We start from the raw sequence: 143023 nt of genomic DNA on the forward strand, positions 1-143023 counted from the left end.
CAGTGGCAAGAGCTCTATCCCCTGTAGAGCTGGCTTTGGCTCAGGTACTTCCTTTCCATCCCCCCCCCCCCTTTCTTTATATCTCTGTTGTATCTATACAGTGGATTGAACTATTTGGGGTAACTCAGCTTCACAGTGGTTGAGGCTGAGTTCACTCAAAGAAAGACACCAGAAGGCTAACCGATGGTCTTACAGCCTCTCTCCACCACACCCCAAACATTTTGCACATAAGATTACAGCTAACCCCAAATGGCCTCCAGTCAAGAGCAAGAAATTCCACAGCTGAGAAGATGCATGCTTAATACTGACTTCCCCACCCCCTTGCCATTGTAGAGGTAGCTGCAAGAGACTTGTGATGCTGGATGTGGCCACTAAAACTGGGCTAGCTGAACCACAATGGGTTGTGCTGTACGAGAGAACAAAAATAATGGATGTTCCTTTCAAGTTGGAGATGACTCCCCACAGCGTACACATTGATATGAAGGATAGTTTTTTTGTTGTTGTTTTAACAAGTGAAGGAAAACATTTCATGTTACCAACCCCCCCCCCCCCAACAAAAAAACCCCAACTTTGGACAGTTTGGGAGCTCTGAGGTAGTCTCCTCTCTAGCTGCGTCATGGGGAAGGAGAGATTCGATGATGCACAATCGTGTCCAGGTGTTAAGATAGAAACATTTAATACACTTTGTTTCTAGCTTTTGGTGTTGAGGACGCTTTTTTTTAACTTCACTTTGTTATGATTCAGTCAAGACACTTAACCATTGATTCATGGTTTGATTCTTTTTTTTAAAAAAAAAAATTCTCCACTTGAACACCCTTCAGAAGAGAAACCGGAAAAGCTGCCTGAAAGTAGGCCAAAGCAGTGTTGTTTCCATAGAAACCAGTTCACAGCAATCCGTGAGAATCGCAAGCACTGGGGGTGCTTTACAGTAGGCTGAATTGGGCTAGAGGCGGTTATCCCCATTCACCCTGGTCCTTCGCAGTACCCTGCAGGGAAGAAAAACAGGATGAACAGTACATGTCTACAGCCAACTTAAAAGGAGAAAAGTTGCCAGTTGAAGCAGCAGTGAGTAACCTGTTCAACAGCAATGTGCTTTATCCTAGGACAGGGGTCACTGATGTGGGGTTGGGGGAGCCATGGTGCCTGTTTTTAGAAAGCAGGCAGAGCCAAGTGGGGATTTTGCCCAGCAAAGTTTCTGATTGACCACTGGAGATTTGATCAGTTGTGCAGATTTTTAAAAAAATTACTTTGGCAGCAGCTGCCACCTTAGCACAAGGATTTTCATCGTGGGACTGAAGGTAACCTGCAGCAGCCATTTTGTGGCAGCCATTTTTGTGGTTATGCCCATTATGCTGTCAAAATTCCAAAGGTGCTTGTGGGCTAAAAAAGATTGGGAACCACCCCCCTGATCTCAGAGATCAGGATGACATCCTTGAGGCTTTGCCTGTTTTGTCCTCTCAACAACAATGTGAATGACGCTAGCCTGAATTAGCTTAGGCTTGTTTAAAAGCACAGTGAATTTCACAGTTGAACAAGGAATGGAACAAAAAGTATTTCTGGTTCAGATCAAATCCATTGTACTACACCAACTTGCTAACTTTGGGGGTGGGGGGGGGGCGGGAATGATGGGCACCCAAGTGTTATACCCAGAAATTCTACTGGACTCACCTTCGATCTCGGTTGTCAAAGTGGTCCGCTAACTGTTCCTGTGACATCCGGAAGTCCTCAAACGGCTGTTGATAGCGGGCTTCAAAAGAGCCTTCTCGGCCTCGGCTTGCCCCAAGATGATTTGCAGAGTCAGCTGACCTCTCTCGGAAGGCTGAAGCCCCAAAAGGGCTAATTTCTCCATTCTCCTGCTGAAATGGAAAGACATAAAAAGTTTTTTTTAATGCCAAGCAGGCTATAGGCTTTGGGGTTTCAATACACAAGATAAGAACTTTGGGGTGAGAAGGGTCTGTCTTATCCTCAATGTCAGAGAAAAAGTAAGTCCTCCACATTGCAAGCCCTCCACATTACAGCTATGGAGAGTTACACCCCAGCTTACTGGTGAGAAGTCTACAGACATACTGGAGTTCTCCATCTCTGCAGCCAGGATATGAACTTGATTAAGTGGCAAAGGAGCTGGGTGGGGCTCAAAAGAAAAATATGGACTCGGAGCTTAGGTCAGCTAAGAAACGGACAAATGAAAGAACTTGCTCTTCCCTTAGCCTAAGAGTCAGGTAAAGTATCTCTACCAACCCCCCCAATGCTAATATTTCTGAGATGGCCAAGGAGATACAATACCAAGGGTTTTATGACCCAGCAGCTGCTAAGCTATACTGCTTGAGACACTAGAGTACATTTTTTAAACAATTTGTACTTTTTTTTGTTCAAGCATAAACTTGTCTGCAATTAGACCTCATAAATTCTCAAAGTCTTTTTTAACAAAGACAATCAGCTATAAAACAAAAACAAACCCAAACACCAATTACCTTAAAACTGCCAAGAAAGCCGGCATGTCAGGCAGACAAGGATGTGGGTACCAGACTATGCTGTGCTCTCAAAGGTTAAATCCTGCACCCTGAACTGGGCTCATAACTACAAAGGCAGCCAGTGCGACCGGTGCAACATAGATTATAATATGCCTACACCATCCAATCCCTGCCAAAGATTCAAGTGACTGCACTTTGCACTGCTTGAAGTTGTCTTCAAGGATTGTCTTCCACATGATGTGATCCTGATACTCAAGCTTAGAGAAGGTACAAAATGACTTCATCCCAGGTTGCAGTTATGACAAGATGTTTTTCAACAACTGCAATCCTAAGAGGTACAGGCCACATAGGACCACGTGTTCCTTCAAGTCTGGCAGGCTTTCATAGTAATGGTTCCAAGCTTCACAGACTGAGTAAATACATTACAGCAGGGTTTGCATAACAAAGATTTTGCTCTCTTTCAATCCCCATGTCTATAAGAACATAAGAGAAGCCATGTTGAATCAGGCCAATGGCCCATCCAGTCCAACACTCTGTGTCACACAGTGGCAAAATTTTTTATTTATACACACACACTGTGGCTAATAGCCACTGATGGACCTCTGCTCCATATTTTTATCTATAATATCCACTTGCAAGCATGACATGCCACCTCCTGCCAACCCTATCTGCCACAGACTGTCCATCTGTGACCTTTTGGCACACTTAAGAGTAATAACAGAACACTTGTAAACATATAAATGTCCTCAAAAAAGGTGGACTTTTTGGTTCTTATAATGAGGGGACCTGGGTTCTTTGATAGATTGGAGGGGCATAAAATACAAAAGCTCGAGAATCACTATATTAGAACACCAGATTCACCTTGCCAGGGAAAATATCGATTTTCACCAACAAGGAGGCCAGTTCCAGATCTTCGCTGTAGTTGTTCTTCAAAGGCACAGCTCGGTATCCTAAAAGAAAATCAACATTATCTTTACTGAAAAGAGTCAGTAGAGGAGGCCAGCTGATCACAAACTAGGGATGGGCCAAATTGGGGAAATGGAGGTTTCTCCTGGTTCACAAGGTTCCATGAACCAGGACGAACCTCCCCCAGTTTGTGAACTGGTTCAGTTCATGAGGTTTGTGGATCTTCCCTTCCTCTTTCCAGCTAACAGTGGCTCCCTGAGGTCATCAGAATAGAAGGTGGGAAGATCTTGCAAAATATATTTAAGAGGAACATGGTGATCTCTTTAAATGCCTTCTGCAAGTCCCACTGTTGGCACCAGTGTGTCTGCTGACACAAATCACACAAACCCACGTGGGAGGTCCATGGGGCTCATGAGTATGGGATGGCATGAACTGAAGTTTACGAACCGTAAACTTGTGACAAACTTCAGTTTGTAATTCAGTTCATGCTTCTGTCACAAACACGTGCCTTCATTGCTATACTAATTTCACAATAGTATTTTAAAATCTATATTTTATGATAGCATAGTATTTATATAAAATTGTTTAGTTATTTGATTTTCAGTTCTATTGAGCTAAAGAACTGAACTGAGAATTTTGTTGCTGTCTGTTTTGCATGGACTCTCCTCAAAAGGTACACAACAGCATGATGAGTGCAGAATATAGGTGTGCAGGACACAGGTCAGGGCCACTGGGCACTGATTAGAGCAAATACTAGGGACAAGATGGAAGGGGAAAGGAATTCTGTCTCAGTGATACAGCATCTATTTGGCATGCAGAAAGTCCCAGGTTCAATCCCTATCACCTCCAGTTGAAAGGACCAAGTAGTTGGTGAAGTGAAAGACTTCTGCCTGAGACCCCAAAGAGTCACTGCCAATTAAGAGTACACAGTACTGATCTTGACAAAACAAAGGTCTAATTCAGTATAACGCAGCTTCAAATGAAAGGGGAGGTTGTTGACTTCCGCATATGCACCATGGCTTTCTCAGCTTTTAATAACCACTGCAGATCTTTTTAGGCTTTGGACTAGCAATGCACTGTTTCCTCATCTGCATGATGAAGTTACAAGGATTCCATGGGAAAGTCTATTTAATGCCGCTATACAACCCATTGCACAATAACAATCACAGAGATGTGTAGACTCCTTGTACCTTCCATTCCCATTAGTGCTGGCAAATGCATTTCCGCAGAGAGCAAGAGATCTCTCCTCTTCCCCCCCAGCCAAACCACCCAACATACCTGTCTTCAGGCCTTTAACCAGGAATGTGGCTTGAGCCAAGAAGTTCTGGTCACTGAACATGTCTTCTTCATAGACCACAAAGCGCAGGAAGGCAAACTCAGGGTTATGGACATGGAACTGAAAGGTTTTCAGGGGCCAAGCAGGGTTCAAGCCATTGTCAACTACAGTAAACAAAGACAATGGAAGTTCTGTTAGGTTTGTTTGTTCTAATCACAGGATGCTTCAAACAGTAATTGGCTTCAGTCACAGAAAGCCTGTTCTTCTTCAACATGAACCTAAACCTCTTTGGTTTCAGTTCTGCAGACTTGTTTCAACTACAGCGATTTTCTCTGAGACAAGCAGCCTTCCCCAAGAGCACCATGCCCTTGCACAAGACTTAAAACCCCTCACCACTATTGGAAGGGATCTGTGGGATCCAACCCCAAACCTTTTTGCAATTGGTGTACTCAGTTCCTAGCCAGAACCTCACAGAACCTACACCATCCTCTGCAGTATGCACTGACCAAAGGTATCTCTACGTATATGCAAGCATACCGCTTCCACACACTCCAGAGAGTTCAACTGCATGCACAGCACCGATTTGACAGCATCTCTTCCCCGTCACAGGAGAGTACCTGGGTGCACACTGCAAATGGGGACATGAAATGTTCAATTTCAACCAACCCCTCAAGGCTGCGCCACTGTGTGGAACAGGGTGCTGGGCTGAATGGACCACTGGTCTGATCTGGCGGAGCTCTTCTTATGGTATGAAGTCAGACAGTTCAGGTTCAATTCCAACACCCGCCTCCACCGCAGCAACACTAGCTTTCTGGCTTAACTAGTAAAAACAGGCAGAGTCTGGCAGGTTTACTCTGCTGCTGTCACCATCTTTTACCTGCAGTTGTTCCTAACGCGTCTGTAACAAGAGAGACAGGACTCTTTCCCATCTTATTGGGACACAGCAAAATGCCGAGAAGACATTTCTTCATTTGGATAGGCAAGAACTGTTCTAGCAACTTCTTGGCAGTGTGCAAACTGGATCCTTGTTGCCAAAAACACACTAGCTTGTTATCCGAGTTCTTCAGAACAGGTGCTGGCTAACTCCTATAGGATTGTGCAAGTGCTAGATTGTCATTAAGTTTTCTCGGATCTGCCTCTCAAACTCAAAATGGCTGCAATCAATGGTTGAACAGAACTAACCTAAAAAAAAAAAAAAAGAGCCCGCAGCTAAGACTGAGAGGTAAGTTCTTAATGACAATTAACAATATCTTAAAAATTAGTCATTTTAAAATTTAAGAATTAACCACTTCCATTCAGCTTTGTGTTGTATCTTGTTGTAATTACCATGGTTTCTTCCAGGATGAGAGATCTTGAAGAAAATAAAGATGTTGCCGAAAGCATTAACACTGAATTGTAACAGGAGGCTGATAACCCTGATGGAAATAGGAAGGAATACTCCTGAAGAAGTTTTTTGATGCAATGAGCCTATATCCGGGTGCTCATTGAATGGACCTTTCTTGTAATATTGTAACGTACAAAAAGATTACGTGATTCTTAAAAAGGTTTTACTAAACATTGTTAGCCAGTACGTCAGTGTTTGTTTCTTCTATTGCCTTCTGAATAGTCATGATGCAAGGCAGGGCTCATCCACTGAAACAAGCCTGCATCCACTGAAAGCTGCTCCCAGGCTCGTAAGAACATAAGAGAAGCCATGTTAGATCAGGCCAATGGCCCATCCAGTCCAACATTCTGTGTCACACAGCGGCCAAATATATATATATATATATATATATATATATATATATATATATATATATACACACACACACACACACACACACACACACGCTGTGGCTAATAGCCACTGATGGACCTCTGCTCCATATTTTTATCTAACCCCCTCTTGAAGGTGGCCATGCTTGTGGCCGCCACCACCTCCTGTGGCAGTGAATTCCTCAACTAAATACGTTTCATCAGCTACACCTCTATTTCTGCTCCAGCGATCAAAGGGATCCATTGCATGGTGAGCAATCCATTCTGCAGCCTTATCTCTGCAAATTGCTGAAGTTTCCATTCTTAGTACCAGAACAGAAAGCCTAGTATTTGTTTATGGATGGTTCAGTGAGCAGGAAACAACTCTTAGCCACATCAAAGGGTCCAAATGCCATTTGAGGCTACCTGGTTAAAGTCGTGCTGAATTTCTACAAACCGTGTCCTCATGCACTGATCTAAAAATATGAAGGGGAAGCAAGGAGCACAAAGCCAGAGGAAGAGGGCAACAGGAAGAGGGCCCCCTCCCCCCCAATGTCAGATCACCCAGTACTAATAAACCTAGCAACAAGGAGGAAGCTGATCTATAAAGATGATATAGAGATAAATGTTTCAGTGGTACAGGTACTCACCCACCATCTCTGTCTTCTGCTTTGCATTGTCATACTCTGCTCCAGATACCTCAACTTCTACAAAGGGACAAACAATTCCCCTTCCGTTCTTGGGAAGATGTCGTGCCCCAAGGACCTACACAGAGACACACACACACAAATAATCACACAATTGCTTTCCATAAGCTTCCCAGAGTACACAGAACAGCACCCCAGTCATAGAACAGAATTCATAGAATCATAGAGTTGGAAGGGACCTCCAGGGTCATCTGGTCCAACCCCCTGCACAGTGCAGGAACTTCACGAATATCTCTCCCCTCACACACATCCCCAGACTAACGACATTTATTTCAACATACATTTATTTCAATTTTTGTAGGTGACACCCCCCCCCAAAAGCTCAAGTTGAAATAAAAAATGTCTTTCAAATATTAGTTTCCCAGTTTTTATTTTGCTACAACAGGTCAACATTGTTAATCCTTTGCAATAATTTACTCTAGTTCAGGGGTCTCTGACAGGTAGCTTGTCAGCTACTGGTAGCTCACTGGCTGCTGCAGAGTAGCTTGTGCAACCCCTAGAAGACCCAGGAACAGAATGCAAGACAATCTGCTCCAGGCTTTCATTTTAAGCCTTTACTTCATTTCTGGTGCTTTTCCTAGTCCGTGTCCAGTTTCCAAGACAAAACAGAACATGATAACATGCCAGGGTGGTGATAGTGGGGATAGCGATTGTAAACTGCTCTGAGACTCCTTTGGATAGTGAAGAGCAGGGTATAAAAATCAACTCTTCTTCATCTTTTCATCCCAGAAGAAACCATCAACAAACAAATAATACACAAAAGGTTGGTGGTCCCTGGTTCAGATCCGCCAAGTCTGCTGCAAACATATAATCTATTTTTGCAGGTACATTTTATTTATTTACTTAATTTATGCCCTACACCCCTGCTGCCCATCAGGAAGCCTAAAGGTTTTGGATTGTCCTCCTCTCCTCCATTTTATGCTCTCAACAACCCTGTGAGGTAGGTTAGGCTGAGAGTATGTGGTTGGCTCAAGATCACCCAGGAGCTTCCATGGCAGAGTGGGGATTTTGAACCTGGATGTCTCAAACATTCAGTGAGATCAAGGCCCATGCACCTATGCAAGTAGAATGGATGGTTGGTGGAATTTCAGAACCATTCTCTATCTTTAGAAACACCTTGCAAACAAACAAAGTAGGGAAGCAGGCATAAAGGGGACAGACACTTTTCTCCCTCCAGTGTTTGCTTCCTATGGGGTTTTGCTATGTGAAGGAGCACTTGTAACTAGGACTGTCTACTTGCTGCAATGCAGTCCAGTTTATTACTCCAGCTGGCTCTGCCACCTCATTCTCCCTGCATGGAGAACCTCAGGTCTCAGTCATGACTGCCTTCACCTGCATCAAATGCAATGTAGCCCAGACAGCATCAGCAGTGAAAGGATCCAGAAGCTCCCTGGCCTGCTTCTCAAGGGCTGTTGCCAACATCCTGGATGTTTCATTCCCTACTCTCAGAAGTAGTCAGCCATAGTTAGTGGCACATACTGACATGGAAGTAACAGAGCATTTTACTCTGCATCCCCTTTTCTGCACTTCACCTGAGGCCAGATTTGCAGGTGGCATACAGATGTGCCTTCTTCCAGAGACAGGACATTCTCCTGGCATCTGGAGAACTTTACTGCTCCCTGTCCTTGCTCTGCTTCACATAGCCAGTTTTGACTTCAGTCTGGATTTTCTAACACATGTACTTCAGATTGCAATTTTCATTTCTGGAAGCATTTTCAGGCCTCCTGCATGTTTATTCACCATATTCACTGCTTCTGCTTCCCTCCAAGAAGAAGGAGAAGCAGAAGAAGAGAAATAAAGCAAATGCATTTTTTTTTAGATTTTTAAAAAAGTCTAGGCTGGGAAAGAAGTGGCTTCATGAATGCCATATGGGACAGCCAATCAGCATTCTGCAGAGCTGGTTTTTCTGGGAAATGGGAACAACTGGTTCTTTGATTTATTTTTGAAGTCTGCATGTCTGTCTAAAACGTTCTACTAAGGATCTAGCGCAGCCTCACCACTCAAAGTATGCATGTAGTGCAGCCTAAACCAAGGAATCCACACCTAATTACTGCACAAAATTTGAGAAATGGGAAAAGCAATTTAAACAGAGGGTGCCACCTGTAGGTGGCAGAAGATTACGTAATGTCAACTATCTTCTCCAAAGAATTGTTTTCCCACAACTATTCCAGAGAGACTCTCTGTTCTCATTCGTTTCGAGGTATATATCAAGTACTTAACAGGCCATTCTGTGAAATCATACCCCACTCCCCACTGGAGCATTTGTAATTATAACAAGTAAAGCTTGACCTTACATATTTCAAAAGACAAGAATATTCATAATACATAAACATAAAAAGCTCCATGACACAGCAGCAGACAATAGGGGAAATACTTCTTGATACAGAGAGTGATTAAAATGTGGAATTTGTTGCCAGAGGATGTAGTGAAGGCCTCAGGAATAAACAGCTTTAAAAAGGGATTAGACGGATTCATGGAGGATAAGTGTGTCAGTGGCTACAAGCCATGGTGACTGAAGGAAACCTCTACATTCAGAGGCAGTCAGCCTCTGAATCCCAGGACCAGGAGGCAACATCAGGCCCTTGACCTCCATGCCATACTGTTGGCTGTCCAGAGGAACTGACTGGCCACTCTGTGAGAAAGAATGCTGGACTAGATGGACTATTGGGTCAGATCCAGCAGGGTTGCTCTTACGGCCTTATAGATGAAGAAGAGGAGTAGGTTTTTATATCCTGCTTTTCTCTACCTTAAGGAGTCTCAAAAGCAGCTTACAATTGCCTCTCCCTTCCTCTCCCCACAACAAGCACCTTGTGAGGTATGTGCAGTTTTAAGAGTTCAGAGAGAACTGTGACTGGCCTAAGGTCACCCAGAAGGCTTCACATGGAAGTGTGAGGAATCAAACCTGGTTCTCCAGGTTAAAGTCTGCTGCTTTTATCCATTTACAGCACACTACTCATCTAGCACAATGTTCTTCAACCTCTTTTAGAACTCTCAAGTGAGCCATAGAGCCATACCTTCTCAATCAATATTACAGAGATTTTTTTGGAAGGACCTGCTGCTAGCGTCCATGTGTACAGAGTCATATGCCCTCCACAAGCCATGGACTGAGGGCCACTGGTATAAGCTGTAGCTTTAGCAGCCCACTAAACTTCCCAAATTGAGACTTCCTACTTGGTTATGGCAAAGCCAAAGCCGTATTATAAATACAGACGTCAAACATGTCAAAGGTGTCTCATGTCAAACACAGTTGGTTACAAACTGGTTTTCTTTTCATGATGTACCGTGGCAGTCTTCAGATGCTCAAAAGACACATCCGTCACTTTAAGGATCTACTACATCGCTTGTTGGAACCAGCACAAACCTCAATGGAGATGGAAAGGGGCTCCACCCCACGCAGGGTGTTCTTATCAAATGGATCAAAGATGTCATCCCGCATGTTGGCTGGTTGCAACATGAAACCACACCGACCTCCGCACATGAATAGGGCCTGATTCATCTGCATTGGCTTGTCTGCAAAACACAGAGAAACAGTCTCAGGACCATTTTAATAGCACCAATTTGTTTTGCTTAACGCCATGATTAAATTTAGTGTCTACATCAATGCCAAATGGCCAGTTAACAAAACTCTAAAAAGGAGTTCTGTATGCAATAAAAATGTCTTTTCCCCCAGCATCTTTTAGCCATGCCTCTAATGATCTCATGGCAGCACAGCAAGATGTCAGTGAGTGCTGAGAGAAACAAAGAAGATTTGGGAAAGGAAAGGTCTCCTGTGAAAACACCAGTCATTTCTGATTCTGGGGTGATGCTCACAACGTTTTCACAGCAGACTTTTTACGGGGTGGTTTGCCATTGCCTTTCCCAGTCATCTACACTTTCCCCCCAGCAAGCTGGGTACTCATTTTACCGACCTCAGAAGGATGGAAGGCTGAGTCAACCTCGAGCCGGCCACCTGAAAACCCAGCTTCTGCTGGGGATCGAACTCAGGTCGTGAGCAGAGCTTAGGACTGCAGTACTGCAGCTTTAACACTCTGTGCCACGGGGCTCTTCTAAGAAGATATGAGCACATGGTAAAACCAGAACCTGTTTGTGAATACTCAGCCTGCAAAATCTCAAGGCACATTCAGGACTTTAAGAATCTACATGTGTACCCTGCTTGCAAAGTCTACTATGACAAGCACATTCTCCCTGCACAATCTTGGTAAAGTAGGCCATGTCTCTGAGAACACACAAGTGAACACTGGAGCCCAAAGTTTATTTTGGACCAAGCTCTTACTTGATTCAGAAAGAGAAAGTTTGCCCAGAAGCTGGTGTCCCCCAGTGGAGCTCAGAGAATGTGTTGCACGACCCAGAAGGAACCAACCTTCAAATTTCACCTTTGCCATGAACTTGCTAGGTAGTTTTAGCAAGCTACTCTTCACCTCAGCTGCAGTATGAGGATAACTGTTGTAAGGTTTGCAAGCTTTGCAAGGCTGGATCCTGCAGACCCCACTCTGCTAGTAGCAACACCTTTCTCTGGCATAAGGATCCTTTCCCTGATGCAGGAGACTCTTCAGAGCCTCTTGTGCCAGAGGAATGGCTCCTTGCAACAGAGGAAAGCACCACCACTAGTGGAAGAGATCCAATCCAATCAGTGTGGAAAGTGCTATATAAATGCTAAACAACTGTATAAATCATAAAAATACTGCATATCATCAGTATAATATTGCATATCATCAACCCTAAGCAAATGCAGAATAAGAGTGCCTGGAATGTTGTAGAATGCACACAGTCACTCAGTAGAAGAAAAAACTTTCCTGTTGGGCAAACATGCTGTGGACATCACAGAGAATTGCTGTGAAGTGGAACACATCTATGAGAGGAAGGCAGCTCTGACCTGCCGTTTGGAAGTTGAGTGCCACCAACTGACTGCCACAGATCCACATAGGCAGGGGATCGTAGTTGGAGGAATCAAGGCGTTGCCCCTTGGGATAGATGCGAGAAAGCTGTAGCCGGTTGTACTGGAGGAACTTTTTGCCTTTGATTTTGTTGACGTACTTTTCCGCCTTTGTTTCAGGGAAGGAGGACATATCTCTGTAGCAGGCCCTGTCTGTACCAATCTCTGTAGGGGAAATGGGGCAGACGTTGGTCAGGAAGCTGATACCACAAGTAGTGACAAAAGAAGACTGGTATTGAAACAAACTCTTAAAATGAAAGCCATGCAATACATAAGAAATGAGTTTCAATCTATTTAAAATCAAGACAGTGATGGAAAGTGCTGTGACGTCGCAGTTGTCTTATGATGACCCCACAGGGTTTTCAAGGCAAGATATGTTCAGAAGAAGATTGCTATTGCTTGCATCTATGTCGCAACCCTGGACTTTCTTGGTTATCTTCCTTCCAAATACTAACCAGGGCCAACCCTGCTTAGTTTTTTAGACTTGATGAGATCAGGGCAAAATACAAACCAATGGAAGATTTATTTATTTATTTGTTGGCAAGTGGGTACCACATGGGAGTGGAGTCCAAGCAGTGAATTCACCTGGAAATGGTGAATTTGCCGCTTGGACTCCACTCCCACATGGCACTTTAATTGTTTAAAGGGAATATTCCCTTTAAATGGGTTTTGGAAGATTCTCCCCCACTTCCATTCTGCTGGCCTTGAGGAGCTGCCCACAGAAGAAAGGAGGGAGAGAAGATCCACAGACCTTATGAACCCAAACAGGTTTGCAAAGTTTTGTTAATGGGACACATACTGGGATGAACCTCCATCTTTCTAGTTCATAACCATCCGATGTCATGAATATTATTTTTTTTTGGGGGGGGGGGGGGGGACAGCTGTTATTTTTTAAAAGCAAGCTGTTGACTGGTTAATGCCCAGGATACCAAATTTGCAACAGACGTAAATCAGATTTTGAACTAACAGCTAACAAACTTGAAAGCGGCAATTTGTTTCACTTTGCAACCCTTTTGTTATTTTGCTCCATGGTTACTGAGCAACTTTAAAACACCTATGATAAAGCCTTCATTCAACTGCTGCTGATATCAAAAAGAGGAAGGCAGACCACTAGAATGCCCCAGATTTCTGAATCAACTAACTTCTCATGTCTAGTTTTACTATTTCAAGTACTTTTCAAGTACACAACCCTTTTCAAGCTTCAAAGCAAATTCTATGCTCCCTTGTTCTGCCTTTCAGTTGTTTCTGAAATTCATGAAAAGCTGCACATAAATGACCAAGCTAGGAAAACAATTGGTCAAGATCCACCAGAACTATTTCCATGACAGCAAAGTTCAATTGCTACATCATTTTAACAAGAGGCAGGTCTACCAGTCAGTTGTTATTTGTAGTTTGAAGGCTGAACTCATCCCAGATATTTGGGCTGACACCCGTAGCCATGATTTGCTGTATATAACCAAAGGAAGCTGCACTTACTGTCTTCATCAAAGGGGACAGGGCGACAGTAGATGACAAGCTCAGAAAGCTCCAGTGCTATCTTCTTCCTCCTCTCCATCATCTTGCCTTCTGAGAGCTGCCAAAGAAAAAAACAACAACTGCAGGGCTTATGACATGGCACAGGAATGAACTTGGCTGTAACAAGAAGCATGTGCCATCAACACTGATTGCAAGTGAGGAATAGCAGGGCAACTGGATTTCATGGAGGTTTGCTGGACATCAATCGGAACTCTTTTTGCCACAGAAAAAGGTATCAAAAGATACCATCTTTTCCTTCCTCATTTTCTTAGAAATTTATAGAAGAAGAAGATGATGATGATATTGGATTTATATCCCGCCCTCCACTCCGAAGAGCCTCAGAGCGGCTCACAATCTCCTTTACCTTCCTCCCCCACAACAGACACCCTGTGAGGTGGGTGGGGCTGGAGAGGGCTCTCACAGCAGCTGCCCTTTCAAGGACAACTTCTGCCAGAGCTATGGCTGACCCAAGGCCATGCTAGCAGGTGCAAGTGGAGGAGTGGAGACTCAAACCCGGTTCTCCCAGTTAAGAGTCCGCACACTTAACCACTACACCAAACTAGCTCTCCTTAGCCTTACTACTAAGAAGCTCTGTGGAAAAGGGATTTTTACACCCTTCCTATTGGCACCCAATATAACCTTCTTAGAAGTACCTTTGGCTTTTGCATCTACGAATTACAACATTCGATGAGACAGCATCTCTCACTTACCCTGGCATCAGCAGTCTGTGCTGCCTCACGGATTTTCTTCACCCAGTCCGACAGGTCTTCATGTGTGTCAGCAGCCACATCCAGGGACCTTCGCGAGATAGAAGCCATGCTGATGGAGAAGACAAACATGCGGTTGTTCTTCCCCTCAGGGCGGATAGCTGTGGGAGGAGAAAGTGGGAGTAAAGTCAGTGTTAGGCTATGGGGTCACAGGCCAATGCCCTTCTCTAAGTCCTCAGGGCTGCTCATTGATTTAAAAGATTTTTATGCCCCTATTTTTAATTTTTTACTATGCAGGCAATGTGCGCTCCAGACAAAAGACAAAAAAAGGAAGAAACAAAATTCAAGATTGGTTTAATTTAATCCTGACTTCTTCTTATAGACAGCAGGAGTGGAGTTCCCTAGAGCAAAGAAGGTAATTGCAGTGGCCCTGAACCTCTCCAAATCCAGCACACAACAGTTATCGTATTTTGTTTACTGTATCCACTTTGTAGTTCTCTGTGTCTAGATTTCACCTTCTCTCTATATCCTGCCCCCTCATGCCAGATGGTTATTCTACTTCTGAGATCACCAACTTTCCTCAGTGTGAACACTGCACACCATCCAGACATTCTCAGGCAGTAACAGAGCAGCTGGTAGATGCAGGTCTCATGGAGGGACATGTATTTTGCTCAACAGAAGAGGGGAAACTCAGAAGAACTCTCACAGCCATCAAATCATATGAGGCTGTGTCACTTTACATCGGAGAAGCTTTTTCTAGGACATGTGTTCCGTTTTGGGCATCACCGTTTAAGAAGGATATAGACAAGGTGGAACATGTCCAGCGGAGGGCAACAAAGATGGTGAGGGGTCTGGAGACCAAGACCTATGAAGAAAGGTTGAAGGAGCTGGGTTTGTTTAGAATGGAGGCGATATGATCACCATCTTCAAGAACTTGAAGGGCTGTCATTTAGAGGATAGTGCAGAATTGTTGTCCGTTGCCCCAGAAGGTCGGACCAAAACCAATGGGTTGAAATTAAATCGAAGGAGTTTCTGGCTAAACTTTAGGAAGAACTTCCTGACAATTAGAGTTGTTCCTCAGTGGAATGGGCTTCATTGGGAGGTGGTGGGCTTTCCTTTCTTGGAAGTTTTTAAATATAGGCTAGATGGCCATCTGAAAGCAATGCTGATTCTGTGAATTAGGCAGATCATGAGAGGGACGGCAGGAAGGGTTGCAGCAGTGCTTAGTTCTTGTGGCCCTTTTGACACAAGTTCATTGTCCCATCCCTAACACCCATACATAAAGTAAAAAGTTCATTTACCAATTTGACAGGATGGTACATCTAGGACACCTCCAAGCAGGTCTCCCAGGGGACTGTTCTCATCTAGCTGTTGCTGGAAGAAAAATCACAGCAGTGTACTACCTTTACTTATAGCCCACCTTATACAAAGTAATTAAGAGCAAGCAAAACACATTTTTAATAAAGTAATTTTAATATGAGTATTTATATCTTGTCTTCCCGTACCTGTCCACCCAAAAGGAGGTTCAAGATTGTTTTGTGTGTTTTTTTTAAACTTTGCATAAAAAAAAAATTAAATACACCTAAAATTATCCCTGACCTGGATAGCCAGACAATCCCAGTCTCATTAGAACTTGGAAGCTAAGCAGGGTTGACTCTGGCAAGTACTTGGATGGGAGACCTCCTTGGAATACCAGCAGTCTGGAGGCAGGGGCAGGCTATTCAGCCACCTCTCTGAATATCCTCCAGGCCCCCAGTAGGGGGCAGTCAACAGTGATCACCATGATCACTTCCACACACACACACACACAAACATACCCCCCCCTCCCCAAAAAAGACATCTAAACTTGTTGTTCAGTTGTGATGTGACTGTCCTCTCTCACATCATTCCTACTTGTTGACAATCCCACCATACTCTCGGCAAGGGCCGCACAGATTTAAATAAAAAGCAATAAAATACATTCGAGCTGCTTTGCCAGTTCTTGAAGAGAAAGCAATTCTGCAGGTGGTGCTCCCGTCAGAAAGACTTCCCTGTGCCCCTCACTTTATTAAGTCCATAGGCTCAGCAGGAGACTGTGGCTGCCCTGTTTCTCCTCTTTCCACTTAAGTCAGCTCCCAAATGCAATCCCAAAACTGGAAGGTTTTTTTTTTAGGAAATGAAAACAAAACAAAATGTGGAAACTTTCCTAGCAATTTCTTTCTCATCTCCAAAATGAATGCTCACCTCTGTCTCTGGCTCCAGACCTGTTGGACTTGCTATTTCTTCTACATAGTTAGATGGAAACCACAGCTGCTTCTTACCCCCATAATCTCCTCTCCACCTGAGAAAAACAAAGCAGGCAAACAGTGATTTTATATTGAGAAGACTTAACTTTGGAGATTGAACAACATTGAAGGAGACTTGCAGAACTTACTTAGCTGTATGTGTGCTCAGTGCTGTCAAGCTGCTTCTGATTTATGGTGATCCAATGAATTAATGGCCTTCAAAACATATTATCATTAAAAGCCTTGCTCAGGTCTTACAAACCAAGGGCCATGGCTTCCTTTCTTGAGTCAATGCATTTAATTTTGGGTCTTCCTCTTTTCCTGCTGCCTTTTACTTTTCCTAGCATTATTGTCTCTGACAGCAAGTCTTCTCATAATGTGACCAAAATATGATAGCCTCAGTTTAATCATTTTGAGGCCTAGGGAGAATTCAGGCTTAATTTGATCAAGAACCTACTTATTTGTTGTCTTTTTGGTGGTTCACAGTATCTGTAAAACTCTCCTCCAACACCACATTTCAAATGAACCATTTTCTTCTTGTTAGCTTTCTTCATTGTCCAGCTTTCACATCCATACACAGTAAACTAGCTCTATGCCAGTGATGGATTTACCAGTGGCAGCAGTATAGTTAACCTCAAGAATCAACCACTCCACATGGTTAGTTCTGTCCTGCCCCCAAGGAATGGAAGACAGATTACCAAAGTCCTGCTTTATCACTCACATGAAACACTACCACATTACTCGGACCCTAGCTTAAATGGCTAAAACATTTCTGCAATTGGATCAAAAGTTGTCCTCAAGCAGCTGCAAAAAGGCACGGGAGTGGTATGATTTGGAGATACAAAGCAGCAGATAAGAGAAGATTGCAAAGTGAAAGCTGCAGATGGAAGGAACATTCAGCCCACTGCTTCTCCCCTTCAAAGCACCCAATTATTTCAAGATGTGCTCCTCTGGAGATATATTTAAGCCACTAAGTAACTAAGCAGTTGATAGATCAAGATGGTAGAGGAAACTCACCAGCCTCCTTCTTGTTTCTCCACATTCTGGATGACAACGTTTTTTGTGAAAGTGAGTTCATCTTCCCGCTGTGCCTTGTAGTCAAACAAGGCTTTGACAGCACACTAAGCACAAGAGATGAGAGAGGCTATTTGATCACTGCAAAAGCTGTGATGGGTATACGTATAATGAGAATGAGGCTACTAAGGCCAAGGATTTCAGTGGAACGCTACATAATTTATGGTTAGATCCTTATATCTATCTTGGTGCATCCACCACAGATAGGAACAAAGAATGAAATTTACAACAAAAAACCCTATAAAAAACAATCTGATGCCTGGGAGAGAAAATCTTTCTATTTTCAGACTCCCATGACTAAAGTTCCCATGTCTCCAAGTGTATGTACATACCTGAAATTTAAATATGCAAACAACCACACTGCACAAGCCAGTCCTTCAGGTACACACAAAAGACAGAGTACACACTGGTACTCGCAAACGGGATTAGCAAACAGGAGCCCTGTGGGCCACTTGATTGATAAAACCCTTCCTTCTACAAAGAATGAGTCACTGAGCAAAAGAACCTAGCAAAATTATTCTGAAACAGGCCATCCTCCACCAATCCCAACAGCAGTCTAAGAACCACTGTGTTGTACTGAGATCTGGGAGACCCTGGTCAGGTTCAAATCCTCACTTTGCCATGGAAGCTTGCTGGGTGACCTTGGGCCAGTCACATGCTCTCAGCCTAACCTCCCTGGCAGGGTTGTTGTGAGGATACACTGGAGGAGAAGAGAACAATGTAGGTCCCTAATGAGGACTAACCATGGGGTATAAATCAGGTAAATAAATAAATCTCCCCATTTTGCAACTCAACAAGTAGGCCTCCTCTGTCTAATTCCATAATGTCACAAGAACACCACAGTCAAATTAAGATGGGTATATACCAGGGTACTCCCTTTCATGCCATATCAAATCATGCTGCACCAGTGCCAGATGGATCTGCATGCCCAAACTGCCTTACGTGGGTTTCTTTTGCATACCTTGAAGGTGGGCATGGGGTTGGCTTCCACATAGAACCCTGGATTCCGTCCTTCATAGAGAGCACCATAGTCTGGCTCCTGGTGGACAAAGCAAAGAAGAGATATAGAAGAAGTACATTTATCCATGTCCTACTGCAGAGAAAGCGAGAAATACAAGCAAAGAGATTCCAAGGCAGGTGAAAGAGACAGCTCAGTCTTGCTTAATGCCCCTTCTTGACACAGTATATATTGGGCTTCGGATTCAGTGGGAGCTCACAGGAGTGCAGCTCCTGAACTTTTCTGACAGTTCCACCTCCTTCTTCCCACCTTGCCCATTGAATAGCAGGTGCAGCTGCATAACAATCCCTGGATGAGCTCCACCACCTTTTCCCCTATAAATCAACCCCTGGTATATATCCTTTGAGGATTTTGTCTATGTGGAACTAGCAATCTCTGGCACAGGCTCTTTGGCAGGCCCTTTTCACAATCAGAAAACATGTCAGGGTCCTTCCTCCAGCTGCATCATCATCATCATCATATAAAGTGCCATCAAGTCATAACCAACTTGGAGAAAGTCCTCTCAAGGAGTTCTCAAGACAAGAAATGAGCAGAGATGGTTTGCCTTTACCTTCCCCAGAATAGTAGCCCTGATCTTCCTTGGCAGTCTCCCATCCAAGTACTGACTTGGGTTGACTTTGCTTAGCTTCCAAACTCTGATAACCCCAGGCTAGTCTGGACTATTTAGGCTGCTGGCTGCACAATACCAGAGATAATCTGGACTTGCATAGAGCCCATTTGCCAGAAAACCAAGAGCATTTCCAATTTGAGCTGAAGGCAAAGACTCTACCCAGTCCATTCCCAACATCACACTCACTGCCGTCCCAATCTTCTCCAGGGTCTCCTCGTTTATTGGATATCTCAACTTCATCTTGCGGTACAGCGGGTTCTTCTCATAGTAACTGATTAAATCCACCAGGCTGTCAAATTCTGAGTTACCCAAGACAACCGTTTGGCCCTCCTGCTGCACTCGGCAGTGCTTGATCTTCCCTTCCGCCCTGGGGGACAAATATCAACAGAAGAACTGATGAGAAGGCAGATGGAAATGTCCTCCCAGACAACGTATCATAATCAAACTTCTGAATCTGCAGCACTTAGTAGAAAAACTCACCGGAAGGAGATGGCATAAGAGTTCGGCTCACTTCTCTTGCGCACCAGGAAAGCTCCATCCCGTGGTACTCTCATCAGCATACGCTCTGCTAACGGCCGGGTGAGATTAGCATGGTACCATCTGGGAAAGATGAAAATACCATGATGCAAGGGAATGCCATTGCTGATGAGCATTTGGACCCATTTCACTTGTTTTGTAGCATGACATGGGAAGAAAGCTTATTGTCATGTTGTTTCTTCCCTAGATTTAGAGCCATTTGCAATTTCACCCCAGAAGCAGCAGACTCAGTGAATAATGTCACATTATGATCTAAGGTTTCTCCTTCACTGATGTCCAGTGGGGGAATAATGTTCTGATGGTTAGAAGACTGTTATCAGGTCACAATATCACATACCACACTGTTTCCCTTCATGCATGAGATATGCCCTATCTCATGTGCCTCCCCTCTTCTCATCCTAACTCCTCCCCCCACCCCCTATCTCCCATAATTAAGAAATGTACCTTTGCTAACTGGAGTTCTAATAATAACCAGAAGTTAAAGTGACTTTGTAAAACTCTTGCTTAAGAAGGATCCTGATAAGCTTGAATCGTGGTCATGGTTAATGGAGACATACAAGAAGGCTAGAGGTTCTACAGCACAGAAGCACAGTGCTAATTTAACCTTCAACCATGGTTGAGAGCTGGAAGAATTAACTTAAAAGGAAAAGAACACTTAGCCTTTCAGCTTTTTCCCAGTCCCTCCATCATTAGGGATCAGGAAATGTGACATCAGAACAAGGTTTGGGGGAAGGAAAGCCTGAAGTACAGTCCAGCATCTCTCTCTCTCTCATATGTATCATGTGAGCACAACATCACCTAGCAGAACCAACAAGGTAGACTACTTCAGGCAACAGTGCTTTTATGTGCTTTGTTATTAGCTGATTCTTAATAGTCATCCATTATAAAGAGTTCATGTTTTTATCATGCTTTATTTTTGTGAGCCACCTCAAGCAGGTGGCATATAAATGTTTTAAGTAAACAAAACAAAACAGGTTCTTGTCCAAATAGTTTAGGAGCCTGCTAGGGACCATTTAATTTCTCTTCGTCTGCAAACTGGGGGACCACAATAGGTCAGATAGTAGCTGAGAGTCTGTATGCAGGACACCAAGTTTACAAAACTGCACAGTAACAGTTCTAAACTCAGAAAGACTTCTCTGCTCCATATACACTGCATGCTATTCTGCTGGCAGTTTACCTGATGAAAAAGCTATCAATTGAAACAAATTCTGGATGCCAATCAGCAGGCGCAGAGAAGTTATGTGGATCAGCGTGGTTAAAACATTCTATAAGAATTTGCAACGGATCAGGCATCTGGGCAGTTTTTTTCCTTGACTTAACTATGGAGAACCTATCCAGGTTAGCCAGCACACCGTAATGCAGCAGAATTAACCATCAGAAGGAAACTAAACAAAGGGCGAACTCCAAAGTTGCCCACTTAAGAATGCTAAATTCATTCTTCAATACTGTGAACTGCTCTCAGCCCTCAAAGCTTCACAGTAGATCATTCTGCTGGAATGCCGATGCAAGCCACAGGACAGTGATGAATAGCTGCCGGTTCCCCTTCTCCATCATAACAACATAAGAGAAGCCATGATGGATCAGGCCAATGGCCCATCCAGTCCAACTCTCAGTGGCCAAAAAAACCCCAGACACCATCAAGAGGTCCATCAGTGGGCCCAGGATACTAGAAGCCCTCCCACCATGCCCCCCGCCCAAGCACCAAGAATACAGAGCATCACTGCCCCAGATAGAGAGTTACAACAATACGCTGTGGCTAATAGCCACTGATGGACATCTGCTTACTCCTTGCTCTCATGTGCGTTGGTCTGTGGCACGGGCTCTGTCAACCTCATCTCAAATTCATTGCACCTGAGCGGGACCTGCTGGTAGTGGGTGATGAGGTCATAGAGGCTGTTGAACACCAGATTGTCAGTGAGGAAGAACTTGGGGCTGCCAGCATCCTGCCGGGAATGGATCCGGCAATGTTGCACCTTCCCATTACGCCTGCATTGGGGCAGAAGAGAGAATGAATTACTTATCTTGCTCTATTTGCAACAGCTGTAACATGGCTGATAATATAGCAGAAGAGAGCCATACACTGTAGGCAGGTTACTTATTTATTAAAATGCGGTTAGGGTAGATCAGTGGTCTTAACCTTTAATCCACTACTGTCCCCCAAGTATGCAACATCATTACTGAATGCATCCCCTAAGAAGCCACAGCACTCCAGACAACTTTATTTATTGCACCTTAAGGTCCAAGAAGATATCCAGGTTATACGTTTGCTGTGTCACAGCTTTGATTCTAGAAAGTGTAAATTTCCTGGACATCTGGTGTGTGACTGGACATTAATCATGCTCTTCTCCTGCAGACCAACACACCTGCTCGCCTGAAACTATATTCAAAGGAGAAACAGATTCTCAAAAAAAAGTATCAATGTTTATTTGAAAAACAAAGTAGGAGTCCAGTAGCACCTCTAAGACCAACAAAGTTATATTCAGAATGTAAGCTTTCGTATTGTATGCACACTTCATCAGACAATCGAACGGCATAATAAAATAAAATAAAACTTTGTTGGCCTTTGTTATTGGACTCCTACTTTGTTTTACTGCTTCAGACCAACACGGCTGCCCACCTGGATCTATCTAACTGTTTGAGTACAACTAGCATCTTCCGGAGGAAAAAAAAAATGTGCGCATAGAGACAAGAATGTGCCACTTTTTAAGAATCTGGGATTTTATCTTCAGGACAAGCAATCTAAAACTGTCAAAAAACATTACAAGTGGGGGAAACCGTCTTATTTCTAAGATTCTGAATACTCCCCAAATTTCTGAACCACCTTCCCTTTGTGGGCACATGGGTCCCATTAAAAATCACTGGATTGGATTATATGGGGAAATGCACCAGAGTACTTGGGAGCTCTTAGAATGGCTGTGGATTCAAATATCACTAACTGAGCATGAAAAGGAAGCAGAAACAGCACTCAGCTGACAGTGAGTGAACCAAACCCTGATTGAGGATATACTACAAAGCGTATCAAACTTCAGTGATGGCCCCCATGAAAGCGGAGATGAGGGATTCAACCCAATGGAGTTTTTCTGGAAATGGCTACTGCCATGTGAATCACCAAACAGTCATTCTAGATTTCAGAGAAAGGTATCAACGCTGGATTTAAATACCAGAAGTAGTGTTGTTGTAAAGAACAAAATGGAACAGGAATACAGTGGTGCCTTCATCCCTGGCATAAAATTTCTGTAAGGCATAGCTTGAACAGATGTTTATGCTGGAAAATTCTTTGTTGGATTCCAAAGTGTCACAGGATCACTGTTACATTTTCCTGCTACACAATAATGATGCTACCCATGCGGAGTTACATTCCCTCCTGGACTATTTCTGCTACAGGCTTCGACAGCAACACCAGAGTAAACATCATCAAATAGACACTGTCTATTGGATTTCCATTAGTCACCTTTGCCCAATTCCTATACACATTTTAAAAATGTATGAGTAAAAATTAAGTATTTCTGCCAATTTCCCATGCAGATATATGCTATCCATTATGTAGAAACAGAAGCTGCATAGAAACCCTCTGCCTATGAACCCATACTTACATCATATACCTAAGACAGCCAGTGTAGTATAGTGGGCAGTGTCACACTAAGACCTAGAAGACCTGGGTTCAAATCCCTACTCTGCCATGAAACTCATTGTACGTCTTTCAGCTACTCACACACGCTCAGCCTAAACTACCTCACAGAGCCACCATGAAGGTAAAACTGGAGACAGAAAACTGTGCATGTCTGGGCTCCTTGGAAGGAGAAAAAAATATGTTTTCTCTTCTACATTTCAGAATTACAGAGCTAGTTGATCAACATTATACTCAGAGAATCTTACCAGAAAGAAAGGGTGTAATCGCCAACAAAGGTCTCGCTCTCACGCACCAAGAAAGAGCCATCCGGAGCTCCTGTTTCTATGCAGTACTCCGTCAGCAGCCTTTCTGCGATGTGGCGCCCGTCACGCCCTGCTCCCAACTTGCCGTGAAACCACTTTTCGGTGGAGTGGAGTTCAGTGCTGTTGCTTGCCTAGCATGGAAACAAATATTCATGTACCTACTTAATTTCCTGGGGATCTGCACAAAGGCAGCACCACATTTGCATTGTTCTGGAATCCAAATTCCTCTTTTCACCAAGACTAATCCAAAATAACATTAGACCTGTGCTGGAAAAGACCAGTGGATCCATCCAAGGCCAATTTCAGGTTTCAGTGAGTCCTGGGCAATGAGTTCCCAGGGGCCCCTTTCCCACGTCTACTTATCATTGTGCCCCCCCCCCCCACAACCCCTCAGCCAACCTGCCTGCATCCCTTCATCACCTAACCATCTATTCTTCTCCCACCCACTTGCTCACTGTCCAGTTCTCCCAGTGCTCACTCAACCTTCTCTGACTATGTTCGGCAGTGCATGCATCTAGGCATGTGGGTGGCAGGAGGGCTCGCAACAAATAGATGGGCAGCAGGAGAGTTGAGTGAGTGGAGGCAGTAGGCCCCACCAGAGGACCTGAGTCTTGGCACTACCCTATCTCAGAGTATGCTGACACCAGCCCTGAGTTCATCTAGTCCAATATACTGTTCCAAACAGTCACCAACTAGCTGTCCTGGAGAACCAATAAACCAGGCACAGAAACCTTCCCTGTGAAGCACAGTGTGTTTCAGAAGCTTGCTGCCTCTGTACTCATTGCATTTAAAACCAGAATTGAGCCAAGCAGGATTGTGGCATTTTCAGGACACGCCCCCCCCCACACCTCTGCAGCATGTCATTACATCATTGAATAAATAGGAAGGTAAGCTAGAGAAAGAGCTAAGGACCTGAGGCTTGTATCTCCTGCTGCCAACAATAGAAGACATTTGACACTGCCAAAAGGACTGCTAATGTCAATATGCAAGCTGCTTTCAAAATCAATATGAAAAAGGTCAGCTTCATGCACTTGTAATCCATATTGCAAAAACATTATCTGGCTGCTCTGTCTCTGGATGCTGAGCCTCATGTTGTTTTCCTCCTCTCCTCAAAAGCAGTAACCAGGGCAACCAACTTGCAGCTGCTCCATAGCTCCTCTTTGCTTCCACTGCCCTGCCTGCGAGCAGCAAGACTGAGCATGCACCATCCTAATCCCACTTCCTTCTGACCTGATCCTAGCCTGGCACTGGACAGCCAGACTACTGTTTTTTTCCCTGAATGGGAAAACTGCAACCTCTTCTTAGAAAAGGAGATAATGCTTGGACAAATCTGGATACACTTCCACAGGTAACTTCAAAACCCGGTAAACATAAGAAAGAACATAATAGAAGCCATGTTGGATCAGGCCAATGGCCCATCCAGTTCAACACTCTGTGTCACACAGTGGCCAAAATATCCAGGTGCCATTAGGAGATCCATCAGTGGGGCCAGGACACTAGAAGTCCTCCCACTGTTGCCCCTCCCAAGCACCAAGAATACAGAGCATCACTGACCCAGACAGAGAGTTCCAACAATACACTGTGGCTAATAGCCATTGATGGACCTCTGCTCCATATTTTTATCCAATCCCCTCTTGAAGCTGGCTATGCTTGTAGCTACCACCACCTCCTGTGGCAGTGAATTCCACATGTTAATCACCCTTTGGGTGAAGAAGTACTTCCTTTTATCTGTTCTAACCTGACAGCTCAGCAATTTCATTGAATGTCCACAAGTTCTTGCATTGTAAGAAAGGGAGAAAAATACTTCTTTCTCTACCTTCTCTATCCCGTGCATAATCTTGTAAACCTCGATCATGTCACCCTCAGTCGATGTTTTTCCAAGCTAAGGGGCCCCAAGAATTTTAACCTTGTCTTCTGGTGTAGTAAGGAAGAATAATCCTTTCCGTGACCAGGGCTGTTAGAACCAGTGTTTGAAGTCTGACATGTACCTCCTTTTGCTCTTCCTCATCCTCATTTCCCAGATCGCTGGTTGTCTCCCCAGAATAATAGATTTTGCTGCTGGTAAGGACAAAGTAATGGGGGTTCCAATCCTGCAAGGAAATACAGAGTTATAATGTTTATCCCAAAGTCAATACTCTCAGTATCAAAACACTCAAGGCTGGAGAATCATGAAAGGGGCTGGGGCTCAGTGGCAGAGAATGCGGTTTGCATGCAGAAGGTGCTGCGTTCAGTTCTCAGCATCTCCAGTTACAGAAATTCAGGGAACAGGGCTGGGAAAAAGACCCCTGGGATCCTGGAGAAACACTCCTAGCTAGAGTAGACAAGACTGAGAGAGTTCATCAGAGTCTCTGACTTGATATAAGCTCATCTCTTGAATACTTATTATCATTAGTAACATGGAGACCAAGTCTTGGTCTCCAGCAGCCACTGAATGTAGCAAAAATACACAAGCAGAAAGGAGGAGTCAGAAGATTGGTGCATATGACATGGGTCACAGGACACTAACTGTAAAATGGGTTTACAACATTCCTGACCAGGAAGTGAACTGGTATGCTTAGGACAGCTCAGTTTGTTGGATCTAGATAACCTGTGGTAAAGAAAAAGAGTAAAAGGAATCTCACATGATTGATAGGGTCTTCCAGATAGAGGATCCCATTCTTAATTGAGTTGCTGATATCGTTCTCTGAATACATGGCGGATGTTGGCACTTCTTCGTAAGCACTCCCCTCAGCCAGTTTCTTGTGCTGCGATGCAAGATATTGTGATCTATTATTTTAAATTAAAGCCTTGAGCAGGGCTCCCAACCTTTTCAAGCCTGCGGGCACCTTTGGAATTCTGACACAGCATGGTGGTCACAGCCACAAAATGGCTGCCACAGGAGGCAGAGACAAGATGATTGCTGTGGCTTATCTTCACTCACATGGTGAAGTCCTTGTGCTGTGGAGGAAGCTGATGCCAAAACAATGCTTTTTAGAAATCTGCACAGCCAATTAAATCTCCAATAGCTAATCAGAAGGTTTTTTTGGCAAAAGTCCTACCTGCTCCTATTCACTTACTGAAAAAACTTGACGGGCACCAGAAAAGGTGTCAGTGGGTACCACGGCACCACAGGCCCCAGGGTGGGGACCCCTAGCCTAGAAGACCAAGATTGGAGTTAATGTCCTGCTAGCTTTTCCAGCCTCTGGGTCATCCTACAACCTATTCCATGGCAACACCAAAGAAGACAAACAAAAAGATCTGCGGGAATATTGCAGTTAAAAAAAAATCCCTTTCCATCAATAAAATGTATTCAGTTCACTCTTGCTCATTTAAATTTGCGAGGGCTATTCAAGGGTAGCGTTTATCAAAGAGCCCTCCTTGTTCTTTGGATCACCTACCGTAATTTCCACTTTCAGTTCAAGACAGCCCACAAGCCAGGGCATTGAAAGGAACTTGCCTTTATTAGGATCTTCCTCTTGAGCTGGTTGGGAGAGGGCAGCCCATCGGCAGAGATATCTACTGGCTTGGTCAGCAGCATGTCCCCAAAGACCTTCTTGAAGTTTTGAGCCATATTCCTCTGCTGAGCAATGCTGCAGTGATCTTCGATGGACAGGATGACAGGATAGCTGAGAAGGAAACAAAATCTCTACGTGGCTGACATTTGGGTGGCATAGGTTGGAGATTCTTGCTCGCCACACTTCATCATGCTCTCTCTGGATAGCTGGGACTGATTAAACAAAACATGGATCCTGCCTCACACCCAAGGGCTTCAACCACGGATTCCCAGAGCTCTCAGCTCCACATTTCCAGCTGGTTATAATAATAATAATACTTTTTATTTGTATCCCGCCCTCCCCGCACAAGCAGGCTCAGGGTGGCTCACAACACATAAATATAATACAATACAATAAAATCATACATAGCAATAAAATCATCTTAAATCAATATACAGTTACATTAAAATTAACATTAAGGTGCTAATTGGATCTTCTTAAGTTCAGTGGAGAAAGAAAACATACACAGCGACATTATCTTAGCTCGGTATGGGCGAAGGCTATTTTGAAGAGGTATGTTTTACAGGCCCTGCGAAATTGGTCTAAACATCGCAGGGCCCGTACCTCCTCCGGGAGTTGATTCCACAGTAGTGGGGCCGCAAGGGAGAAGGCCCGGTCTCGGGTGGTCTTTAATCTGGCCTCCCTTGGCCCAGGGATATTCAGCTGGTGCTTGCCAGCTGACCTCAGTGCTCTCTGGGGCTCATATGGGGAGAGACGGTCCCTCAGGTAGGCAGGCCCTCGACCATATAGGGCTTTAAAGGTCATGACCAGCACCTTGTAACGAACTCGGTGGACCACTGGCAGCCAGTGCAGTTCGCGCAGCCCTGGCCGCATGTGCTCCCATCTTGGGAGCCCCAATAGCAGCCTAGCCGCCGCATTCTGCACCAGCTGCAACTGCCGAGTTCGGCACAGGGGCAGCCCCATGTAGAGGGCATTGCAGTAATCCAGTCTCGAGGTGACCGTAGCATGAATCACCATTGCCAGGTCCCGGTGCTCCAGGAAGGGGGCCAGCTGCTTTGCCCGCCGAAGATGAAAAAAGGCGGACTTGGCCGTGGCCGCTATCTGTGCCTCCATTGATAATGAAGGCTCCAGAAGACTAGTTCTCCAAGACATATATCTGTCTCAGCTCAGAAACCTTCATCAAGGTCCAGGAAAAATACTCAACAACCACAACACAGCAAGCATATAATCCAGAGGTAAGACAAGACAAAACCTGCCCTCTGCATGTTGCTCCTGAGGGACGCTTTTACCTCACGGTACTGTCTGCACCTCAAGCCCTCTGGCACTTCTTAGATGTTCTGCTGGTTCATGTACATATATTAATTGAATTGTAAAACAGCTTATGATTAAAACAGTCAAAAAGTTTGCCCAAAGCAAGAAGAAATGGATATACTGAACTGACCTGTAACTGTTTGGGTTACAGAAGTCTGTGGGGACAAATGGCTAGAGATTCATTTTAAGCATATACAGTCTACAGGCTAGAAGATATCAGACTATTAAGAGATTCAGTATTCTGGAAAGGGTTGATTTCTTTAAAAAAATGTATATACATAATATAGTGATTTTATGAGGAAGATAGGTAGGGGTATGTATACAGATATTTAATCAGATGCTTCAGCTGACTGCCCCTCATATGTGAGAGAAGGGCGGGGTATAAATATGCAATTCTTCTTCTTCTTCTTAAATGGTTAGTGAAATAACACAATTAGAGATGTAAACAGAGATGAGGGAATAGTTCTAATACATTTTCTTGTAGAGAGCTCAACAGAACTGAGTCTGAATTGGAAAGAGGCAAGCTGTAAGAGTGAAGGCCAGAGAGCAGCAGCGACAAGAACTAGAGAGGTCACGGAGCTATGAAGAGTGCTGAAGAACAAACAGCCAACTCCTCCTAGCTGCTGCTTTTTGAAGTTTCAACAGACACTGCAAATCCCTTTCAAATTCATGTCTGAACTCATAAAAGCCAGAAATGTTTGGAAATAAAAGCTAGAATTTTCAGGATATCGTGCAAGTCCATTGCTGAGAATTTTGAAGACTGATTCCAGCCTATATGGCCATGATTCAGTAACAGTCGACACATTCCTTCCCATGCATACAATCTAGTAAGTGGAATTAACTTTTTGAAATCCTCAACTTCAATGTATTTTAAGTATAAATTCCTAGTCCTTATAACTGTGAAGATTTATTTGAAAGTGAGTAGGCACTGCCCACTGAGAATTCTAAAGCCAGAGGAATAGCTAGGAAAGACTTGAGGACAAGACTTAAGAACATAAGAAGAGCATGCTGGACTAGACCAGTGGTCCATCTGTTCCAATGTACTGTTTCACAATGAGGCCAACCAGATGACCTGAAGGGCAGAAGCCAAAGCTTTCCCATGCTACTGCCTTCCAGCACTGGTACTCAGAGGTTTGTTGCCTCTGTAGATGGAGGCTCCCCTCAGTCACCATGGCTAGAAGCCGTTGAGGGAACTCTCCTCCATGAATCTGCCCAACCCTCTTATAAAAAGCTATCTATGTTTGTGGCCATCACTATCTGGCAGTGAACTGAACATTTTAATTACTCGCTGAGTAAAGAAGTATTTCTTTTATCTCTCTTAAACCTATTGCTCAACAATTTCACTGGCTGTCCCTCAGTTCTAGTGTTACGGGAGACTTTCTCTATGCCAAACACAATTTTATAAGCCTCTACTGTGTCTCCCTTTATCCATCTTTTTTTCTAAACTAAAAAAGTTTTTCTAAACTAAAAAAGTTTTTCTAAACTAAAAAAGTCTTGAAAACCTCATCCTTTCCATCACTAGCAGCAATAAAATAAATTTTGCAGCATCATTAAATTGCAGAATGATGCTAAATAAAATTACACACAGCAGACATGCTTTTTTGCACATTTGCAGAATCCAGCTTTTCTTCATGCAGGAGTGGGACTACCAAGACACAGAATTTCCGCAGATACAATTCTTACTGTGTCATGAGCTAAAAGCACCTTGAATTACGAATTATTTGTATCTTGCTAAAACAGTGAAGTAAATGTTCAGGGTAAAACGCTGCAACTGCAGTGCCATCCAACAGAACAGAGATAGTGGCACTGTGAAAATGGTTTGCAGATCTAAATGCTACAAACAGCCCAGTTGCACCCAGTCAGGTGCCATGCACCCTATGAAGGGTTTCTGGATTGCAGTCATCTAAGGGAGAGGATAAGACAAATGCCTACTTACTCAGAGGTCACAAAAGCATGCTCCTTGATGGTGGCCAACACATCAGAAAATTTGATCTTTGTAGTTAGCGTATGCCCATGATAGATCACTGGCATCCCATCTGGCCCATCCCAGCAATCAACTGAAAAGGATTTAAAAGAAAAACACAAAAAACTTGAACAAAATCTCAGCGATGCAACCAAAGAACATTAGTCAGCATGGCAGAATACAGTTCTGCAGGGAATCCCCAGAAAACAAGGCATCACGAGTTAAACCTAACAGGCAGCTTGACAGCTAACTACCTAGATAATACATGTTTTATTGGAAGAGACAGGCTAAGTGGCAGAGCATACAGCTTGCATGCAGAAGGTCCCAGATTTCATCCTTTCAATGGAGGTGCTGGAGTATCAGGCAACTGCTGTTGGGAAAGGCCTTCCAGCACTTGAGGTTTTGGGGAAACTGCTGCCAGGAAGAGTAAGTACAGAATTCAATCAACCGATGGTCTGACTCATTATGAAGGCAGCTGCCTATGTTCCAAGATCTCTTCCATTTCCCTCCTTGATGCCAGCAGATGTGCAATTACTGCAGCAAAACATGCATTTCAAATCACACCGGTGATGCTGTTAGAATCAGAACATTGCGGGGTAATCTTTCACTCAGATATGAAAAGCCAAAGGAAAAATTACTGAGCCAGTGGCCTGGCTTCCTCAAAAAGCTTCAGACACAGAGAACTCAGAACTGTTCCTACCTAGCAAGATATGAAATTACTTCTAGGCCTAGAATTGCAGCAGTACTTCTTTGGCCTTAGAAAAAGGCAGTGGGCAGGACATGGGTGATGAAGGACAAGCACTCACGTTCAATACAGCGGCATCCCATGCGCAGGCAGCGAGCATAAGCTTCCAATGAGGATTCACTGGAAAACTGATCTCCTGTCAAGTACCTATTCATGTGGGGGAAACAAAAACCTTACATGATCCGTGGAGAGTTTGTCATAAGCATCCCACAAATGTCCCAAGGTGCACAGGACTTGAATGTAATTTCTAACGACATTTTATGCACACTTGCATTTTACAAGCCGGGGGACCTGTAATGACTTATGTAGAGCATCTTATTTTCCTTTCTCTCTCTCTCTCTCCCTCTCTCATTATTTCCCCTTTTCCTGGCAGTTCCCATAACTTTTTCCATTTTCTTGCTTCCTTCTCTGCTTCCCACCCACCAGGCAAACTTTATCAGTTCCCGTCTTTGGTTTTCACTCTCACAGCAGCCTTTCTCTGTGGCGAATCTGCACTGTACCAAGTGAGCCCACCTGCATCATGAGTAATCTGCAAGGACTAGCAGAAGGTTCCTCATTTTACCCTCTACCCCCTTCCCCACACTATTTCTTCTTTCCTTCCTCCTGGCAGCCCCCACATTTCACTCCTTCCTACACTCCTCCTTCCCACCAAGCAACCAACCAGCTTTTATCTGAGGAAGGGGAATGGCTCTATTGTAAAACATCTGCTTGGCAAACAGAAAGTTCCAAGTTCAGTCAAGGACACTTCAGCAAGGATCAGGTAGTAAGTGATGTGAAAGACCTCAGCCTGAGACCCTGGAGAGCAGCTTAAGTTTGAGTAGACAGCACCACTTTTGATGGACCAACAATCTGAAACAGTGTACAGCAGCTTCATGTGTACATGCTTCCCCCACCTTCAGATGTATTGATTTACTTCATTTATATTCTGCCTCTCTCCCCAATGAGGACCCAAAGCAGCTAACATTGTTCCCCTCTCCTCCATTTTATCCTCACAACAATCCAGTGAGGAAAGTTAGGCTGGATATGTGTGTGACCCAAAGTCACCCAAGTAAGCTGCTATGGCAGAGTAAGGATTTTTAACCTGGGTCTCCTGCATCATAGGCTAAAATGCTAATCACCACACCAGCTTTTGTGAGGGAGCTGCTGTTGGACACAGTAGCAAGCAGCTGGGGCTGGGCGAGTCATGCAAGTTTCGTGGTTGCAAGTTGCCCACAGTTAATGCTGATCCTGGCCCCAATGAGCCATCTCTGAAAAGCTAAATCAGATCTGGAAAGGACCCTGACTCCTTCTCCTGTTTTTCACTGACAGAAACCAAAGCTTGAAGGTTGGCAATATCATGGTTGCTAGAAACAGCCACAGAGGGTGTCTGTTTCTTAAGGCTAAAGGTGCTCCTTTTAGCATTTTCAGAGCAGTTTAACGCCCTCCCTCATATTTGTCAAGATTCAGGTTTTTCTCCAAACCACAGGCTTTGCCTAGGTTTGTAGAAAGAGCTATCTTTTCTGTTCATGGCCCCAGGCTTTGGCTTTATGTGTCCACAGATGGGCCATGTAAAGGATTAGATACATTGACAATGCTCATTGCAACAAGGCCTACGGAACTGACATGCTGCTAGGTGTGTTCTAAGATCAGGCCATGCTCTTGGAAGAAAGAAGCCGAAGCTACATGCAATTGACAGTTCTGTGATTTTTACTCCACTTTTTTAAAGCAAAAAAGCAGGAAAGTTAAAATTGGGAGAAAAGAACCATGGCAGGGAGTAAACGGAAGATTTGTCTCACTTACCATGAATTTTCCTTCTTGGTGGTCCAGGGGTGGGACAGTCAACTTCTGGGAGAAGCTCCCTCCTACAGGCAAGCAGGGTTGCCAGTCTTTGTGTGATTCCTGTTGGGGACAGGCTTCTCTCTCAAATCCCAGTCTGGACCCAAAGCAGTTTAACTCCATCTCCCAAAAATTTAACCACAAAACAAGAAGGAACTTCCAACTTCCAGTTGAGAAGAGGAAAACAACATAACAGTGAGGAAGCATGGACAGAAGATTGAAACAGCTCCCAGAGCATCTCACCAGGAAGAGGAAGGACAGAAATAGGGTGCTGAAGCTCTAAGTCTAGACAACATAACCCCTGTGTTCCAAGAGTCGGATCCAGAATTCTATCCTTAGGTGAGAAGAGACTGCCCCATCCCTGAAACACCAAGAAGGAAGATTCATGGTAAGTAAGACAAATCTTCCATTCTCTAGCAATCTGAGGTGGGTAGTCTCAACTTCTGGGATATAGAAAAACAGTGTGCCCCAAGGAGAGAACAGAGTCAGCTCCAAGACCCAGAGGGCACAATGTAGGACCCTTCTTCCAAAAGTAGCCACCATGGAGGCTAATTTATCTATCCTATAGTGCCTGATGAAAGAGTGGACAGACCTCCAGGTGACAGCCTTACACATATGGCTTCTAAAGAAGGAAAGGATCTATAGGTTGCAGAGGTTGCTACCCCTCTGAGAGAGTGTGCTGTAACTCCCGGAGGAGCCTTGCAGAATTGTAAGCGAGAATATGCAGCCTCTAACCCACCTGCTAATGGTAGAGTAGAGACTCTGTGCCCTAGGGAAGTCTTCCTCAACAAACACAGAATCGGTTTTACTGAAGGGCTTAGTCCTATCAAGGTAGAAGCTCAAGGCTTAACATCCAAACAATGGCACTCTTTCTCCTGAGGGTGCTTGAGACTAGGGCAGAAGGAGGGAAGAATCAGGTCCTCTAATCTATGAAAGGTGGAATTTACCTTTGGGATAAATGCCATGTCTGAAAAGACTACTACTCTGTCATTATGGAAGACACAGAACTCTTTGTTCATGGAGAGAACCCTCAGTTCTGACACTCTCCCAGCTGAGGTGATGCCATTCAGAAACATGGTTCTAAAAGTGAGCTCTTTGAGAAGCAAGTGGCTATTGGCTCAAATGGAGTCCAGGAGAGAGCCTTGAGCATTACATTCAGCATCCATGTAGGAAAACAATGAACCTAAAGTAGATTGATCAAAGACATGTGCCTTAAAAACCTCCAGATGTGTGTGTGTGTGGGGGGGCTGCAATAGGGACCTCCCTTTCTTAGTTCCTGATGCCAGAAATAGCTGCCACCTGCCTTTTCAGTGTACTCGTACTAAGACCATTGTCCAAACCTTCTTGCAAGAAGGAAAGAATTTCTTCTACTTTAGCTGTAAGGGGATCTATCCAATGGCTTGAACACCATGACTGGAAGACCTGCCATGAGTTATTATAAACCCAGTTAGAGGAACTCTTCCTGGAGGTTATCATAGTGTTAATAACCCTATCCGAGTACTCTACTTCTTTGAATTGCAACTGCTCATCCTCCAGACTGTAAGGTTTAGCAACCCAGACTGGTGGTAAATGAGAGGTCCCTGCGGAAGAAGGTCCTTCCTGATCAGGAGATGCCAGGGCTCCATGATACATAGCCTCAGTAGGTCCTGGAACCAGGACTCTGTGGCCAAAATGTAGCCAGTAACACTACTTCTGCCTTGAGGTTGATGATGCTCTGGATCACCCTTTGGATTAACTGCATGGGGGAAAAGGTGTACAGAAGCTGATTTGGCCAGTCACAGTTTAAGGTATCTACCCTTATGGATTTGATAGACCTTGTCCTTGAAATGAAACTGGAATGTGATCGTTTTGCTCTGTCACAAATAGGTCCACTTCCAAACCTGTGGCGAATCTGCTGGAAGTTTGCCTTGTTTGGCATCCATTTTGCTTTAGAGCTCTCTGACTGAGCAAGTCCACCAATGTGTTGTCTTGCCACATAAATGGTGTTTATTGACCTCAGATGGGTCTCTGCCCATTGCATAATCAGCTTTGCCTCTTTGTGGAGTGACCTGTATTTGGTACTCCTCCCCCACCCCACAGTGCTTGACACAGGATTTGGCTGTCATACTGTCTACGTGAACTAGGATGTGCTGCCCTGATAGGAGATCCTGGAAGGACAACAGCTTTAGTCTTTTCTCCCTGAGCTCCAGGAAGCTGATGCTTTGTGATCTTCCCAAGACCAGGTGCCTTGAGCCATCCTCCCTTGTGCGTGAGCCACCCAGTCAGTGAGGCTGGCGTCCAATGTCATCCTCCTCTTCTTTGGTTCCCCTCCAGAAACCTGGAAGATTCTGTCTACTATTGAATTCCTGAATTAGGGAACCAGGCAGCTGAACCAGCTTGAACTGTCTGTTGGCTATAACATCCTGAAGGGGTGAGAGGAAACTTTGATGTGAGCAAGCATGATACCAGGACCACAAGATAATATCCTGACATGAAACCATAATCCCTAGAAGCCTCGTCAGAAACATCACCACCACTTGGGACGGATGTGTGATTTCCTATATTAAAGTTAGGATCATCTCCTGTCTCTTCTATGATAAGAAAACTCTGTCCTGAGCTGTATCTATTACAACCTCTAGGTGTAGGACTGAGAAGGATACAAGTTGCTTTTCTCCCAGTTGATGATGAACCTGTGGTCCTGGAAGCATGAGACTGTTCAATGTACATCCTCCATCCCCTGAAGGAGAGACAGGGACCTGTCATCCAAATACGGGAAGGTGGACATTTCCTGGGTTCTCAGGTGCACTATCAGTGAGACCAGGACTTTGGTGAGCACTCTTGATGCCATTTTGAGGACAAAGGTACCGGAACTAGAGTCCACTGAATGAAAAGCACAGGAACCTTGGATGCAATTCCCGAATTAGTTGGGTCGGGGCTTCCACCTCTTTGTTGCTTCTAGAATGCCCAACATTTTTGGGAGGATCTTGTAGAAGACTTCTTGTGGGAAAAGACAAGTCTGCATACGGTGATCATAGGCTCTTCCTCATCCAATAGTTCATCCTCTTCCTTGGATGAGGAAGGATTGGAGCATTCATATTCCTCGTAATCATGGCCCAACAGATAACTTGGCTCTCTGCTATGCCTGATGGAATGATCTAATCATCCTCTTTTAGGTTGATAGGGAGAGATTCTATCTGACCCCCAGCTACAGGATGTTTTACTAGAGAGAGAGGGACTTTCATGTCTACTTAATGAAGTCCTCAAGTTAGGAATAGTCTGACCAGTGGCTTCTCTAATTTCTCTTTGCATTTCCTTCTTAGTCCATGCTAGGAGATTAGCCTGAGCATTATTACCTGAGAGGTCCAAGCAGGGGCTCCTACCAGTTCAGACTCCAGCTGGAAGCCATATTCTGAGACCTAGGCGGGTGAGGAGGGGAGCTCAGGTCCAGTCCCAGAAAGGCCTGCCCATGCTGCTTCCCATGCTGCCATTTCCCATCCTTTCTTAAAACTAGGGAAAAGAATGAACAAAAACCCACCCGGGGGCTTCTATTTAGGGTCCCTTCTTACTGGGATTTAGGAGTTCAGCAGAAGGATGGTGGTACAGATAAGTCTCAGGCTTGCTGTGTTCAGCTGACCCAGAAAGCTTCCAGACTGCGTGAAAAGTCTGGTGGGCTCCAATGAGGTAGCCACTGATGCTCCTACTGGGAAAGCAACTGGGGAAGCTCCTGGCCTGAAGGCTGGAGACCCCACAGCTCGGGAGATCCTGGGGAGCTGGTGGGAAAGAATTCCTGCTACTGCAAGTGACTTCCCCTTTCCTTCTGCTGCCAAAAGAAACTTGGTCTGTGGGTGGTGGAGGGGTCAATCTTCATGTGAAGGAAAGGAAGAAAGAACAAACCAAAAGAAAATGCAGAAAAAACTAGAATAGTTAGAATAGGAATACTGGTGCTTAAATGGAGCGTAGCCACTGTCTATCTGCCTTAAGGCAGGGCAGAAGACTGTGATCTGAGAGAGAAGCCCCTCCCCTCCAGGAAATGCACAAAGACTGATGACCCTCTCTGCCTACAGAGGGGAGCTTCTCCCAGAAATTGAGACTGCCTCACCCTGGACTACTAGAGAACAGGCTTCTTAACCCCTTCCTTTCCTGCAGTTTGTCAGCTCAAAAACACCTCCTTCATATGTGCAAGGGAAGATAGGTCAGATGCCATGATCCATCAGCAGAAGCACTAACTGCCATGGATACTTTCTGTATTCCCCAGGTCACAGAATCCATGAGGACTGATAGTGATGCGAGGGACAGACGCTGCAGCCTGGAGGGCAAAAAGGACAGAATCACCCCTCCTTGGATAAGCATATGGAGCAGAGGTCCATCAGTGGTTATTAGCCACAGCTTATTGTTGGAACTCTGTCTGGGATAGCGATGCTCTGTATTCTTGTGCTGGGGGGGGGAGGGGGGGACAGTGGAAGGGCTTCTAGCCCCTCTGGTGGGCCTCTTGATGGCAGTTGGATTTTTTGGCCACTGTGTGACACAGAGTGTTGGACTGGATGGGCCATTGGCCTGATCCAACATGGCTTCTCTTATGTTCTTATGTTCCTCTCTTCTGTCAGAATAGGCAAGTTTGCTACCTCTTCAGCGCAGTCCCCAACTGCATACCTACTGATCCACATGGGCTCTGTGATTCTGGCAAGGACTGCTGGGGGAGGGAGGACCAAGGAAAGAGCTACAATTCTTGTACCTATGGATCTTGCAAGGGACAATCAGCAGGAAGGTGAAAGCATTAAGCAGCCCCTCCTTACTGTACCAGTTCTCTCCTCCTGATTTCTTACTCTTTCATTTTTTTAAAGGAAAACAATGTTAGGAGTCCAAGAACAGTCTATCCCATACAGCTTGGACGCCGATGGGTTGGCATCCCCTTTGCCCAGCAATCTCAGAAAAGCAGCAGCAGAGAAAAAGATCAAGATGCCACTTGAGGACTGAAATGTGAACGCTATGGCTTTCAGGTTCTTCAAAATGTCTGCTGGTATTTTGTTACAAAGTCTGTAAAAAAAAAAAAGCCACTGGGAAATTTCAGAGTTAGCCATATCACATTTGGCACCTCTTTTGACAAGTAACCATGCAGGGGTGCCAACTGCTCAGGGATCTTCAACATGCAAGTGTCTGAGATCATAGAGGATTCTGTGAGATCCCTGAGCCTCTGGCTCATTCATTGAACCAACCTGCATAAGGGTCTAAGCGGGGGGCGGGGGGCAGGCAGCAGAGTCAACACATCATGCAAACAGGAGCTCAGGAAAAGAACAAAGTGGGCAAGATGGAAAGGGCCGAGAAGCAGCTTCCTCTCTCCTCTTACGTATTATGCGAGGAGGAAATCCAGTAGTGGGAAAGGGGACTGTTCATGTCTTCTGGACGAACAACATCGAGTTCTGAGTTCCAGATGCTATTCTCTTTGGAAAACAGGAAGCTGAGAAACTGCCCAAGGAGAAGGGAGGGAAAAAACACATACACACAGAATGAATTAACCAAGAAATTCATTAAATCTATTATTTTACATGCAACCTCAGTGGCTCCTTGTCACATGTACAAACTGAAACAAACTAACTGTTGAGCAGCCCTAAGCTCCCTCCTCAGAAAAATCCAGGCTGCAGAAGAACCTGTGTAGGCTTAAAGAAGAATTCTGACCCACTTTATATATAGAAGAAGAACAGATCAGTTCTCTATTAGTTCATACAGCACATAACCAGGCACAGGTGCACAGCATTTAACCCTCCCCACGTACACACAGCTGCAAGCCTGATTGAAATCCTACACTGGCCAAGCCCAAAGCAACATCCCATGGACTTTGGACTCACACAGCTTCTCCTTTGGCTACCTATGCAAAATGTAGCTAGTTTGCACAGGTAGCCACCTGGTTTAAAGGAGATGCTATGTTCATGAAAAGTCCAATGGGAAAGTGCTTTGGCTTTACTGGTGTCCCATTTAAATCAAACTTTATTTAGCACTGCTCACTAAACAGTGTGGCATAAGACCAGCAGAGACACTGCAAGAGTAAGGGCAATGTGAGAGAAAAACATAGGCTCAATGGGAGCGACAGTGGTCAGAATTATAGTATAGTGAGGTGAATAAGCCTCAAATCCTTAGGCTCCTTCACTTCTTGTCCTGTCTTCTCCTTGCAGCCCATAGGTTTAGAAAACCCTTTATCTAACTCTAGTTTGTTGTGATGTGCAAATGCAGCTGTCTTATTACGTAAGGTCATTCCTCTCCCAGTAATCACAATTCTAAACCACAATTTAATGTTGGTTTAGAATTCCTACTACTGGGAAAGATACAATTGCCAGTTGGCTAAGGGGCCTGGAATAAACCAGAGGGAGATCAGCCTTCCTAGACCTGAAGGTCTTCAATTTGCTTGAGAGGAGGAGGAAGAGAGGGAAGGGATGGATTGTCAGAACCCAAAGATCATAGACTTGTTTGTGGTGACTGCAAGCATAGCCAGCTTCAAGAGGGGATTGGATAAACATATGGAGCAGAGGTCCATCAGTGGCTATTAGCCACAGCATATTGTTGGAACTCTCTTTCTGGGGCACTGATGCTCTGTATTCTTGGTGCTTGGGGGAGGGGGGGTACAGTGGGAGGGCTTCTAATGTCATGGTCCCACTGATGGACTTCCTGAGGGCACCTGGTTTTTCTGGCCACTGTGTGACACAGAGTGTTGGAGTGGATGGGCCATTGGCCTGATCCAACATGGCTTCTCTTATGTTCTTATGTTCATTCGAAGAGCTACGAATTATAGAATGTATGTAAAGGGGCCCCCCTCTTGCTTCTTGAGACCCATACCTCGTCCAGGGAAAAATAAGGTTCTTCAATTTCCCGCAGTGGATCCTTCAAGAAGTTGAACATGAACTCCTGAACCAAGAGGAGGTCAGTAGCCCAAAGTTCCTGCAAAAACAAGGAAGGAGAATGTTATTTGATGACACCCAATGGCATATACATATTTTTTAAAAAAAATTCCAACTAGAGTTTGTGTTCTTCCAGATTAAGCAGGAAATTCATCCACAAAACTATTTCACATACATTGTCCCAAATAATCATCACAACATCCCTCAAAAGTAGGTATTATCCCTATACTGCAGACAGAGAGTTACGGAGGACAGAGTAGGCAAGACTTGGCTTGGAGTGGCCTGGGTTCAATTTTCCATGCAGCCATAAAGCTGATTATGCACCCTTGGCAAGTCATCATGTCTCACCTTAACTTGGTGGAAAGTGTTGTCAAGTTGCTGCTGACTTATGGCAACCACACAGGTTTTCAAGGCAAGAGACGTACAGAGGTGATTGTCACTGCCTGCCGCTGTGTAGCAACCCTGGACTTCCTCGGTAGCCTAACGAGGGCCAAAACTGCTTAGCTTCCAAGATCTGATAACACTGGGCTAGCCTGGGCCATTCATGTCAGGGCCAGCCTAATCTATCACTATATAAACAGTGGACCACTTTAGTATATAAAGCTGAGATCTGAGCCTGGCACTACCCTGCTTGGAGTTCACTGACACTATGCTCTAACCAGGGTTTTATTTGGTTTTTTTGTAGCAGGAATTCCTTTGCATATTAGACTACACCCCCCTGATGTAGCCAATCCTCCAAGAGCTTACAGGGCTCTTCTTACAGGGCCTACTGTAAGCTCTTGCAAATGAGTTCCTGCTACAAAAAAAGCCCTGGCTCTAACACAGAATCAGAGTTGGAAGGGAAGTCCAGGGTTATCTAGTCCAACCCCCTGCACAATGCAGGAAACTCACAAACACCTCCCCCTAAATTCACAGGATCTTCATTGCTGTCAGGTGGTCATCTAGCCTCTGTTTAAAAACCTCCAAGGAAGGAGAGCCCACCACCTCCCGAGGAAGCCTGTTCCACTGAGGAATCGCTCGTTCTTCCTAATGTTGAGCCGGAAACTTTTGTTTTAATTACAACCCATTGGTTCTGGTTCTACTTGCTGGGCAACAGAAAACAACTGTTCTCATCCTCTGTCTGCTGAAGCTATTTCAAAGAAGTGCCGCATCTAAGTATATCTTTACTGGAAGACCATTCTGCATGACAGGGGTGGGGAACCTTTTTTCTGCCATGGGCGATATAAATATTTATAACATAATTCGCGGGCCTTAAAAAATTATCAACTTAAAAAACAGTGCTCCGCCAAGGGAGAATGATTCAGGCTGGCAAAATTAACGCAAATATTTGTTTTTCTATTTGAAGTCATGTGGGGAGAGCCTAATCTGGCGCGCACACACACACACACCCAGTCCGCCACCCTAGGCAAATGCATAGAAAAAGCCCAGCAGGAACTCAGTAGCATATTAGACCACATCCCCTAATATTAGCATATTAGGTCACACACTCATTAGCATATTAGGCCACACCATCTGGGATAATCAAGTGCAAACTGAACTGTGACAGTAACTTTTCCTGGCCCTGCAGCAATTCTGGCCAGCCAGCCAGGCCCCAGGGAGGCTGCTGCACAGTACATCTGGATCCTGTGATCCCTGCCTGGCCCTCGGGAGGCTGCTGTACAGCACGGCTGGGCCCCACAATCCTCGCTGGCCAGCCAGGCCCCAGGGAGGCTGCCACATGGCTCGGTTTGGCCCAGCTATCCCCGAGGACCACACCAAGTGATCTTGAGGGCCGCATATGGCCCTCGGGATGGAGGTTCCCCACCCCTGCTGTATGAGCACCCAGAGAAGCATATGAACCGAGTCCTCTGGAAAAGAACATGCTTGTCTTGCTTACACATGGGCAGATCTTAGGAATCTTTTAGATAATTCATTACTGAGAGCAAAAACTGAGATCTGCCCTTGCTTCTGGAGGCTCAGTTAGTGGCTCAGTTTAGCTCAGTTTAGGAGTGCACTGTAAGCCTGTGCTAGCCAGTAGAGCTGTTTTTATGATTTTCTAGTGCAGCTGAAATCTGTCTTGCTGGTTGGTTATATCCTTTTTAATGGCTGCTGTTCTTCATTTCAGTAATCCACTTGAAGTGGAAACACAGGGTGTGTATTTTTTAAAATAATTAAGACATGCAACATTATTCCTAGATGAAGACAAGCTCCATGTATGAAAGAAGCTACACATCATCATCATTCCACTATATAACTATAATCCCCAAGTACAACCTAATTTCACTGCTAGAAAACAGTATGCCATTCAACACCCTCAATAACAGTTCTCGTTATATATGCCTCCCCCGCCATGTACACCGTTAAAATAACAGTTCAGTACAGAAGGTTTACCATGTTCTTTTGGGGATCTCAGGATGGTATATATGTTGCCCCCCCCCCCCCAATTTTATCCTCACAACTATCCTGTGAGGTGAATCTAGCTAAGCTCACTCATATCTTGAACACTCTCTACACATCAGCAAAATAAACTCTCCAGTCCAATCTGACAATAGACCTGCCTTCTCACACATGGAAATAACTTCATGTTAAAAACCAGCCATGTATTACGGCATCCTTCAATGGCTGAGAGCCAGTTTGGTTAAATGTGTGGACTCTTATCTGGAAGAACTGGGTTTGATTCCCCACTCCTCCACTTGCACCTGCTGGAATGGCCTTGGGTCCGCCATTAGCTCTGGCAGAGGTTGTCCTTGAAAAGGCAGCTGCTGTCAGAGCCCTCTCAGCCCCACCCACCTCACAGGGTGTCTGTTATGGGGGGAGAAGATACAGGAGATTGTAAGCCGCTCTGAGTCTCTGATTCAGAGAGAAGGGTGGGGTATAAATCTGCAATTCTTCTTCTTTTCACAAGCCTGAGAATCCACAAAATCCTCCATCCCCAGAGTAACGAAGAGGAGGGTTGGGTGTGTTTTGTTTTGTTTTGGCATATTTGGCTGTTTAACAGCAATGCTTTCCCTGCTTCATCTGACTCTCAGAAGCAGACAGCATTCCTTTGGTTCACTTCCCCAGCGTCATATTGGCCTCTTTCCGTAAATGTCAGCAGGATGAAATGGAAGATTGTGCTGGTTAGTAATTTTTTTTCTTCTTGGATGTCAACAGCCAAGAATGCACATGTGGGATTACAGCTGGGTGGCAGCTGCATGCTACAGGAAGAGTTCAGACGAGAACAGAAGATTGCCAATTTATCTCCTGGGGCAGGTCAATTTAAAACTGAATTTGTATTAATAATTCTTGCAATAACATGGAATGGTATTTGTAGCCCATGTTTGGTTGTGAAGGGCAGCTGAACCAGAATACCTAGGGAATTCCCCAGTGGAGGTTTATGGGACTAGACCTGCTTAGCAACTGCAATGGAAATTCACAATGCAACTTCAGCCAGTTATCTGGGCAACTGATATAAACAGGTTACTTACCTGTAACTGATGATCTTCGAGTGGTCACCTGTGCAATTTCCACACATGGGTTCGTGCCCTTTGCTCGAATCTGACCTCAGAGAACTCCAATAGCAGCGTAGCATGTTTTTGGCGGGCTCCTCTCCCGCCCTGGGGAGCAGGCTTGCAGTGCGCATGCCTAGAACAGGGGAGGAGTCCGCATCCCACTCAGTTTCTTCCAGCCGACGCTAGCAAGTCCAACCGCAGGTAAGTAGAAGGAAGTGCCAGCAGTGGGGAAGGCTGGGCGGGTCGTGTGTGACTGCACAGGTGACCACTTGAAGATCATCAGTTACAGGTAAGCAACCTGTTTATCTTCTTCATGGTCCCTGTGCAGTCTACACACATGGGTGATTAGCAAGCTGTAGTGGGTGCTGGTAGAAAAACTGGAGCAACCTAGAACCAAGCACAGGTTAGTAACATAAAACCATGCTGTCTTACAGGCTCATATGAGATCAGTGGTGATGCTGTCACTGGAAAATAGAAGATAACACGGATCTTCCAAAGGATGCATCTCGCCTAGAACGCACATCAAAGGAGTAATGCATCATGAAGGTGGTCGAAGAAGACCAAGTGGCTGCTGCACAAATGTCCTCCAGAGGAATTCCATGGAGAAAGGCAGAGGAAGTCAAGACCGCTCTGGTAGAGTGGCTGCGGATGACTTCAGGTAAGCGCTCTTTTGCAATCTCGTAACAAAGCCTTATAGTGGAAGATACCCACTTAGAAAGGCGTTGAGGTGATACCTTGGCACCTTGGTGAGGTACACCATAGGCCACGAATAGTCTGTGGTCCTTTCTGAAGGCCGCAGTCCTTTGCAGATAAAAGGCAAGTGCCCTACACATGTCTGGAGCGTGTAGAACTTTTTATATGTCGTCAGTAGGATTAGGGCAAAAAGTCGGTAAGACTGTGGACTGTGAAAGGTGATTCGGTTTTTGCTTATTTGAGTAGGTTGTTTTGGAAGGCGGCGAGAATTGTTTCCGCCTCCAGGTATCAGAGGATTTTGGAGGAATATCTCTGTTGAGAAGACCATTGTCTGGGTCGATAGGGCTTAGATGAAGAAGAAGGGGTAGCCACTCCTAGGTGTTTTGTCTTCTTTCTACTGTCATTCACACTGGAGAGAACCTCATCAGTGATGGTATGAAAGTGGCCTTCTCCACCAAAGGGGAGATCTTCCAGCTTCGTCTTGAGCTCAGACTGGAGCGTGGTAGAACGAAGCCAAGCATGGTGGCGAACCACTATCAAAGTGGTTAATACTCTGGAAGAACATGATGCCGCATGTTTCAATGAGTTTATTTGTTGGCGAGAAACAGCAGACAACTCCTGGATGATAGCTGTCGCTTGAGGAAGTGCGGCATCAGGGAGGTTGGTCAGCAGAGGTGTCATGCGGTTAGCTAAATTAAAATTATAGGCCAAAAAGTAGGTCAAATAAGTGTGAAGCTTACTCAGAGTAGTAGTAGTAGAGTATAGCTTTTGTACTAACGCATCCAACTTACGACTTACGCATCCAACTTACGACCCTCTCGCTCAGGAGGAGCAGGATGTCGAGTTGGTTTCAATTTTGAAGCCGAGTGAATTATCATCGAATTTAGAACTGGGTGTGAAAAAAAGGAAATTTGGCGGAAGATCGTACTCTGTACAGAGTATCAAGACATTTCGGAGTAGGTGGAATAGAGGCAGGTGTCTCCCAAGCCTCTTTAAGGGTAGCGAGATGGACAGGCAACATTGGCAGCAAAGTTGCCAGTGGCAGTTGGTCCTGAACAAGTTTATAAATCAGATCTGTGACTTCCAGCTTGTCCGTGTTGACAGGAATGTGCAATGCTTCAGCCATCCTGGTGATCATTTCTAAGTATGATTTAGCCCCTTCAGATGGTGGTAACAGGCTAGGAGGAGTGATGTCGTCAGGCTGATCAGGAAGCAGCGGCTTGGCAGGCTCCGAAGAGGATGATGCTGATGACAATGCGTTAGAGCATGGGTCCTCCATGCCCTTAGGGGCTGGAACAACAGGATCCTTGTGAAGCAGATCATCTGGCATGTAAATGGCATCCAAGACAGGGGCAGGAAGTTGCGAAGGAGCTCCAGCAGCGGCCGATGCTTTAGGGGCCGTGTAAGGTGTGAGTGTTGGAAACTGAGACATAGAAGGCGCAGTAGCAACATCTATAGGTTTGACATCGGTGAGACAGCCGACACGGAGTGAACCTTTACCATTTGGATAATGACGATGGTACCATCGAGAGTAGGTATCTGGAGACGGTGTTCTCGAAGGTGTAGGGGCTGGTGAGTAGTGCCTATGGCGTGTAGATTGATATCTTGACGTCGAGCGGGATTGATGGAGGTTTCTGTCTCTGTGGAAGCCCTAGAAGTCAATCTGTGATGTCTTGAAGTCAATCGATGCCTCGATGCAGATCTGGAATGACGACAGCTTTGTCGTGATCCTCTCGAAACTGAGCGTCTATGCCTGGAAGTGGAGCGTGAATGGTGTCAGCCTCGGCGGGACGACCTCGAAATCGAGCGGCGATGTCTTGAACTCGAGCGGCTGCGATGACCTAAATGCGATCGGGTATGCCTAGTGCGCGAACGGGATCTCTGAAGTGGGGTGCTGTGAGAAGTAGCACTATGCAAAGTAAACTGGGCAGGTCTAAGAAGAAGACGCCGAGGAGAATGGCGCAATAGAGACATATCTGGTACCTCTCGAAACCAGGCAGATCTTTCTGTTTCCACTGTTGAGGAGAGTTGAGTATTAGATTGGTATTGAAGGCCCAATGCGGCGGAATCAAGAGCCTTATTTATAGTAGCTGCAGCCGAAAGTAGTGCGTCGGTATTGAGAGTCTCAGTATCAGGAATCACAATGACAGCGGATGAGTCTAGTGGTGCCGTCGAATTCAAGACTCCTGATGAAATTGGTAGCAGTGCAGTGGTTGTTGTAGAAGTCGAGGTTGTCGCAATCGAAGCTGCAGAAGTCGGAACCAAATAAATCGAAGTCGTAGAGATCGACGAAATCGTAGAGATTGAAGCTGTCAATGCTGGTTCTGTAGAGGCAATTTCCGGTATCTTGGCTGGACCCTTTGGTGCTATAGCCCGATGCCTATCCTTCTTATCCGTCTTATGCTTCTTTTTATGTGAAGCGGCCGACGAAGCCGAATCTCCTTGCTCCTTTTGGGAGGGAGGCGGCGAAGAGGTTGAAGCAGACAAACGAGGCATCAGGGAGAGTTCAAGTAAGTGGCTTTGAAGATGCACAGCTCAATTTTTCGCGTCTGTTTGCCAAATCTTTTACATTGGACACAAGTCTCGACCTTATGTCCCTCTCCCAAGCAGAGGAGGCAACAGGAGTGGCCGTCCGTGGAAGGGAGCTTGGCCCGGCACTTTAAGCACCTTTTTAAAAAGGTGGTGGTCCCCTTTTTGTCCGCCGGGGGGGGGGGGGGAGAAGGGAACAAAAAGAAAGAACGTCACTCACAAAGAGTCCTTTTTTTTTGTAGATGAAGAGACGATGACAGAAGGAGAACAACGACAAAGGTGCTGTAAGGGTGGCGGCAAAAAAGAAACCGAGTGGGAGGTGGACTCCTCCTCTGTTCTAGGCATGCGCACTGCGAGCCTGCTCCCCAGGGTGGAGAGGAGCCCACAAAAAACATGCTATGCTGTTATTGGAGTTCTCTGAGGTTGGATTTGAGCAAAGGGCACAAACCCATGTGTGTAGACTGCACAGGGACCACGAAGAAGATATTTAGAATACTTGGGCTTGGTTCCTCCTCCTTTTGAAGCATGATGCAATAAAAAGCAGCATTGATAAAACAAATCAGAAACAACAAAACTGGAAAAAAAACCCCAGTATCCAAAAATAACAATTTAGCAGCACATAGACATGCTGATACTCCATCTGAACTAACATGGGCCTTACGTTTCTTTTGAAGGCCCAGTGGTAGACTTTTCAAAAGACTTGGGGAAGAACTATATTATGGTTTTAATAATTGCTTAATGCTTTATACTAATATTGTTTTCTTGTTTTATTATATTTTATGATAGATCCAAGTGGGCAGTTGTGTTGGTCTGAAGCAATAGAACAAAGTAGGAGTCAAGTTGCAACTTTAACACCAACAAAGTTTTATTCAGAATGTAAGCTTTCATGTGCTAGAAGCACACTTCTTCTGATGAAGTGTGCTTCTAGTACACAAAAATTTACATTCTGAATAAAACTTTGTTGCTCTTAAAGGTGACTTGACTCCTACTTTGTTCTGAATTTTATGTTGTTAATATGCTGTTAGCCGCCCTGAGCCTGTTCGCAGGGAGGGTGGGCTACAAATAGAAATAAATAAAACTACTGAGAAGGTTTTACTCCCTCCTGATGATTCTTAGCACTGGAAAGACAGCAAGGCCTCAAGAGCTGATCTGGTATCGTAATTAGAATGTCTAGGACAGCAGAGAGCTGGGTTCAAATCCTCACTCTGCCATGGAAGCTCACTGGGTGTCATTTGATCACACACACACTCTCAGCCTAACTGACCTTTTATGAGACACCCTGAGCTTCTTCAGGGAAGGACAGGATAAGAATACGGTCCACATCAAGCTGTATTACTATCTTCCACAACTCCCTCTTCCATTGTGCATACTCACCATTTGGTATTCTAGTAAAAACGTTTGGAATTCCATCAGAGATACTCGGCAGTGCTCAGATCTGTCACCACTGCTGGAGGAAGCAGCACAGAGAAAGCATTGTTGGTCAGAAAGCACTATCCTGCAGAATGATCAGTAGCCATCCTTGCTTCCTCTGTTGTGGCCCCCACCCTGAAGAGGTCAAGAGGGCCCCCATACTTCTGTCATGCCACAAACTATGTAAAAAATAGCTACACGTATTGTGCTGTGGTCACTACATTATTTTTTTTCCAATGTAATACCATTTGTCGGCATTGTATCCACTTGGTATTGCATCCAATAAACTACACTCGTTCAGAGTTCTGTAATCCTAGTCCTAGTACATTGATTATTTTCTGTCATCTGAAGAATTCTAACTCATGAAAGCTTATGCTGAAATAAAATGCTAGTAATCTCCCAAGTGCCCTGAGACTCTTGGCTTATTGTGCTGCTTACAGACTAACGCAGGCTACCCACCTGGAATAGCCTTCGCCCTTTTTTAACCTATCCCCAGTTCCCCACCCCAAGTACTATTCAAGGCAAAGGAATAAAATGAAAAAATAAAAACGTGAGACAGGCCACTACCAACAGATTAGATTACTACAATGAACTCTACATAGGGCTGCCCTTGAAGACTGTCTGGAAACTACAGTTGATACAGTAAGAATGCTGCGGAGTGTCGGTTGGAATGGGGTATAGGGACCATATAATTCCAGTCTTGTTCCACTTATACTGGCTTCCAGTTTGCTTCTGGGCTCAATTCAAACTGATGGTATGGAGATCTCTATGGCCTGAGACCAACATACCTTAAGAACCACCTCCTTCCATATGAACATACCCACTCAGTCTGATCATCCTTGGAGACCCTGCTTCATTTGCCTGCACCTTCTGAGGCTAGAAAAGCCTTCACAGTTGTTGCACCAAAACTTTGAAACTCCCTCCTCAGGGAGATTCATCTGTCTCTATCAGTGTCTTTTGCCAACAGATGAAGACTTTTTTTGTTTGGTTTGGCATACCCCTAACAATACTCTCTCTAAGCTGTGGAGTCTTGTGAACAAAAACTCTACTTTGTGAGCTACTGGCATTAAAGTTGCGAGCTACTGAATAAATTAGTTTGCTCTGGGGCCATAAATTAGTTTGCTCTGGGGTCATTTTTTCTGAACTAAGACAAAAATGTGTGAGCTGGAGGCTAAAAAGCTGTGAGCTAGCTCAGACTAACTCAGCTTAAGAGGGAACACTGACCCCTAATAATGGCATTGGTCCTCCTCCTAGTGCTGTGTGTTTGTGTTATTAACTGTATTTTACACTTTTAAGCATATAACTGTTTAAATGTTTTATTGTTCAGCACATTGTGGAACCTGATAGGGTGGAAAGATGGCAAAAAAAAGTTTTAAATAAATAAAATGAAAAATAAACAGGCTATCTCGCCACTAGGACTACATTATTAGGTATATGCTTGAATATAAAGGAAGTAATATCAGATGAAATGAAACTTGAGTGCACTCTTCAAAAACTTCAAATAACTCTGTGGAAACCTCAAATGCTGTGAATACAACAACTGGCATAAAAATCACTTCCGTCAGTGTTATTTTGTAGTCTGCAACTGAATACATCCCCTCAACCCATACTGAAATCTAAAAAATGCAAAAGAGAAAGGTGGTCACAGAAGCTATTTTTAACCATCTCTGATTAAGAGGCCCCACCACCAAACATCTCAGCTTGATATTTTGACAACAATGTTGCTTTTATAGGAAATCGTGAGAAAAGGGAATAGAATCCTGTCTGAGGAAACATGCAGTACACCCCAAGACTAACAATCAAATATCAGCACACACCCTTCACAGCTACAAACCTTTCAGCCCAAGGTAAAAGAACAGTTTACCTTTCTAAGAATGGTACAGCCATCTGCAAAAGAAGAAATCCAGAAGTCAGACACCTGTTGTATAAGCACTGCTGCTATGATTCACTTATGCCCCCCCTTCAAAGCACCCCCATTGCCCCTAAACAACAGAAACTATTGGATTTGTATGCATGTAAACATCAGTGAGTGGGGTTCATCAATTATTTTTTGAGTTGGATCACCACCTGCCAAGGATAGGCAATCCGTTGGTGAATACAGTTCCTTAACCAGTCAGGGATCTGGGCAGACATGCATGCATGCTTTCACACAAAAGTATATGCCTCCTTGCTGGATTCAGGGCAACTGTTTTATCGAACATGTACATTTAATAAATTCCAAATGGTGAGCAGGAGTGAAGCATCTGGAAAGGAGGAAAGAAAAGAAGGGAACTGGCTGTTCTAGAATAGGAATCATTATTAAGATTAGAAGCATCTCACCCCTTTTTGTGCATTGTACATTAAGCTCTGGTACAACTGAGCGAACTGTCCATATGTGATATCTCCATTCCTTTGCTCCACATCCTACAGATTGAGATTAGGGAGGAAAAACTTAATACAAAATGCACATCCTCAGTCCTGTAAAAACATGCTGTGCTTTGGTCAGTCCAATTTTTTTTTTGTGGAACACACAACCCATACAAGGAATGTGATTACTTTTATCATGTTTCAGTTAATTTTTGTTGTTGTTTTTAATTAGAATCCCTCTAGCCCATCGGGCGTATTAAATATTTTAAATGATAATCAAATACTCAAGATGTTTTAGGAAAGACACTCAATTAACGGTGCAACTATACAAAATGTTGAAGATTTGTAATAAAATCTTTCAATATATTTGTTAAGATAAATCATCATCCTTCCCCCTACCCCCAGCTACTTGGAAAAAGAGGAGGGTGAACCACACTGTTTTCCCTATAGAACTTGGATCCTCCAAGCTGCTACTAGACCTAAATGGAGAAAGTTGACAGGTCATCATGCCAGAGCCTGTCTTTCCCCCCTTACATAGTCTAACAGAAGCTTGGGGAAAGGGGTCATTTCTTCTGGAAATCCAGTGTTGCTTGGGGAGACGGCAGAAATTTTAACCCTTTCAACCATTACCCCAATCTAAAGAAGGCTCCCAGGTGGCTGGGCTTTAGCCTTAAAAAACTAGCTTCGAGACCCCACTGACAATCTCCTAATCTGGCAGCATTCTAGTCTGCTGAGAAATGGGAAAAACAGGTTGCTCACCTGTAACTGATGATCTTTAAGTCGTCATCTGTGCATTCACACCTATGGGATATAGTGCATCTACATCAACCTCGATTGGTACTTAAGAAGCCAAAGAATTTTTGCGCCCAAACTCCAGTGGGCATGCATGGAAAGCTCACCATGCATGCTCACAGGAGTGGGCACATGAGCATGCTTGGTGGGGTTTCTGTGCATGCCCACTATTGTTTGGGTGAGAAAATCCTTTGGCTTGTTAAGTACCAAACGGGGTCGGTGCAGGTGCACTATATCCCATAGGTGTGATGCACAGAGACCACAAAGAAGATCTTTTCCCTTCTTCTCCACAGCATTGCGGTGCTTTTGTGCTCCTCTGGCTTTTCTGCAATCTTTCTCAAACATACTTTGCTCTGAAGTTCTGAGGAAAATTGTTGTGAAACTTGGATGCCTGCCATGTGGGTGGGAATGCCTTTCCCACCCACATGACAGCCATTGTCCATCTACTGCAGCAGCTATTTCCTCCTGCTGCTATTGGGAAGCATTTTGTTTTAAAAAATCAGTGCTGAAATAGTTATACTGATATATTATTGTAAGAATATGTGTGACAGGTTCACTGAAATTCCTAGCTCTCCTTTAAAAAAAATTCTCTAGCCTCTTTTTCCTTGCAGAGATATAAAGGGAAAGGCATTATCTCTACAATGAAAGGAGCTAGAGACATACTTTAAAAAAATGAAAGCTGAGAATTTAGAAAGCCTGTTATACCTATAGTTACAATGGTATATCAGTACAACTATATTTACGTAACAATTTTTTAAACGGCAAAATAATTGGAGGTGTGACTGCCATTGGGGGCCTGGGGAAAGGAAACCTACCATGGGAGAAGCCCTGTTGTCAGCACATTGTATCAACAGCCACACCAGCAATGGGGAACTGCACAAGCCCACCCATGTGTGGAAACCACCTGAGCAACCTGTATACTTTTACTAAAGAACTGCTAGAAAGTTACTCAGTGTGGAAGAAACATTATATTGTGGTGCTGCTCACAGCAATGGCTGTCAAGAGACGAAGGAGTGAAGAGGAACCAAAGATATGACAGGATGCTAAAGTACTTACTGATAACCTTTCTCTCAGAAATCTCATATTAGGGACTCGGTAATTGACTTGAGATAGCATGTTTTTCAAGTCCTTTGCAGAAATCCTAGATAATCAGAGACAAATGAAAAAGAAAATAATGATTATGTTGTCGAAGGCTTTCACAGCTGGAGTCCATTGGCTGTTGTAGATTTTCCAGGCTGTGTGGCTGTGATGTTGGCACTGTGAGCCTGCCAGGTCTCACAATGCTGGCGAAATGTCAGGTCTCACAATGCCAAGATGACGGCCACACAGCCTGGAAAATCTACAACAACCAAAATAATTATGATGGGGGATGCCACTGTATCATGTTTACAGTGGGGCTCCTTCTAAAACCTACTGAAGTTTCCTTCTAAACCTAGTAAAGGGGACAAATAAGTCACTTAGAAAATGGATGAAAAAAAAACCCTACACAATTAGATGGATTCAAAGCCACTAATGTTCCCCAGATAAGCAGAAGATGAATACCATTTCCAAATGACAATATTCAGAGAGATGGCTCTTCTACAGCCATAATTCCTATGTGTCTTTTTCAAACTGTAATTATTTCAAAGCATTTTCCCCCCTGCAATGACTTTAGAAGGTACAGAAAAACAAGACAGTTTCTTTCCCAAGAAATTTTTGGAAGCTTTTAAAAGGTGCTGGGAAAGGAGCCTTTCAAAAAGTGTCAAGCAAAAATGATCGTATTTTAAGGTATTTCTCAAACTATTTCCAACACTTTAGAGAAACTTGGGAGGGGATACAAGCAGTTTTGAACACATTTAAAAGTCTCTGAAAGTACTGCCAAAAACTACTGCTTGACATTTCCATGGAACTGCTTAAGGATACATTTTTGACAGAGTGCTCCAAGAAACTACAAAGTTCTTTGGAAGCTTATTGAAAATTCCTCATTGTGAAGTCCACTAAATGAAAACATCCTTCTCCAAAAAACTGATAGTTTTCCGTTACTGACCTTCTCATGCAAAGTGCAGCTACACAAGAATGTTGGGTGATGTCAGGTTGTATGGTGAATACAGTGAACTACCTCTGTTAGGAAACTAATAACAAGCCATGTGTTCTTCCAAAGAAAGTTTTCTGCCACTGAGCCTCTCCAATTTCTATTCTCACAGGACAGTGGTTAGGCCAACATGGGCCCAGCAAGTATCCTGTATTTGATGTATCCCAAAATATGCTTTAGAGCCAGCTGCAATGCACTCAGATTCTACAGCATGAGATAATGCAATAAGAGTTCTGTATACTGAAAGCTCAAAGTACAAGACCACTAGATTATGGTACTGTTAAATCCACACCAACCCTTCCTCAGACTTTTACTAGTTCACAGTCAGATGCAAGCTCAGATGCTCTTAAGTGTCAAAACTAGACAACTACACAGTTCACAGAGTGGCCCCAGACCCAGCCACATTAACATCAAGGAAGGGCTGTGGTTCAGCCACAGTTTTGTACACAGAAATGCTTTGTACACAGAAGGTTCCAGGTTCAATCCTTGTCATTCCCATTTTAAAGTATCATGCAGTAGGTGAGACTCCAGAGAGCCACTGCCAATCAGAAGACTGACCTTGATAGAACAATGCTCTGATAAGGCAGCTTCATGTATTCATCTTCCTGGATAGCAGATGTATGTATTTATTTTATTTTATTAGATTTATATCCCTCCCTCCCCACCAAAGCAAGCTCAGGGCAGTTAGGGTATTAGCCCTCGCTAGGTCACATTCTCGATACCAAAGGGACTGGTAGGAATAATATCTGTATTGTAAAAAATTGAGATGAGTAACAGCTCATCACCATTCCTCTATCATATTCATTGCACTTGGCATGACTTTCTGGTTCTATACTCACAATCTCACTATGGATACGAGTTTTAATTTCACTTATATATTTTTCTTTGGAGGGATACACCCAATGCTCCCTCTAAGATGGAGTCTTGTGAGCAGAAATTCTGCTTCTTGAGCTATTGGTACTAAAGCTGTGAGTGAGCAGTCTGGCTACTGCATAAATTAGTTTGCTCTGGGGCCATTTTTCCTGAGCTTAAACAAAAATGTGTGAGCCAGAGGCTAAAAAACTGTGAGCTAGCTTACACTAACTCAGCTTAGAGGGAACACTGGATACAACCTTTGCTGTATATAACAGGAGTAGGAAAAGTATTTAAAGGAGTTAACTGAGTCATGTTAATAACCTCCCATCATTAACATCCAGTGGTTGGGTCACCAAGTGATTCTTCAATCAACATCATCAGCTGAAGCAGAAGAGATTACACACAGATGGATTACAGTAGTATTTATGTCTAGGGATAGGCACAAACCTCCCATTTCAACTGGTTGGTTTCAGTTTATGATTATCTCTGGGGGCAACCCACAAATAGAATCCTGGCTGATGAAATGTCAACCCACCAAAGGTGGTATGTTTGTCAAATGGCTTTATCAATGCATGATTCAAGGAAAGGAAGATAACTTTTCCCTGAATCAGGCCTTACAACACTGAATGTTAAACCTACCTTCCAAAGGAGCGGGGGGAGACACTGAACGGACATGGAGCTGCCAGTAAATACTCCCTAATCTTTAATCACCTATTTTTGAGTAAGGGGGTTAAATGGGTCATTGCTGAGCCAAGCTAGTTTAATATCCTGTAGGGGTCTGGTTACTCAAGTAGTGCTTTGGTTTATCAATAATCTTCACCTGCAGACTGAAAGAGATTCTTTCTTCACTTAATTGCTTAGGTCTTTTGCCAGTATTTGATGCTGTTCACCACAAAATGCTGGTGATCTGAATTTACGGCTTGGTAGGCAACGTCGTGATGGATGCTACCCCAAAGTCGGAAACGACTGGTGCTTGCATGGGGATGACCTTTACCTTTTAGGTAACTGTGGGTCTCTGCTACACAATGACTCTGCTCCCACCTCTTGGGAAGGGTGGTAATGGGCAAAAACTCACCTTCATTATATAAGGTTAATAGGTACAGTACTATTAGTTGAAACCAGGGGTCATTTTATAGAAAAAGAGGCGCCAGAGCTCATTAGCACAACTCCTCTGCATAATTCATTTGCATTTGCTACACACCCTTGACATCACCGGAAGGTGTACTAAATTGTATCAGCTCAGCATCTCCCTTCAAATGCTTCTTGAATTATAATTGCCATAATAAAACTTTATTCCCATCATACTTTTAAAATTACTTTTTCCTGTGTAGCCACAGGGGCATGAGGAAGATTTCCATCTGTTTGCTTTATATGTTCTGGTTATTTTCCCATTTTTTTGTGAGAGGAAATATTAGAAAGCTTGTCACAGCTTAGAGTTCATCAAAATTGCCACAGGTGAGTGGGGGGTGGGTGGGCTGCACAATGGAACCCAGAAGCAAATATTTAGGGGGAGCGAAGTAAGGAAGAGCACAATAAAACTTAGAAGTTACGGAGCTCCGCTCCTGTGAGCTCCTGACCATAATGAGACCTGGTTGAAACTGAGTTTTGATCAAATGAAAGGAGCAGCCCAAAGTATTGCAAAGGCCTTGTACTCAATGGTGTTCTTTTGTAGCTTTGCGGTTTTGGAGTACATGACTTGTTTTATGTGCCACTGCACTGTATCTTTTAAGCCCAGATGGGCATATGGAAATCTAGGCAGACGTTTTCAACACAGTCCTCTCACTTCCTAATTAACCATGGCTCACGTTTGTCCAGGGAATCGCTCTTCCACAAAGCGGAAGAGGGGAGAAACCCATGCCTAAGGATTCACTACCATTTAAGTCAGCCAAATGATGACTGATGAAACCCAAGCAAATCAGTTTCAGATGATGGGGATCATCTGGCAGAGGAATGATGTGCTCCTGGCAGCCGAGAAGTGAAGTTTCTCCTCTCCCCCAGGAAAAGAGACTGGAGCTCTCCCTTCCATGGCAGAACAGGAAAGTAATGGATTTAATCCAGTTAAACAAATCCTCCCCAGCTGAACTCCTGAGAGATGCATGTTGCAGACAGACAGCCTTGCAGTTTGAGGATTAGCTGCAGTCATTAGGTCAGGAAATGGAACTCAGCAACTATTCATTTATTACTTCCAGATCTCGGTGGGTGATAAAAGAGTGTCTACATTCAAAGGAGGGGGGGGGGAGGGAAACAGAAGAGCGGAATAAATGGGCCAGTTGCCATGAATCAGCTTTTTAGCCTGTAAACATTTATAAGAGGTTTGAGTCCATCTTCTTCCCAAACCCCAACAGCTCTTGCCAGAAGCAGGGATTCCAACAACAGCTGCAAACCCAAGGGCTTGATGCAGTCCTCTTGTACAGATTACCAAGTGGAAATGCCAAGTGTTGGTGCATGCATTTGACTGCCAGCTTCACATCATCACTCTAGTTGAGCAGCTGCCAGAACGCAGCTAAATGGAACCTTCATGTATAGAAGCAGCATACATAGCTTCTGTAATGATAACTCAGTCAAGTACAAGGAAGCGTCACAGAGACCTCACAAAAGAAGGAGTGAAGACCCACATAAGGCTTTTAGGAAAACAGGGCTGCTTTGGAAGTATTCATACTACACTTAATCCTCAGCAGAGTTCAGATACATGACACGGGGGACGGGGTTCTGATAAAGTGGGGGGAAAGGTCTGAAAGTTTCCCCAGAATATGGTATGAACTAGTGATGTCTGTGCTATCTCCAAGAACTCTCGCCTACACCCCACCCAGGGCTTTTTTTGAAGCAGAAACTCCTTTGTGTATTAGGCCACACCCACCTGATGTAGCCAAACCTCCTGGAGCTTACAGTAGGCCCTGTACTAAGAGTCCTGTAAGCTCTTAGAGGATTGGCTACATCAGGGGGGGTATGGCTTAATATGGAAAGGAGTTCCTGCTACCAAAAAACCCCCCGATCCCACCCATACTACTCAAATCCACAGAACAGCATTGCATTTTCTGAAATAAAAGTTTCCTTTTTGTATTAATAAGGTGACAAATGAAAAGATAAATGTACATGCAGTTGTTTCAGCAGCAAATCTGCATTCCCCTGAAAGACCTGCTATACACATTTTTTTTAAATGTTACAGATACCCATAAAGAGGATCAGGGTAATTCAGATATCAAGAGACCCAACTGCGGCAATCCATCCAGCCTTGCCTTCTGTACAAAAAGAAGCGTGTTTATTCTTCTTACAACAGGGGCTCCCTTTTAAACTCCCCATCCAGTTGCATCTTTGTTACTTCCCCTTTCACGCTGGTGATGGAGGAAACAGGAAAATTCAGCAGCATTTATTTTTAAAGGAATTTTATATATGCACACAAACCCAAGTGGGAATGACAAAGGCTCATTGATAGTGCCAGGCTGGGTTATTGTATGTATACAACACACTTAGCCTTTCTGTGCTTTGCGAGCATTACCATCTTCCAAATCCTCTGTGACGGGTATTCAGAAAGCAGGTGGCAACAATCTTTTGAAGCCACGATACAAGCTCATCAATATGCACATTATGAAAGAGGCAGCCTTCCCTCTCTGACAGATGTTGCCCATTCTTTGTATTCATGCCTCCCCAATGTTATGGGCTGCCTCCATCTCTGCTCATATTCAAACAGCCAGCCCAAGGCCTCCCATCAGGATTGAAAACAGGGAGAAAGGATGCAAGTGGCAGAAATGCTGGGCAGCTCCCGACACTGGACACACAGCTAAAGGGAATCACTGCATGGGCAAGACAGGCAAAGAAGATTCTGGCATGCACAAAACTCAGTACTATGTTAAGGCTCCTGTGACTTCCGTGGTTTTATAGAGTAATTTTGGTTCAGATCAGACTTCTTGCAAAACCTCAGTTAAGTTCATCAGAACACCTGCTAACTATGATCACTCAAAAGGTAAAGGTAAGTCCCCTGTGCTAGCACCAGTCATTTCCAACTCTGGGGTGATGTCGCATCACATTTTCATGGCAGACCTTTTTACAGGGTGATTTGCCATTGCCTTCCCCAGTCACCTACACTTGCCCTCCAGTAAGCTGGGTACTCATTTTACCAACCTCGGAAGGCTGAGTCAACCTTGAGCCAGCTACCTGAATCCAGCTTCCACCGGGATTGAACTCAGGTCATGAGCAGAGAGTTTGGACTGCAGTACTGCAGCTTTACCACTCTGCGCCATGGGTCTATTAAGCCAAGGATCCAAAAGCAAAGTTTGCAGTTAAGTTAGTTTATTAATAATAAGAGCCCCGTGGCGCAGAGTGTTAAAGCTGCAGTCCTAAGTTCTGCTCACGACCTGAGTTCGATCTCAGCGAAAGCTGGTTTGGGTAGCTGGCTCGAGGTTGACTCAGCCTTCCATCCTTCCAAGGTCGATAAAATGAGTACCCAGCTTGCTGGGGGGACAGCATAAATGACTGGGGAAGGCAGTGGGAAACCACCTCGTAAAACCTTGTGAAAGCAACATCACCCCAGAGTACGAAACGACTGGTGCTTGCACAGGGGACCTTTCCTTTCCTAGTTTATTAAGCATAGTTATAACTATGGCTTCACATGGCACATGAACACAGGCATCCAATCTTGCTCTCAGAACCACACAGAGTGTGCTATTTGGGATGCAAGGATTGGCCAGAGCACCCCCAAGCCCTTTCTCCTTTCATGGACACTCGATAGAGGTCTCCCTAACCAATGAAAGTGGCATTTGTTGAAGTAAACCAGGGTTGAATGATCACCTGTGTAAGCTGCATTCTAGTTTCATGAACTAACCAAAATTAAAATAAAACTATGGTTCTTCTGGTGCTGCACCTCCTAGTGCAGGGGTGGGGAACTTCTGGTCCACAGGCCGTAAACGGCCCATGATACCCCTCAGACTGGCCTGTGCCGGCCTCCCCGGACCCAATTGACCGGCAGGGATCGCTGGGTCAGGCCGTGTTCTGGCCTCCCCAGACCCAGCTAGCTGGTGGGGATCGCTAGGCCAGACCAAGTTGTGCACCAGCCTCCCCAGGCCCAGCTGGCCAGTGGGAATCACTGGGCCGCACTGCGCGTTGGCCTCCCCGGGCCCTGCTGGCCAGCGGGGATCACTGGGCTGGGCCGAGCTGCCCTGAGTGCCGCATCTTGGTGATCTGTGGCGTGGACTAACTTCCTGCCAATGTTTTGCTCATCCGTCTGCTGCACGGCATCAGGCAGAGACCCCATGATGGAGCGGGAGCAGGAGGTGGCATGAGTGGCAATTTTGCCCCGGGCAGCCCCTCCACCCAGGGCAATGGGGGGACCCCAAGCAGCTACAGTGGGGGCAACCCTGCAGCAGGGGGAGGAGGAGGAGGAAACAATTCCATCACTGCTGCTCCACCGGGCTGTCACCCCGCAGCAACTGCGACTGCATTCACCGGCTCTCTTAGCACAGCTGCTGCAGCCACCGCAGCCACCACCAGCCTGAGGGAACTAGCAGCCACCAGCTGCAGCGTCCTGCTCAAGGTAAGCGGCAAGTGCCCGGACCATGTTCTTCCCCCCCCTTCCCGCCTTTTTCTTTCCACCCCCGTTGCTCTGCAAATGCACAACACTCTGCCCCACCCACGTGGACCTGTAACAACAACGCACACACACGCAACCCCCCCTTCAGAGGACCCGTTATTGTTTTCTAACCTGTGTGCAAGTGTATGTCCTGATTTTTCCTGAAGGGAGGGAGGGAGGGGTAAGGGGTGGGAGCCAACTACCACCAGTTCAACTTGCACTTGATTATCTCAGATGGTGTGGCCTAATATGCTAATATTTGGGGGTGTGGCCTAATATGCTAATGAGTTCATGCTGGCCTGCTAATGATGTTATACATTTCTAAATGGCCCTTGGCAGAAGAAAGGTTCCCCACCCCTGATTTAGTCCCTATAGAGCTTAGCTGTCTGGCTGTGGGTTTTATTCAGCATTAACTGCTTTTTAAAATGGGATGTGACAACTGAAAGTCTAGCTTTTTATTAATGCTTTTTGCATTATTGTATTAAGATTATATTACTTTGTTGTTGGTTTTAATGACGTTTTATAGTTCCGTGGTTATTGCATCTTAGACTGATTTTTCTTCCCACTGTGGGCAGCAGCTCTGGTTTTTAAAGTTTCCTAGGCTGTCCAGGAAAACTTATGGTAGGGCGCTCAGTAAAAATAATGGAAATAAATTGTCTTCAAACCAACCCAAAACCCCTCTGAGGTTCTGCAATGCAAGATAAGAGACTGCTTGTCTACCTTCACTAGTCATCTTTTTGAGGGACTCCTGATAATAACCCTGATGCTCCCCACACCACGATAAGTGTAGTAGTTAGAGCTGACTTGGTAGAATCACCAGTTTGGTTTCCGACCGTGCCAGTCTGGTTTCCGACCGGGCCATGGGACGGAGACGGTGCTGGTCGCCTCGGTGGATGACCTTCAGCGGCAACTGGATCGGGGCGGCGCTGCGGTACTGATGTTATTAGATCTGTCGGCGGCATTTGACACAGTTGACCATCAGTTGCTAAAGCGCCGCCTCGCCGACATAGGGGTTGGGGGGTTGGCCTTGCAATGGCTTTCCTCCTTCCTCTCTGGTCGGGGACAAAGGGTGGCTATTAGGGGTGAGCGATCCCAGAGGCACACACTAGATTGTGGGGTGCCTCAGGGAACAGTTCTCTCCCCAATGCTGTTTAACATTTATATGCGCCCCCTTGCCCAGATTGTCCGGAGGTTTGGGCTGGGTTGCCATCAATATGCAGATGACACCCAGCTCTATCTACTAATGGACAGCCAGCCCGGCTCCGCCCCGGGGAACCTAGATCGGGCCTTACAGGCTGTAGCGACGTGGCTCAGATTGAGTGGGCTGAAGCTGAACCCAGTGAAGACAGAGGTCCTTTGTGTGGGTAGCGGCGCCCTAGGAGGGGAAATAGCTCTCCCAACCTTCGATGGCGCACCATTGAAATCAGCGCGCCAGGTAAAGAGTTTGGGCGTTTTACTGGAGCCTTCATTATCAATGGAGGCCCAGATAGCAGCCACTGCTAAGTCAGCATTCTTCCATCTAAAGTGGGCAAGGCAGTTGGGCCCCTTCCTGGAGCGTCACGACCTCGCAACAGTGATCCATGCAACGGTCACCTCAAGATTGGACTACTGTAATGCCCTCTACTTGGGGCTACCTCTGTGCCGGACCCGGAAGCTGCAGCTGGTGCAGAACGCGTTGGCCAGGCTGTTATTGGGGCTCCCGAAATGGGAGCACATACGGCCGGGGCTGTGCGAACTGCACTAGCTGCCAGTTACATACCGAGTCCAGTACAAAGTGTTGGTTATTACCTTTAAAGCCCTATATGGCCGAGGACCAGCCTACCTAAGGGGCCGTCTCTCCCCATATGAACCCCAGAGGGCACTGAGGTCAGTTGGAAAAAATAAAATGACCATCCCTGGGCCGAGAGAGGTCAAGCTCCAAAACACCAGAGCACGGGCCTTCTCAGCTGCGGCTCCGGCACTCTGGAACCAGCTCCCGGAGGAAGTGCGGGCCCTGCGGAACCTTGACCAGTTCCGCAGGGCCTGCAAGACCGTTCTTTTCAGACAAGCTTACATTGATATCCACTGCTGAGTTGCTATATTAGTATTAATATAAATACGGAACTATTTAAACTGGCAGAACCGGCGCCAGAATATTTTTACTGCTGCCAGATACATTTAATTTAACTTAAATTATGTATTTAATTCTATTAACTGGTTTTTATATGTTTAATTTTCATTGTTAAATTTACAGTTTTTATCTATCCATGTAAATGTATAAAATGTTGTTAGCCGCCCTGAGCCGCCTAGGCGGGGAGGGCGGGATACAAATAAAATCTATTATTATATTATTATTATTATTCAAGTAATTGGCCTGTCAGATGTGAGACCACCCTAGGGCTGTCAAGCCCCTGGGCCAGGTAGAGGTTCTCCCACCTTGGAGGTGCCCAACTTACCGGCCATATTAGGCCAGCGGGGGGGAACCTCCCCTGACATCACAATGACGTCATCCGGAAGTGATGTCTTTGTTACAGCGATGCCGCACACTGGCCGCTCTAGGCGTTTCTGGGAAAACTATGGTCTTCCCAGATGCTCTAGCAATTTGGGAGGGAAAACTCTATGATACAATAGATACCATAGAGTTTTCCCCTCCCAAATTGTTAGAGCGTACAGGAAAACGATAGTTTTCTCGGAAACGCCTAGAGCAGCAGGTATGCAGCGTTGCCGACACAAAGACATCACTTCTGGGCGACAACATTGCACTGCGCGCACATTGTGTGCACAAAAAACCTAGACCAAAAGCATGAAGTTTACTGAGCATCTAGTGGACTGCCACCACAGACAACGGATGACCTGTATGCATATTGAATCAATGCATATAAGAGGGAAGCTGGTAAAAGCACACTCACCCTGCTCACATCTAATTGCTGGCTTGAATGCACAGCATCTACATGCAAAGGAAGTGTATGCACATAAGCTCCCTCACTGTGACTGGGAATGTTTGAAAAGCAGCACTCCTGATTGTGGTGATGGAGCCTATACACATACACTTCTTTGCACGTCCATACCATGCTCACAATCAGTGTTCCCTCTAAACTGAGTTAGTGTGAGCTAGCTCATAATTTTTTAGCCTCCAGCTCACACGTTTGTCTTAGCCCAGGAAAAATGGCCCCAGAGCACAATAACTTATGCTGTAGTTCAGAACTTTAATGCCAGTAGCTCACAAAGCAGAATTTTCGCTCACAAGACTCCACAACTTAGTGGGAACATTGCTCACAATATGTATGAATGTGTATGAATACTGATATGTATAGATGCTGTATGCTCTTATCATGTTCTCTGAGCAATACATTCATTTATAGGAGTTATTTCTATACCGTATGTGTACGATAATTTGAATAGGCATTCAAAGTGTTATTTCATAATTGGTTGTTCATTTTCACGGTGGTCCTTTTCTTGTATGCTTTGAACTTACACCGTGGTCCCATCTAGTTGTGTTCACAATCTGGTAATGACATGTGGGAATGGAAGGGCAGGACATTGATTCACATTATTCTTCAACAAATGCATGGGTCATACGTAGAGGATTCTGTTTGGCTTGTAGGCAGAACAAATCATGCTGGCTGGTGTTTCGCTTATTAACTATACCTTTTCTTCTTGGCTCAAGGTGGTCTAATTTTTGAACAGAGTTCAAAATTGCCATTTCAACTACAAAGATCACTAGGGAGACTTTGGAGCAATCACTGTCTCTCAGACTAACCCAACTCCCTTATATGGAGGAAGAAACAACCATATATGGTGTTCTGAGCACCTTAGAAAAAGAGTCAGATCAAAATGGACCAGACAGACACTGAGAAACTAGCCATGTAAGCCAAGATTTCCAGCTGGTTCCCATGTTGCCCACTGGCACATTTTCTGGCACCCCCCAAGGGTTTTTTAGAAAGTCTGTGTGGCCAGGTAGGGCTTTTGCCCAGCAAGCAATCTAAATGGATGTGCGGACGTTTATTGCTTAGGCAGCAGCTGCCACCAGAATAATAAATAATAATAATAATAAAATTTTATTTATACCCCACCCTCCCCCCCGAATACAATGATCTTCACTGTATGATTGAAGGTAACCCATGGCAGTCATTCTGAGGCTGGTTCTGCCTTCTGCGGCACCACCATTTTGTGCTTGAGCCCACCACCCTGTGTCAGAATTCCAGAAGTGCCCACAGGCTCAAAAAGGTTGTTGACCCCCAATCTAAGCAATCCAGCTCACTCCTGTCTGCTCAAATTGCCAACTGCAGACTTTTGCCTCCCTCAGTAGTCACACCCTCTCCCAAGTACTGCATACCCACAAACAGCACCAGGCTTTGAGGTTTCCAAGTAAAGACAGACAGACGAGAAATCTCTGGAGAAAGGACAGAACAAACTCTATATGCAGCACGGGGTGGGGGAGATCCTGTAGACTATCCAATCCATCAGGTGCTTAGTTGCCATGGCAACACAGGCATCTTTGTTAAGTTTTCTTGCCATTAGCTTTAACATGGGAGTCCTCGCTTCACTCCCCCTTTTTGAAATTTAGTGGTAATGGTTAAAGCATTTCATCTTTCTAAGGGAAGAGCACTTTAAGAAAAATCAATATTGAAAGGTTAACATACTCTTAAGTTCATTAAAGGAAACCTATGCTGAAAAGGAGAAGAACACAGAAGTAATAGACTAGGACATGAAGATGGAAGGTCAGGCGGAGAGGATCAGAGGTGGTGTATGCAGAGCTGGCATTCAAAATGAGAGTCATTTCAAAGTACATTAGTCCTTTCAGAGGGATGCTATTACTACCTAATACATTTCAGTGCCCTTACTGTAAAAGTCAATGCTATCACTCTTTTCCACACATCCATTATGAATATAAGGAAACTAATAGCTCTGAACCAAACACACAGAAGAATGTCTGTTGTTTTTATAGTTGCTGATGTTTGACAAAATGAATAACACCTCTAAAAACACTTCCTTGATGGACGTTTTCAGTTTTTGAGATAGAGGATGGATGGATGGATGGATGATAGATAGATAGACAGACAGATGTTGATAGACAGATAAATGATAGATATTGATAATAGACAGACAGACAGATAGACAATAGATAATAGAGAGATAAATGATAGACAGACAATAGACGAAAGATAGATAGATAGATAGATAGATAGATAGATAGATAGATAGATAGATAGATAGATAGATAGATAGATAGATAGATAGATAGGCAGGCAGGCAGGCAGGCAGGCAGGCAGGCAGGCAGGCAGACACTTCTAAGTTCCATGGGGGGGGGGAATACAAGGACTCAGAAATCTACAATCCAACTTATATCTAACAAAGGGTGTTCTGACTCTTGAAAGTTTATAGCACAAAAGTCTTGTTGGTCTTTCCAGTGCCACTGGACTCAGATCTAGCTGTTCTAAGCTTCATGTTTTTGCATAAAGTTTTAATTTAAAATGAAAGAAAAATCTTGTATCAGTTTAACTACAGATGATTTTTTTCCCTCATAAATCAGAATGCTGAACCAAGGTTAAAGCTAGACCAAGAATCTCAGCCGGCCCTAAAACCATTGCCTCTCTCCAGCCTTAAATTTAACAAATCTTGTCCACTTAGTAACCCACAATAGCAAGCCAACTCTACCTGCCTGAGTAGATCTCTTTGTCCATGTAAATGAGATATTTTCAACTTCTGTGTATTATCAGAAGAATGAGCACTCAGCACAGTGCTATGGGTTGCTTCACAAAATTACTTCCAGTTATATTGTTTTCATGTAAAAGTGCTTCTGGTTGTGCCAGGGATAAAAGAAACTGCCTCCCACCTTTACAGTACAGCACAGTATCTATTACTCAACCTTGGTTATCTGACAGACACCAGAATTAATTATTTCATTATATAAAACAGAGCGGACATTTATACAAATTTGTAGACATGCTCTAATTTTAAAAAGTCAAGTGCCCTGCTATTTACCTATCTTCTCTGTTGCGGTCGACTGAGTTGAACTGCTTTCGAAGCCACCTGAAAAGAAATATGTTTAGAAATTTAAATCTGTGATTGGCCACACTTTTAATATGCAGGTTACCTAGCATTGGCCAAAAAAACAACTATGTACACGTATCTCAAGAACATTTTCTCCACAAAATCTAACTAAGAAAAAGAGGCAGTGCCTGTGTAGTGGCTAAAGTGTCTGACTAGGATCTGGGAGACATGGATTCAAATCCTCACTTGACCATAGAACTTACTGGGTGACCCTGTCCACTCACACTCTCAGCCTAAACTACTTCACAAAGCTGTGATGCGAAGAAAGAACCAAAAACACTGATCTGAGCCCCTTCAAAGTAGGGTTGGATAAAAATAAACTACAGAGGTGTATTCTCTTACCCATTTGCATCTCTATGTACAAGTGTTAAATATCACAGAGTAATTAAGTCAAGTGTATTTAAACAGGGACAAAGTACTGAAATCCTCAGTATTTTTGCCAAAAACAAACCAGCTGGGGGGAAAAATGGACAATTCTTTGCAGCTGAAAAAGATTCACAGTCACATATCAGCCAATTAAAAAAGCCCCTCTAAATTTTATATTGGTTAATGTACACATAGAACCGCAAGAGGGATTGTTTGGACAGTACTGGAGAATATTTCGGGGCATAAAGAAGAGAAGAGTGATGTTTTCCACATGGGCATGGGTTGCTGCTACAATGCTGCTGCAGCTGCCAATACATGACAGAGGCAATAGGGCTTCCCACAGCAGGTTTTCCTGTAGATTTCCTGCTCCAGTCTACTGGCAGCAGCCATTTACCACCACCACCGGCCCATTTGCTCTCCCATACAAGGCTTTTACACACCTCTTTTTGTTTTTACTGCATTTATACCCCCCTTTCCACCCCAAAACATCCATCAGAACAATTGAAAAAAAGTTAGAAAAATGCCCCCTCTTTTTTCTCTGGGCCTTCACATCTCTGAGTTAGATGGGTCCCAACGTCATCCAGCAAGCTTCCCTGGCAGAGTAGAATTCAAACCTGGGTCTCCTAGATCCTAGTCTGACATTCTAGACATTACACCAGAATACACACACAATGCAAGATGTATCACTCTGGGAAGAGCAATAAACCTCTAAATTAAGTTAAGAGTATAGAAATCTGCATCATTTAGTAAGAACACACACTGCGGACTTGTTGTTACATGCCAGGATCATATATATATTTAAAAGATGGTCAAGCAGGAGGATAAATGACAGTCCTACAACCCCCATCTGCCTGCTCTCACTTTCCTGCTGTCAATTTCTGTTTTACCTTTCAATCTGCAGTGGGGTAGGAGCCTTTAAGGTATCCGCCACTAGCCAGTTCAGCCCTTTGATCCACATGTTGACTTCGTCTTCGGATGTGGCTGTGAAAATAAAAGACCGTGTGGACATATAAAGATATGAGGCAGTCAATGACCCTGTTTCCATGCAGGAAGTCCCTGCACAGCTGGCCTGTAACTGAGGGAAACTAATCCCACTGATCTTATAAATTATAACAGAGCATTCAGAAAAGAACCATTAAAAGAGAACAACATCCCTGGGCATTCATGACTGAAATAATTCTCCTGTCTTGGGGTGTATTTTTTGTCATTCGTGACAAGCTTGTTGACAGCTGGTCAGCTGTGTCACCTGGGGTTTTGAGAAATTCCTAAAAATGTTCAGGCAGAATATTTACAGATTGTAAGAAATTGATACATTAGCTCTCCATTAGCTGTCAACGTACATGACACCAGGGAACTTGATGTATGTAAAAGCAACAAGCTAGTCAGTGTTTCAAAGGGCTAATCATTTATAGCAGACATGCTTATGAAGCTTTTTATGGACCAATTCCCACAACCAAATTGAGTCACTGGAAATGTGCAATGCATGGGTCACGCCAAGTGCTGAACTTGGTGAAGGGTTGAGAGATTGTTCTCCAACTATCCGTTTATTTAGAAAATGTAGATGCTGTCTCTCTTTTCAAGGTGATTCAGAAAGTAAAATGTAATTAAAATAATTAAGAACAGTACAATTTAAAAAAAAGACGGCTAATGCGTGTTCTCTCTTTCAGTCAGTTTTTTTGTAGATCTGAGGTGGTGCAATAAACACGGGGCAAGAAATAAAACATGTTAATCAATTCCTTACCACTTATGATCCATACGTTCTATCATAAAGTTGGAAGGGGCCATATAGACTATCAACCCCCTGCTCAATACAGGATCAGTCTAGAGCATCCCTGACAAGTGTTTGTCTAGCTGCTGCTTAAAGATTGCTGGTGAGGGGGAGCTCATCACCTCCCTCAGTAGCTGATTCCACTGTTGAACAACTCTAACTGTAAAAAAAATGTTTCCTAATATCCAGCCAGCACCTTTCCACCCTTAATTTAGAAAGTCCTGTCCTCTGCTGCCAACAGGAACAGCTCCCTGCCCTCCTCTAAGTGACAGCACTTCAAGTACTTATAGAGACCAATCATGTCCCCCCTCAACCTCCTCTTCTCCAGACTGAATATTTCCAAGTCCCTCAGCCTTTCCTCATAGGGCTTGGTCTCCAGGCCCCTGATCATCCTCACTGCTCTCCTCTACACCTGCTCTATTCTGTCCATATTACAGGATCATACAATCATTGAGTTGGAAGGGACCTCCAGGGTCATCTAATCCAGCCCCCTGCACAACGCAGGAAATTCACAAATACCCCCCACACACACCCAGTGACACCTGCTCCATGCCCAGAAGATGGGGGAGGGGGGAAGTACCCAAAACCTTCCAGGATCCCTGGCAAAACTGGTCTGAAAAAAAACTGCTGCCTGATCCTAAAGTGGCAAACAGCATTTCCCTGGGTGTGTTCCCTTGAAACGAAGCCTCCAGAACTGCATACAATACTCCAGGAGCAGCCTGATCAATGCAGTGTACAGTGGAAAAAGGACATCTTGTGATCTGGATGTCATGCCTCTGTTGAAACACCCCAAAATGGCATTTGCCTTTTGTTGCTGCACCACACTAGCTGTTCATATTAAATTATGGTTCACCCATACCCCCAAGATCTTGTTCACACACGCTGCTAACCTACTATACTACTATCAGTGGATTCTCAATGGCAACACATTTCCAAAAAATATCAACTCATGTGAGTAAAAACAGCAATAAATAAAGTGCCAGTTAGGTCATGATAAAAAAAAAATTAAAATCCATTTGCAGGATAAACCAATATAATAAAACCACTATAAACCTATTAAAAAAACAAGCATTTGCTGAAACTAACATTCTCTCAAAGACTTCTATGGCTCTTCAGACCTTCCTTTTCCACAGGGCTTTTGAATCAGACTGCCGAGTAAAATGGAATGGCAAGAGGGGAATAAATTAATTTCTGGCACGGCTGTAATTTATTTCCTGCATGTTTTTTCAGAAGTGGTTTTATTGATTTCTTAAAAATACATTTTGTAGAAAATGCTGCAAACCACCTAAGATAATTTTCATTTGCTACAGGTACCCAACCAAGAGCCTCTCGGCACCGGTGCTGCCGCTTACTCACTTCCCCTCCCTGCTACCACAAACGTCAAACATTACTGAACAGTGAATTAATTTAGATGGTTGCAAGGCGAATTTGAGTATGGCAATATGCCATCTGAGAATCTATACACTCAATGAGAACAGGCAGGAAGACAAAAAATCTCACCTTGCAGGCTGAGTGTTTTCAACCTGAATTCCATGCCATAAAGGATAACAAAGCAGTGAGACGGGTCTGGTCGAGAAGACGGATCCTCCTGATATCGGTCAAAATCTCGGGAGTTTCTTCCCAGACGAATCTCTTGGATTTCTCGAATATCAACTGCACAGGTGTGGGGGAGAGGAAAAGGAGTCAATCAGAATGAGACTCAAGACCAAAACCAGAGACCCTTGCAAAGATGACATGCTCAGAAGTATTGCTTCCAGAAACCTGGATAGACACAACTATCATGTTAGCCAAAGGTACAGAACTCCACTTTGGAACGGAAGATTCCCAAAATGCCCTGCTGTTCAGCTGCTGTAGGGAAAGCTCTGGAGATGATGAAGATGAAAAGAGGGTGATGAAACAATGTGCACAAAATACATACTACCAATAACCTACTTTCTTTCCCATGGCACCATCAGATTTTCTCTCTCCCCTCTGCTCCAGAATCACCATGCTAGGCTAGACAGTTGTCAGTTTATTTATTTAACATATTTGGACACCCACCTTTCCCCTGTGCAATTCAGGATGCAAACTTTACCCATTTTTCCTCTTGATCCAGGCTCAAGCTGCATAATTCTGTATTTCAGCATTTCAGGAAAGCCAGGGGGCTGTATTACTTCTGACCTCTTCCAAGAGGCTGTTCCAGAGGGATGAGGCAGCCACTAAAAAAGCTGAGATGAGGCTATTGCCAGACATGTCTTACACAAGGGGAGTATTGCTAGCAGACCTTGTACAGAAACACACAGAGAGAAACAGTCCTTCAAGTATGTGGGTCCCAAGACATAGAGGATTTTAAAGGTGAGCACCATCACAAGCATGTTTTGCTATCATGGATACCTGTTTCACCAGTAAGAAACCAGGTTCCAACAACACTCCCAAAGCTCTTGACAGAATTCTTCAGAGAAAGCTACACATCATTAATGGTAGGAAGAACAATCCCATTTGAAGCAGCAGCCCTTCCAGCCTCAGCCAGCATCACCTCCTTCTTATCGAGATTCAGTTTATTAGGGATGGAAACAAACCAAATTTGGGGCAGTTCATGGTTCATGAGGTGACGCTTGTGGCAGGTCAACCAGCACAAACTTTCCAGCTGTTTGTGGCAGTACATGAATGGATACATTTCCATTCATATGGTCTCTGCTCAATCAAAGTATTTACCAAACTTCAAAGCAACGTAACTTGGAGGGCATGTAGAGGAGCATCTGGTGGAGGTTCTCTGCAGATCTGATGTCTCTAGCTTGCACAAGATCTGTTCTATAAACCCTGGATCTGAGTCTGTCAAAATAACAGGTGGTCATTTTGACATGCACAGTTTCAGGGGGTTCAAAAGTGTACAGAACAGATCCTGTGCAAGCTAGAGGCACCAAACTGACAGGAAATCTCCAGCTGACTCTCCTCTACCTGTTGGTGAGGATTGTATTTACAGGGTTATGGCCCTCCCCAAAGAAGATGCCCCCAGGAAAATGCTTTCTGGAGAAATGGCAGGTGCTCATTTCCCCAGAAAAAAGAAGAAAAAGAAATTGGATTTATATCCCACCCTCAACTCCAAATCTCACAGTCTCAGAGTGGCTCACAATCTCCTTTACCTTCCTCTAGAAGTTATCTAAGAAGCAAAATTTTCTAATGCATCTAAAGTGCACCTAGTGTAGTCTATAGATATGTGGATGCACAGATGAGAAATAACTGACTGCACAAGGAAAACACACTGTAAGTGATGCTAGCCAGAGCAGCACAAAATATAGCCAGGATATCCTGTAGTGCAGATACAGCCTAGCATTCATCACCTGTCTTTGAAAGGTTCCCTTCTAGTCCACTGCTCCAAACCATCATCCAAGTCTCAGACTTGATTACACAAGGCCTGACTGTATTCCAAACAACTCTAAAATGCCAGTGGGTCTACCTGGGACCACTAGAGGTCACTGTGGCACATCCCAAACAGGTAGCCAAGGACATGTTCACACACACGAAAGAGATGCACAGTAACTACTTTAGGAGTTCCTTAGCAACAAATGAAAATAGACAAAAGACAAAAAAGCAATGAGATATCTCAGTAAAAATGTATGTAAGTGGACTCAGACCTTGGGTTCTTTACTTGTCACGTGAGTGTTAATAACAAAATCTAGGAATAAAACTAGTTTTTCAATAGGACTAAATTTATAGTACTAGAATGGTAATTCAAGTGAAGATTACAGGTGTAATCTTAACTGATCCAGACCCAATATGCTGTTCTGATTTTATTGTAATTGTTTTATGATGTTTTAATTGTGATGTTTGTTTTTATTGTTGCAAGCCGTCCTGAGTCTGCTTGTAGGATAGGGCGGGGTATAAATAAATAAAATAAAATTAAGTTAAATTGCCTTTGCTTCCCCTGCTACACTAGACTACCATCACACACACATCACACACAGCCCTTCCCATCCCTAGTATTCTTCCCCCACCAGTAGCCTTTTGCTAAATCATGTAACTAGTACTGTCAAAAGGCTCACCTTACTGCAAACCAAAGATTTAAGTTTCAACTGGGTCAGATATAAACAGAGTCAGAAGTACTAACTACAGGAATATTAAGACCTGAAACTCAAACACAATTGCCACTAAAACATGAAACAATATAGCTCCTCATTTGCAACAGCTCCCCTCAAAAGTTTTCCTCAAATTTTGATACCAATATCTTGCTCCAGCACAGTGCCCTTTTGAGCTATAAGGTCCTGGTCAGGTCACATCTTGGTAGAAAGTGACATTTGTAATTTGTGTGGCAGCTTGAGGCAAAGTTTGTACCTGTCTGGTCAAGAAAGTACATCTTCTGGAGAAGATAAGTATCCAGCCAGGTCATGGTCAGGTTATTAAAGCAGCCTACATACTTGTTGAACTCAGAATCAGTCATAGTTCTACCCAAAGTGACTGAAGGGAGTGCTCATCAACAGAGGCAGCAGACCTCTGAATATGATGCTGCTTTTTGCACCTGCATAGTTGGTGGCATATTATCATGCTGGCACATGCACAGAATTGATTGCAAGATCAGGGCTGCTCACTTTCCATTCCTATTAACAAGTACTAGGTCATAACAGGCATAACATGCCAAGAATGCTGCAAGAAAACAAGTCCAAAGGCATATCTTTCATTAATCAAATAGTAAAACAAGATTTCAGCGGATGCAAGTAGGGAGGAAAACTACAATTCCTATAAAGCTGTGCAAGAACACACATGCACCAAATTTATTGAGTTTCAGACAGCTCACCAGTCATTACTGAACACTGAGAAACTCTGCCATAAAGGACACAAAGAGACAACACACTAATAAATCACAAAAATGTAAAGTTAATTCTGGGGAGTTTAATTTACATGGTGATCAGTAGATAGGGAGGTAGCACCAGCCCAGGGGTGGGGAGCAGAAGAAGTAAAGCATGAGGTGAGATACACATGTACAGTCATATTTCCTCCACCACTATGCTGCTATGAGCATGTTCGAACACAGGTGAACTATGTGTCAAGCGTCCAGATTATGGGATAGAGAAGACAGAGAAAGAAGTACTTTTCTCCCTTTCTCACAATATAAGAACCCATGCGCACTCAATGAAATTAATGAGTAATATGCTTAGAACAGATAAAAGGAAGTACTTCTTCACCTAAAGAGTAATTAACACGTGGAATTCTCTGCAGCAGGAAGTGGTGGCAACTACAAGCACAGACAGCTGCAAGAGGGGATTAGATAAACATGGAGCAGCAGATGTCCATGAGTGGCTATTAGCCACAACCCACAAGGAACACTATGTCTGGGGCAGTGATGCTCTGTATCCTTTGTGCTTGGGGGGCAACAGTGGGAGGGCTTCTGGAGTTCTGGTTCCACTGGTGGACCTTCTGATGGCACCTGGGTTTTGGACTGGATGGGCTTGATCAAACATGGCTTCTCTTATAGATCTTGTGCTCAACTGTTATTGGCTGCAATTTGTGAACTGGCAACGATCTGAACCCGTGGATGACTTGATATCCCTGATTGTCTGTGCTGAGAATTCTTGCAGGTGGAAAAGTTCAACTGAAGAGTCATGTAGAAAAATAGAAACAGACAGAAAAAGGAACATAAATGTTTTGAAAGACTCACTAAAGAGTCCTGCTCTGCCATGGAACAAGTCAACCACCTTTTCCTTCAGCATTTCCAAAATCCTGATTCCTCCCCATCACTTAGAGACTGAACTTAAGGTGCAACTCTTGATGGGGAGGTTGGCAGGTCCTGTGGGAGATAAATCCACTTACACCTCATAGACGTGTCCACCAAAAATGTATTACTGATGATGAAACTTTTCCATTTTGCACTGGATCCAGTTGCCTCTCTACAACAATTTATGCTGGAATTTGGTGTTAACAGGCAAGTACTTTGCTTCTCAAAACTGGCTCAAAGCAAGATGAAAAGTACCAGACAGAAATACAAGAGTGATATTAAGACCAACCAACACTTTTTGGTGATGATCACAATGGTGAGGACTGAAGTGAAAAATGGTGGGAGATGAAGAGAGACCGTTTTTCTGTAGTCTTCCTACTGGCAATGAGAATTCTCAGCATTTCCTTTAACATAAGAAAAGGGCTACCTGCTTCCTGGAAAAATTACTCTGAAAAACCTCAGTGGAATCAATTAATGGCATCTGTGACTCACAGTTTTGTAGATACAAGATTCTTTCTGAGTAACACAGAGATCCCTGTGCAGAGGTGCGATATAACATAGCCTGGGCTCTGCCGTCATATCAAGATGAAAGGAACAGCAAGAAAGATAATCAAAAATGAAATAAGACACTCGGTCTTACATAAACTCCACACATCATTTTGAGAAACCTTTAAGGACTTTCTACCGTGACATTTTGGAGACAGCTCCTAGTTTACCTAGCACATTCTCTTTTCAAAAAAACCCCAGTGGTGTTGAACTCATTTGTTAAGAGGGCTCGATCTAACATAAATATCACTTTGCCTGGCCAGGCCATGCATATTGTAAAATGTAACAGGAAGTACCACAGGTGATTTCACATGCTGGAACCTAGATCTCAATTCAGTCCAGGAGGATTCAGTCTATGAGGATGCAAATAATAAATCCACATAAGTCTGACATTAGAAATCACAACATACAAAAACCAGTGGGGGATGTTTGATCTTCCAGGACATTGCTGACCTAAGAATAGCAGTTCTCTTACAAAGTGAGATTAAAAAGAGAGACTGTTGAATGGAGCTCAATGCATCCTCCAGGGGTGAATTGAGACCTGGGTTTCTTCTCTCATTACCAACACCTGCTATTGTCATCTGGCATCTGAAATCACTCCACTCCCCAAGATATAAGGGCCAATGGACTCACATTCTAGCTTTATCTGAAGTGAGCAGTGACTCATGAAAGCTCATGCGCTGCCACAAATTTTGTAAGGTTCTACTGGACTCTTGCTCCTTTCCACTAACGAAGCTTGCAAGCTGTACTGTTAGGTTTCTTTTTTTCCCTTCATATGTTTAAACTGAAGAGGGGGATCTCTTTAAGTGAAATGTGTTGATTTCAGACTGGGCAAAATGCACTCAAATGCTAGTGAGGATAATGAATCAGTTCAACAAGCAAAGGGAGAATGAAGAAAGGCAGCCAGTGAGGTGGGAGGGAAGAAAAGAAGACATGTTGAACTGGAACATGAAGACCCATAAATGTATTCTTAAATATTTAGCCATCTTCTTCCATTATTAAAGAATGGAATTCGTTAATTAAACAATGGAAGCCAATTCAGGTGTTCCAATTCTGAATAAGAGTCTTTTGGAAAGAAAATAAAATCCAAGATAGGCACAGAGAAATATAATCTGAACACACACACACACCCTTTCAGACTAAGCCAAAATAATTTCCTTTTAATTCTCCTTTTCCCTTATCCCTAATGCCCTTTCCTTTTAACATACATACGCATGTGTGCGTGTGAGAGAGAGATCACGTGTCAAAGAAAACAGCAGAACATGGTAATCTCAACGTACACTATGCTTGTCAGAAGAATCCATTTACCCTCCCTTTGAAGAATTATATGAAACCTTATACCTGAAATAAAACATTGATGGTTTTACAGGAGCCACAGGACTTGGTTCTCTCTCCTGAGTGGGGCTCTCTCTCAGTCTTTGCCTCCACTACCTTCCTCCCAAGGGAGGAGCCCTCAGCCAATGGAGGGAAGAGAGGCTTGGCTGGGAAGGAAGCAGCAGAGGGAGCTGAGCAAAAGCGATCTGCAATGCAGCAGCAGCCCTGGAGAAGGAAGCAGGAAGAAGCCAGTTGCTCATGGGCTGGATATGACCCCTACAGGGGTCAGTCCCAGCCTGTGGGCCATATGTTTGATACCCTGCTCTAATCCATCTGGTGTTGCATCAAAGCAAGAACTTTGCATTCACACACAAACTTGAACCAAGATCCAATCTTTTAATTTAATTTAATGTTTAGATTTATACCCCACCCTATCCCGCAAACCTTTAAAGTAAAGCTCCTACATATACCATGTGGTAGTTAGGAATGATTCTGAGCTCTCAAATCCTACTGATAGAGCTGTGGAACTTCAGGGACTCCAAAGAGGCTAGTGCATGGGATAACCCCACCATGATATTTTGATGAGCAACAATAAACCAGGGGGGAAAAATCCTAATCAGAAGCATGGAAAACTGCCATAAGCAAGAGCCTGTCTGGAGACTGCGGACCCCCGTCCACCTGCCTTGGATGGGAATTTTCATAGGACTTTAGAAAGTTGCAAATTCAATGTTAAGTGGCTTTCTAGGTTCCTTAAAGTAACACCAGCAAGTATAGTGTGCACCCTTCCACAGCACTCAAAGGAAGCTGGGCAAGCTTCAGCAACTTGATGGATTTCAGCTGTATCCTGATAATTCAGCCAAATGGAGGATCTGATCATGACACCCAAGCCTGCCCTTCTGAGGATTTTGCAAGAGCCCTGGGAGTTCCACAGGGACCGATGTAGCAGCTGCACAGATTTCTATGGAAGTGGCAGAGCTGTGACAGCAAAAAATGTCCAGGGTACAATTCCCAATACTAATAGCAACAACCAAATTCCTACTGATCAGAGGCATGTGGAGGGGGCTGCATTCAACATTGCATTATCTGTAGTCAGTACTTTTTAAATTCATTTTGTTTTAAAAAGGTGTCTCTTATAAAAGGCTGCACCAATTTCTACCAATTCCCTCCTCAGGACTTGGGAGAGCCCCTCCAAATGGTGCCAATACTCAGTCTGGGCAGTACCATCACCATAAAAGTCCTGCCTGGAGTATCCCCATCCACTACAAAACTGACCAGCATTATTTTTAGGGCTACTTGCACACAGCCTTGATAGCTGCATGCATACTTCGTTGGATCAGAGATGTCAACTATGACATGCACTCTGGGCTGTAACAAACAAAACCAGCTTTTTCTAGGAACCCGTATTACATAATTCAATGATTATGAACAGAAATTTGGCACGATCAGTTTAATTCAAAACAGAGTGTGTAACAACCATAACTTCCAATTTTTGTTCCTTAAGCAGCCTGGAGGGCAGAAACTATAGCATATTTCACTGATTGTTTAGAAACACATACGCTCTTTTCTGCTTGTTTGTTCTTTCATTTAAGTTACTAACATACAAAGACACCAAGGTCTTTTTCACACACACCCTTTTTTCTTTGTTTCCTTTCAGGTCATCACATCTCCATAGACAACTGCAATTTTTTCAACCGATAACACAACTCAGATGGTGAAGTGTTTGTTTTTTAAGTAATCAATTTATTGAAAAAAATTAAAAGGCTGCAGGATACAAACCTAAATAAGTGCTGCAATAAAGTTGGAATAATTACAATTTTACAAATGTGTGTTACATTACAATCAATAAAACAACCAGAGACTATTAATGGAAGGCTAGAAGGTGCAAATAGTCATCAAAAGAAACAGATTGAGGTCTAATGTGTGAACTGAGATCTGACTGTAAAAGTGAAATTCAGATCTGCCCTTCTGCTTGCTGGCTGAACAAAACAGACAACATTTTCTCTGCCTACAATGGGATGACCTTGACAGAGGGTCTACTTCCTCCGTTCTTGCCTCTTGTCTGCCTCCAAAATTTGTACAGATATGTACAGGCTGGGCAGAAGATAAGGCTCAGAAGTTTCAGGGTTGTTGAAGCCACTTTCTTGCACCTTGCATCACTAGAGTGTTTCAATGCAAATGATGGCTTTAGTGCCCCATGAAGTTCAACCACTTTCCTGTCTTTCTGAAGTGTGTTAGCAGAAAAGGAGTTTCTGAGAAAAAGAGAGAAAACCAATGACACCAAAACCAGGTGTTCTTTCATTCCTCAAACACACAGGGTTGCATACAGTCATCTTTTTACCAGTGTAAAAGAGAAGAGGGATCCGCTCTGACCACCCAAAAAAGGTTATGCTGGGGATCATGGGATCTGCATAAATAAAAGTCATGTGTGATGAGGACTGCAGTAAAGAGGAGAACTGGCAGAGACTGAGTGAAAAAGCAAGCTGGATCCAATCCAAAGATTACATCTTTCCTTGCATCCCTCAGAGTTCTCTCATTCACATACCTCAGTTTGTTCTTCCCCATCTTGAAAACATTCAAATGCAGACAAAGTTATGTCTATACCAAAGTCAGCCAGGTTCTTAGTATTGCCAGGTAACAACCCAAGCATTTGTCTTTAGCTGCAACAACTAATCAAGGCAATGAGACAGCTATTCCTATTCATTCCCCTACCCCTTTTGTCCAATACCCTATGTATAGTAGACAAAAGTATGACCAGGTGAGTAACCGCAGGTATCAAAATGCACTGCTTCCCTTTCTGTACCCTAGAAAAACAAAACAAAACATGGTTTCAAGAAAACTCAATCATGCTCAAAAAAGCAAGGATGCCCCACCACTAGTCCACTCTCAAACATGATTTTCAGGCCCTGACTTGGATAACCAAGGCAAGCCCAATCTCTTCAGATCTTGGAAGCACTAAATAGGGTTGGCTGTGGTTAGTACTTGGACGGGAGACTGTCCTTGAAATACCCAGTCGGAAGGCAGGAGCAGCTTATTCAGCTACCTCCCTGAATATCCTCCAGGCCCCCAGTAGGGGTCAGTCACCAGAGGTCAATATGACTTCCAGGTGAAGATTTGTGAATAAATTATTGTTTTCTGTTTGAGAAAGAAAATGAAAGATTGTTGTATTGTTGCATTACTCATTCTCACTATTTTTTTTAAAAGTAGCAATTTCAAGTTGGTTTCTTTGGTATTTTGTATGTGTCTGTGGGTCTGCACTGGGAAGTCAGACTAGCCTTCAAGTCAGCGGTTTTTCTGACACCTCAGCAAAGCCTCAGACTTCCATTCTAGGAACACGCAGAGAAGGCAGGCTGTATTTGAAAAATCACCACAAACTTCTCTTTGTGAAGGAGATAAACTTGCCAATCAGTCAGTCCATCTGTCTATCCCTTTATTGGCATAAATTAAAATCAAATGAAACCAATATTTAAATATACAGAGTACAATCAAAAATTAACCATCTCTCCAGATCTTACATTCCCTGATTCTCATAGCTAAAATAGGGCTAATTAGAATATCCATTATTTGCACATAAAATGCACATCAAAGAAAAACATGAGCAATTGATTCTGGTTTTCTACTACTGTTTGTGCGAATTCTTTTGTGGTAAGGCGAATTCACAAAACTCCCATAAAGAATCACTGATGGGAAGACATGAAACCATGCAAGCATAAAGGCACAAGGTAACTTTACACTGTGTAAAATAGGTATCTCAACCCCCCTTTCTCAATGATGAACTTGCTTTGTTGTCCTGCTCAAACACTTCCCTCCTTCACCTCTCACTTACAGAGTGTAACTGAAGGAAGCCTACATCCAAACTCTAGTTTGCTACAATGCCCAATGCAGAAAACTGAGCAAACCAGAGTTTATCATCTCCCAACAAGCCACTGTTCTAAACCATTTCATATGTAAAGACAACTTCAAATGACTCAGGCACCTGCAAGTGGATCCCATGGCAAACTGGAGCTTGCTGAGCATAGAAAAGTTCAAATTTCCTTGCACTGTGTGAAAGGAATGAGAAAAAGTGGTATGAAAGTCTGGCAACAAGACATGTGTGCCAGACACAAACATCTGTCAGTTTGTAATGTTTAAATACAGCCAGAGAAATGTGCAAGCAATACTAAAGGTAACTGTTTCTGATTAACCTTTTCTAGTGTTAACTAGCCCGTTTTATTCATAAGGACACAACTTTAAATTTGACCTTATTCCTCCTCTCAAACAAACACTGGCTGCTTTGCAGATTCTACCTAGTCACAGGCCTCATACTACAGCCACCACTGTATTAGAGTAACTCTGACACAAAGATACAGCTGATAGAAACAAACAAAAAGTCTCTCTATCCCCACCTAGGTCCACACAAGTCACAAATAAACACCAACGCCTCAGCTAACACCAGCCGCTTTCCTGAAGGTAAACAGGAAACCATTCCAGAGTGGAACTCCTCTTCAGTCTCCAGGCTTTACGGCGCTCCCTCTTGTCTCGAGTACAGCAAAGCTCTTGTTCCACTAACAATGATTACTTTAGCTAGGGCCAGAGGTTACCAATCCCACACACTGGGGTTTGGTTACATAAACATTCATTCTCCCTTGTCAATGCAATCATAGTTGGGTGGAATGAGACTTGAGCAGCTGGAAGAAGATGGGGGGGGGGATACAAATACCCTGGGGTGATAATTTGTTCCTGTGGTTTGTGGATGAGATTTGAAATAGGCTTCAGTGGGCGACATATGGGTGTCAACCAGAGTATATTGCAAAGATCTTGAAATACAGAACAAGCAAAGGGCACACGGTAAAGATGAGAGCACATTATAATGGTATACTTTATAACGTCTGTCAAGTTTCTCAAGCGACAATTCATAGTCCATCGTGATGGCTTCCTATTAATCACTTCCAGCCTTCTATAGAGCCAGTGCTGGCTTTTAGGGGCTCCTCTCCTGTGACCCTTCCTCTTCTAATTAATTTCCCCTTTTTGCCAGTAAAGTCCTGATTTAAATTTGATGCAGACAAAACCAAGAGAACTTCCCTGCACAGCTTAGTGGGATTTAGCACCACGCTTCTGCAACCAATGCAGCAGGGCTATGAGTATTCAGTTAACACTAGAGATCTGTAGCCCTTACAGGCATTGGGCATGGTGCTGCAGCTAACTAGGCACGCATAGCTGCTTTGCATAGGCTACAATGTACACATTAACAGGGTCCTGAGCCCATGCAAAGCTGAAAGTTCTTCTGCTTCACCAGGCTCAGTTTTTAAAACAGGCCTATCAGCAGCTCTGAGATCTACACATACCATGCTTTTAAGAAATACACAGTCACCTGTTCACTCACTGAAGCAGGGGCTGGAGTGTCTGGCCAACTTCTGACTCAGTAGTTCTCCCTTCAATATCACCACACTTATAGTCAATAATGTGACACTGAGTAAGACAGAGGCTACTGGTCACAGTTCAATAGGAAACAATTACCTGCTCAGGGTATCTTTATGAATACAAGGATTACTTCCAACTTGACACTACTTGAAAAGAGAGTACAAATACAAATATATTTGTGCAACAGAACAGCCCAGATCACAACTGTTCTTGAGGCATCACAAGCATGACATGGCAACCTCAATTTGTGCTTCTGAAAAGGTAGGCAGTAGAAAATTTATGACATAATACATATCAGTCTTATGTGGTGCCCAAAGATTCTCTGCTGCATTTAGATCAGAGGCAGTCTTCATAATGGTCCATCTCTTCATCTTTACTGCTTTTTGCTGATTGGTGTATGAGCACTACCTTTCTTGTTTCAATTACTTTTCTGCATTAAAAACTGGGAGGGGGGGATCTCATCCTGGTGTCAGCACTTTGGGAAACTGTACAGATGACAGCTAGTACAATAATACCAAAGGAGCCTACAAAAGGAGACACAGCTTGTGTTGACTGGAATCAGAAGACCCTGAGCACACATGTAAAGTGTCTCCCTTGGGGACACTTAAATATTCTTTTAACAACTGCTGGTGAATAAACCTCGACTCACTCACGAGAATTACCACAGAACCACAACCCCCTTCCCACATATCAGCCTAATACCTCAGGCAAGTGGAGGGAACCACAAGCAGATAAAAGAGACAGACCAGTCATTCTGCGATTCTAGTCTGCCAAATCCAGGGAATTACTTTTTCGGCAGGGTACACAGATTTTATCTTGATTAAGGATATCTGAATCTTTTGTTTGCAGTTCTTCACAGCTTTGATGCCTATGATGAAATAGGCCTCCTCCTTCCCTCAACAGCCCCTTGCACTCCCTCCAAGTCTCTGCTGACTGCTAGGGGATTCTCCTGAACAATATGCCATGTGTGCGAGTGGGTGGAGGGCTGTAGCAAGATCTGAAAACTGGACAAGACTGCCTCCTATTAGTTCAGAGACAGTGTGCCACTGAATATCAATTGCTGAGGGAAGAAGAAACCAATGTGACAAGACTACTGGCTTTCTTCCCAGCCTGAGAACTTCCCACGGGCGTGTTTTCCATCCCACTCTGTATGAGAGAGTTCCTTTTTTGCTTTTGTTGTACCAACTTCTACCCTAGCCCTCAGCCCTGGTAGGACTTCTGATAATTTTGAACTTTCTTTCCCTACAGAAAAGCTATGAGCATGCATGGCTATTATTAACAGAAGGGGGGGCGGGGTTGAGAGAGAGGGGCCACAAGAGCAGCCCCCACCTTTAAGCAAATTAGTTTTTTTCTGCATACTTGGAGAGCACACCAAATATATAAAATGCCCTACACTGACTACGGTTAGACTCATTTCACTACCTTATTGATCAGAACAGAGCGAATTCATTTGTTATTATGAGGGAACAAACTGTAGACCAATGTGGAATTATGGAGGGGAGAAAATAATCTAGCGGGGAATGCCCCTACCACAGTGCAACTGTTGCACTACAACAGTGCAAAACTGTATTCATTTATTTATTCAATTTATACCCCGCCCTCCCTGCTGAGGCAGGCTCAGCAGAGAAGAACTCACCTACCTCAGAATTGTAGCACTCTAGCAGAGAAGAACTCACCTACCTCAGAACCCCAAGAGTCTAGCTATGTAATGCAACCTTGCACTTCTCTGGGTGTATGAAAATTTATAAGCAGAGCACTAAAGTTGGGCATGGACTCCTCAGTCCTAATATTATTCCCATCCACATCACAGGGTACTTATATGGTGTAAATGGCTCTAATTTTTTCACATTTTAATGAGTTGTGAGGGATGGGTGATTATGATGTCCATGGGTCTGACCCATGGACATTGATACCATTTTACAGCTGAACAGTGCCCACTGAAAAATGATGTGAGGGCTGGCCTTCAGCATGGTGAGATTAAGGGATCTATTTCAAGTGCCAAGGATTAGTTAGGGTTTTTTTTGGGGGGGGGGGGGACCTTTTCTTCTTCTGATTCTAATTAAACCTCCTGAGATGCCTTTAGCATGGACCTGGCTTGCGTGACCGAGACCTGGGTGCGGGATGGGGAGACGGTGGCTCTCTCCCAGATGGCGCCCCCGGGCTACTCGGTCTTTCACCAATCACGGACCACTGGCCGGGGGGGAGGGGTGGCGCTACTCATACGGGAGGGTTACTCCTTTAGGGCTCTCCCGGCCCCAACGATCGATGGCTTGGAATGTGCCGGTCTAGCGTGGGAAGTGGGGGAGGGGTTGGCGATCTGGCTGGTGTACCGTCCGCCTAACGCACCAGCCAGCGCCTTACCAGCCCTGATGGAGGCGGTGGCGGGCTGGGCGTTGGAGTTCCCAAGGCTTATGGTCTTGGGTGACTTCAACGTCCATGCAGACGATGCGGCCTCCAATCAGGCGCTGGACCTAGTGTCTTCCATGGCGACACTGGGACTCTCCCAATTTGTTACCACTCCCACGCATCAGGCCGAACACATGTTAGACTTGATCTTTGCGTCCGGGATTCTGGTGGACGGTATCGCAGTAGAAGCGGTGCCATGGTCGGACCACCTAGCCCTTAAGGCCCGTGTGGGTGCGCCCCCTCGACCCTGTACGGGCGGCGAGCCTATTTTGGCTCGCCCGCGGAGTCAGATGGACCCTGAGCGGTTCCAGAGGGCTCTGCGGGACCCCTGGCCCCCTAGCAATTCCCTCGATGACCTAGTAAATACCTGGCATGACAGGTTATCCAGGGCCATCGACGAAATTGCACCCCGGCGTCCTCTGCGCCCCCGAAGTAGGCTGGCTCCTTGGTATACCTCGGAGCTACGCCAACTGAAACAGGGACTCAGACGACTAGAGAGGCGGTGGCGGCATACTCGTGACGAAGCGACGAGAACATCCTACAGAACGTTTATGAAGTCTTATGAGATGGCAGTCAAAGCTGCAAAGAAGGAATACTTTGCGGCTAGGATTGCATCTGCAAATTCGCGCCCAGCACAATTATTTAAGATAATTGAGAATCTGACCACTCTGCCCCAAGGCAGACCAAACATGAAAGAATTGGAAATAGGCTGTGAGGCTTTTGCGAAATTTTTTGCAGATAAAATCTCATCACTCCGCCAGGACTTTCCTGCCACATTGACTGCAGCAGATGAACCCGGGGCTCCGTGCCTGTCTTCTAGTGTTATCTTGGATCACTTCGACGCGCTTAGTCTTGGGGAAGTTGACGAAGTCCTCTCAACTGTACGCCCTACAACTTGCGACCTTGACCCATGCCCCTCCTGGCTAATCAAATCCTGCCAGAGGGAGCTTAGATATCCTATACGGGATATCATAAATAGATCCCTCTTGGAAGGGCAATTTCCAACATCTTTGAAAGAGGCCATGGTCCGCCCTCTCCTAAAAAAGAGTACAGCAGACCCGGCCGAATTGGCAAATTACCGGCCGGTCTCGAACCTACCATTTTTAGGTAAGGTTATAGAGAGGGCAGTGGCGTTACAGCTGCAGAGTTTTTTGGATGACACTTCCGCCTTAGACCCTCACCAGTCCGGCTTCCGTCCGGGTTATGGGACGGAGACAGTGCTGGTCGCCTTGGTGGATGACCTCCAGCGGCATCTGGATCGAGGCGGCGTGGCGGTGCTGATATTGTTAGATCTGTCGGCCGCATTTGATACGGTTGATCATCAGTTACTGGCCCGCCGGCTCGCCGACACAGGGATTGGGGGATTGGCCTTACAGTGGCTTTCCTCCTTCCTCGAAGGACGGGGACAAAGGGTGGCCATTGGGGGGGAACGGTCCCGGAGGCACCCACTAGTATGTGGGGTCCCACAAGGGGCAGTTCTCTCCCCGATGTTATTTAACATCTATATGCGCCCCCTTGCCCAGATTGCCCAGAGGTTTGGACTTGGGTGCCATCAATATGCTGATGACACCCAACTCTATCTGCTAATGGATGGCCGGCCTGGCTCCGTCCCAGAAAGCCTGGACCTAGCATTGCAAGCCGTGGCAGGCTGGCTCAGACTGAGTGGGCTGAAGTTGAATCCAACGAAGACAGAGGTCCTGTGCTTGGGTCGCGGTGCCTTGGGAGGGGAAATCCCCTTGCCAGTCCTTGACGGTGTGCAGCTTAAAGCGGCACACAGGGTCAAGAGCCTGGGGGTTCTTCTGGAGCCTTCATTATCAATGGAGGCACAGATAGCAGCCGCTGCCAAGTCCGCGTTCTTTCATCTTCGTCGGGCGAAGCAGTTGGCCCCCTTCCTAGAGCGCCGTGACCAAGCAACAGTGATCCATGCTACGGTCACCTCGAGACTGGACTACTGCAACGCCCTCTACATGGGGCTGCCCTTGTGCCGAATTCGGCGGCTGCAGCTGGTGCAGAACGCGGCGGCTAGGCTGTTGCTGGGGCTCCCAAGGTGGGAGCACATACAGCCGGGGCTGCGCGGACTGCACTGGTTGCCAGTGGCATACCGAGTTCGCTACAAGGTGCTGGTTATCACCTTTAAAGCCCTATATGGCCGAGGACCTACCTACCTAAGGGACCGTCTCTCCCCATATGAGCCCCAGAGGGCACTGAGGTCATCTGGGAAAAACCAGCTGAATATCCCTGGGCCAAGGGAGGCCAGACTGAAAGCCACCCGGGACCGGGCCTTCTCTATTACTGCTCCACTACTGTGGAACCAACTCCCTGAGGAGGTGAGGGCCATACGATGTTTAGAGGGATTCCGTAGGGCCTGTAAGACCCACCTTTTCAAGATGGCCTTCAACTAGCGAAAAAATTAGTGAAAAAACTTGTGACAAAACTAGATATGCTGCTAGAAATGCTTTTATTCTTGAAATGTTTTTACTTCTGAAATTTATTGAAACTTGTTTATAACGCCATACTGTTATGTGAATTTTAATACTTTGTAATTGTTTTAACCGTGTTTTATAATTATAACTGATGTAATGTGTGTTTTATGTTGTGAGCCGCCCTGAGCCTGCTCCGGTGGGGAGGGCGGGATAGAAATAAAAAATTATTATTATTATTATTATTATTATAGTCACTGAAACTTTTAACCATTTGTTTATTTTATCAGGCTTATATCCCCTTGCCCACAAGTGGGCTCAGGGCGGTCACAACATATAAAACTTAACAATTATATAAAACATAATCTAAAACTAAATTTAAACCAATGCAAACCAAGATGGCAGCTTAACAACAAGATTCAGGTAATCAAAAATGTTTCCTAAAAGATGTTAATTTTGGCACTGAGGCCGGTGCTGTGGGCAGGAGAGGCTGAGATGGTTGGTTGTCCACTGGTGGAACAGTTCTGTTTTGTGGGCCCTGTGAAACTGTAGCTAGTATATAGAATCATTGACTGGGGAAATATTGGATTCTTCTCTATCCAGACTTGACCAAGCCAGTCCCCACATCCCATTCTTTCAACTGTCAACATTTCATCGCTCCGAGAAGATAATGAGGAAGGCCAATCCTAGTTTGGCTCTCAGGGGAGATGGTCTTTTTGTTTCTTAAATGCATTTTTAAAATGCCTACCTATTTTCTCCATACATGGAGAGTCCCTGGTGTATGCAAACATCTCTGCCTTACCTGTGGGTGACTGCATTTCACTGCCTTACTGATAAGCAGCGAATCATCATATTCTCTGTAATAAGGAATAATAAATAAATGACGAACATGAATACGGTACTTCTATCAGTATACACATACATAAATCAAAAAGTGGAACAACAAACAGAGATAGGATATGTTGGGAGGATACAATCCACCCACATTATTTGTGATAGGCTCAGGAACAGATACTTCATCAAATAATTTGTAAAGACATAACCTCAGGTAAATAAATGAGATTCCAGTGTGGAAGATAATATGAACCAGACTGGAGACATATTAGAGACTCTGCAAGCATATTATGGGGAAGTCAGGTGGGCTTGGTGGGATGTGCTATGACTGTAAAAATAAATAAAAGTCTGAAACTGGAGCAGACTGGTCTGGGTCAACCCATGACCGACTGCAGAGAAAAAATAATAGGAAGACAGTCTCACTGGAAAATTCCAAGTTTAAGTTCTAGTTGTGCATGATTATCTGAGAGACTATGTGCTTGGAAAAGGTACCCCCCCCCCCCCCCAATTCTGCTTTTGATGTCTCCTATGACCATATAATAAAGAATTCAACAGCTTTGGAAATTTTTTTAGTGTCTTTCTTTGACACCAGCTGTCAGGCAGTGGTGGGGTGGACAGAAGAATTCACTGAATAGTACTTAATGTCCATAGAGGAGCAAATAATATTTTTATGTAATTGAACTAAGAATGTTCTGGTTGCCCTTAATCAAGAGGAAAGCAGTATGTAGAGAGGTCATCTTTCAGGCCAAGTTATCCATGTCAATATTAGCTAGACACACTTGTGCAAGGCTACCACTATTTGTGGTTTGCCCCAGAAAACAGTACAGTTTGTTCTCTATACTAAACTCTGCCACTTGAACACATGATGCTGCCTTATACTGAATCAGATCTTTGGTCCATCAACATCAGTATCATCTTCTCAGAATGGTAGTGGCATTCCAGGGTCTCAGGCTGAAATCTTTCACATCACTTACAACCTGATCCTTTAAATGGAGATGCTGCGGACTGAATCTGTGACCTTCTGAGTACCAAGCAGATGCTCTACTACTGAGCCACATTCCATCCATGACATTCTGAAAGTTGGCCCCTCTCCACTCCCATTTGAGTATATTGCCAGCTATGTGTTACAAGCATAGTTTAGTTCCTTGGAGATTCAACACAACACAACAACCACCTTTGATAGTACACAATCCTTCAGAATATTGGGTCTCTAGTCAGAAAACAAAGAGCCCCGAGGCGCAGAGTGGTAAAGCTGGAGTACTGCAGTCGGGAGCCCTCTGCTCACGACCTGGGTTCGATCCCAATGGAAGCTGGTTCAGGTAGCCGGCTCCAGGCTGACTCAGCCTTCCATCCTTCCGAGGTCGGTAAAATGAGTACCCAGTTTGCTGGGGGGAAAGTGTAGATGACTGGGGAAGGAAATGGCAAACCACCCCATAAAAAGTCTGCTGTGAAAACGTGAAAGCAACGTCACCCCAGAGTCAAAAACGACTGGTGTCTGCACAGTGGACTGCCTTTACCTTTTTAGTCAGAAAACAGTTATCTTTCCAGAGTCCGGGATGTCTGGACTCTCCTTGATTGCCAACCTAGTTCTAGCCTCCATGTATGACGTCTTGGGAGTATGACCTCCTGGTGGAAGGAAGAACACTGAGACTAAGTTTATTTCTGTGAGATAACTTGGGAGAGAAAGCTGAAAGTGAACCATCAAGAGAAGACCCCCTGAGAACAGACAATTAAGTAATACAGAAAATGGTAAACTTGTTTTTGTCAGCTGCACAACCTGCAGGACTTCTGCAGCAAGCCAACAAATGAGCAACAACTGCAGTTAATCACTATTTATAGTTATAAGTGAATAGTCATGTTGGTTTGAAACAAGAGAACAAAGTTTGAGTCCAGAGGCTCGCTTAGAACCAGAAGTTAAATTCATTGGTCTGGAAGGTGCCACTGGACTCAAACTTAGTTCTCACATCTGTTCAGTTACTCAACTATATTTATCGTCTAACTGCATATACATAACTTTCCCTTCCAGTCAACTACCCCCCCCCCTTCTATCTATATGCAAGTCATGAGAAAATCTGTTTCAATGTATCTGAAGAAGCATCCATGGACATGAAAGTTTATACCCAGGTCAGTACTGTCTGTTCTGACCCATAACAGCATCCCAGGATCTCAAACTGAAGTTTTTTGCATCACCTACTACCTGATTCCCTTTAACTGGGTATCAAACATGGAACTTTCAGCATGCAAAGTAGATGCTCTACCACTAAGCCACGGCGCTGCCACTTCCAATTCAGTTTCATTATTGTACCTTTATACTGAGTACGGGGGTTCATCTTGACTGCAATCCTTGCTTTTTGTTAAATCATTCTCCACTGTTATGTAAATGATCTGACAGTACTAAAGTTGTAAAAGGTTTGAGGAATGTCAAGCTAATATATTATCTTTTGTCTATCAGTTTCACCCACATCCAGTTAGAGGAAGCTGTGTGCTACTATGGAACTCATGGCATTCTTTAAATAAAATCATGTATTTGAAATATGTATTCTCTTCAGGTGTCTATCAGATTTTTAAATTTAATTTTTTTACATATATATTTTGTCCCCCTAGCCCCTGCTTCTTAGCAGCTCTAGAACGAAGTTTGAGTCCAGTGACACTTTTAAGGCCAACAAAGTTTAATTCTGGGTATAAGCTTTTGTATGCAAACATGCACATTTCTTTACACTTCATGAACATGAAACTTTATACCCAGAATTAAACTTTGTTGGTCTTAAAGGAGACACTGGCCTCAAACTTTGTTCTGCTGCTTCAAACCACACAGCTACCACCCAAATCTATCTTCTTAGCAGCCCTATCAGCTTTTACTAAGACATGTATATCTTTGTGCCTATCCACAACAATCTTATGAAATTTAATTCCTTGGCATATACCATTCCAGCAGTAGCAAAGCCTGCTTTCAATGATCCCTGTGCTCGTGAACTATCCTCTAGCCAAGTTTTGAAATCTATCTTCTCAACCCCATTAGTGTTTTTGTTCTCCAGCATGGAAAGGAACAGAGGTGTACTTCTCTCTCATGTTATGCTTTCCCGGTTTCCATGGCAGAACAACAACGAAGCCAGACACATGGTCCTGTTCAGTGATGACTGGATACAGACTGTGGAGTTCCCCTACATTTGTTCCTGTAGCTTCTATTCTGACCCCTGGAAGGATCATTTGCAGGGTCACAGGACCCTCATGGTATAACAGCCATATGGACCTGGGGGCTGGAGTGAGGAGGGACAATGTGGTAAAGCTACTCTCCATCTTCTACAAATACATCTCCTCTAAGGAGAGGAGCAATTTCATTCCTTGTCCTTCTTCACCTCAACTGCCCCACCCCCAATCCATAGGGCAGCTCCTCCATGTGAGAATGATTGCTCTGGAGGACAGAAAGGGCTGCAAACAGACAAGACTGCAGGAAAACTGTACTCCTACGCACAGATCATATGATAACAAGCCATGTATATAAGATCTGACAGCACATCTCAAAGAACTTTTGCAACGGCTCTTAAATGGAAGCACAGACTGCCAAGTAGGTCCCTCAGTTACATGGGTTTTTCTCCCAGTTCATATTCAACATTTACAATTTCTGAGTGAAACTTCAGAAGACCTCCTATAATGGCCAGAGCCATAAATGGCTAACAAGAACAATGCTGAGATGAAACCAATGTCAACATAAACTTAAAATACCCAGTCTTCACGAGTCTGATGGAATCTGAGTTACAAACACTCTCTCAACAAAATACTAAAAGAGAATAACATTAAAATTTATGTAATGCAATATGTGTTATAAATAACATCCAAAATCATAAGTGAATCACAGGATTACACAACTATGCTATATCAATAATATATCCATCCACTAATACCATATGACAATCCAATACATAGGTATCAAAAGTCTCAAAGAACTGTAGTGAATCCACAAAAATCAATGTAATAATCAGAAATACCAAGCATAAGCTTCAAACTGGAACCACTTATACCAGTTGAAAAAACTATCTTAAAAAAAAAATTAACAGAACAAAACTCCTTTTCAGTATTCTAATCTCAAACACCAAGGACCAATGATGAACAGTCTTATAATCTCTACAGTAGTTGAAGCCAGCACACCTACGGGACTGCCTCTCCCTGTATGAGCCCCATAGGGCTTTACAATCAGCAACCCAACAACTTCTGGTGATACCCAGCCCCACAGACATCCATCTGGCCTCAATAAGGGCCAGGGCCTTTTTGGCCCTGGTCTCTGCCTGGTGGAATGAGCTCCCCCAGGAGATCCGGGCCCTGAGGGATCTGCTTCAATTCCGCAAGGCCTGTAAAACAGAGGCTTTCAGCTGAGGCAGTGGATGTCATTTGTTATCGGCCTCTCCCCTTCATTCCATTCCAGTGCTATAAGACCTGCTGGACCTGGACTGTGAAGTAGAATTTGTCATTTTAGTACCTACTGTTACTTTGTAATTTTAGATTTTATATATTTTAAATTTTTTTGTATTGTTGATTGTTTTTATGATAACCCGCCTTGAGCATGATCTATGGGAAGGGCGGGCTAAAAAATTGAATAAAACAAACAAACAAATTACACTGTTGTAGATGAACCCCGTTTCCTCAAGAGATACAATTGGTCTTCAAGAACCTCCACTAATAATCGTGGTACGATAACCACTGGACCAAATATTAATACAATGGAATGCAAAAGCCTCTGGAAAATTTACAACTCAGTAGCAAATAGTGCATCAGGTGTGGTACTGGTGCACAAACTGGCCTAAACTCTTATTTTGCTCACTGTGTAATGGACCCATGTATCTACCAACACCCTACCAACACACGACTTCACAACTGTTGGTGGTGGGAAAAGCTGTCAAGTGGAAAAGCTGTCAAGTCACAACTGACAAATGGCACCCTTATAGGGTTTTCAAAGCAAGAGCTGTTCAGAAATAGTTTGCTATTGCTTGCCTCCGCATCCTGATGCTGGACTTCACAACAGTTAAGATGCAGGCAAAAAATAATTCACATTCAAGGATAAAACCAGGGTTTTGGCTACAAAGATTTTTTCCCCATTACAGAAGATCAACCAGATTTGGCACAAAACCAAAATACTATCAGTTAAGCTCCTGGAGCTGTTACAGCAAGTAGAGGCTCATCCTATAATAGCATACCAGCCTATCCAGCACAAGATAAACAGGGCGGAGCTGGACAGCTCCACCTTCATTTGCTGCTAGAAAGGGGGAAATCCTCAGGTCAGCTCCTTGAGATGAGAAACCCTAAGGCCTACCCAAGTTCTTTTGACATCTCACAAGCAATTGTGGTGCGGCGCAGAGTGGTAAAGCAGAAGTACTGTGATCTGAACTCTGCTCACGACCTGAGTTCAATTCCGGCGGAACCTGAATTCAGGTAGCCGGCCAAAGGTTGACTCAGCCTTCCATTTTTCCAAGGTCGGTAAAATGAGTACCCAGCTTGCTGGGGAGAAAGTGTAAAAGACTGGGGAAAGCAATGGCAAACCAGCCTGTAAAAAGTCTGCCATAAAAATGTTGTAAAAGCAACGTCACCCCAGAGTCGGAAACGACTGATGCTTGCATAGGGGACCTTTCCTTTTCTTGCAAAATCTGATCCCCAGTTCATCTACTAAAAGTCCAAGAAATCATTGATCACATTTTAAAAAGGAAGCTCCAGACCTGGTGGGTGCCAAAGAAAAAACTTATCATTTGTAGGGTGTGACAAATAATGTTTTGGAGATTAAAGAGAAGGCCAGTGTGGGCCTTCTGTTGTGGTTACATTGATGAATTCCTGCATTTTGAAACAGTGCAACAATATCATCCCCCCCAATAAAGCCTTATGTTTCCTCATGGGTCTCCTCCAACATCCTTATACCTGGCTGTCAGCCACATAAAACCAAACTAACAAACCTCAAAACCCTTTAATTCTTACTTTTTTTTTATTATCCCCCCATTTGTAAATGAGTCCCTTCAAAAACTATTTCCTCAGATGTCCTGAGTTCTGTGACACTCATCTGTAGGGAAGCACTACAAGGTGGTAGCCAAAGTACTGTAGCATTATGTTGAGACAAAAACATCTCAACATCAAGAATATCATCTCTCTTCTGCTGCTGATACAGAATAGAGTTTACTTTCCACAACCAAAAAGTATCAAAGCAATCAGTATACTTTTTATATTTGTAACATATAGACTTTTCCCCTGATTGCATAATTTGGGATTCTGATGTGCACTGATTTCTCATTCGGGGGGGGGGGGGGGGGGGAGGAGACCCTGAATTTTTTGCCAATTGTAATGCAACACCCCCCCACCCCAGAAATTGCACAAAATGTATTTTTATATATTACAAAAAATATCTGGCTAACAAGCTGACTAGACAGGTTACTTGGTTCTAGAAAACATTTCCGCTGAAAGCGGGGTGAATCATTTGCTGAAAGGAAATCTCAGACCGTCCGCCTAGTTTGTCATCCTATCGGTAATGTTGCTTTGGAAGCAACACTATTTTATACACAGAGCAACTGAGCAAGATATATAGTCTCCTAATGCTCTCTGCTTCTGCCATCAATGTTAGACTCATGTCAATAAACTTCAATTGCTGCCTGCTAATTATACTGTTGTGTTTTTTTTTAATGTCAGCTTCAAACTGGAACCACTTATACAGTTGAAAAAACTATCTTAAAAAAAATTAACAGAACAAAACTCCTTTTCAGCATTCCGTGCACCATCCCACACATCTAGAGGATTTTTTTACTTGATGTATCTTAGTTTTGTCAGAAGGGGCAAAACAGAGAGATGAAACCCAAGAGGAAGGCTGAATTATACTATGTATTCAGCTGCTTACGTCCAAATTTAACACTCTGGAAAAGAATTATGAGCTTCCTTGAACCAAGTCATATAAATTTATGAAGAACATCTTGCAATAACTATTATCTCCTCCTTCTGTAGACCCCACCCCCAATAAGCCTGGCTCCTATCTCTGGCTAACCAGTTCAGAGACATGTTCTCTGTAACAAGCAACAATTCTCTGAAGAAAACTAGGAAATAGTGGCTTGGTGGCAGAAGGTTCCAGGTCAATCCCTCCCTGGCATCTCCAGTTGAATCAAACAGGTTATGTGAAAACTTCTTCTGGAGACCAGCTGCCAGTAGACAATACTGACCTTGAAAAACCAATGATCTGACTCCGTATAAGATGACTATGTTGTTCCAAGACCACTTGGTCCCCAGTCACCAGCCTCAGGAGGACCAAAAGCTGTTGGGAGGTTCATCAACTCTCTTCCAACAAAAACATGCATAACTGGCAGCTACCATCAAAGTTAATTCCACACAGGTGGCCATGTTAGTCTAGCAAAATAAAGGAGTCCAATTTATTCCATCATAAGCTTCTGGGAGACAGAGGTCACTGCAAAGGCATGAAGTTACCTGTGACCCATGAACTTTTAAACTGAAGGAAATGTTGTTAATCTTTTAAGGTGCCAAAGGGACTCCTGTTTTACCATATAGCTAAGCTACTAATATGAAGACGACTGTGATTTCCAGCCACAATTTCTTGTTTTTGCTTGAAGAGAGTTACAGAGGGGAGTTAAGAAATTTAAATATCTAGGGACAGAAATTTATAAAAATATTAACAAGATAGTGGAGGGAAATTATAATAAAATCTGGGAGAAGACAGAGAGGGATATGCAGCAGTGGGGGATAAGGACGATGAGTTTGACCACTAGAATAAAGAGTGTATCGATGTTTTGGATGCCAAGGTTTGAGAATGAAGCTAACAATGGGGTAGGAAAACATGGCATCTTTACGAACATGGGGGCGAAGGAACTTAATTTAAACGTGGGACCAAGGAAAAATGGGTTAAATGTTTGGAAGAAATGGCAACCGAAATGGCTGAATTGGGTATCTAGATGGACGCCATTAGAAATGTTGATGGAAGGAGATAAGGAGCATAGGTGGAGCGAATTACTTAAGGCTAAAGGATTTAGAAGGGTAGAAGATTTGTTAATACTAGATAAGTTAAAACCATTACATGAGTTACAAGAAGTCGTAGGAATACAATACTGGCTTAAGGCTACAGGATTGTATACTAAAGTTAAGAAGGAAGTGGAGAAGAGTAATTTAAATGAAGAAGAACCTATGGAAAAGTTTTACAAATTAATGGGTAAAACAAAAAAAGGATTAGTGGGCATCCTATATAGGAGTATGAATTTAGGCAACGAAGGAGCAATAAGCTACCTTCAACGGTCATGGAGTTTAGAAGGCCAAATAACGAAACGAACAGGGGAGAAGATAATGGAAGGTTTAAAAAAAGTTAAGATACATAAGGTTAGAGAAATGGAATTGAAATTTTTTACCAAATGGTATAGAACTCCGGCTACTTTAGCCAATATGTTTCCTGGGTTGAGCCCTAAGTGTTGGCACTATAAGAAAGAGAAGGGATGGTATACCCACATGTGGTGGGAGTGCCCTGAGGCCAAGAAACTATGGGATATGGTAGTGGGAATGATAAATTCTTTCAGGTAGAGCCGAGAATTAACTTTGAACTAATGCAGATGAGTTTATTAGGGAATGAAAAAATAGGGAAGAATAATCAAGATTTACTAAAAGCAATGATATCAGCGGGTAAAGCGGTAATAGCGGCAGGATGGAAGGATAAAAGTAAATGGAAGGAAAGAACTTGGCATAACTATCTCTTTGATTTTGTCCAGTCTGATATAGCTGCTATAATGTCACAAGAAGAATCATGGGAGGAAAGAAGATCAAGAATCAAAGAAAAGTGGCAGACCTATCTGAAATGGGCAAAGGAAGAAAGGAGAGTGGACAATCAGTGGAAGCTTCAAGTCCTTTGTCCCTGGCTGGAAGAAGAAAAGGATGTATAGACTAAGGGGGGTGGGTTGGGGGGGAAATGTAAAATGGATATCAGAAACCATGTAGAGAAATGGATAATGTATAATAATAATAAAAATATACATTGAAAGAAAAAAAGAAGAAGAAGAGAGTTACAGAGGAGTCCAAATTACACCAGAGAAGTAGTTATGGATAAGGGGACGTCACCTCCCTTCCCCATTTTCCCAGTTTCAATAACCTTGCTGAAGGTGTTATATATAAAACATGAAAGCCCCACCTGGGATCAAGTGTATTGGTCCTGTTCCCAGTTACGTTTGCCTCAGTGTGAGCATATCTGTATGTATGAACATAGATTCTGCTCCTATGACTGGGAACTTTCACAAAACTGTTCACATGTTATAAGTTAGCATTTTTTGGCCTTGTTCCATGCATATTTAGTATATCATCAGTAAGCAAAACCATGCAGGTATGTCCATGCAGTTTGGTGTAGTGGTTAAGTGCCTGGACTCTAATCTGGGAGAACTGGGCTTGATTCCTCACTCCTCCACCTGGAGCCAGATGGGTGGCCTTGGGTCAGTCAGAACTCTCTCAGGGCTGTTCTCTCAAAAGCAGTTCTCTCAGAGCTCTTTCAGTCCCATCTATCTCACAGGGTATCTGTTGTGAGGCGAGGAAGGGAAGGAGATTGTAAACTGCTCTGAGACTCCAAGTGACGGGCAGGATATAAATCCAATCTCCTGCTCCTCCTCCTCTTCTTCTTCCTTTTCTTCTCTGCAGAATCCTGAGAACCCGGGCAAATGCAGGATCTCTATTAAGATACATGCATGTATACCCTGTTATGTGAACAAGTTACACCAAACACATATAAGGGCAGGAAAAGAAAGGACAAATATCTAAATAAATCAAATTGTTCTACCAACCCCAGAGCCAACAGCAAAATTAACTATTGCAATCAGTCAAAGCAGGACCAAAAATTTTCTGGCATCTAACCTAATTTGGATAGCCCAGGCTGGATCTTGTCAGATCTCAGAAGCTAAGCAGGGTCATATAATTTGGATGGGAAACCTCCAAGAAATACCAGGGTTGTAACACAGAGGTAGGCAATGATAAACTGAATGTCTCTTGCCTTGAAAACTCTACTGGGGTTGCCATATCAGCTGTGACTTAAATGGCACTTTCCACCACCAAGGCGATTTCATCTTTCTGTGAAGAGAGCACACTTCTAGCCTCTTCAATTGCCTTAAATACAGGAAGAAAAAATTAAAATGAGGAAGGATAAAAAGAAAACCTGCTAGCCAAGATGTATGCATCCTATAAGCAATCCCCCCCTCAAGACACACACACACACATCACCAACCCCCTTAAGAGAACAGACAGAGATCTTGAAGGTTCCACAGAGGACAAAAGCCAGATCAATAATGAGAAACTGATATGGCTCTTCAGAAAGCATCCAAGCAGCTGAGGAGCAGCTATGGGGGAGGGAGGTAGAAATTCAGGATCAAAAAGGGCTCCTGCTTGTGCCACAGTATTTTTGGCTGTGAATAAAAGGCTAGGGGGAAACCACAGGAATGAACGTGCATTCTTCAAACAGGCAAGGAATTAAAACATGGCATGTTACCCTGACACAAAGGAAGATTAAGAGATGGGGACAGGTAACAGAACCTATAATAGGCTATTAGCATGGAAAGAGCAATGCAAATATATGTATGTGTGTGTGTTTTTCAAAAACTAGAAAGATGTCAGGTTCCCTACCTATACCCCAACAAAACGATATGAGTTTGATATTATTCAGTTCTGCTATTAAATTGATGCAGAAGTTTAGCTTTAAAAATATATTTTAATCCAGATTATATCATCATACCTGGTACAACTGCAGTATAATATGTTACTTCCAAAATTCTGGAACCAATAAACAGAAGGGGGGGAACTTTATAAACATGTCCTAAATTCTAGTACACACATGAACACATGTGAAGCTGCCTTCTGACTCAGGCAGCTTCATGTTTGTTCATGTGTGTCTAGACCATCAGTCCATCAAGGCCAGTTTTGTCTACTCATGCCAGCAGCAACTCTTCGGGGTCTCAGGCAGAGGTCTTTCACAACACCTTCTGCCTAGTCCTTTTAACTGAAGATGTCAGCGACTGAACCTGGGACTGTCAGCATGTAAGGCAGAGGCTTTTCTGCTGAGCCCCAGGCCTGCCCTAAACCATACTCATTGTGTCCACATATGGTCCAAACAGCAGAACACAGAATGCAAGGCAGCTTGTGGAATTTTTTTTCCAATGGACCAATATATAAACTTCCAAGTTTCACAAAACTCATCATCAAGGGAAAAAAATAACTATCCCAGTACTATCTTTCCACTGGCCACACAAATGAATCCAGATGCTCCAAACACACCATTATATAAAATGCAAACATATTCCAAGCCTATTAGAAGAAAACAACTTAACTTTGTTTGTGTTATTGCATTATTAGCAAAACGTTGATACACCCAAAATTAAGCACTTTTGAGTCCCAGTGGGCACAATTGGAAAGAACAAATCGGATCCTCTCATATCACCACTGCCTCCAATTAAACAGTTGGAATTAAAGTTTTTCAGTGGGTCAGGATTCTACATGCATCACATGTTATTATGCACTAATTTTATTCCATACTAACCAGTGTCCCACATTACACCATGGAATTGGCTTGGACCAGAAAGACCACAGCTCAAAGCCAAGTTCAAGTTGTGGTGGGCGAATCACTATTGCAATTGTTCATGCTATTCCTCTGTGGAAGGGAGGCTAAGACAACATCTTGCTTAGTTCTTAGAGTGAAATGAGCAAACTCTGTATGTGCTGGTAAACTAAATTACATAAATGCTAAAGAGTGTTAGCAAAACACTCAAGTGATATAGTTCTAACTTCTGCTTCTTCAACACACTTCAGTGGCAATGGTTTCCACTTAAAGGTTTTTTAAAAAGTGTATCATCTGAAATCAATGCAAAGGAAAGTTTGTAAGGATAAAAAAAAGAATCTGAGGGGGGCTGTCTAATTTTAGAGACAGACAAATTAAAGGTTGCAATCTGGCACACAGTTGCAAATGAAAGCCTTATGGAAATTTTTCTGGATATCTACACACAGAAGCATGAAAACTTGCAAACACCAAACTTTAAGTAATTTGATCAACACCACAAAGACAAAAGCCAAGGCAAAGATAAGCAATTTTTAATGTTTATTTTTTATTCCTTCTTTCTGTTTAGATTTTTTATATTGTACAAACTAAAAGAGCTATTTATGCTTAACTTTGGATTCCACGTCCTTCCTTTTAAAAAGTAATGCACATCCAAATCAGTGATCTAAAATCTAAAACCAAGGATTCCTTTGCTACTCCATTCTGCTTCTTCCTATCACAGGTTCAAAGTTTAAAGGTGGTGGAAAGTCCCATCAAAGTCACAGCTGACATATGGTGACCCCACAGGGTTTTCAAGGATGTTCAGAGGTGGTTTGCCACTGCTTGCCTCCATGTCATGGCAATGGTATTCTTTTCAGCTCTCCCATCCAAATATTAGCTAGGGCTTGACCCTGCTTAACTTCTGAGATCTCACAGAAGAGGGCTAGCCTGAGCTATCCAGGTCAGGACATCAAAGTTAAATAGAAGGTATATATTCCTTCAAACTGCTCTGAAGCAACCTCTGATTGGGGGAGCAGACATTGAGAGAGGCAGTCAAGAACTTTGAGTCTGAAATGATAACAACCCATACAGAACAGGACTTCTGTCTTGGATTAGGTTGGATTAAAAATAGTAGCATCAGGAGGGAATATAACTACACACCAAGAATGAAAGGCCACAGCCAACTTTACCATCATTAACCATGTCTACTGAAACCCAGTTGAACTGAATATGCCCTTGAATATTTCAGCAATTCCACGAAATATCCACCAGAAGTAGCTCCTTCTGCCTCACAGTGTGGTCTTACTATACACAAATGACACAATCTAAAGTAGCAGTACCCACTCTGCTGCTTACAGAAAGCCACATTCACAATTCCCATCAACCAAAAAAGCCACATTTACCTCCATCTATAGCATGGTCTGCACCTCAAGGAGCTTCATACCCTACCTGTTCCTCCAGCAGTGGCAGTTTCAAGGTAGAAATCACCTGCCAATCAAAGCTCTACCAAGCAGCAGCTGTACTTTTCTGAAACATGGGGCAGGTTTCACTTTGGAGAACACAAGTGCTCAAAAGAGCCACAAGTGGTACACCATAGAGCCACATGTATCTCCCAAGCCACTATCACTGCTCTAAATGTTTTGTGTGTGTTTTTTTAAAAAAAGGGGGGGGGGAGCTTTTCCATTTAAAAAGAGATATCAGATATTGGGAGAATATTAAAGAAATGTTATCCTGTTTTTCTCAAAAAACCAAATTTGTTCAAAGGAGCTAACAAAATTCAAAACACAAGTAATATCAACAATTAACAAAGGGCATTAAAAAAAGGTAATAACCCAGCAGAGCAAATTTTAAAGAGATTATAGCTTTCTCAGTTGACAAAAATTTATAGAAAACAGCAAAAAGTAGAGTAAAACAAACCTGAATTAGCTAGGCACCAGACAAAGCAGAAAGGCATTTGCCTGGCACCTCAGTGCCAACAGTGAAGCCAAAAGGAAAAGCTCAGGGGGGAATAGAACTCCAAGGGGTGTGGCATTACAACCAAGAAGGCCTGTTGGCAGACAGACATGAAAAGAAATGATCAAACACATTTGGGAATTAACTGAGCCACAACATTATTAAATACAAAAGGATCTGCAGTGGGTGGTAAATGATAACATAACTCACATACAGTGTGGATACCCTGAACAGGATGCAGAGAAGTCAGCCTCCATCTCCTCCCATAAGCATCCAAAACATCTGGGTGAATCACCCTGGCTCCAAGCCCCTCAACAGTCTTTTAGACGGATCTGTCTCCTCATTGCCAAGAACTAACACATGTTTTAGAAAAGTCTGCCATGAAATGCATTATTTGCATTTCATGAAAGGCATTATTTGGTGTGTGTGATCCCAGCCGTAGCCGCTTCTATTTTACCCTCACATCAGCTCTTCAAGGCGGGTTAAGTTGAGTGTATGTGACCAGTCCCAGGTCACCCAGCAAGCTTCCATGTCTTAGTAGGATTTGAACCAATACTAATCAGTACACTGCACTGGTTCTAGAGGCAAATGCCTCTCCCACCATGGACATCGTGGCATCTACAATCTTCATACTAAAGCATACATGTACCACAGCCAATGAGACAGACTAGAGCACTGCAAATGGTATGGTTCTGTTGTTGTTATTTTAAGGGGGGGGGGACTGAGAAACGATGCTGACCAAATGATATGCAACCAGCCTGCAGGTAAAGGAGCTAACAATTTCACACCAATGTTACAAGTGACAAAAGGGTGGCAACCTAGTCCTATTCTCTGTATGCCCAGTACAGAGACAGCCCCAGACTCCCAACTAAAAATGGTGACTGATGGCATTTTATTGTGTTTGCTCTAACCCAACTACTAGCTTTCATCAGCTGCCTTGCTGTACAGCTTGAGGATTGACTAATAGCACAATCCTGTGAAGGTTTACTCAAATGCAAGTCTCACTGCATTTCACAGGGTTTATTCTTAAATAAGCCTCCACCATATAACATTGCAAATGACCAACATACAGCAGCAGATATCATTATAGACTAACGCTGATCTTTTGGAATCTACACGAGCATCCTTGGGTGTGGGGGGGAGGCATCTGAGACAAAAGAACAAAGTTTGAGTTCAGTGGTACCTTTAAGACCAACAAAGTTTTATTCAGGGTATGAGCCTTCATGTGCAATCATATTTCTTCAGATACCAATCCATTGTATCTGAAGAAGTGTGCTTACACACAAAGGTGCATACCATGAATAAAGCTTTGTTGGTCTTAAAGGTGCCACTGAACTCAAATTTTGTTCTACTGCTTCAGACCAACACGACAGTTTGGTGTAGTGGATAAGTGCACGGACTCTTATCTGGGAGAACCGGGTTTGATTCCCCACTCCTCCACTTGCACCTGCTGAGATGGCCTTGGGTCAGCCGTAGCTTTCATAGAAGCTGTCCTTGAAAGGGCAGCTGCTGTAAAAGCACTCTCAGCCCCACCTACCTCACAGGGTGTTTGTTGGGGGGTGGGGGGAAGGTAGAGGAGATTGTGACCGCTCTGAGACTCTGAGATTCAGAGTATAGGGCGGGATATAAATCCAAATCTTCATCTGTATCTAAAACAAAAATTAGAGTTCTCCTTTGTCTTGAGATTTCAATTCTAGAGCCCTCCCTTTAAAAATAACAGCACTTGAAAGTAAGCTTCCCAAAGCAGATTTCATTCAACCTGTAACTGATTACTGCACATCTGCTCAATTCTCTGCTTTCTTAAGTGGTTACCACACCATTTGCGGCACAAAAACTTGAGACTATTCATCTGGCAGTCAGGATCTGCAGCTCTCTACAGCAGTGTTTTATGGATGAGATTAGCTGGTCACCAGGCTCAATAACCACCTTTTTTTAAATTTATTGCGATACTTTCTTTTATGCAGACTTAACCAGAGACATGCAATAAGTCACCTGGTTTCTTCCATAGAAGCTCTCAAAGCTTCTTTTGATACCTATTTGCTACTTTCAAGTACACAGCGGCATTCTAGAATGCAGTGTTTGGTTCAATGGGCAAGCAGATCTAACCATACTCGGGAGTCAGTATTCATGTGGCCAACTTAAGACACTGAGCATTCACAGCCAGCTGAAATCCCTGCTCTGACATGGAGAGGAGGAGGGGGAGATTGGATTTATACTCCACCCTTCACTTGGACTCTCAGAGCAGTTTACAATCTCCTTTCCCATCCTCTTCCCATTGAGGTGGGTGGGGCTGAGAGAGCTCTGAGAGAACTGCTCTTGAGAGAACAGCTCTGTAAGAATTGTGGCTGATCCAAGGTCACCAAGCAGCTGCATGTGGAGGAGTAGGGAATCAAACCTGGTTCTCCAGATTAGAATCTGTGCTCATAACCACTACACCACACTAGCTCCACAGGAAGCATGCTGGGTAACCCTGGATCAACCACACACTTTCAACTCAATCTTCCTTACAGTGTATATGTGGAGAAGAGTAGAATGAGAAAATGGAGAAGAGGAGAATGATGTAAACCACTCTGGGTCCCCACTGAGAAGAAATGTGGGGTACAAATGGGGTGCAAAACTAAATAAATAAAAGACTGAAGAGGCATATTGTCCAGGCAGGCTTAAACTCCAGAACCTGTTGCTACAGTAAAAGAATGTCTTGCACTGCTGATGGTTAAGGGGCTGAAAAAGTTAGATCTCTGCAAAGATCTAAATGCTAAAACTGCAAACAGGTGAAGACAGTAGGAGGAGTGCACGAAAAGCACTTCCCTCCAGACATAATCACAGTCATCCACCTACCTGATATTATATGATGAGTTTCTAGTGATCTACATGCAGTATAACACTGGCACCTCCCATTTTAGTAATTAAAACTCTGATTAATAACCATCTCTATACCCCTACTTTTCCCAAAGCAATTCTGATTCCTACCCCATAGTCTTACCCCTGCAACATCACTCACGCTACTGTTATAAGCAAGTCACTTTTCCCTAGATAGCTGATAGCATGCCACTACAAATATATTAGCTTCACAAACCCCTCTCCCTCCAAAATATTTTACATTTTAAGTTTGCACTCCTTGTGATTTCATAGCACCACACTTGCTCCTATCTAAATACTCCATTTTAAAATAATAACAATAAATTGCAAGCAAATCTTGAGATAATGTTCTCAGTGAAACTGTATTATGTACTATTATGATGTTACTGAATGACATTGACCTCGTTTTTTACACTTCCCACCCCAAATCCACACATAAATGAAATCCATAACTCCTCTTATTTAGATAGATCCATCTGTGAAGGTATTTAGGACTACAGAGTTCCCTTTCTACATTATTGTTTTTTCAGCTGTTTACAGAGACCTCCTACATAAGAAGTCTATGCTGGAAGTTTTCAAGAGGTCGCACAGCTATCTGCTGGAAAGGCTCTAGTTTGGACTTCCTGTGTTAAGCAGGGGGTTGGAGTCTATGGCCTTTCTGATTCTATGCACACTAAAAGGTTCTACTGAGTACACATCCCAAGTAAACATGTTCAGGACTGCAGTTCTAGTCACCTTCTCAACTCTTTCATACTAGATGCCCAAAGCACAACAGAAAATTCCTCTGTTATGAAGAAGGAAGAGGAAGGACCTCAGCAGAAACTCCCACAGAATACAAATATGGGCTTGTCTCAAATGAGCACTTCCTAAAAACAAACAGAAGTCTTTAATACCTTTGGAGAGTTAACAATCAGCATCAAGTAATTCATTTAGCCAAAAGGAAGATGTCTAGGCTTGCCAATCCCCAGGTCCCAGCGGGGGTTCTCCAGCATTCCCAGGCTCCTTCCCGCCCCCAGTCAGCTGGCCGGTGGGGGGAAGCCCCACCCCCACAGCCATCATGTGCCTTTCCCCCTCGGGAGGCTTCAGTCTCTACTCGAGAAAGCCTTCTTCTTTGGATGGTGTGTCTGCGTCTTTAAGGCTGAAGAGGAAGGGAGGGGGAGGAGGCAGAACAACATGGCTGTGAAAGGAGCCCAGGTCCTCTGTTTGTTGCACCATTATCAGAGGTCATTTACATAGTGTGAAGGTAAACCTGAACCTTTGATTGCCCTGTGTTACTGTGAAAAACTTGAAAGTTCAGCAACTCGTGAGTAGAGGTGTCAATCCCCAGGTGGGGGCAGAGGAGCCCCGGTCTGGAGGCCCTCTGGAGCTTCAGGGTCATCAGAAATTGGGGGGGGGAGGAGGAAGGGAGGGAAATGTCTGCTGGACCATAGGGTATAATGGAGAAGTAATCCTGGGGTATCTGGGGCTCTGGAGGGGTGGTTTTTTGAGGTAGAGGTACCAAATTTTCAGTGTAGTATCTGATGAGTCTCTTCAAAACGCTCTCCAAGTTTCAAAAAGATTGGACCAGGGGATCCAATTCTATGAGCCCCAAAAGAAGGTGCCCCTATCCTTCATTATTTCTAATGTAGGGAAGGCATTAAAAAGGTATGTGGTCCCAGATGGCCAGAACTTCCTTTGGAGTTCAATGATGCTTGTCACAACTTTGCTTATGGCTCCACCCCCAATGTCTCCTGGCTTCACTTCCAAAGTTGCCAGATATTTTTTGAATTGGACTTGAACATAAGACAGCTCCCTAAAAAAAAAGTCACACACAAAAAAAATGATTTTTAAATTAGCATCCATATCTTATATGTAAATTTCAGATGTGTACCACCAAGAAAAATAGTGGGACATGTGCGAGGGGTGGAGTGGAAGCAGGTAGATGAGGCAAGAGTTCTGTGTTACTGGGACATTTTATATCTGTATCAGTACTTGAATAAAGGGTTGATACTGGCTCCTAAATTTTGGAGGAAGCTCCAAGATCTGGGTCAGATTTGTCAAAGCCTAAATGTGGATGAATTTTTTAAGGTTATGCTGGGTATTTTTTCCCATTCTGTTTATTAAAAATACTGGATGAATGAATAAATAAATAAATATGTTGACTTCTAACTCAACCTGAAGTTGCAGAAACAGTCCTTCAGGAAACAATCAAGAAGAAAAACATTTGAAGGACAATCTCCTTCCATATGCCCATGTGCACCAGTCAGGCAGCCAGTTGTTGGTTATCCCTAGGGTGGCATCAACCAAAGCCCAGGCCTTTTCCATCATGGCTTCAACTCTGCGTAATGGGCTCCTTGAAGAGGTGAGGGGGCCTCCTCCTTGGAGATTTCAGGAGGCACTGCAAGGTCTGCCTCTTTTGCCAGAGCTTTTGAGGGGGTTTGAATGGCAAGCAACTTTAAGGGGGGGGGGAGATTTGGAGTTTGCTGCTTTATGTATGCATAACCATGGCCGATAACAAGGAACAGACAGTGGCTTCCCAACACACAGGCTGCATTCAGACATCTTTCCTACTTCCTTCTGAATAACTGAAATTCTAACCCATGGTTTAACCCCAGTTTCTGGGAAAGGAATTGACCCCAATTTATTACAGCGCCCACATTTGGCCATTGAGTCATATAATTCCTAACCCAGAAAGTGCTTTGCTCAAGAAAGGAAGTAAAAAATGAAGCAAGCTCAGACTTCTCATGAGCAAACTCTTTTTGCTTGCAGCACCAAAAACAGGTCCTCCTGTACAATATTTGCATTTTGGAACAGTTGGCTTCTTGCACTTGGACTGCTTGTCTCCTCAAGGGTCCATTTGTTGCCATACTGCCATCCCCTCTCTGTCTCTGCTAGCCCACATGTAGATAATTAAAGAAAATTCTATGGCTCGTAGGGCTCTAAAAGGATCATTTGCATCCTGCCTGGACCACATGAAACTTCTGGGCCCTATGGAGCTTATTTCCTGGCATCAGCCCATTTAACATTATAAGCCTGCTGGAACAGACAAAGCACTAACGGAGTTACTTATATATGGAAAGAAAAAGCCCTGTACAAATGGAGTTAATGCATAAAGTCTGGAAGGAAGAGCCAGAGCCAAATGATTGGAACAAGTCTTTAATCTCATCTATTTTTAAAAGCGAGATAGTCTAGAAAGTAGTAATTATAGAAGCATCTCATTACTAGTTGCAACATCCAAGAGTCTGCCATAGATCTCATTTAATGGATCAGGCTGGATGCAGGAAGATCGTGATCACCTGCAATTAACATAGATTCCAAATTCAGTAAGTGCCTCAGCATCAGGTGCCAGGAAGATAAAACCCTGCACATAAGACAGAAAATTTTATAAATAACTCCAAATTATCCAGGCTGGTAAAACCCTAAACAGGCCATGATGAAGCTCTCCAAAGCAACTAAATGCAATACGCTTTTCCCATATATGTTTTCTTATTTTGGAAAGCACAGAAAAATAATATGAAGAAAATACAGAAAGGAAAAAAGGGAATATTTCTCCCCACCATCCCCTTCGTTAAACTGAAAAGTTTATTTGGACTGCCTATAACACACGATATTTACTTCTGATGGGTACGTTTATATTTATATTCGTTGTTTTACATTTCAGTTTGTTTTGCAGCTATATTATCAGTTTCATCATTATTACACATATTTTTGCCTCCGGCATACTTGCTATTACTTTTAACAGGCAGATAACGTAACAAAAAATACAGAAGAATTATGTGATAAGCTCATGTGGCCCAAATGGGTTCCAACTACCCAGAAAAGGATTTGTAATTGACAAAAGCCCTGTTCAGATGTTACAGTCCATAGCTACCAGGAAACCAGCAATCACAGCAGATCCTCCTGTTGTCTCAAAGAGGCTATGTGCATTTTCAGCATCAGTACATGTGAACCATGCAGTATGTACAGAGGCTATATGAGCATGCAAAATCCATGGGTTATATGGCAAACATGCATATTAGGAGGACCAGGGATAGGATGAACTCCCGAAATTATATACTCAATCTATATAAAAGAGCTAGTTCACTGAAAACTTCCAGCTAGCTAACCCTGTATACAGACTGCAGTGAATGTTTTTACAATCCATGCACATGATTTTTCTTTGTACACACTCTGAGTACTTCTGACACTGCATCTGATGTGTGTGCAACTGAATGCATGATTTAAATCTCCTGTTAATCGTGGAAACGGCTGCCAGTTTTATTTTTAAAATGGAAATACGCTGCTAGTTTCTTACAAGCAGATGTATGTGCACAAATGCAGAATGTGTGCATATTTATTGCACACATGTGTACAAGACCAACAAGCAAGAGTAATGAAAATGACAAATTCAGTGTTAGACACGATTAGGGAAGGAATGGACTGTAATACATCCAATATCATAATGCCTTTCATAGAAATAAACAGTGCAGCTCTATTTGAAATATCTATATACTTGTGGTTGGTTCAATCTAAACATGAATTAAAAACTGGAAAACACACACAACTTTTCTAGAAAGAAATGTCTTGGGTATGAATGTTAGCGGAGGCTGCAAACTCAAGTCAACCAGCTGACTCCCCACCAGCCAGGCTTTCTGGTCCTTCCAATAAGCGGGGTCACTCCTGCCCTACAACCTAGCTGACTGGGGAGTCCCATCTGCCAAAGAAAAGTTAAAGGGTGTGGTCCCCCCAATCAGCTGAGCCATGGGTTTGGAAGTAGCCTGCACAACCCAGCTGGTTTCACTGCTTTCTGTCTCAATAGCTCCTGGCTTATGCCAGAAAAATGACAGCTTCTGGCAACCTCAGTTGGCTCATGGTGCTGCATTTTGGGGTTTTCTTTCCAAAGTGGGGGTGGGGGTGTCTGATTATACTTGTACTTTCTGGGGGGGGGTCATCTCACATTCATGGTAAATACAATAATAAAGGTTTGAAGTTCAGGGCAGATCATATTCTGAGCATAATCAGGTGCAGAATTTATCTTCTTAAAAGTTAAGAATGTAAATTGCATTTACTAAAGTAGCCATCTAATTATCAAAGAGTTTATTAATAAATACACAATTTAGCTCACATATGAATTATCAGCTTTGCCACTCAATTTGTAAATAAAATTTTAACATGTTGATGTGTCAGTCTTTCGCACACATGATAAGCAATAAGGCTAGTATTAGAAAATATATATATAAGTTCCACAGATAAAGAATACCCAGTAGTGCACAGGTAACTAACCTTCTGCTAATTTTCCAAGCATGGAAATCATTTAAAAGTTTACAGCAATATATAAAAACTAAAATAATCTGTATCACTTGCAATGCAATTCTATGCAGAGTTATTCCATTCTAAAACCACTGAAGCTAAAAAAAACCTTTGGCCTAGAGGGCTGCAATTGCTTGTTTAAATGTACATCCATGCTTAAAATGTGCAATTTTCTTCTTTTTCATTTAAAACATTTTAATGCTGCCTTTCCACCCGACACATTAACAAACAACACTAGAAGGAGAGACAGTAACCATTACTGGGGGTATGCCAAATGAAACAAACAAACAAAATCTTCAACTGCTTGCAAAAGACACCAATAGAGGGAGACAGATTAATCTCCCTGGGGAAGGAGTTCCAAATTTTTGGTGCCACAACTAAGAAGGCCTTTCTTGCATCTCACCACCCATCTAATCTCAGGTGGTTGAGGCAACCAAAGCAGGGCCTCTGAAGACGGCCAGAGTGTACAGGCAAGTTCATATGGGAGGAGGCGGTCCTAAAGGTATGTTGGTTTCAGGCCTCTGAAGGTCAATACCAGCACCTTGAATTGAGCCCAGAAACAAAAAGGAAGCCAGTACAGATGGAACAAGACTGGAGTGATATGGTTCCTATGATCCACTACAGTCAGCACTCTGGCCACAGCATTCTGTACCAATGGTAGCTTCTAGACAACCTTCAATGATAGCCCCATATGCAACACATTGCAGCAGTCTAAACAAAGATATTACCAGGATACGCACAGCAGTGGCAAGATCTTTTCTGCCCAATAAGGGACACAACTGGTTCACCAGCTGAAGTTAGTGAAAGGCATTCCTGACCGCTACTGCTACCTGTTCATCCAACAGGAATCCCACATCCAGAAGCATCCCTAAACTATGACCCTGCCCCTTTACAAGGAGTGCAACCTCATTCAGAAAAGGGGACAACCCATTTTTACAAGGAAGTTTTGGTAAAGCTGAAATGTTCAAAAACATCCCAATATTTATGCCTTGTGTAATGTCATGAAAATAAAATCTATCTCTCTCTCTCTCTCTCACACACACACACGTACACACACACACACAAATCCAACAGCAAATTCAACCATTTTCAAGCTCAAGATCAATTCAAGTAGGAAGACTACAGAAAAGATAAGGACTGAAAAATGTGGGAAACACAAAAGAGAGATCATTTCACATTTCTAACCATGCCACTCTGTAAAATGAGAATGTGTCCACATGATCATGGAAATAAGAAGCCTCATAAAGTTAGCAGAATGCATTAGTTGTTCTGCTTCTGGTCAAGTTTTTAAAGCTAAGTAGAAAGCCAATGAAGTAAGGGATATCACTAAAGAATTCATGGCATATGCATTCTCACTACTTTATCTATAGTCTTTGGCCTGCTTGAAACATATCCATTGCCCTCCCACACGATTAACTCAGCCAACAACAGCTAAGCATGAACACAGAGACAAATGGGCCCAGTGTTGCAAAGCTCTGAGCACTAGGTCTGAGGTTTCACAGCAGTGAGGGAAAAATATTCTTATCACAGTTGAAGCAATGCTCCTTCCAGACTGTTGCTATAGTGATCAAGGGCCCACTATAAAAAGAAATGAAATAAATGGTTCAAGCAAGATGCAGCATTACTAGAAAGGTGGATTTCAGAGATTCAAGACAAAATGATGATTGATTTAGTGAGCACAAGACCCTCTTGCTGGTGGTCTACTCTTGTAGATTTTTCTCTCAGGTAAGTGTTTGGCTGAGTGAATTACACAGAGCGGATCTACACAGTACTCTGGGGGAAATGAACACAGAAGATGAAGATGTGCAGGGGATGTTAACACAATGTAACAGGAGCATTGCTCCATCAGGCCAACAGTCCATCTATGCCAGCTTCCTGTTTCCCACAGTGGCCAGCCAGAAGTGTCACAGAAGACCCTCAAATGCAACACCAAGGCTACTGCCTACCTATCTAGTAGACTTTTATTCCACTGTTCCACCGAGGAGCTCAAAGCAGCATAAACAGTTGTCTTGTCGTCATTTTAACAGACCAAAAACAAGAGAACGTGCCAGCCCAAAGTTACCGAACAAGATTCATGGCAGAGTGGGAACTGGAACTCAGGTTGTCCTAGTCCAACATCCTAACCACTACATCACACTCCCAATCCCCCCAGTTGTTCTCCACAACAACTAGTGTTCGGGCAGATATTGCCTCAAAAACATGAAGAGCCCATTCAGTTATCCCCCATGAAAAGCATCTCATTCCCTTTTAAAGCACCCTAAGCTAGCAGTTATCATTACATTCCATGGTGGCAAGTTCCACCAGGGAATTATGGGCTGCATGAAGAAGTACTCTTTTTTTTGTCTAGTTAACATGAAACATTCTTCAGTCAAAATGCAGGATTCTCAATCTTTAAAAATACTAAGATAGTTAATACAGCGAAGACAAGTATTAAGTATGCCACTTTGCTTAGCTGTCTCAACAGTAAATGAGAGAAGGCAAGAGGAGGCAAGGAGCACCAAAACAAGCATGAATTGTCCTTTGGGTTAAATGTTCTGCAAGCCTGCTATAATGCTCAGCTGCCCTGAGCCTGCTTCGGCAGGAAATCCAATAAAATAAATAAATAAATGCTCAGGTGGCAGTCCCCCAAAACAAAGTCTCTCATAAACTGAGGCCCTAAATCCCACTCAGGAATCACAGCTGAAGTTTTACAGATGTGCCATCAAGTTACAACCAACTTCCGGCAACCCCTGCAAGGGGCTTTCAAGGCAAGTGAAAAGCAGAGGTGGTTTGCCATTGCCTCCCTCTGCAGTTTCCCGTGGTGGTTTCCATTCCAAATATGGACTCTGTTTAGCTTCTGTGATCTGATAAGTTCGGGCTATACCATGCAGCTTTCTTCCCTGTTATAAGCACTCCAAGTCCAGTTTTGCCACATCTTTAGCTCCTCAGTCAACTTACACAAGAACATCGCTTGTCTGATCATTGGAGCACTGAGTGACAACTCGCGTGGGTGAATGAAGCTTAACCACAGATTAAATGCCCCCATGGAGAGAAATTTTGCCCGTTACTTCATTCAAGCATAATATTTGCCACGGGGTTGTGTTTTTTTTTTTGTATACCCCACCTCTCTCCCCAAAAGAGACCCACAGATTGAACACATGAAGACACCCTATACTGAATCAAACCACTGGTCCATCAAGGTCAGTGTTATCCACTCAGACCAGAAGTAGCTTCCAGAGGCTCAGGCAGAAATCTTTCACACGACCTGCTACCTAGTCTTTTCAACTGGAGATGGAACCTGGGGCCTTATGCATGCAAAGCAGATGCTTTACCACTGAGCCATAGTCCCTCCTCCCCACAGCTTACATCATTCTCACTTCCACTTTATCCTGACAACCCTGTGAAGTAAGTTAGGTTGAGAGTGTGTGACTGGCCCAAGGTCACCCAGCAAGCTCCCATTTCTTTTATATACAGTTGAAATATTTGTTAATATTTATTAATATTTATTGATAACCATGGTTTTATCTGTTTTTATCTGTTTTAAATGCTGATCCCTTTATATGTTTAAATACTGTAATTTTGTTGGATCTATCACTGGAAGCCGCCCTGAGCCACTTGTGGGAAGGGCGGGATATAAATCCCAAATAAATAAATAAATAAATAAATAAATGGCAGAGTAGGAATCTGAACCCGGATCTTCCAGATCCTAGTCAGATCCTCTAACCATTACACCACAATGGCTATGCAATAAGCGGCAGCACAGTTTTCCCAGAAGCTATTTGAGTTCTTATTCTAAAGGCCCTATGGAAAAACAGAACAGGCAATACAGCTCAGGATCAGCCTTCTTTGGGGAAGTTTCAGCCAACAATTGTATTTAATTGTGTACCCACAGTTCATTGCAATGTCATAGTCTTGAATGCTGAGTGCTTTTCACGTTTAAAGAAAAAAACTCAATAGAACATTAAAGTCCTCATGGACATCTAAGAGACTAATTTATTACTTGCCTACCCCAAATATCTCTGGAGCACCTATCACTGGTAATCTTGCTACACAGGGTTATTGAACACTTTAGCCAGGCTATGAAAGCTGTTCAAAATGGCATACGGTGAGTTTTCAGCTTAAAGAAGCACAAAACAGGATTCGATCAATCATGGCACATAAGGTTGCAAAAAAGGGAAAACAATTTTCTACCCTCCCGTCAAATCACTGTTAGTGCCCACAAAGAACTATATTGCAAAGAAGGGATGAAGATGATCTCCTTTCTGCCCACCCTGTTGGGAAACCCCAGTTTAAACCACTCTACTGTCACCATAATTAACGTGTGCAAAGCTTTAGATAGCAATATTAAATTAGGATGCTCAAAGGGTCCTCTAGCAAGGTTTTACAAGAGGATTACAGCTAATCAATTCACCATCCAGCTGTGCAAACATCTGTCTCTAAGGCTGATAAATTGGTTACTAAAGATTTATCTGAAAGATTAGTAGTTTTTTTGTTTTACTTTGCAGATTTCAGAGGACTGGCCATATTAGTGTGCTATACAAGAATACAGCCAAGAGGTCTGCTCCATATGAAAGACTAGGATTTATTGTAGCAAACAACATACGCTTAGAACCTGCTCTGCCCCACACACTGCCCTGCCCCACACAAAAAGGTAGAGAGAAAATTACATAGTAAGGTCGCAAAGCACAAAAATGTACACATTTGAAGTCTACACAGGAAAATGTCCCAGACCCTCTTACGTATCATGGCATTTTGGGTCTACTGCTTACGACTTTTCTTCTGCATCTTTTCATGTGTGCCTTTATATACGTACCTGCCAACAGAAGACAATGCTCCCCAGGTCTCTGACGAAGTGGGCTGCATAGCCCATGAAAGCTGATGCCATGATAAAATGCTTTAACTTTCAGGCATCACAAGATTCTATGCTGTTTTATCACTTGTTGACTGATATCTACCTCACTGGGAAATTAAAAAAGTCGGGAAGTTGTTACTATCTTAGCTGCTCTGTCTATTTGGCAATAAATTCCAGGATCTGATTTCTCTTGCAGTATACAGAACATCTTAAAACAAAAACTAAGAGAGGTCTTATTTATTTGCTTAATCTATAACGCCAAGGGAACCTCCACATTCGGAGGCAGTAAACCCCTGAATACCAGTGCCATGAGGCAACACTGGGAAAGGCCTCAGCATCTATGCCCTGCTGTGGATCTCCAGAGGAACTGGCTGGCCACTGTGTGAGACAGGATGCTGGACAATATGGACCACTGGTCTGATCCAGCAAGGGTCTTATGACTAGCCCATGGTCACGTAGCAAGCTGCCTTCCACTGCAGCATGGGGATTCAAACATGAGTCTCCCAGACCTTAGTTCAGCAGCCTAATTGCTACACTGCATTGGTCCAACACACTCAGGAGTTCAGATTTATATCGCACTGTGGATTTATGTTGTATAAAATTCTACACTCTTTACACACACAATCAAAATTTGCCCGGGCCACCACAGCAAGCTGAGAGAGAATCTGAGAATTTCAACATTGCCAAGTCAAGAAAAGTTACTGGCCAGCATAAGTTTTTCTGACATTCTCATCCCTGCAATATTCTTTCATGACACACATAACATAAATAGATTCACATTATTTATTCAGAAAAATTTTATGCCACCTCGGCCAAGAACCTCCCTGAGGCAACTTACAAAATAAAAATTATAAAAATAAAACATTAAACGTTATTAAATAAAATTTAGCATCCACTTCATTGTAACTTACACCAAGGCTGACAGGAAAGTTGGGGGATGGGGTGGGGTTTATGTGGAAGTATAGTCCTTCCATTTCACACATCCTTCTTCATTACCTAGAGGCAGTTTATCTTTGCCACACTATTTTTCTAGATAGGTGCTGGAATTTGGAGTTGAATTTGTTGAAGGGTTGGGGGGGGGGGGAGAGGAAAGCTTTACATTATTTCAAAAGCTGCATTTTCCTCTTTTGCTCTCTTTTACAAAGTGCAACTGCAACCTGAATAAAAATCCCAGAAAGTGAAACGTGTAAACGTGCTATTAAGCTTAGAAAGTCGAGTCTAAAAACCAGCTCCCTTGCCAGAGAAGAGATCCAAAACAAAAACACATTTTTTTTCAAAGTTGAGAAAAACAGGAAACCTGTTTCCCTCTTGTAGCTGACATCTCAACCAGGCTAAAGGGAGAACTGGAATCTGTGTAGGGTCAGGTGATCAAGATTGACATCCTTCATTGGCCCAAAAGATGTTTATAATAATAAAATAGTTGTTCCTGGATTGGCAACAGGCCAAATCTTGGGGTGGGGGTTTAATAACCACCAGGAAAAATGAATAGATATATTTGCTCAGAAGTAAGTGCCATTATTTTCAATAGGGCTTACTCCCAAATAAAGTGCACACAGGATTTCAGTCGAAGCCTGTTTTGATCAGAAGTTTACAAGTATTGAGTATATATGGTTAACAGATTAAGTAGACAAGGTCTCTGGAGTCTGATACAGAACTCTTCAGTGGGCAGAGTTCTATGCAATTTAAGAGCCTACTATGATCCTTCTTTCATTCTCTGCCCAGCAAAGCAGGCACCTTACTCAAATAATGCGGATTCAATTGAATCAACATACCAATGACTTTACTGCAAGCAGATCTGCAAGCAGCCGCCACTATTTTGAGTCTATTAAAGGCAATATAAGGCTTTTCTCAGGTAACCAGATTGGAAAACTCTTGTGAACTAAAAGGGGGGGGGGGGACAGATGGTTAAAATGGGTATGTGTGAACAGGCAGATTAGAAAGGCTTTGCGGCTGAGAGCACTTCCAATTCAAAATGAATGTTATGCATGCATTGCTTAGTTTAGAAGGCCTGTAACCGAACATCCTTCATGAAACAGGCATGCACTTTAATCCCAAACAAACTGCATTTTTTAAAACCCTCTGTTCAGTCTTCTACTGCCGGGTCTCATATTATCTGTTGTTTCCCTACAGTGTTAAAAACCACACACACACACTTACTCGCTCCTTCGATTTTGTCCGAGCCTCTGCTCCAGATAATCTGCCTGGTTTCCAGCTTTACCTGGAACGTCTTCCTTTCCGGCCTCTGGGATTTCTTGGAGTAAAACAAAGTCATCACTGTGCCCAGTTCGAGGCTCCTGCAGAGATGAACCCCTTCGGCTTCGCTTTGGAGGCAGGGTCCGTTGCTGAAAACCGACGCCATGGCTCTCGCCTCCTTCTGCGCCCCCCTCCCCCTTTTCCCCAGCAAAGAAAACTTTGCAAACAAAAGGACTTCTTTTACACCGACGCTTGGAAGGAAAGGGAACAATTATTTTTTTAAAAAATGGCAAGGATTTTTAACTCAACATCCTTTCCCCCTTTCCCTTAGTTCTGCACTAGGATGCAACAAACAATTCTCTCCATATAATGTCCTCCAGAGGAGGGGAGGGGGAAGAGGGGGGATGCCAAAATAAATCGAGGCTTAGATGCAAGGGCTCAGGAGGTGAAAGTCTGTCGCTCGTTGCTCTCCAGCCGTCAACTTTTCAGTCCCAAAAAGCAGCAGAAAATCGCCTCGGTCATGCACCATTTTTTAAAAAATTGCTCCCCCCCCCCCCCCCCCGCCTTCCAGAGCAGAGTCTAAAGCGAAACCAACCAGCAAAGCAAAGAAAGGGGATGGGAGAAGAGCCCGAGCAAGAAGAATGATAATTCCAGGAAGGACTTCTCCCGGTCGCGCTGGATGCTCCAAGGCTCGGCGGCGATCCAGAGAGCGGGGCCGAAGAAAAGGCTTCTTTGCCTAGCCTCTCTTCCCCCGCTCCAGCCCCCGCGCACTCACGCCGCCTCTTCTGTGTAGGCAGATCTCTCTCTCTCTCCCCCGAATCGATCAGACTGGATGATAAAGATCTCCCGAGAGTTCAGCAAGTAATGGCTAGAAGAAGGGGGGGGGGGGGAGCAAAAAAGAAAAATCCAGGAACTCGAGTCGATTTCAAGGCTCCCTTTTGTGTCACGCTTGCAGCAAGCGGGGCGGGGGTGGCGGTGAAGGATTTTGATTCCACATTACAACATGTGCAAGGGAAAGGAGGAGGGGAATTCGCAATCGCTCTGCCCCCAAAGAGAGCGAGGAGTGGAAATCAGACCGCAAAAGCCCCTGGCCTGCCTCTCTCCTCCGGGCCTCCCCCTCGCTTGGAGCATCGTCCAGGGAGGGAGGGGGGCGTCTCGGGAGAATAACCCACTCTGGCTCCAGAGCAAAGAAAAGGTGAAAAGAGCGCAGAGGCTCTCTCTCCTTCCAGTTCCCCCCGCCTTGCATTAAAACAAAGCAGAAAGCGAGAGCCAGGGAGGTGGAGAGAAGAGAGAGTGGTGGGGCTCTTAAAGAGACACCGGGCTTCACAATGCTGCGGCCCGGATTCCCATCGTGGCCTAAGCGTGCGTGGGGAGCGTACGCTGGCGTCCTCTCTTAGACTGCGACGCCATTCAGCCGTGACAGTGCACAGGAAAAAAGGAAGCAGGAAAAGGGCAAGGTAGGCTTGAGAGAAAGGTGGCCAAGCACCAGATGTAAGGCTGCAGTATTTGTGCATATACGCTTCCTCTAGAGTAAGCGTGATTAAACTCGGCTCTGACTTCCAACTTGGAAAGTCTGTTTAGAACCGCGCTGCGCCAGCTGGCGTCCTGGGCACATCCATTCGTTGGAAAAAGCCATATTTTCGAGTGCATAAGAAGAGGTCATTGCTGTGAATCAGGCCCCAAAAAGTTCCAACAGAATCTTATTTCTGAGGGAAATAATCTGGTGGTACTCTACCAGATGTTCCCAAGAGCAGGACGTGAAAACACTGTGGTTGTATTGGTTAGAAGGCCAGACGAGGATTTTGGGAGACCCAGGTTCGAATCTCTATTCTGCCATAAAAGCTTGCTGAATGACATTACTCCAGGCACTCTCTCTCAGTCTAACCTACCTCACAGGGTTGTTGAACAGAGTTTGAATCCAGGGGCACATTTCAAACCAAGGAAGTTTTATTGAAGGTATGAGCTTTCCTGTGTGGGCACTTGCTAAGATACATTGAAATGTAAGTTACCAGTCATACATAAAGGTAGAGCTTGAACAGCAAATTAGGATACAACACAAATATGTTTTAACGGATGCAAACGGGAATAACAAGCTAAATTTATATTGTCACCATTTGTTTGGATTTAATTCTGGGGGGTGGGGGGAGTGAAGCAAATAAGTCAAAATTGGAGATAGATGTGTAAATGTATCCCTCATTGTGGAGTGCTTAAGAGTAATTAACTACCACCCTGAGCTCCTCTCCATTGAAGAATAATACATAAATCACGCGAGCCTTGTAAACTGCAGGAAAATTGAAATGCAACTGTTAATCAGCCTTCTTTCGTAGCCATCAGTCAGTGCACAAACCCAATACAAGCTGTGGTCACTTTTAATAAAACTGCCTGTTTTTCAAATCTCAACCATTGTATACAAAAACATTGCAAACTGCCTTTTAGTTTTTCAGACATGCACACCAGCAATGGGAAAACTGCTGAAAAGGTTTTTATGGGGTATGTGAATTTGGTTATTCTGCCATTTTATGCTCACAGCAGCTCTGAGGTAGGCACCATCATGCCTGCAGACACCTTTTCTGGTTTCTGTCAGGTGTTTTTTAGGAAAGGGAGGGGGGAGAGGGAAGGGTTTTGCCCAGCAAGGCTTTTGACTGGCTGTGCAGATTTTGTAAAAATGTTGCTTTGGCAGCAGCTGCCACCACAGCACAAGGATCTACACTATGTTAGTACAATTGAGCTGTGGCAATCATTCTGTGGCTGGCTCCGTCTTCTGCAACAGCCATTTTGTGGCAGACATTTTGTTGTTGTACCCACCATGTCGTGTTAGAATACCTAATGTGCCCATAGGTGCTAAAATATTGGGAACTCCTGGGTTGGACTAAAAGAAAGATTGACTGACCCAATAGGTCTCCTCAGTCCTAGTCAGACCTCTAACTCCTAAACCACATTAGGTCTCAGTTACCAGCTTCTATTCCAATCCCAGAGCCCATGATGCACATAGTGGCTACAGTATCAGACTAGGATCTGTGAGACCCAGCTTTGAATCCTCACTTTGCCCTGGAAGCTTGCTGGGTGACCTGGGCCCAGCCTCATACACTCAGCATAATTTACCTCAGGATGCTTGAGAATAAAATGTAGAAGAGGAGGACAATATAAACCACTTTGGGTCTCCATTTGGGAGAACAGAGGATGGTGGGATATAAATAAATAAATCCTATCACACAAGCAGATCCTCAGGGAGAACGTGGGTTAAGACAAAAGTTGCAACAGTTAGAAGACAACCTGTCCTATTTCCCCCCTTCCTCTTCCATAATTCTTTGCATAAATATGGGGAAAATAATTTTCTTTTTTCCGTCTATCTCTGAAGAAGTAAGCTCAGACTAACAGAAGCTCATGCCGCAATAAATGTTAGTTTTTAAAGTAATTCATGCCTAAGAATACTTGTCCAAGTCATGTCCATGGGCAATCTAAAGATCCCCAACTAGGTTGAGAAAATCAAGGCCAAACTAGATTATACACCTTGTCCACAAAAGCACCATGGGGAAGTGATACTGTTTTAGAGTCAGGAGTTTTACTTTTAAAATTGTTGCCAGGGCCGGTTTGGTGTAGTGGTTAAGTGTGCGGACTCTTATCTGGGAGAACCGGTTTGATTCCCCACTCCTCCACTTGCACCTGCTGGAATGGCCTTGGGTCAGCCATAGCTCTGGCAGAGGTTGTCTTTGAAAGGGCAGCTGCTGTGAGAGGCCTCTCCAGCCCCACCCACCTCACAGGGTGTCTGTTGTGGGGGAGGAAGGTAGAGGAGATTGTGAGCCGCTCTGAGACTCTTCGGAGTGGAGGGCGGGATATAAATCATCATCATCATCATCTTCTTCTTCTTCTTCTTCTTCTTCTTCTTCTTCTCCTTCTTCTTCTTCTTCTTCTTCTCCTTCTTCTTCTTCTTCTTCTATCCCCTTGGAGATTGTGGTGTGGGTAGATGAGGCAGCTCCTATCACCCCTCCTTGTACCATTTTCAAGAGCCTGAAATTACAACTCATCTCCAGCCTACAGCAGACAGTTCCCTTGGAAGAAATGACAGCTTTGGAGGATGGACCTGGTAGCCTCACATCCTCCCTGAGATCCCTCCCCCAGATACTGACCCCAAATCTCCAGGAATTTCCCAAGCTGGAGTTGGCAGCCGTAGAGCAGAATTTCTCCACTATGTGAGGATGCCATAGATGGTCAGCCACACCTACCCCTGACAGCTACAACACAGAACAGTTGTCACTCAGAGTCTCTGGTTCAGCCAACACACCACTCAAAATAACTAGATTGGTCCCTGCATGGGAACTTCTCAGACCCTTCAGGAACTCACATTGCAGCAACAAACACCCTCAGTCAAGCAGCACCTCTTTGTAGCAAGGATGGTATCTGTGGTTTGGTTACCTTATTTCTCTTCTGCTTCTGTATGGCTTGTGGGCTGTAATAAAGACTGGCTGACTTCCTTCAAAATCTGTTTGTTTGTTTGTTAAACCCCAATCGTCTCTTAATTGATGCCTTTATTTCTGTACTCCTCATTCGTCAAGAGCTGACTTTAGAGTCAATTGAAATGGTCATTATAAAACTCTAAAAACAGGGGAGATACCTCCACATTAACTTGGGAAACAAGACTGGGTATGGAAGTGTTATAACAGCCCTGGGATGCATTTAGTGATGAGGAAAAGGTACTTTGCCGCCGTTCGCAGGCAGTCCTACAGTCATGGCCCAAGTTCTGAGGCTGAAACCTGAGCTTTAAAATCTGTGAACCCCAGCTTCAATCAAAAGACATAAAGCACCTTTAAAGTAAATAATAAAATGAGGAGCATTCTAGAGCTGTGGGGTCTGAAAGAGAAGTGAAATTCATATTTTTTAATTCAGTTTTTTAAACTGAAAATGTTAAATTATGGTTTTATATATTGTACTGGTTTAATTGTGTAGATACTGTGAGCCGCCCTGAGTCCGCTTGCGGAGAGGGCGGGATATAAATCAAATGTAATAAATAAATAATAAATAAATAAATATTCTTAAGCACTGATGGCATTGTAATATTTCCAGTTTTACCACTCATACATTGAATGCGGAATTTTGTTTCTGCATTTGAAACGTGAATGCATTAGGTTTCTGGCATAATTATTTTGGCAAATATTAATGATGACATTTGATAAGCTATCAAATATCAGTAGAGCATTTTCATGGATGAAGGGCTTTCCACCCACTTTCCTGCTTTCCCACTCCTGCTGCGGCCCACAACGCCACCCCCCATGGATGCAAGTCCCTGTCATATCACCCATCAAACACTGGTTTGTATCCTGACATATGAGCTCTCCTGTTCTCTGAAGTAGTACAGTCTGTTCTGTTACCTCAGAAGCTGCAAGAATTAACATGTATGTGCAATAGAGACAGGAAGTTTCTGTTCTGTGAGAGATGAAAAAGATGTTAAACATTCAGATGTCACATTAATTGCGATAAGCCCTTGTGATGTAATGGTTAGAGCAGGGGTGTCAAACTTGCGACCCAGGGACCAGATCAGGCCCCTGAAGGGTTTCTACTAGGCCGGCAAGCATGTCTGCTTTCTTCTCCCTATCTCTTGCTTCCTTCTGTATTACAGCTTGCTTTGGCGGGCTTGCTCAATCACAAAGGAGCTACAGAGCAAAGCCTCTATTTTCTCCAATTGTTGTGGCTCCTCCCTTGGGAAGGAGGGAGAGCTTGCTTTGCCAGGCTCTCTCAATCGCACAGCAGAACTACTGAGCCAAGCCTCTTTTCCTTCTATTAGCTGAGGCTCTGCCCCCTCCTCATCCCCTGGGGAGAGAGGAAAAGAGCCAAGGCTTCCTTTTCCCAGTTTCCTTGAACACGCAGGAGAGATACAAAATCTTTGTGTTTGTCTGGGCCCTTTATAAAGGTTATATCTCCACTGCCTGGCATTACATTTCATAACACACATGGCCCGGCCCAACAAGGTCTCATTTCTGTCAGATCCGGCCCTCATAAAAACAGGTTGCTTACCTGTAACTGATGATCTTCGAGTGGTCATCTGTGCAGTCACACACATGGGTCTTGCCGCAGGCAATGAATCCATTCCTCGGAGTTCCAATAGCTCGCCTATAGCGCTTTTGGCGCGCTCCCCTCCCGCCCTGGGGAGCAGGCAGCGACCGCGCATGCCTGGAGCGGGGGGGGAGCGCCCATTCCACTCAGTTTCTTCCAGCCGCCGCTGACCTAACACAGTACAGAGTTAAATAACAATCACAGGAAGCCAGCAGCGGGGAAGGCTGGGTGGGCGTGTGTGACTGCACAGATGACCACTCGAAGATCATCAGTTACAGGTAAGCAACCTGTTTATCTTCTTCGTGGTCTCTGTGCAGTCCCACACATGGGTGACTAGCCAGCTGAGTAACCTGGAGGAGGGTGCTGGTAAAAGAAGAAAGTTAGTCACATAAGAAAACAGATCATGTTCCAAGACATAGAGGCAGAAGCGAAAACACTCACCATACTTCAGTGGAAGATGGATCGGAGAACTGCTTGGCCGAAAGAGGCGTCTCGTCTCGCACGAACGTCCAAAGCGTAATGGGAGACGAACGTGGAAGGAGAGGACCACGATGCAGCTGCACAGATGTCCTCTAAGGAGACGCCCTGTAGAAAAGCCGAAGACGTGGAGACCGCTCTAGTAGAGTGGGCCTTGAGGCCTTCGGGAAGAGGCTGTTTAGCCAGTTCGTAACACAACCTGATGGCACTAACTACCCATTTGGATAGTCTTTGGGTAGAAATTTTGTGTCCTTTACGTGGTTTACCGTAGGCCACAAACAGGTTAGGGTCCTTACGGAAAGGTTGTGTGCGATGCAGATAGAAGGCTAGCGCCCTTCTGACATCCAGAGAATGCAGGGATCGCTGTCCCTGGTCCGACGGGTTAGGGAAAAACGTTGGTAACGCGGTGGAGGTAGACAGATGAAACTTGGAGACAACTTTGGGGAGGAACGTAGGATCCGGTCTTAAGACAACCTTGTCCCTATGAAAGATGGTGTAGGGAGGGTCATGTCTGAAGGCACATAAGTCACTTGCCCGCTTACCCGAGGTGAGGGCTATTAGCAATGCTGTCTTCCAAGAGAGAAGATTGAGCTGTATTGTCGCCATGGGTTCAAAGGGCGCCTTCATTAGACAGGAAAGAACAAGGGATAAACTCCACGTTGGGACGAATGGTTTAACCGGTGGATGTAGGTGCAGCATTCCTTTGAGGAAGGATTTAGATAAGGGGTGAGAGAACACTGTCCTGCCGTCGATAGTGTCATGGAATGCCGAGATGGCAGACAAGTGTACTTTAAGTGAAGAGTAGCACAAGCCTGATTTCTGCAGAGATAGGAGATAATCTAAAATCAGGTTCAGAGGTGTTACCTCAGGAGTCCAATGATAGGGTGCAACGAAGGAACAAAAGCGCTTCCATTTGCGTTGGTACGAGGGTCTAGTGGAAGGCTTCCTTGCGTTGAGAAGAATATTGGTCACTTCTGTGGAGAGGCAGGTGAGTGTATCCTCCAAGCGGTGAGGGCCAGAACCCGAGGGTTGTGATGAAGTACCTGGCCGTTCGCCTGCGAGAGAAGGTCTCCCACGATCGGGAGGCGGCGGTAAGTGTGTTGTGACATTTGCAGAAGTTTGGTGAACCATGGTTGCCGTGGCCACCACGGTGCGATAAGGATGCAGTCCGTGCCATCCCGTGCGACCTTCGTCAACACGCGTGTCAGTAGGGGGGTTGGCGGAAAAATGTAGTGGAGGGGACCTCTCCAGAGATGTAGGAAGGCATCGTCGCCCTTCCTGCAGTAGAAGCGGTGACATTTGGCATTGTCCCTGGAGGCAAAGACGTCCACCCTGGGGGTCCCGAAGCACCTGAAAATCCGACGAAGGTAGGTCAGATTGATGGACCATTCGTGGTCGTCTATACGTATCCTGCTTAGGGAGTCGGCCAATACATTCTGTACACCTGGGAGGTGGATGGCGGTCATGTGGATGCTGTGTTTGATACACCATTCCCAGAGCAGAGTGGCTATGCGACATAGTCGAGGGGATCTGGTGCCTCCCTGCTTGTTTACATAAAATACTGTCGCCATGTTGTCCGTGGAAATCTGGATGTGGCGACCCGCAATGAGAGGAAGGAAGGATTGAAGAGCTCTGTGTACTGCAATCAGTTCTAAGCAGTTTATGTGCAGGGTCCTCTCCTGAGGGGTCCAGAGACCTCTGACAGTCTTGCCTTCCAAGTGGGCTCCCCATCCCCACATGGAGGCGTCTGTTGTCACGATAGCCGTTGGAGTAGTTGGTAGGAACGGCATGCCTTCGAGGAGGTTGTCGAGGCTGGTCCACCAAGTGAGAGAAGGAAGGACTCTCCTGGGGACGGTGAGCAGGGTGCTCTGAGGTTGCACGTGAGGCCGGTAGGCACGTACGAACCAGAGCTGAAGTGGTCTCATTCGTAGCCTGGCGAAGAGGAGGACTGCTGTAGTAGCGGCCATCAGACCTAAAAGACGCTGAATAGTTAGGGCCGGTTGGATGGGATGTAGCTGGACCATCCTGGCAAGGGTGATGATAGTCATAGCACGGTCCTCTGGGAGGAAGGCACGGTGGATAGAGGTGCGAAGATGGGCCCCTATGAAGCAGAGCTGTTGAGTGGGGGTGAAGTGCGATTTTGTAACATTCACCCGCAGGCCTAGAGACTCCAGCAGGAGAAGGGCTTCGTGGAGATTGGACTCGAGCTGGTCTGGGGTCGGTGCAATGAGGAGCCAATCGTCGATGTACGGGAAGACCGTGATGTTTCGTAGTCGAAGAGCAGCTGCCACCACCGCCATGCACTTGGTAAATACCCTGGGTGCGGTGGAGAGGCCGAATGGTAGGGAGATGTACTGATAATGATGTTGGCCCATCGCAAACCGGAGGTATCTGCGATGCTGAGGTCGAATAGTCACATGGAAATAAGCGTCCTGAAGATCTAGGGAAGCCATCCATGAATCCTTCGGAATCAAGGGCAAGATGGACTGCAACGAGATCATTCTGAATTTTTTGTACAGGATAAATTTGTTTAGCTTCCGAAGATCCAGAATGGGACGCTTGCCTCCATCCCTCTTGGGGACCAGGAAGTACCTTGAGTAGAGTCCCGTTCCCCGGTGTTGGGGGGGAACCGGTTCTATGGCTTTTTTCTGGAGCAGGTCCAGAATCTCGTGATGGAGGTGATGGGATGGAGGGGTAGCAACGAAATAGTGGTGGCGAGGCAGCGAAGCGAACTCTATTGCGTACCCCAGACGTACGATGGTGAGTACCCAGGAGTCGGTCGTGATTGAAGTCCAAGTCCCGTAGAATGGGGAAAGACGCGTGGGGTAAGGTGACTGTATGGGGAAGTCAAAGAGACTGCTTGGTAGGGGGGGATGATTTTTTGGACTGCTGAGGGCGTTGCCTTTGCTGAAAAGAAGGCTTCTGTTGAGCAGGTCTTCTTTTCCAGTATTCAGACTGTTTAGGAGAACGCTGGCGTCTTTGGAAAGATGGTTTCCAAGATTGTTTGCGGCCGAAGGGTTGCGAAGCAGGTTGGGCGACTCCTAGGCGCTTGGCCCTTTTACGGCCGTCGTCAACAGAGGACAAGACCTCATCGGTGGAGGCATGAAAGAGGCCAAGGCCATCAAACGGAAGATCCTCTATCTTCTGCTTGATGTCGGGTTGAAGATTAGTGGATCTCAGCCAAGCATGACGACGCAGGGCAACCGCAGAGGCAAAGACACGGGATGAACAGGAGACCGCATGTCGAATCGAATTAATTTGTTGTTTGGAGACCCTGGAGAGTTCGGAAACCAGGGCTGATGCTGTTCCCTGAGAGGAATCGGGAAGCGATGGTATCAGTGGTGTGAACTGGTTCGCTAGATTAAAAGTATAAGCAGCAAAATAAGCCAGGTAATTGTTAAGCTTCGAGTTGGTGGAAGCAAGTGTGAAGATTTTCCTTGCCAAGGTGTCTAATTTCCTTCCCTCACGATCCGGCGGTGCGGGATGCCTGGAGGGCTTGGCCTTCATGGCAGAATGAACAATTATAGAGTTCGGAGCCGGATGTGATGCAAGGAATTTGGCGTCAGGGGCATGGACTCGATAGAGGGAGTCCAGCCTTTTAGAAGTGGGAGGTACTGATGCAGGTTTGTCCCAAGTCTCCTGAAGACCCTCCAGGTGCACCGGTAGCATAGGAAGCAAGGACCCTGAAGGGAAGTCTGATTGAACCAGGTCATGTACCATGTCCGACACTTTGGGGGAGTCTGCCTGGAGAGGTATCTTCAGTGCCTCCGCCATGGAAGTAATAAGATTGAGATAGGCCTTGGATGCATCGGACGGAGAGAGCCTGAGCTGTTGCGCCGAGTCCGGTGGGAGAGAGGGAGAGTGGTCCTCCGAATCCGAAGAGCCTGGGGACTCCTTTCCCGAGGAAGAGGCCCCCGTGGAGGGGGAGGGTGGATGAACGATCGGTTCCGAGACGGGGGCTGCCTCCGAGGTCTTGGGAGAAGACCGAAGTCTAGAATCCGGGGCCACGGAAACGGTGGCAGAGGCAGTACGCGGTTTAGCCACGTCTCGGTACCGAGGGTGGTCACGGTGATGATGCGAGGGGCCAGCCTCTTGATCAGATGATAGCAGGCGATTGAGGAGTCTGGGTGAGTACTCGAAGTGACTTCGAGGGTCACGAAGCCGAGAAGGGCGGTCGAAGTGGAGCTGAGGCGAATCCTCGCGTCGGGTTGTGCGCGCGTGGCGGGACCGAGGCGAACCGCCATAACGGACCCGTGGAGTCTCGGGATCACGGTGGAAGTAGGAGTCTGACTCGTGGTATCTACGATGGATGTCCCAATCAGAGTGGGAGCCGGAACGGTGACGGGATCTGCCCTGTCGAGGTGAGGGCGATCTGGATAGAGGAGAGTATTCATATCGCCTTCTCGAGTAGTAATCCTGTTGTTCAAAGTAAACGGAGGAACCGGAGTCGTGGCGGCTACGCGGAGAGCGTGATCGAATTCGAATCCGATGGGAGGAAACTTGCGTTGCCGATTCACGGTACAGCGGAGAGAGTGCAACATCGTGGAAGGCGTCAGGTCGCAAAGACGGGCGTAAGTAAGTCTGCGTCGGGTCGGTGGAACGGTCGGGTTCAAGGATCTCGGAAGGTACCACGCTATGTACTGAAGGCGATCGAGATCGAATCGGAATCACCTCCACAGCCGTGGAGGTGTGAGGTGTAAGCCTGGGCATGTCCGTGATGACATCAACCGGGGTCGACAACTCGGACGGCAAGAGTGGTTGGGCTGAACTCGACTGAGCGGTCGAGGACATGGTGCTGCGGGGCTTTATGGGCGCCGAGTCCGTTGATTCGGAATGACGCGCCGGCTCGGAATGGTGAGGTTTCTTAGGCGCCGAATCCGAGTGCCGAGGCTTCTTCGGCGCCGACTCCGATTCGGGATGACGCAGTTTCTTCGAAGACTTGTGGCCGGCTTCGGCGTGCTTCGAAGGACGTTTCCCGGACTTGTGCGTCTTTTGAGGCTGAGGCGCAGCCGGGGCAGCCGAATCTCCCGCTCGAGGTGGGGGAGGCGGCGAGTCGGAGGTGGGCATAGCCCGCAGAGACCGTTCTAAGAGGAAGGCCTGTAGTCGTGCGGCGCGGTTTTTGCGTGCCTGCTTGCCAAAGTTTGCACAATGCGGGCAAGCGTCGACTCGATGGCCCTCCCCGAGGCAGAAAAGGCAGTGGCTGTGGCCGTCTGTGGTGGGAATTTTAGCCCCACAGTGCCTACACTTTTTGAAGGTAACCTTCCCTTCCATACGCCCCGGACGGTGGGGGGGGGGGGGAGAGGGAAGGGCGGGAAGGGACGGGTATGGAAAAAGAGAGTTAAAAGCGCAGAAACGGGGTTCTTTTTTTTTTTTTTTTTTGTATATTTTTTAGGACGAAACGGGAGAAAGAGAGAACGATACCAGTCAAAGTAGAGATGAGATGAGCTGAGGAGAGACGAGCTAAGGAAGAGCGCAGCGAGGAAGGTGTTGTCCGGGCGGCGGAAAGGAAGAAACTGAGTGGAATGGGCGCTCCCCCCCCGCTCCAGGCATGCGCGGTCGCTGCCTGCTCCCCAGGGCGGGAGGGGAGCGCGCCAAAAGCGCTATAGGCGAGCTATTGGAACTCCGAGGAATGGATTCATTGCCTGCGGCAAGACCCATGTGTGGGACTGCACAGAGACCACGAAGAAGATCAAATGAGTTCAACACCCCTGGATTAGAGTGTCAGACTGGACTATTATCTGGGACATCCAAGTTCAGCTCCCCTCTCTGCTGTGGAAGCTCACTGAGTGACCATGGACCAGAAATACACCCTCAGCCTAACTTACCTCACAGGGTTGTTGTGAGGATAAAATGGAGGAGAGGAAAACAAAGTAAGTGGCTTTGGATTCAAAGGCGGGATATAAATGTGATGATTTTTTTAAATTGAAAAGTCAGAAAATATGTGGAGAACATTTGGCATCAACATTTGCCATGGCAAACTTTGACTGAAACATGGAGATTCCTTACATTCCATGAAAGTGTGAATTCCTTTTATACCACTGGACTATATATTCTGAAATAAGGAATGTCTTGAGCCTTCTGCATTTGTCTTGAGAGAGAGAGGCAGTTGAACATCTAGTTCAAACCATACACTAAGAGGTGTACATAAGGTCACCCAAGAGACACAAATGCCTCAGATAGAAGACTAAGATGTAACAACCTTTGGCAAGTTTTAGCCCGGGCCTGGATAGCGCAGGCAAGCCTGATCTCATCAGATTTCAGAAGCTAAGCAGGGCCAACCCTGGCAAGTACTTGGAAGAGACACCTCTTTGGAATACCAGGAGCAGGAGGCAGAGGCAGGCTGTATCAAGCCACTTCTCTGATCATATCTCATGCCCAGTAGGGAGCACCAGGAGTTATCATGACTTCTAGGCATGCATGCACAGTAAGACCTCACCTGGAGTATTGTGTTCAGTTTTGGACACATTTTAAGAAGGATATAGACAAGCTGGAATGGGTCCAGAGGAGGGCGACGATGGTGAGGGGTCTGGAGACCAAGTCTTATGAGGAAAGATTGAAGGAGCTGGACATGTTTAGCCTGGAGAGGCGGTGGCTGAGAGGTGACATGATCACCATCTTCAAGTATTTGAAGGACTGGAATTGTTTTCTGTGGGTTGAAATTACTTCAAAAGTAAAAGAACCAATGGGTTAAAATTACTTCAAAAGAGTTTCCAGCTCAACATTAGGAAGAACTTCCTGACCATTAGAGCAGTTCCTCAGTGGAACAGGCTTCCTCAGGAGGTGGTGGGCTCTCCTTCCTTGGAGGTTTTTAAACAAAGGCTAGATGGCCATCTGACAGCAATAAGGATCTTGTGAATTTAGGGGGAGGTATTTGTGAGTTTCCTGTATTGTGCAGGGAGTTGGACTAGATGACCCTGGAGGTCCCTTCCAACTCTGATTCTATGAAACAGAGAGAAATACAAAAAAAGTCAAGTTTTGCACAGTTGTCCAGAATGTGACATTCCCGTTATTAATACTAAAAAAGCACCAGCACACAGGATGCTCAGGCCTCTTTATCAGCGCATGAAGAACAATGCCTCCAAGATTCCGTCATGTGGTGTTTGTTTAAGTAATATGCTTGTATAAATTGTGTAGTCCTAGATATGTTATTGCCCCATACCATAGGCATGTTTTTAACTGACAGATGTTGCTCTGTACAGATTCTTGCTGTAGGATAAATTTGCTTATGGGATATCCCCAATGTGTGTGCAGATGTGGTTCTTTCTTGAGCAACTATTGTTCCTTCTTCTGCTGCTGCCAGACAATCATAAGTGGATGAGCTGGCATATTGTGTATGTTTGTTTGTGTGTGTATGGGAGTGGGGGTGGGGATTGGCCTGAAACCATCTGTATTTGTCACTACAGGGCTGACTTGAGATTTTCCACATTCCCAAATTAGTTCGACATGTTCTGCTTATATAATTGGCTTTGCAAAATGTAAGAGTCTTTTTATGCAATGTTCCTGAGGTTCTGGATTTCTGGTGACACTTTCTACAGAGAAGCCCTCTTGACTTGAGCACCGTTTCCTGTGTCAGTAGATCATATCTTGCCAGCAAAGTGCCTTTCTCAAATACATCATAAGAGAAGTTTCATCCTGTTATGTGTTTGGAACAAATGCTTCTCAACAGCCTAACTACACAATATGTTTTCTTTGAGTATGCCCTTGGATCGGGTCACAAATGTGTTTGGGAAACTCCCTACTTCCCAGGCATGATAGGGGCCTGATTTGGATTGGGACCATGATATCTGGGGAGAAGAGGCTTAGACCTACCTGCCGTGCAACATCTTTCTGACTTGAAGTAGCCCTGGAGAAATACTGTTTGCTCTGCTGGGTAAACTGGCAAGTAGCCATATCAATACACCTGGACTAGGGTTGCCAGGGTCCAGGTGGGGCTCCGAGAATCTTCCAGAATCACAAATAATCTCCAGATTACATGGATCAGTTCCGCTGGAGAAAATGGTTGCTTTGGAAGATGGGCTTTATGACATTGCATTCTTCCTGGAGTCCCTTCTCTCCCTAAACCCTTTCCTCGCCAGGCACCACCTTCAAATCTTCAGAAATTTCCGAACTTGGATTTGACAATTCACCTTATTTATTTATTTATTTATTTATTTATTTATTTATTTAGAATTTATATCCCGCCCTTCCCACAAGTGGGTCAGGGCGGCTTCCAACAATAAATCCGACACAAAAATTAAACAATATTTAAACATGTAAGGAATTAAACATTTAAAACAGATAAAACCTTAAAAATTAATAAATATTCCAAATATATAAAAAGAAATCTGGCAAGTTGCATTAAATTCTCAAGCTAGGTGTAAGCTAGCCGGAAGAGGGTCGTCTTACAGGTCCTGCGGAACTGAACAAGGTCCCGCAGGGCCCTCACCTTCTCCGGCAGCTGATTCCACCATGTAGGGGCCATAACAGAGAAGGCCCTTTCTCTGGTGGATTTCAAGCGGGCTTCTTTTGGCCCAGGGATAGTAAGGAGATTTTGTGTTCCCGACCTCAGTACTCTCTGGGGAACATGTGGGGAAAGACGGTCCTTCAGGTAGACAGGTCCCAAGCCATATAGGGCTTTAAAGGTGATAACCAGCACCTTGTACCGGACTCGGTATATCACTGGGAGCCAGTGCAGGGTCCGGAGATCCGGCTGAATGTGTCCCCACTTTGGGAGACCCAGTAACAGCCGGGCCGCGGCATTCTGCACCAGCTGCAATTTCCGAGTTCGGGACAGGGGCAGCCCCATGTAGAGGGCAATTAGAGCCCCCAATTTTAATCTCAAATGTATCCAGCAGGAATTATTAGTGAAGATCACTAGCAATTGCATTAGGAACACAGTAATGTGCAAGACATTAAGTTTGCATCTATTTTCCCACTTCTATCCCATGTTTCTCAAAACAGCATACACGGTTCTCCCTTTCTCTGTCCTCACAACTACCTTGAAAGGAGGTTAAATTGAGAGGGCACCTCAAGGTCATCCAGTGGCACACATGACCAAATGGAGATTTGAACTCAGGTTTCTCTGGTCTTAGTTTACAGTCATTCTCAAACAACTACACTGGTCCGGGCATTGAGTTGGGGAGTTGTTTTTAAGAGAGCAATTTGAAGTGTCCAAGAATCTTGGCTGATGAAAGCCACATATACAAGACAAGGTGCCGGCCACATACCCATATCGATGGGCTTCCTAGTCTGTGTTCCATATGAAAAACATTTCTTTTCTGAAGATGTGGTTCTCAGCCTGTGGGTTGTGACTTTCTCACTGGTGGGCTAGGAGGGAGGGAGGGGAACAGGACAAGCTGGGAGAGGAAGCTGTGTGGGGAAGCTTGCTGGCAAGTTTGGGTTTGCTCCTGCATAACATACAAAAGATTCATGAAAGACAGCTTGTTGCTCAGTAATGCTATAAATTTATAGAAATGGAAAAAATGTAAAATCTGATCAGTATCAATTGCTCTAAGATTTTGCTTTGTGCTGGAGAGGGCAGAATGTAGTTATAGGGAAGGCAGAGTGAGCTTAGAAGTGGGTCCTACTTCACAAAATTTGAGAAGAACCATTCTAAAGCTTGTATGAAATCCTGTATTTAGGTTTTCCTTGTCCTTTTGGCCTTAGCAAATGTGTCTGCTCAATATTTCAAAACTGTAAGCTTCTGGGAAATCAAAATGACATAACCCCATGATGGTCCGCCGCTGTGGGTTTTCTTTCCAAAGCTGGAGAGACAAAGGGAAATAGGGGATTTTGAAAGAATGAGAGGAACAAAACGGGCCCTGAAATACTTTCCATATCAGCCTTTTATCCCCCTAAGCTTCTCTTTGTTCTACTTCCAGCCCAGCTTTGCAACTGGCCTGGCACTGTCAAATGTTACAAGAAACCTGATATTTGTTAGGGAAAGAAGTCCACCGGCTGTCGGAGATGCAAGCTGATTTTATGGGAGATGGGTAGGAAACACTTTCTGGTTTATTTTTAAATGGGGTCACGAAGGCATCTTTCAGGACAAGGCTGGGCTTCTGGCTCAGGTGCAAGGCCAACACATTAGGGAATTCTGATTCATTTCCTGCCTCTGCCACAGATTTCCTTTCTGACCTAGGCTAAGTCCATACAAAGGAAAGGATGTTTTAACACCTTTCATGAATGGCGTATTGGCAATGCTTGGATTGTAACAGCTTCAGGCAAATGCAGCGATCAGTACTTTAAGACACTCATATGTTGTCCCAAAATTACAGATGGGTTGATGATATAATGCTTGCTGCTTGATTTTTATTCTTTTGTTTGTTTGTTTATACTCTGCCCTTCCTCCCAATGGGGACCCAAAGCTGCTTGTACTGCTTGTACTGCTCTCCTCTCTTCCATTTTTATCTGCACAATAACCCCTGCGAGGTAAGTTAGATTTGCCCAAGCTCACCCAGCAATCCCAGGTTTACACAGCAAGGTAAATAATATTGCCTGCAAATAACATCTCATTAAGCTACTATTAAAGGGACAACATTTTGTTCCCCAAGAAAGCATCTATTTATATATTTTGAATGCAGTCAGTTCTAGGGAAATATCTAATTTCATTCTTGGTGCCAGTCCATGCCATCTCCAAAATGCTCTCAACAATGTATTCAGAGGCTGAACTTCTCAGCCTTTAGCTGGTGTGGTTATTTCCTGCATGAGCCAGAACATGTGAGCAATCGTATTTACCTAAAGTGGTTTCAGGGTTTCCGATAGCAGCTGAGATCTCAGCCTAGCAACACTTATCTTCTGGAGGGCACATTTCTCAAAACAAACCATAACATTATTGCAAGGATTAAAGGCCTCTTCCTATGTTATTGCATGCATCAGTAAACCTTGGTTTACGATCAAAAGAGAGCTGCAGCCAACCCTGTCTCACTAAAATTGCAATCCTTGGAACACTTTCCTGGGAGTAAGCCCCATTCAGTAGACCTGAGTAGGATTGCTTGCAAAGAGGGCTGTGTGCTCATGAGCATGCCTCATCCATCTTGTGCATAAAACTTAAGGGACTGGATCCAACCCATCTTTTTTGCTTGGTGATAAAGGGAGGAGGGAATCCCTTTTGACTACCAAAGAGGCTGTGCTGGGGATCTTGGCACCTGCATGGACAAAAGCCACATGGAATGGGGGCTGCAATAAGAGGGGAAATGAACAGGACTGAGCAATACAACTGGCTAGATCCAAACCCCAACCTCTGGGGGGGGGGGCGGGAATCCCCTAGGTTTTGTTAAATAGATTTTTTACACATATATAATATAAAAACAAGTGATCCACAAAAGAAATAATGGGGATGGTATTCTTTCCTCTCTGCAATACAGATCTTTTTTAAGCAGTGGAGAGAGAACAAGCGATGCACAACCCCAGGGTGCAGTGGTTCTGCACAAACAGCCTGGGATCACTTCACTCAGTATTTGCCTTGGTTTAACAATGTGCCATTTTGTTGGAAAAAATGGCCAAAGGCTTAACAGCTCCCAGACACTTCCTGGGATGGAGATGCTGAGACACAATAACCTGCATTCACTGGGTTTTTGCCTGAACTGTAGCCACTGCAAGATACAGGATCCTATTTGCACAAAGTTAGGATTAACCTATTGCCAATTCCGGGTTAGGAAATTCCTGGCGCTTTGGTGATGAAGCCTGCTGGGGAAGGTGGATTTGGGGAGGGACCTCAGTAGAGCATGATGCCATAGGTTCCACTCTGCAAAGCAACCATTTTCCCCAGGAGGAAAGATCTCTGTCATTTGGAGGTCAGTTGCAATTCCAGGCAATCTCCATGCCTCCCTTAAAAACGTAGTCCCCTGTGCAAGCACCAGTCGTTTCTGACTCTGGGGTGACGTTGCTTTCACGTTTTCATGGCAGACTTGGCAACCTAATCCTCATGTAATCTTACCTGCAGACTACCATTATTTGGAAAAGTCATCTCCCCAGTTGCATTGCCTTGCTTATTGCACATGGAAAGGTCAGAGTTGAAAGAATTATTTCTGTTTTCATACCTGTTGTTTAGCTCTGTTTGTTTTAAAATTACTGCTATCTGTCCCCTATTGCATCGTTTATTGGCTGTCCCAGCCTGTTGATCATATAGATTTACACTGTGCAATCCACACTAAGTCTAAGCGAGAAAGGTGGACTATAAATAACATACATTTAAAAAAATCAAAGTGCTCCACTAATGACCCCTTCCTCTAAATTCTGGAGCCAGCACTGCCTTGTGAATGTTTCTTTTGAACATGAGAAGTTGCCTACGGAGCCGCCACATACTGAGTCAGGCCCTGGGTCTTTCCTGGTCAGTATTATCCACTCCTGACTGGCAGTGGTTTTCCAGAGACTCAGCTGGGAGTCTTTCAGATCATCTCCTACCTGATCGTTTTTAACTGGAGGTGCCAAGGATTAAACCTGGGCCCCTCCTCATGCAAAGCAGATGCTCCGCCACTGAGTCTTGGACATGGTCCCTCCTTTGTCTGTACTTAGATGTGGAGCCACAAGTGTAAAATACATACATCCTCTTTCCAATCTACTGGTACATGAAAAGGGCTTCTAAACCATCAACAACTTGGTACAAATCCAGACCAGGTTGTGCCAGCTGTGTGCTGAGCTTCGAAGTGTGATCTTTTGTGGAATTCGGAATTTATGTGCTCCTGCTGCATATCCTGTGATGACTCTTAGATGAACATCAGGGATGCACATGAAAGGAAATGGTTGCCACAGCTGTTTCATTCGCACCAGATAATTTCAGTGATTAAATGGAGAGAAGTTTGAGCCTCACACATCTTGACAAGCCACCTCCCTCAGTGATAAATGTGTTGGCCTTGATGTGACTGGTTTCAGCTTTTGGAGCGTCCTGAGATGTTCTGGTACTACTTCATCAGGCCACTCCATCCAGGCCAGCCTCTAATAACTGATTTAGATGACTGATATGCCACCTTTCCTTGACTAAAACATGTTTAAGTTTAAGTTTATTTCAATTTACATCCCGCCCTTCCCACCGAAGTGGCTCAGGGCGACTCACAACATATAGTAAAATCTAACATAGAATTTTAAATTTAAAATACATCAATTACAACAGTTAAAACAGTAAAATAATAAAACATTTAAACAGCGATCTATCAAAATACTACACTGAATCTTCTATAGAATTTCTAATGCCAGTTAATTATAGGCCAGCCGGAAGAGGGCTGTCTTACGGGCCCTGCGGAACTGGCCAAGGTCCCGCAGGACCCTCACCTCTTCTGGCAGCTGGTTCCACCAGCAAGGAGCCGTTACAGAAAAGGCCCTGTCCCTGGTGGATTTCAGACGGGTCTCCTTTGGCCCGGGGATAGCAAGCAGATTTTGAGAGCCCGATCTCAGTACTCTCTGGGAAACATGTGAGGAGACACGGTCCCTAAGGTAGGCAGGTCCAAGGCCATATGTTCAAGGTAGCCTACAAAATTAAGGACACACATACAAAAGCACAGAAAACAGGTAGAGCAGGCCAGACTAGCTTGAGCTCAGAAGCCACGAATGGTCCTGGTTAGTTTTTAGATAGGAGACCACCATGGAATTCCAGAGTTGCTACACAGATGCAGGCAGCGTGTTGTAGTTTTTTGTAGCAGGAACTCCTTTGCATATTAGGCCACACACCCCTGATGTAGCCAATCCTCCAAGAATTTACAGTAGGCCCTGTATTAAAAGCCCTGTGAGCTGTTGGAGGATTGTCTACATCGCGGGTGTGTGGCCTAATATGCAAAGGAGTTCCTTCTACCTCTGTTCATTTCTTGCATTGCAATCTACAGGGTTGTCATAAGTCAACTGTGACTTGACAGCACTTCCCAACAAAAGAATGCATAGTTCTCCACCAATGACTCCTGGAACAGGTAAATCTCAAAAAGCTATTGAAAGTTCTGCAGTGAGGGGCTGTCAATTATGAAGGTTTTGGGCAAAACTCCCACGTTTTGGCTGCAAGATCTTGCACATCCCCGGGGTACATATAGCACACAGGGCTGCCAACTGCATGTATTTATTTCATAGAGGCTTCATGGGGTGTTATTTCTTGGGTGGAATTATTTATATCTATGTCATGAAAAGCTTCAGCTGCCAGTTTCCCTACATTAAAGGTGCAGGACATATTGTAACCCAGCAAAACATCCTGCGAGCAAAATCAAGAAAATGTGAGCAGAGAGCAGCCCAGCTCTCTATGAATCTTGTTAACACTTTCCATATCCTCATTTGTATATATCAGGGGTGGCCAAACTGTGGCTCGGGAGCCACATGTAGCTCTTTTATGCATATTGTGTGGCTCTCGAAACCCCCACCACCTGGCTTGAAGAAAGCATTTGTCTCTAAATCATTTATCCAAGCCAAGCCAGCCAGTGCCTCGGAGAATGCAATTGAAGTTAAAGTTGCTTTCTTTCTACCTCTACCTCCCCTTCTACCTCTACCTTTCCTTCCCCCATCTATTTGCCTGCCTACCTGCCTTCCTTCCTGCTTTCAAACATCTGACGTTCATGTCTTGTGGCTCTCAAACATCTGATGTTTATTCTATGTGGCTCTTACGTTAAGCAAGTTTGGCTGCCCCTGGTATATAGCCTCATTTGTATTTTGTACAATTGCTTGGATGATGGCAGTGCTAGTGGACCTTCCGTCCACTCTTTTGGAGAAACTGCTGAGAAGACACCAAGAACAACCAGTCCTTCAAAGGGAAGTTGCCAGCTAATCCCATTGAATTATTGGTTCTTTTCCTCCCTCCGATAGAGGAGAGTCATAGAGCACATAAAGGCTCCTCTGGGACAATCTGTAGGCTGTCTTTGCTACAATGGCAACCACTTGAAACAATATTTGATGATTAATTCAAGGCCTAACTATAGGATGTTAAGCTGGTCATCACAGTGTTCTTTGGCATACTGAGGAACATTCCCATAGTTTAGTTATTCTGTATACAGAATGATTGGCCCAGACTCATCCAGGGGGCTTTCTGCTAGGCAGGATTTTGAACAAGGTACTCCTAGCGCCTAGTTAACAGGACCACACTGCCTGCGTTTTCAGTCTCAAGTTCTCCCGGACCACAGAATGCTTGCCATGACCTGTTTTTTGTGGACTACAGACACATTTCTTGCAGAATCACAGTTGAATTGTTGGTGCTGTGTACTGTCTGTGGTCATGCTAACTGATAGGACAGTTCTGTCCTTGAGACAATATTTTATTGTAGATGTTTATATCATATATTTCTTTCCCAACAAAAGACCTAAAGTGGTTTACACCCTTTTCCTCTTCTCCATTTTATCCTTCCAAATTTACGAAGTAAGTTAGGCTCAGGCTGTGTGGCTGGCTCAGACACCCAGCAAGCTTCCATGGCTGTGGGGTTTCCCAGCTCATATGACACTCTAACCACTCTACCATACTGGGTGTTGATGTAAAATGACCAGCATGTGTGAAACAGCCATCACTTCCAACTGCAATAGCTGAATGAAAATGGCTGTGCGAGATCACTCACCCTACGGTTGTCTGCTTGTATTCATCCCAAACTGGTTACAGGGGTAAGATTGTGGCTGGTGTTTCTCCAGCACCCAACTCGTGTGGTGGCGGCTGGTTTGCATAATTAACAATGGCCAAGGTTCCAAAGCCTTTCTGAATTTGCCTGGCATCGTTGGGGAATATTTCAACTTGATATATCCTGGAATTTTCCTCCTACAGCAAAATCAGCCAGGAAACAACAAGAACTACCCTGAAGTGTTTCATTTTGCCAGTGGATTACCACAAGATACATCCTCAATCTATAACTGGTGCTGAGGACATGAACAAGATATTTATGATGCGTCAATAAAAGTCCTAGTGAATAGACTGCTGAAGAAGCATAATTCAGGATGGAGCTGGCAACCCTAAATTTCATGAGCATCAGAAGTACTACGCAGGGGTGTCAAATGTGCAGCATGTGGGCCGGATCAGGCCCCTAGAGGGCTCCTATCAGGCCCATGAGCAAGTCTGCTTTCTTCTCCCTTCCCCTTCCTCTCTTGCTTTCTTCTGTATCCCAGCTTGCTTTGCCGGAATTTCTCAAGCACGTGAGAGCTACAGAGCAAAGCCTCTTTTTTCTCCACTGGCTGAGGCTTCTCTCTTGGGGAGGAAGGGGGGGCAGGAGAGCTTGATTTGATACTGACCCGCAATATTGCAAGAGTTCTAATTCTTTAAGCATGTTTTATTTTAGGGTGGTTTTTTAAAAAAAAATCGTTGTGCCTGCATCCTTTATAAAGTTTATATCTCTGCTACCAGGCATCAGACTTAATGACACACAGGCCCAGGCCCACAAGGTCTCATTTATGTCAGATCTGGCCCTGATAACAAATGAGTTTGACACCCCTGTACTACAGCATGCTATAGTGATTAAGAGCAGCAGACTAATCTGGAGAACTGACTTTGATTCCCCACTCCTCCACGTGAAGCCTGTTGGGTGACCTTGGGTCAGACAGTTTTCTCAGAATTCTCTCAGCCCCACCTACTTCACAAGGTGAAGGAAAAGCAATTTTAAGCCGCTTTGAGACTCCTCAGGGTAGCGAAAAACAGACTATAATAACCAACTGTTCTTCTACTCTTTCCATTTATGAAAAATACTCTGCATTTCCTTATACAACTTCCCATTGATTGAACTGGTAACACTTTGCAGCAACTATCTGTTGGATGGGTTTTGCTTGGCCTGGAACTGGCACTACTGTAATTCTCAAATGCAAAGCTAGTTTATTTTTCCAGGTATACCATCAAATAAGAAGGGTCATCTTAAATTGTCATATAACGTTAGGCTTCCCAACCCCCCCCCGCCCTGGCGGGGGACCCCCGAATTTCCAGGCTCCTCACCCGCTCTCCAAAAATCCGGAAGCGGGGGGGGGGAGAACATGCATGTAGGCATCATGTCGTTGTAGAGCTCCTGCAGGTTTAGAAACCTGCAAACAGTTTTTAAAATATGTGCCTTTAAGGCTGCGCAGGAAACAGGAAAGGCTTCATGGGAAAGGGTCAGTAACAGTTTCCATGGAGAACGGCCCCTCCCTTTCTTTTGCTTTTGTTTTCACAGCAAGCAAAGTTCTGCAGGAAGAAGACCAAGTAAGTATTTGTGTGTGAGAGAGGGAGGGGGCAGGCGATTCCCTGGTTTGGAGGCCCTCCCCCCCTTTAGAAAGCGTGGAGGGAAATGTCTACTGGGCACTCTATTATTCTCTATGGAGAACGATTCCCATAGGGAATAATGGGGAATTGATCTGTGGGTATTGGGGCTCTGGGGGGGGCTATTTTTTGAGGTAGAGGCACCAAATTTTCAGTATGGCATCTAGTGCCTCTCCCCAAAATACCCCCCAAGTTTCAAAACAATTGGACCAGAGGGTCCAATTCTATGAGCCCCAAAAGATGGTGCCCCTATCCTTATTTCCTATGTAAGAAAGGCATTTAAAAAGGTGTGCTGTCCCTTTAAATGTGATGGCCAGAACTCCCTTTGAGTTCAATTATGCTTGTCACACCCTTGTTCCTGGCTCCACCCCCAAAGTCCCCAGATTTTTCTTTAATTGGACTTGGCAACGCTATATAACGTAGTTGTCTCTCATAATAAAAACCTTTGTGTATATAATAAGGGGAGGCTCATCTTCCTTTTGAGTAACTTTGCACAGGGGCCCTCTGCTGGAGAGAATCAGAGTTGCACTAGCACACTGAATCTTTCACATTCTCACATTGCTTTTTGGAGAACTGAACCACATCCAGCCAAAAGAACTCCAACCCACATATTTATTATTTATCATCTTGCCCTCCCATGGAACTCTGAAGTTAGCCAATGATTAAACATACCATATTTTTGACATTTCCATAGAGGCGGCCAAATGTTACCTCATGTAATAATAAACAGCAGTTTGGAAATTCAAGGAAGATAGTGCAGCTCACCAAACACAACATAAATTGGTACATCATGTAGCCAGAAGGCTATGTGTATCTGGAGCTTCCATTGATAGACATAACAGGGAAGTGTATCCCCTTGACACAGTGAACATGGGAAAGCTTTCCTAGACCAGCCCATATGTTTTGAGGTGTCCACCGTGTGCAATCAAGTACATGACATATTGAAATGATTCAGTTCTTGAGATGATTTTTTTCCTCCAAAGCCAGGAAAAAAAAAATATTTGTCAAAATAAAAGTACATGTAAAGTATTGTAAATAATTTGATCCTTTGTTGGCCAGAACAGAGCAGATTTTCTGTACTAGAAATGACAAGGAACTGTCTTGATGGCTGATTTGGTTATTACACAAAATGCAAAGTTATTAGAGAAATTGTCCTGTTTCCTCAGAATGATCTCCCCCTATTAAAGGGTTGGAGTTTACAACTATTTCTGGATTTTCTGTTTCTGGATTAACTGGTATTGTTACAAGCAAAGGTCATCACTATATAGACAGGCCTTGAACTTTTAATTGCCTACTTGGTTAAAAAGTGGACAAAAGGGGAAGGGAACCCCTGATGGGAAATACCCTCTCCCAGGCTTGTTCCTGAAGTTCCTTGTTAATAAATCTCAAGCACAAAAAAACACAATACATGCGGATAATTGGAGATCTGGGTAGGGGTGCAGATATAAATAGAAACCACACTGATCTTGGTGTTGAAGTGATTGCCTGCAAGCTATTTCTACGATTTACTGTTATTGTCACAAACTTCTGGTGCTGTTTTAAGCCATAGACTTAAAGGACATCCATCACCACAGTCCAAAGAAGAATGGCTTATTGGGGACCCAATCCAATGCGGTGCAAGGAAGCTTAAGCCCATTTATTTTAAGATGGATAGCCATGTTAGTATGTCTGAGCAGCAGAAAAGAGCAAACATCTAATAGTATCTTAAAGACTAACAAAAGTTGAGTCACTGCTCATGTTTTAACTTACTATGCTGCCTCACTTTATCTGTACTTTATCCAATCCCCATTTGTGCAATTGGAAGTATTTCCCCCTTTGGACAAATCTGCCTGAACGGGATGGTTCTTAGTTCCTACTAGCTCACACCCCAAGTTCAGTTTAAAGCTGCTCTGTCCCCCTTTTTATGCTACACACTAGAAGTCTGGTTCCATTCTGGTTTAAGTGAAGCCCATCTGTTTTGTAAAGGCCTAGCTTGTTCCAAAATATCCCCCCACGCCTAATCTAAAGCCCTCCACTCTACACTGCAGTCTCATTTACACACTGAGACTTCCAACTGTGCCTGTCTAGCTGGCTCTACATGTGGAACAGATAGTATTTCAGAGAAAGCTACCTTGGAGGTCTGGGATTTTAGTCTCCTACCTAGCAACCTAAATTTGGCTTTCAGGACCTCATGACAACACTTCCCTGCACCACAACCACTGACTCCACCCCAACACTATCTACCAAGCTATGGGTAGGTGGACAATGGGTGATGTCTGTACCCTTTCCAACATGCAGGCAATTCACGATGTCATCCATGTGCCTGTTGAACCCAGCTAGCTACAAGTCTATTGACTGAGTCTCCCACTATGAACTTACTCTTAAACTGAGGCTATGCCTCCAGATGGAGGCATAGCCTCAGTTTAAGAGAGTTCATCCACCAAGGAAGGAGTCCCTTCTAAGGGATCTTGTCCCCTTTCCTCCTTTCATAAGGTCCTCATTATCCATGACTGGGAAGGAACATGGGATGCCACTCTCATTTCCTAAAGGCCTGACCAACCATTCTTGCTGCTTCTCCACATGAACTACCTTGGCCTCAAGGGAATGAACTTGCTCCTTGAGGGCCAGGAGCTCCTTCCACAGAGTACAGGCTCCCTTGGGCTCTAACAGTTCACTTTCCTTGACAGCCCACTTTGCCTAAGTTTACATGAATGTGCTCTCAGCAGATTCCAGAGGACACAATCTCTCAGCTACTCTGGCACCTGAGAGTGCAGCTAACATTCACTGACACCCAGCTGCTATCCATTCGGAACTGGTGAAATAAATACTGTTTGAATTTCACTCAATCACAGGCTGCCCAAAGTTGTCACTTGCATGTGTGTGATTAGTTACCATAGCTGAATGCATTCTGCTTGCTGTGCAGTGAAAAAAAAATCTTAGCTTGCATAGCAGAGGCTAAAAGTAGGAGCTGCTGTCCCCAGTTCAACTCCCATCTCAGCCAAAAACTTACTAGGCAATTTTAGGCAAGGACTATCTAGAACATAATTGTAGTGGCCTACCTTATAAGGGTATTGTATATATTGGTGTAAGATGAGCAAAGCATTCTGTGCATTTAAAATGCCCAACACAAGCTCTCAAGCATGATCAATGTTACTCAATAAGTCAAAGTAATGCCAGGAGATTCCAGTGGTGGATCCACATCTTCTCTTCCTCTGTACTTCCTCCTAAATCACCTCTTGCATCTCTTTTTGCTCAACTCGTTTTTGCTTCTCCGACCGCAAATCAGAATGTTAAAAAGCACACAGACAACATTCATGTGCTGTTATTAGAACACATTCCTTCCACTGGATGCACGTTTCCTGAAGTGAGTTGGATAGCAGTAGAGTTTCTATCCCAATGAGTTGCTCAATATAATCAGGAATCCTAAAATGTCAACTTCTATAAGGGTTCTTGTCATGTCCGATTTGGAGTAAGGAATATCAGCACGGCCATCACCCAGTATGCAGAGGTGAGAGCTGTTTATAATTTAACCTAACGGAGAGTGGACAACTAAGTGAGGCTGCAGATATAAGCAAATATTTTGCATTTATTCAAACCTTGGTTCGCTGAACATTTCAAAGGCTCTCATGTCTTTTCAATAAATGAGGTTTTTACTGGATTAAATTACTGACCAATATTAAATACGACAGTTTAGTCAGAAAGTATGAACACGTGTTGTCTTTCATAGAGTTGAAGACACAAGATCAGTAAGAGTCAACTCCTCCTGGTTTCTCTTTCACTGGACAAGGTAAGAAACCAAAGTTCACCTGGGCTACCTGGAATGGCTTGCCTAGGAAGCCTTCACTCCCAAGCACACATTTTTGGAAGCAAGCCCAATAGAGTTTTTAAAAGTGTTTTTCTTCCAGCAGTTCTTGTGGCCTTTTCTTACATACCCAGGGAAATGCTGATTGTCACTTTAGAGTCAGGAAGCAATTTTTCTCAAGGCTGGTTTGGCCAAGAATCCTGGAGGGGTTTTGTGGTTGTTGGGTTTTGGGTTTTTTTGCCATCTTGTGGGCGTGGAACAGAGGTCACTGTGTGTGGAGGGGAAGGTATCTGAATTTCCTGAATCTTGCAGGGAGCTGGACTAGATGACCCTGAACTCTATGATTCCATGAGTTAAATAGGTTCAGGTATTCTGATCCCATGATGAATTCCTGAGTCTCCCAAAAGTGTAGTCATAGTTATCTGGCTCAGTACAGTGTTTCCTTCCCATATGATTGTTCTTAGTTCTTCACTTAGAAGAAAGACAACATAAACCAACCACAAATAGCTCCCGTTGTGGCTCAGAGCCTGACAATCCCTTGTGAGTTTTCCCACCTTGGCAGTGGACAC

General features: G+C 44.3%; 1 protein-coding gene across 2 annotated transcripts; it reads right to left on the reverse strand.

Annotated features, from left to right (window-relative positions):
* Positions 1-791: 791 nt before the first annotated feature.
* Positions 792-115258, reverse strand: PLCG1 (phospholipase C gamma 1). Of its 2 annotated transcripts, none has more exons than XM_060230917.1 (32): positions 114968-115258; positions 69276-69428; positions 66895-66988; positions 65573-65620; positions 52176-52260; positions 50301-50384; positions 49846-49868; positions 47946-48018; positions 39818-39919; positions 38337-38455; positions 31260-31345; positions 30427-30547; positions 27122-27290; positions 26307-26429; positions 25674-25775; positions 23629-23816; positions 21538-21738; positions 19696-19815; positions 19402-19582; positions 18549-18626; positions 17531-17634; positions 16473-16569; positions 15551-15623; positions 14253-14410; positions 13504-13600; positions 11968-12192; positions 10456-10604; positions 7038-7152; positions 4656-4817; positions 3333-3421; positions 1669-1856; positions 792-986 (listed from the first exon to the last, which is right to left on the reverse strand). In XM_060230917.1, the coding sequence occupies exons 1-32, from the start codon at positions 115167-115169 to the stop codon at positions 944-946; spliced, it is 3852 nt and encodes a 1283-aa protein (XP_060086900.1). In that variant the 5' UTR covers positions 115170-115258; the 3' UTR covers positions 792-943. The 2 variants fall into 2 exon arrangements, with proteins under 2 accessions (XP_060086900.1, XP_060086901.1); XM_060230918.1 differs by having other exon boundaries at positions 47946-48015; positions 114968-115257.
* Positions 115259-143023: the final 27765 nt, after the last annotated feature.

This window comes from Heteronotia binoei, chromosome 2 (assembly GCF_032191835.1).
Source record: "Heteronotia binoei isolate CCM8104 ecotype False Entrance Well chromosome 2, APGP_CSIRO_Hbin_v1, whole genome shotgun sequence".
NCBI lineage: Eukaryota > Metazoa > Chordata > Lepidosauria > Squamata > Gekkonidae > Heteronotia > Heteronotia binoei.

Coding starts and splice junctions, on each gene's coding strand:
- PLCG1 (XM_060230917.1), bottom strand. CDS start 115,169: ATGGCGTCGGTTTTCAGCAACGGACCCTGCCTCCAAAGCGAAGCCGAA. Junction 66,989..69,275: donor GAAAACACTCAGCCTGCAAG/GTGAGATTTTTT, acceptor TTATTTTCACAG/CCACATCCGAAGACGAAGTC. Junction 25,776..26,306: donor TGGAAGACCCTATCAATCAT/GTGAGATTCCTT, acceptor ATTTCCTTGCAG/GATTGGAACCCCCATTACTT.